The sequence below is a fragment of the Erpetoichthys calabaricus genome, chromosome 5 (assembly GCF_900747795.2).
Source record: "Erpetoichthys calabaricus chromosome 5, fErpCal1.3, whole genome shotgun sequence".
Lineage (NCBI taxonomy): Eukaryota > Metazoa > Chordata > Cladistia > Polypteriformes > Polypteridae > Erpetoichthys > Erpetoichthys calabaricus.
The window spans coordinates 87,425,527-87,569,705 of record NC_041398.2 but is presented as its reverse complement, the minus strand read 5'-3'; the positions used below and the strand labels follow the sequence as shown (position 1 = coordinate 87,569,705).

At 38.4% G+C, this 144,179-nt stretch overlaps 1 protein-coding gene across 2 annotated transcripts; it reads right to left on the bottom strand.

Annotated features, from left to right (window-relative positions):
• Nucleotides 1–65,017: 65,017 nt before the first annotated feature.
• On the bottom strand, nt 65,018–135,814 carry dhx15 (DEAH (Asp-Glu-Ala-His) box helicase 15). Of its 2 annotated transcripts, XM_028801751.2 has the most exons (14): nt 135,617–135,814; nt 119,356–119,704; nt 107,290–107,483; nt 105,017–105,176; nt 104,176–104,394; nt 92,140–92,307; nt 82,420–82,506; nt 81,930–82,079; nt 80,585–80,693; nt 80,149–80,340; nt 78,760–78,882; nt 77,866–78,056; nt 68,409–68,578; nt 65,018–65,638 (listed from the first exon to the last, which is right to left on the bottom strand). In XM_028801751.2, exons 1-14 carry the CDS (start codon nt 135,685–135,687, stop codon nt 65,521–65,523), a joined length of 2,301 nt encoding a protein of 766 aa, XP_028657584.1. In that variant the 5' UTR covers nt 135,688–135,814; the 3' UTR covers nt 65,018–65,520. The 2 variants fall into 2 exon arrangements, with proteins under 2 accessions (XP_028657584.1, XP_051784591.1); XM_051928631.1 differs by lacking the exon at nt 119,356–119,704 and having other exon boundaries at nt 135,617–135,771.
• Between the last annotated feature and the right edge of the window lie 8,365 nt (nt 135,815–144,179).

Sequence of the window (144,179 nt, the reverse complement as noted above, 5' to 3'; positions counted from 1 at the left end):
CTTTGAAAGATACACATTTCATTGCAAAAGCCCTTTTACCAGTAACATAAGGGTAACAAATACTGTAAATAATGGAAGCAGTTGTTTGTAGGTTGTATGCTTTATAATGAAGCCCATCAAAACTGTTTAGGGCATCTCCAATTTTGTAAAAGAGATCTTTTCATACCTGACGTGTGCACTTTTCTTCAGGAGTGTCCATATCTGATTACCCTTCTTAGGAGAATCTTGTTCTTTTATTGATCTTCAAATGCCAAATCTTTAGAAAATTACCTTTCTCAGGCTTCTCCCTAATGTAGCTAATCATTGTTATCCTTTAGTTTCTAGTAGCGGCACTACACTACACGACTTTGAGACAGACAGCATGTCAGATGTAAAGAATGCACTTTTTGGATTTTGTTTGCCTTGTGAATGTCAGGTTACACAACAAATGTTGCAGGGGATGACAGATCACACGATTCTCTGATGACAGTTTCAAGTTTCCAAAGAATCACAAGCTCATCACTGTTACATTAACATTTGTTATACCCATTTTTTGTGGGTTATAAGGTTTGGTTATACAATATTTCTGTTGTTCATTTTTTATTTTGATATAATGTGACAAATTTTATATTTGCACACATACTGTTTTTTATTTACATTTCACATTTTGGAGGCAGCATGTAACCAAAATCGTCCAGCTAATGATATTTATCCATATGCAGTTATTCTTATTAATCAGGTCTGAGCTTCTGCTCAGTATCTATGTATACTTCACACTAGACTGCCTGGACATTTTAATCCAACTATCTCTTTATATTTTTTTACTTCCTTGTATGCTGCATCATATTTTATCATTTTATATTTTATCTTCTTATATTTAGCTTTTGTATTCTGTGTAGTTCTTGTTTGCTGCGCCAATGCTATCAAGACAAATTCCTATTACACATTAATGTACCTGGCCAAAGATCCTGATCACATATGAGACATTATTTACACATGACCTCCACAATATGGCTGATACATGTCAAAGAATAGAACTCTCTTTAGCAGTGGTTACTTTCAAGCACGCCCTAGTGCTATGTCTGTGCTTCTTGTATCAGCTTCATTTTTGCCCCGACTTCTGATTGTTGCCTTAGTGATTATTGTTTCCACTTTTTGATCTCATCGTTTCACTCCTTCATTTATTTAGACTACATGCTGCTTTTACTATAATTCTTATAAAAATCCTTGGAAATGTCTTGTGATCCAGCAGTCACAATTTTGGCACCCAATTAACGTGCTGCCTGACAGCACTGGAAGCTGTCCAGATATTTTCCAGGTATGCCGAGTTCAGCTGCAGTCTCAGAACATCTTTTTTCTTTTTCCATTCTGTTGTGGTAAGACAAACATGATTTTGGACAGACAAACCTTATTTTCTGTTTGCGTAGACCAAAACACATATTTTCCTTCTTTTTTTTGGCCAAATTGTACTTCCAGTTCGCTCTCATACACACACTCACTCCTACAACTTATGTCATAGTGAGTCGCAGACCGGTCTGACTGAGTCACTGGTGATATCACGGTACATGGCTGGCATGGATCATTGATGCTTGAAACACGGCATGACTCTGTAAAATTATGTAAATGAAGGTTGCAACTGAAATTTCTGGAATACTTGTCTAGTGCAGGGGTTGCCAACTCTGGTCCTGGAGGACCACCATGGCTGCAGGTTTTCTTTCTAACCCTTTTCTTAATGAGTGACCTGTTCTTGCCGCTTATTTACTTTTGAACTAATTTTAATTGACTTGTTTTTTAAGACTCAGACCCCTTAATTGTTTGTTTTTTTCCTTAATTAGCAGCCAGACAATAAGGAGATACAAAATGAGCCGAAACAACTGGTGTCCATCATACAATATCTGAAAATAAAGAAAGATGAAGATCTCAGGAATGTCTATCTGCTCAGGTACCTAAAACTATTTTAACAGTGCTCTTAGAAAGAGAAAATCCACAGATTCAGAAATGTCTGCTAATGCATCACAAGAGCAGCAACACACCACGAAATTAAAGAATGGGTTTAATTAACGACAAGTATTGGCACCTCCTTAAACAGCTGGTTGGAGTGAAATTGGATGGAGTTTCAGGCCCTGACTTAGTTGGTCTTCTGTTGGCTCACTCGTTTCACATTTCATTTCTGTTTGGGTTCCATTTAAAGGAAGAAATTAAGCAATTCAGGGGAATGATGAAGAAATTCAGGGGAACAAATTTTAAATAAGCAATTCAATTAAAATTAATTAACAAAAAGTTAATTAGCAGCACAAACAGGGCACTCATTTGAAAAAAAAAGGGCTAGAATGAAATCCTGCAGCCACGGTGGTCCTCCAGGACCGGGCCTGGCGACCCCTGGTCTAGTGTGATTCAAGTTTTACCCACCTGTCCTAAACCAGACCCTAGATAGCCTTAACCGCCGTTTCTTTAGAGTGAACAGTTAACTGCTCATTCTCAGTAACCACCCGCACTATTACAAGCCTTACCTTAACTTCATGTATAATGCAAAATGATGAGATCATAATACAGCAGATCTCTGAATCTGACAACCTTAGACATAGCTGTAAATAGCCACTATAAAGCAAGGAGAGGCAAATTTACATCAAGAGTTAACTGGGTGGGAAGAAGAGCACCAAAAGGATGAGACTGAAGAGAAACAGTAACAAAATGATAGCGTATGCACTAAGAAAGCGAACTAGCTAGCCCTGACTAGTGTGGCTCACAAATTTAAACAAAGGACCTTCATCGGGTTGGTTGGTTTGATTGATTGCGTTAATCCCTATTGCCTCATTCAAACACACAGGCTTATTTTATTATATTTAGTATTTGGCTACCAATGATACTTTAAGAGAAGTTCAGAAATGGTAGCAGTTGTAGTAGCTACAAAAAACAGTATTATTAACCGATTTTATACGAACTCCCCAATATACATATGCCATCTGACCATCCAACACATCTAATCTGTAGTGTTCATTTTCAAATATTTTGGTGATGTCTTAATGTAAGCACTGGATTGCGCCATCATGACTGGTGTCAGATATTCTTTGGTAACTTTAACACATGCCAGAGTTGGCAGTGACTGAAGTCTGATCACAGGGGAAGCTTGTTTAAATTCATCACAGCAAATGCCATTTCACAAATTTAAGTGGGCAAAAAAACATTATTTTCTGGGCCTGTCTTATTAATTGAGGCAAGTAGGTTTTATCAAGGTCCTTGTAAAAATAATCTCAAGGATGAATCGTTTAACATTGAAAAAAAAGAAAGGACTACCCTAACCCTGTCATTCCATTATCTATACTAGCCAGTAATTTTACAGTAGCTCAAACATTTTTATGAATACCTTAAAGATTAAGAATTTTTTACAGATATTGTAAGAGGTGTCTAATTTCATAGGGGTGTCTTTTAATTTATAAGTCAAATCTGTATAATTTAATAACATTCGTCTTTGGGGAAAAGGCTAGAGGCTGGACCATCGTCAGTTATTAATAAATTTAATAGATACCCTGCTGAGAGGGTCAAGTGAGCCTATCAGCATAACTGCATTAAACTGCCACAAGACGAACCAGTTATCAGAAATCACTTAAAGCAAATTGAGGATCTGCCTGACCCGCTTGTATGTTTCAGTAATTGGAAAAACAAAGTGACTGTCACTCTGATTATTATTATTTAATTCTTTTGCCTGTGTCTTTAATTCCCCCAAAAGCTTTACAGAGGTTAACAGCATAAATAACAAATTACAACATTAATTGCCATTGTCAGACAAATCAGAGTTACCTAATTCCAACATGAATACAAATAAATTCAGACCTTGAAAAAAGTAAGCTTATACAGTGCAGGAAATAAACTGACAAGCGAAAAAACATAACTGCGTTAACTACTAAATATAGAGGAAAACGCTCTGGGTCAATATCGGCATTACAATCATGAGAGTACAGGATGATGTATTACGCCAATTTATTTAGATTCATTCTCAGGAAGTGTCAGAACAGCGTATGATTGGTCTTCAGTCAGACTAATGGAACATAATCAAGCCAGTGTGCTTTTCTGAATCTCCTATTAAAAGAGACAGATGCTGCCTTGTTTAGATGCTAACTCATCATGTGATTGTCACTGGCTTCATTCTTATCTGATATCAAACTAAGTGTCACATATAAAATTTAAGTGGGGTGCTTCTAATTTGAAGTTTATGTGAGCGATAAAGTCTAGTAACTGGGACGTGGCCATGGAGACCAGGCTGGTGAAGGATCCAAGGACTGCGCTCAATCCATAGCTGTTACTCCAGGATTAAAGCAAATATTTCTCCCATTTTATGTAAAAATTCTCATTTGTTAATTGCCTAATGCAATATTCTTTTACTTGGAAGAGAGTAAACAATTTAAATATTTACATTTACATATTTACATAAATACTTTACAATGTGTTGGCAATGGTCAAAAAATATCTAAGCGACCAACTTTGTGGGCAGCACAGTGGTGCAGTGTTAACGCTGCTGCCTCACAGTAAAGGAGACCAAGGGTTGTGTCTCAGGTTGTCCTTGCATGTTCTCCCTGTGTCTGCATGGGTTTCCTCCCGCAGTCCAAAAATATGCAGGTCAGGTGAATTGGTAACATTAAATTGACCCTAGTGTGTGTTTGGTGTGTGTGTGTGTGTGTGTGTTCACCCTACCATGGACTGGCATTCTGTCCAGGGTTTGTTGCACCCTATGTTAGCTGGGATAGGCTCCAGCACCACCACTACCCAGGTCTGGATTAAGTGGGTTAGAAAATGTCATGATGACCAACTTCGTAAGCTGCTCAACAGAATTTCTTTACAACAACAACAACTTTTATTTATATAGCACATTTTCATAGAAATAATGTAGCTCAAAGTGCTTTACATGATGAAGAAAGAGAAAAAAAGACAAAGTAAGAATTAAAATTAGGGAACACTAATTAACATAGAATAAAAGTAAGGTTTGATGGCCAGGGAGGAGAGAAAAAACAAAAAAAACTCCAAACGGCTGGAGAGAAAAAAATAAAATCTGCAGGGGTTCCAGGCCACGAGACCGCCCAGTGCCCTCTAGGCATTCTACCTGACATAAATGACCTCAATCAGTCCTCGTTGTATTCAAGGTTCTTATGGAAGGACTTGATGATGACAATTGTAAATATCTGAGACTGCCAGATAGCTATTGTTTATGTCTGTTTCTTGGCTTAGTAAAGTTTTCAATAGATACGCCAGACTTTTGCTCACGTAGTAGTACTCAAGCACAGAATAAGAGCTATAGGGGCAGCTGTATGTGAAACATGCTAAAACTCTATCGTACCATTACAAATTAATATCAGGCTCTGTGGATTATAATTTTCTACTGTTATTTTTGCTATAATCACAGATGAAACTGTCTATCCAAAAGAGATAAAATGAAGGCCAAAAAACCAAGAAATGAAGAGATAAATATTGGTGGGAATATACAAAGAATCATCAGTAACAGGCGTAGGTCAAAATTCAGAGAGAATAACCAATCACCAAAGTTCAAATTGTGAGATGAAAATCTTAGTAAAATAAAAATCAAGAATTTCCTAAACCTATCGAATATTGTTCTTTCCTAACTAAACCACAGTTTACATGAAACATTTTGGGGGGTAAGGATTCTAACACTTGGACTTCATAATTGCCATCGTTTTAAATAACATTTAGGTGATGCCATCCCACATAGTAATGCGTGACTGCCAACAGATGCTGTTGCTATAAACCATATGGCCTCAACCATGAAAATAAAGTGTCACCAAATCAAAGTGTCAAAAATATAACTACAAAAAACTCATTTTGAATAAGGAACAAGTGTTCAAAACTGACACTATACTTTTCAAAACCAATTATGGCATTTTTTGAAGAATGTTTTATTTGTTTGTGCTCTTGGCATATAATGTTTGTGCCTATTGCACTAGTTTTGGCACTATATTGAACTACCGTATATACTCAAATATAAGCCGAGTTTTTCAGCACCCAAAATGTGCTGAAAAACGTCACCCTCGGCTTATATTCGAGTCAGATCCCGCTGCCCCTGCCAACCCGCACGTGTTCAGTCTTTCCCTGTGCATTCCCTGTGCAGCAAGCGAGAGAGAGAGACACACACATGCGTGCACGCGAGAAACAGAGCGAGTGAGAGAGATACCATATTGTTTTTGTTGACCCTCTTCTCCACTTACAGAGCTAGTTTACTGTTTTTCTTTGAAATAAATACTCAAAAACATTTAACCTACTGATGCATAAATTAATGTATGGTAATTTTATTGGTATTTATTTTGATTATTGAAATTTACCAGTAGCTGCTGTATTTCCCACCCTAGGCTTATACTCGAGTCAATAAGTTTTTCCAATTTTTCCAGTTTTTGTAGATAAAATTAGGTACCTCGGCTTATATTTGGGTCAGCTTATACTTGAGTATATACGTTATGTTTTTTTCAGCAATTTGCTTTGGTAGTAGTAGTAATGGTACTAATAGTATCAGTTATTATGATCCTGCCACTTAAAAATGTTCGAAAAAGGTGACAGGCCCTCAAAATAAAGCCAAGGCTTCATTCACCACAATTCTGTACCAATATAGTAGGCCTCACCACTTCAAGAAGCATAGGCCTACATACAAGAGGCAGGCCTCTGGCCTGCACTGGCCCAAAGTGAGGCAAAGTCTTAAAAATACCTTTCAAAGAGAGAGATAGGAAAAACGATAAATCCTCTGACCCAAGAAGACAAAGCAACCTTCTTTAAATAACCGAAAATTTACTGTCGAATTTAAAGGTATTCCACAGAAAACAAAGGCAGACGCAAAGAACAAAGGAAATGAAGTAGGTTTGCCTTAGCAAACAAAACTAAATCCAACAGTATCCTAAAACGAGAACTCTGTCACACAGAAGTAGTACAATGCCTATTTCGCAGTTGTCTCTTTCTTGTCTTCTAAATGCTTGCCTAGCAGTTCTAAATGATGAGCCCCTGTGTGCTAAATATGGTTTTGTGTTAGCTGTACAGGTGAGAAGAAAAGAAAAACAGATTTAAAATATTTGCACAGAGCACAGTGACATATTAAACTCATATTCTGATTACATATGCTCCTGTCAATTCATTAAGCACACTAAGCAGCAGGGCACAAACCAACATACAACCATTAATATACTAAAAATGTGCTGTTTTTGTGTGGTTAAAAATTGACCTGTATATTGAGACATTTCTCAACCCTTGCATCCATGTGAACAGCTAAGCAAATGCTTGTAAGATGGAATTATTGTAATATATCTATTAATAGCATTGTGATATTTTTAAAAATGTAGAATCGCTGCACTTCACACAAATGTATTCTTTTATCATGAAATGAATGAGAGCTACAACATCTCAGGTCTGCGGCTCTGCTTATATAGTGTTTCATAGTTTTACATTTTTTCAATGATTATAATGTGTTTGCTTAATTTGGATTTAGTCACACTTAATGATGTATTAGTTGTTTACCATGGGTATTTTAATGCAACATTTATCATTTTTATACTGGCATAGAGGAAATAAATCCGTAAGCAGTGAGAATTTTATTGCCATGTATGCTTAATGAAGTCATGAAATACTGATTGACCTCTTCAGTGGGAGCAACTGAAAGTTAGTTTTTACAGTAATTATTCAGTCATACAAAATGAGCCTATAAACTATGTAGAATTTCTTCATACCTTGAACATGTAGGTTTTGCCTAATAATTTTACATGCTTGCTACTTTACTTTTTTCTTCGGAAAATGAATGCTATATTTTAAGTTTTTTTTTTATGTTAATAATATACCAGATTTTAATTTATTAAAATGCCATATTACGGTTTCTGCCAAAATGTAAAGGATATAAACAACTACAATTTGTTACCTACAGGATGACAGTGGCAAAATGGGAAGACTTGACAAGACAACAGACAATTTCAATTTCAGTGCTGTTTTCTTTAAATTAATGTTTTTCCATCTGTTTATCAGGGGTCCCTTAACCCTCCCTACCATCTGACAACTACTGGCATTTAGATGGTGAAATATTAAGATTACATGATTGATGGCACTTGGTGATAACTTTTCCCTAGGCCCACTATTTTCCCAGGGCCTCCAACTTTGCCATTATATTAAAGTCAGTACCCCAATAAGAATTAGCTGTATTCATTCTTTCTTTCAGTTTAGCCATACTCCTTCACTAGAGAGTACAGAAGAAGGGATTATCTAGGTCAGATGTTCTAGAATGAAGGTATTGTAGCTTCCAGGACATGGCAAATGCCACAGAGGACCAGCTTCCTGGTTTCTCTACACTGTGCCAGCAGCAGTCCTCTTATGCATTATTCGAGGTCAGGAATGATACCTCTTAACATGTTAAACAGTCACGGTTGGTTGGCTTTATATTCACACAGACTCACAAAAAGACACAATGAAAAAAAGTTTTCAGTTCCTCTTGATTCTCTAGAGTTTATCCAAATTGTTCAAAAAGTAACACATTCCCATACACTATCTATGTTGAGCTTTGCATTCAAATGTAATTATCCTTCCAGTTAATGAAACTATTTCTAGTCATTCACGCGCTATTGCATTTGTAAGGGTTTGTTTATTTTTCTTCCATCATTATGTCTGTTTAAAGATTTTGAGCTATAGACCTCAAAATGTCCTGCTAATTATGATCAGTGACAGGCTCTTAAAAGTGCAAAATCAATTTGATTATCAATTTAGTTCACTATAAGTGGCTATTAGTATTTGCTAGGTAATTACTTATCTTTATATGTACTGTATCTTTAGCATTTTTTAAGCTATAAATAATTTATCCATATCCTATGACAACTGGTTTATGTCAGATTTTCAGTGCATACATGCAACAAATAAACATTAGTACATGTGCAGTGATTCTGTCAGGATTGGGAGGTGCAATTCGAAAAGCTACAACTGAATTGCTGATCATTTAGCATACATATTTATTTTAGAAATTAAAAACAAAGAGTGTTATTACTATGAAAAAGGCTTAAATCACATACACTGTCAAGACAAAACAACATTTATCATGGAGTGCTTAAGGAACTTGGGGATCACATTTACAGTCATATGAGAAAGTTTGGGAACCCCTCTTAATTCTTTGGATTTTTGTTTATCATTGGCTGAGCTTTCAAAGTAGCAACTTTCTTTTAATATATGACATGTCTTATGGAAACAGTAGGATTTCAGCAGTGACATTAAGTTTATTGGATTAACAGAAAATATGCAATATGCATCATAACAAAATTAGACAGGTGCATAAATTTGGGCACCCCAACAGAGATATTACATCAATACTTAGTTGAGCCTCCTTTTGCAAATATAACAGCCACTAGACGCCTCCTATAGCCTTTGATGAGAATCTGGATTCTGGATGGAGGTATTTTTGACCGTTCTTCCATACAAAATCTCTCCAGTTCAGTTAAATGTGATGGCTGCCGAGCATGGACAGCCTGCTTCAAATCATCCTATAGATTTTCAATGGTATTCAAGTCAGGGGACTGTGACGGCCATTCCAGAACATTGTACTTCTCCCTCTGCATGAATGCCTTTGTAGATTTCGAACTGTGTTTTTGATCATTGTTTTGCTGGAATATCCAACCCCTACGTAACTTCAACTTTGTGACCGATGCTTGAACATTATCCTGAAGAATTTGTTGATATTGGGTTGAATTCATCCGACCCTCGACTTTAACAAGGGCCCCAGTCCCTGAACTAGCCACACAGCCCCACAGCATGATGGAACCTCCACCAAATTTGGCAGTAGGTAGCAGGTGTTTTTCTTGGAATGTGGTGTTCTTCTTCTGCCATGCAAAGCGCTTTTTGTTATGACCAAATAACTTAATTTTTGTCTCATCAGTCCAAAGCACTTTGTTCCAAAACGAATCTGGCTTGTCTAAATAAGCATTTGCATTCAACAAGCGACTCTGTTTGTGGTGTGAGTGCAGAAAGGGCTTCTTTCTCATCACCCTGCCATACAGATGTTCTTTCTGCATATTGCGCTGAATTGTAGAACAATGTACAGATACACCATCTGCAGCAAGATCTTCTTGCAGGTCTTTGGAGATGATCTGTGGCTTGTCTGTAACCATTCTCACAATCCTGCGCATTTGCCGCTCCTGTATTTTTCTAGGCCTGCCATACCTGGGTTTAACAGCAACTGTGCCTGTGGCCTTCCATTTCCTGATTACATTCCTTACATTTGAAACCTCTGAGATAGCTTTTTGTAGCCTTCCCCTAAACCATGATACTGATCAATCTTTGTTTTCAGATCTTTTGAGATTTGCTTTGAGGATCCCATGCTGTCACTCTTCAGAGGAGAGTCAAAGGGAAGCACAACTTGTCATTGACCACCTTAAATACAATTTCTCATAATTAGACACACCTGTCTATGAAGTTCAAAGGCTTAACGAGCTAATCCAACCAATTTGGTGTTGCAAGTAATCAGTATTGAGCAGTTACAGGCATTCAAATCAGCAAAATTACAATGTTTCTTTATTTTTTTTTTCAGAAATCTCAGCACAGTGGAGAAATTTCTAAAGACCAGAAAATGCAAACGTTGCTCATTATACAGTACAACCAAAAAAAGTTTGGACACTGTACACTGTACACTGCACAATGTAAATAAAAACAGAATGGGATGATTTGAAAATCATTTAAACCCATATTTAATTGAAAACATAACAAAGACAAGATATCAGATGTTGAAACTGAGAAATGTAATCATTTTATTAAAAATATATGCTTATTTTGAATATGATGCCAGCAACACATTTAAAAAAAAAAAAAACTTGGCAACAGGTCAGTAACACAATTGTGTATAAAAAGAGCATCCCAGAGAGACGGAATCTCTAAAAAGTGCAGATGGGGAGGTGTTCACTACTCTGTGAAAGACTGCATGGTCAAGTAGTGCACCAATTTAAAAATAACGTATCTCAAGATAAAGTTGTAAAGAATTTAGTGATTTCATTATCTGTGGTACATAATATTATTAGATGATTCCGAGAATCCAGAGAAATCTCTGTACACAATGAACAAAGCCAAAAACAAACAATGGACTGTTGTGATCTTCCAGCCCTCAGAAGGCACTGCATTTAAACCAGACGAAATCACTGCATGGGCTCAGGAACACTTCTAAAAACCGTTGTCTGTGAACATAGTTTATTGCTGCATCTACAAATGCAAGTTAAAGCTCTATCTTGCAAAGATGAAACCATATATAAACATGATCCAGAAACACTGCTGCCTTCTCTGGGACTGAACTCATTTACGATGGACTGAGGCAAAGTGGAAAACACCTATGTAGTGTGATGAATTAAAATTCTTTTTAGAAATCATGGATGCCATGTTTTCTATGCTAAAGTGTGAGGGACTACCGAGTTTGGAGCGCACATAGCATCGGTAGCTTGCACATCTTAATGCTGAATAATGTATGCAAGTTTTGCCATGGTTGGAAAATGGAAGAAATAGAACCCTTCATCTACCTAGGTAGTGTGAAAGATAAGATGGGTGGAACAGAAGTTGATATCAAGGCACACATTAATAAGGCAAGAACAATATTCACCCAACTGAGGAATATCTGGAACTAAAAAACAACTGGATGAGCCACTAGACTGCAATTGTTCAATACAAGTATCAAGTCAGTATTGTTATATGAAGCAGAGACATGGAGAACAACAAGGGCCACTCTAAAAAGAATGCAGAACTTCGTCAACATCTGCCTAAGCCACATCCTGAGAATCCACTGGCCAGAGACTGTTAACAATGAAGAGCTCTGGCAGAAAACTAGGCAGCGACCCATGGAAAAAGAATCTTCAGAAGGAGGTGGAGATGGCTGGGACACATTCTCAGGGAACCAGGTTCAAACATCAGAAAGCAGGCTCTGACTTAGGACCCTCAAGGGAAACACAAGAGAGGGAGCCCAAGAAAAGTTCAGCACAGAGACCTGGTAAGGAGAGAGTTGGGATTAGGATGGAGACAGCTGGTGGTGACAGCACAGGATAGGAATCCTTGGTGGGCAGTTGTTGGTGGCCTATGCTCCAGGAGGGGTGGAGGGGTAAGATGATATATTCGTGGCATGCTTGAAGCATAAGGGAACTTCATACAGCACTAAATGATTTGTTGGCAATCTGCGTAAAGACAGGGGCCAGTTGATCAGCACAAATTTTCAAGCAGGAGGGTGAGACTCCATCTGGACCGGCTTCTTTCTTGATGTGTTGTCTCTTGAAGAGCCAGCACACATCCAGGAAGTGCCGGTTAAATGGTAGAAGGTGTGGCGGATAAGTTTGTATTTGCTTGTATACTATATATTTTGCCCTGTGGTGGGCTGGTGCCCTGCCCGGGGTTTGTTCCTGCCTTGCTCCATGTGCTGGCTAGGATTGGCTCCAGCAGACCCCCGTGGCCCTGTATTACGATATAGCGGGTTGGAAAATGACTGACTGACTGACTGACTATATATTCCTCACCTGTTTCAATTCTTATATATTTTGATGCTTTAGTTACTATTGTCTATGTACATACTGTTATGTATTTTTATTATTTGTCTTGTTTTATATAATATATCAATATTTTATTTTGTGATTATTTAGGTTTTATGTGTGCATTTTTGTTCTGCCATGTTTCTTATATTTTGTTGGTGGATCCCCAAGAGGCACGGCCACCCCTACCACATTGTTAGCGGACTGCCTTCTGCCTTAAAATTCAGGCTGCAACAGCAAGTCCATGTGGTTCATCTGAGTGAGTTCTTTGGGGATTATTGTGAGTATTGCTTCTTTTGGATTTATTGTTATTTTCTGATTTTTTGATCTGTTTATTGGATTCTTCCCTTAGATTGTGTTTTTGGGACTTGATCGCCTTAGAATTGCCTTTCAGACAACTTTTTTTTTCTATTTTGAGCTTTTTCTTGTATTTTTTCCTTTTGTGAATAAATATGCTCTTTTGTAACAGATTCATGGAGACTTACAGTGTTCCTCTCATGAGATATATTTTGAGTAATCTGAGACTTTCTTGTGATTAATGAACTTTAATTGCATGTTGGGGCCTAGTGTGGCTTGAAGCCTCCCAGTCGCCTACAGTCAGAATTGCCAGGGTGGGGCCTTGATTGGGGCTGGCCAGTAAGGTTTCTGACGTGTGTTTTGGGTCATTTTGAAGGCCTCAATCATTTTTGCTATTTTCTGTTGACAGAATCACAACAAGATGATGTTAAAGGAGGTGTCATTCAGGAAAAGTTGCTGAGGCTGCTGCTGCTTTCAATTTATATACAAAATCTTGATGAATAATGTAACAAATGAACTGGTTCAGTTTAAACATAACAATAAATGAGGTATAATGGGAGGTACTGGAATCAGTAGAATCATTAAAGTAGAAGAATAGAACCAGATGAAATATAATGCAAAAAAATGCAGAGAGTGACACATAAGAAGTAACAATATTAGACATGATTAAACAAGCCTGGAACTTCAAAGTAAACCTTATAAAAACAGACTTAAGAGTCATAATGGACTTGTCACTGTGCACATCCAAATTTTTTACAAAAGCAATTAAAAAGGCTAATAGGATATTGGGTTACATAACATAATGTGTCGATAACAAATTTCAGAAGATGATATTCTCTAACTAACAATTAATGGAAAAGAACAGCAGCAACATCTGCTGAGTGTGAACCGTATTACTGACACTGCTCAAACAAAAAAGAAGAACACACAACAAAGACAGACAAATACCCATGCAAAGTGACCTGTGCTCCTGCCCATGTTACATACCATGATGGCCAGAAAATGAACCTTGAGCATCAAGTCAACCATAAGAGGTGCTTCAGTGACAAAGAACGGTTAAAGGTAAACCATTCTGTAGCTGACTAATAATATGGTTCATTAACATGACACACATATGCCATGATACAGAATGAAAGAACAATGGCGGCAGAAAAATACATGCCAGCAAGTGAGGGGATTGTCAAATACTCACAGCTTCCGCCTAAATGTAAACATTACTTTGACATCCTTACAGCAGTTGAGGAGCCCAACTCTCCAAAGTTAGATCGGCGATTAGGCGTACAGTTGAGTGGTATTTTTTCCTACTCAAAACAAAAGAGTAGGTGGCCAAAATGGATATTTTCAGTTTGCTCTATATGAACCACCTTTATTGGAGGACTAAAGTAACAGAAATAACAAAAAACATAAAAATAACTCAAGTTTAATGAAAACAAAAAAATAAAGCAGAGAAGAACTACAAGCCAGTGGAAACTCCCTGGCTGTAGCATAACACAGAGTCTGATGCAAGTTTACATTTTAGATGATAAATCTAGGAACTGAATAGCGTCAGCAGTGATATGGTCAAAGTCACAGTACATTGTTCTCTGGGAAAACTGTCACATTTCACATTTTTGACTATTTTTATACAGTTCACTTTTATTATGTAAAATTGTATTATGATAAATATGTATTAAAACACATTGTGTATACATATTGTACATAAAAAATGGTTTTTAGGAACTTACTGTATGTTGCTGGGGAAAACTGGTCTGGAAGGAGGACCTCAACCCCTCAGACTCCTGTGCAGCAACCCTCCATGATTTCTTATAGCAGTTGAATGCTGCAGTTGCCGTGGTTGTTTTAAGAACTACTCAAGTAAGATTTGCAGATTTTTTTAAACAAAAAGATAAATCACTATACCAGCAATATTTTTGACTATAAAGATAAAGATGCATTTAATCTCATCACTGACAATGTTTCTAATGCCTTCAAACTTACATCCATCCATCCATCCATTATCCAACCCGCTATATCCTAACTACAGGGTCACTGTAATTCTGTTTAGCAGTTGTGTAACTGTAATTTTTTCTTAAAAAGAAATATGAACTGTTAGTGGCCCTCTTCTCTTCTTGGAATCCAACGCTGTCCACAGGCAGGTCTGGGAAGAACAGCCAGGTTATCCATCTGTCTTTCCCTGGCTAAGAGGTGAGAGAAGATCTGGAGGCAATGATTTGTGGTGGGGATTTTACTGGTTTGTTACCCGTTGTAGGCCTGAAGCCCCTCTTATACTTCAAATCTCTGACCCTGCTTACAGTTTTTCTCAGTTGCTTTGGTGCATTTCTCACAACAGACTTAACATTTGCATAACAGCGAGTGCATTTCTCAAAACACTTAGTGCAAATGGCAAAACATCTTGGATGACCAGCAAAAGCAGGTAACCTCTTCAAAATCCTTAATCCATGCCTCAAAAGCAAGTATTTACATCGCTGAATATGTCAGTGCCATCAAAATGCCAAGACCATGAATCATCGTCCACGGACATGACAGCCAAAATGTAAAGTCATGTTATCAATATAAAATTGGCACAATCTAAACATTTTCTGATGCACAAAACATCTGAATGACAAGGGCAGGAAACATAAAAATACAAAACACCGACTGCGGGAGATTGATTCAAGAAGAATATTTTATTGATTGCACAGGTATATGGTGACATACCATGCACTGCACTTGGAGTCTAGCAAAAAAATGCATTTCAATACTTTATGCATAACATATGAAATGAAGAAAAAAAATTACAACATCGAAAACAATATATACATACTGAAACTCTAAATGCTCTCTACAATTGCTGCTGATCCTATATATTGGGCCACATGTTCTCATCCACATCACAACGGATATCTTCCTTTGCAATGCAGCATGGAAAGAACCTCCTAGAATGTCTTATCCAGCCTCTGCAGGTGTCTGCTGTTATATCCCCACACGCAGCTTCCATGGCAGCAAGCAGTGTCATTTGTGTATGTGGGTTACGCTCATATACCTTCCACCTCCAAGCTGAGAAGAACTCCTCAATTGGGTTGAGGAATGGTGAATATGGAGGTAGGAATTCCATCAGCATCCTGGAATGGTTGGCAAATCATTGTCTGATTAGGTTGGAGTGATGGAAACTCACATTATCACAAGTGATCACATACTGTGTTACATTTTCTTGACCAATCTCCTCTTCAGGAATGAGATCCCTGTAGAGGGTGTTCAAGAAGGTCAGCAGATGTTGGGTGTTGTATGGCCCCACAAGAGGAATATGAGTGTGGACCCTATTGTTCCCACCCCGCTGGCCTGGCACGTCAACAGTAGCTCTCTGTCCAATCAGATTACGCCCACGTCTTCTTTCTTTGGCCAAGATGAAGCCAGCCTCATCCATGTATATGAAAATATGTGGTGGTTCACTTGATTCCAGGTCCATTATACGCTGTATCAAACAAGATACTACAGTAAGTTTGATGTAAAATGCATTTTCATTTTGGAGACAATAGAGTCAAATCTAACATATTCGTGTTGCTTTCACAGCGGTAGCAAATGTGTCAAGGTGAAATCAACTGTACTGCATGTCGATATACAATGTTGGACTATTTGCTGTACAGTGGATTACAGTTACAGTATTACTGCACATGTTCAGTCTTACCTGCACATACTGGTACCGACGTTCCTTCACTTCTTCACTATTCCTTTCAAATGGTATATAGTATAATTGCTTCATCCTCATTTGGTTTCTCCTCAGCACTCTGTCAATAGTTGAGATGCTGACAGACTGGACATTCTCAAACACATTGTTGTCAGCAATAATGGCAGTTTGTATTTCCTTGAGTCTTATGGCATTATTTGCCTTCAATGAAATCCCAAGCTGACAACCCCACACCTGCACATCTGAGACCACAAAAATATCTTAATTATTAAAGTATGCGCCAAAATACAATAATAAAGATTAAATTAAAACAAGATGCAGTGTTATATATTTCTTTCATTTCTTGCATTCTTTAACTCTAAGACTCTATAACACAGTATAAGTAGTCAAGAAAAATAACAGTCTTACTGTAATTTAGTAACACTGATACCAGTTCTGCCCTTCTCCTGTATTCAGGAAGTATGCCTCATTCATCAGTCCCACTGTCCTTTATAATTCTGTTTTTGATCTGCCTTTTGTAATAACCCACCTTCTACAGCCTAAAAATGGCATTCAGTTCTATTGTAAAGTTCCCTGACAATAATGGCGTTTTTGTATAACATTGTTTTTGTAACCCAAACCTTTTTTCAACCTCTGGCAGTTTACCACTTACCTTTGTACTGTTTCATGTTATTCACTAAACTGCCTGATTTTCAGTCAAAACTGGTAAAATTGGGGTGTTCTAAAACTTTTGATTCGTGACATATTTTTATCAATCATTTATTTCAGAACAAGGTACTTGGGCGATAAAATACCTTTGTTAAAAAGTTTACTGTAACCCACAAAAGTGGAATTGATCCTTGTGGTTTTGCAGGTGAGCCTGATGTTATGAGACGCAAAGTCACTGGGAATTATTGTAAGCAAAATGAAAAGGAAACGACTAGGAAATGAAAATGTGCGGTACTGCCTGCAAGAAAACTAGGAATGAGCAACTAAAACCAGAGGGCTGAGCAAAAATCAAAAGTCAGAGGTCAAAAGAAACTTCAAAAACCTGGAGCTACGGTCTACTTGGGAAGAAACTGATCTCTAATATTGTTTCAGAATTTGCACACGTTTCCGCCGATTGTTGTGACTGCTGCCATATTTAAAGGTTTGAAATGCATAGCTTGAGGCACACTACATAAAAATAATTTGGATTACATTAAGCAGTAGGGAGTAAGTGATAAGCAGTGCCAGTAAACCTGCAAGAATATCAAATTAAAAATCTCAAAACACACAATAAGTAGCCGACATAAGTAACAACCAAATGTCATAAGTTACTATTGTAAGAAGACAAAAAAGACAAGAAAAAAGGTTTGGGGGTTTCACCCCGTATATTAAATTCTCTCGCAAGAAAGTTGGAAGGGTTGAGAGATCACTTGTGACTGTGTTCAAAATGGGACTGAGGAGTGAGGAAAAAGTGGGTGTTTTATAGCTCCTGAGGAAGAAGGCGTGTGTCCAAGGGGCCGGAAGTGATGTCACTGAGAGGGAAGGTTCTGGAATAACACAAGCTCCTGTTCGGAAGGTCTGGAGGGAAGAGAGAAAGAGGCATTAGTGCATCGTACCAACTCTTGTCTCTGCATATCACACCCAACCAAGCCCATTGAGTGCCTCTCATGCGCTCGTGTGTGACACTACAGTATATTGCATAATGGCAAGTAGCAGGAGAGTAAGTTTACTGTTTAGGGCCCTGAGTAATTTACTGTGGAGGATAAAACAAATAATAATTCTTTATACTCATAATTAATATATATTAACAGGTTCTGAGATTTTTCAAGCTAGGATGTTTTGTGTTGTATTCATTAATCTTTCCTTTTGCGCCATATTGTTTTTTCTCTTTTCATTTTTTGTGTGTGTTTTTAAATAACCCTTAGTTAAGACATTTAACCACTTTTATTCTGGATTACATTACATAATTGGGGATACGTACATGACTTTTTTTAATGAAATAAGGGGAGATAATGTATTTTTTTCACCAAAATAAAGACATCATAAACTACAGCATGGCAATGTTGACATAAACTTCACCAACCCAGGTTCTCTGTCTTATGTTATGCAAGCCATTTAAAATCACTGTAATGAAGACTAAAACTGAAAAAGCCGGCTTTTTTGTACCTACTGTGGATAATGAAACCCACCATCAGTAAGCACACCAACTCCAAATATTGCTGTCCTAATAAGAGAGTTGTATTTATTTACGTTATTCTTATTATTTTATTCATAATCACACATTAAAGACTTTCTCCTATTACACCGCTCAGCAGTAAAGTGTTTTACATACCAAGCACATCCTGGCTTGTAAATCAAACCTAGCTAAGGGTTCTGTAGGTCTGATATTGAGAAAAAAAAGGTGAAGCGTATTTCCTGTGAATCATGAAGTCTTAACAGTAATCAGCTTCAAATGAGGGGGGATTGACCCTGAACCCTAGTGCCTGAATTTTAAAGATCTATCTAATCTGTGTGGCTAAGGGGCTGATGTGAGTCTTAGAGATAAGAGACATCAGCATCAGCTAAGAGGAAGTTGCTATTACCCTTTAAAGAACATTATATCTTTTGAAGTTCTTTCAGAGTACATTTTTTGAACCTTCTTTACAATAGAGAGAAGTGAGTGTTTTCCAAATGAAATAGTAACAACCTCATTCCCAGTAACTACTTTTCTTAGAATATACATTTTGTAAACTTGTTCTAAAATGGCCTGAATTTGTTATAAGCACCCTTGTGAGCATTTTTAGAATGTCAGTAAGCCTTCATATTGCATTTTTAGAAAGAGACAAGTTATTCTGTGACAACTTCTATACCAGCAATAGATGAAAAGGCAAAAAAAAAAAAAAAATGAGAAAACGAATAATGAAAAATACAGAAGAAAAGAAGCAGATGAGGAGCACTAAAGGACAAGAGATCAAGCCAGTGCACGAGAGCACAGAGTGCACATCTTCTTTTTCATCCCAAGCACAATCAAAAAAGCAACAAATAGAAAGAAAAGCAAAGAATACACTTCCAAAAGCAGAACAAAAAGTTAATTCAACTTTCCAGGGTTAAGCAAGAATAACTTTAATAGAATGGTTTGGTATAAAGTCATCGAGGAAGAGAAAACTGGTTTGATGACCTGCTGTCAAAATACAGTATGTGTCGGGCAGTAATCATGCCTGGTGAGTGCTTTGTTTGCGCCCACCAAAAAAGACTAAAGCAGCACTTCAAGTTGAACACGGTTTTAAGGCTTTATAAAGACAGCTTTGGGAAAGTAATACCATTGACCTTCGATATTGCTGGATTTCACTCCCCTAGTTTCAGGCACTTGTGACCTTGATGATCTCTTTACAATTATAAAACTAGCAACAATACAGAAAAACTAAGGTGAATCTTGTACCAGAGGCTCACATGCAGCTCCCTCAGCAACAGCGTAGCATCAGGTTAGCAAGAGAGATGCTTCTTTCAGATGTTGGTTAGTAAGAGAGAGATACTGAGGTTAAACACATACATTTATAGATGTCCTGTCCAACCCCGAGAGCCAATAGGACATCATGGTACTTAAAGACCTCTGAGACAAGCCAATTCCAAATAGCCATACTTCAGACCAATGGGGGAATAGAACATCTTAACACCTGCCACCCCCAAACCATATGTTAAAGTACACCTTAGCCCATTTGCGGAGGTAGAAATTGACTTTAACAAAGAAACATTTGCCAAACTGGTTTAAAACACACATCCCCCAAATCCTGTCGTAAAATTCAAACAGACCCATTCCTAATTGGGGGTAAACACTAAATCACATTGCTTTGTCTAAATTACAAATAAAGATATACAGTACAAAATATTCATCAAGTTATATGTTAAATCTCACATCACAACAAAGAAGAAAGGAGAATATTGGCACAAGTGGTGAGTTTGATCATGATGATGATGCTAGTGAGACACCTGAAGGTACCAATAGCATTGGTGACAAGTGCACAGTCCAGTTAGTCAGATGTTCATCACCTCACTCGCCACCTCTTGAAATGGTCCTGGTCATTAAATCAGTAATTTTATCACCGTTCTTCATGAAATTATTTTTTTTTCTTGGATGTCACTACAAACAATACAGGGTGAGTAGAAGACGTATTGACCGACAAGGCAGACAGCCAAGAAGTAGTGAAAAAGACTCCATGTTTAGAGATAGACTAAAGAACCAGGAAGATAAAACCAAAAGAAAAGTGAAAAGCAACATGATAGAAACCATTGGCAAGTAATAAAAAGAAAACTTTCAAAACCACTTGGATGTTATGACAAATCCAGACTTTTAGACAACAGGAGATGCGTGACAATGATCTTTATACTCGGTCCTTGCAGCATTGAGGTGCAGAGCACCAAGCATGATGAGATTATTGAGGGCTTTGTCATGGGAGGTGATACAGTAATCTTGATCTGTCAGGTGGAGGGTCTGCGGGTACCAATGTACAGTAAGTGGCAGACTGGGATGGTGAGGACTTTGCAGGAGGGATTTGTCCTGGTGTCCTGGAAACAAAAGACAGTACATTGAAGGTGGGTTTTGTTTTAATTCTTTTTATTTATTGCATTCCTAGAGACATTGGTTTATGAGCACAATTTTATGGGAGATTTATTTATCTTAATGCATTGTGTAACAGTTCTTGTTTTGTTGACTTATTACACCTGAAAACCACATCTGCCTCCTCATCTGTTACTGGTCCATCTCAGTCAAGAACTACAATATGTTCTAAAAGGGTTAATTGCCCTGTCTTTGGGTATTGGGGCATTGTACAGCAGTCATCATGACCAGTAGGGCAACAGATGCAGGCAGAATGAGACACATAATGTACTTGGGGCAATTCACATGAAGATGGCTGCTCATCACTGCATTATATTACAGTAAGTCAGCCCCCTTCCCCAGAGAACAACAACTGAGCACCTCATACATTTTAGTCACTACACATATGACTTCACATACCTACAAAAAAACAAATGACACTGAGGAGAGGAGATGCAATATATTGCTGTTCTGCAGTAGTAGATGTGCAGATATAACATTTAAAGTCATAGTTTTTGCCTTGTGAGTGGTAAGCCCTAAATGTTGTCTTTAAGGTGTCAGAAAATTCGACTTCCCATCTTGGCTCCAGAAGTGGGTCCAAATATCTTTGTTCTAGGCAAGATTCTCTTTATTTGTGCTATTAGTGTTTTTACAGTTTGCGTTAGATTAAGCATCTTACCTCTAGAAATGTCAAGGGTTGACTGTATATATCAAAGCAATCAGTGACCTGAGGGTGTATCTTCAATCATTCTTACTAATAAAGTACGTCTTTCTGGTACACACACTGTCTAAATGCATTCCATGTAAAGCATAACAAAAAAGCAGAGAGGTTTAACTCTACAGAGTTATGTAGCCTTGACACTCAGACCATGAACCTGCTGCTTTAAGCTTCCAGGTTTTATCTCTAATGCTTATAAGCCACATTGTCTTACTTTAGATATGATATGACACAGGGCTTAGCATATACCTCTACACTTAGTATTTCTTTTCTTAAAACAAGCTTTTTTCTGAGAAGCTCCAAGATTTAGTGGAATTGATTTAAAGTATCATGAAAATATATATTCTGCAGTAAAACATGCACTTTCTGGTAGCAGTATGTAGCAAACATTTATTAACTGGTTTTGTGTATCTCTATAGCAGATCATGATCTGAAAAGCACACATCCCAAATATCAAAGGATGTGGAATACAAATTACAGAAAAAGGTGTTGATCAGTGTAAACACTCGTTATGGTCCGAGTAGCAAACTAGACGTTTTCTGTCATGAATGAGGGTGAAGGTGACGCTATATATGAATGTGGGGCTGAGAGCTGAGCTGAACAATAAAGCTTTTCACAGAGTGCCGGTGGCTCACCTGAAGGATTCTAATGGACTCCTTGACCTTCTCTGTCAAATTTACTCTGTGCTTGTCAGAGCACAGTAGTGATTTGCAAGGAATTGTTTTTGTTCTTCATTATGTAAAACTGCTGAAAGCCAAAATACAATTGTGACACATAAACCCCATTCTTATGTAAAGTGCTGTGTGATAGTGTCCTCCGTGGAGGGTAGTGCTTAAATAACGTTTGACTAATTGAAGTATAATTGGAATTGCTAAACAGTTCGATTTCTAACACTATGGGATCAAGCATTATATCAGGACTTTTACCTTTGACATTTTAGCAGTAGAGGCAAAATACTGAATTGAGCAAGACTGAAATAAAGCTTGCAGTGCTGATGATGCATTGCAGTTATGTGGGAGATGAGGCTGAGTTGCCGTAGAAGAGACTTCAATTCATATTTACTTCTCTGTTTGTTATTACTCACTACTGTAGGTAAGGTTTCTGCTGGATGAAGTGTAGATGAGGCCATCAGGAGGAGCTTATTCTGTAATCTGTGTGTGGATCCCAGTGACAATGTGCTGTAAAAATTGTGCTGTCCTTTACAGTAGATGATCTGTAAAACCAAGGTCCTGACTCTGTGTTTAAATGAGATCCTTGGGAATCTTTCATAAAGAGTAGGGTCTACCCCATCATGACCTTGCCCAGTCTGGCTCCAATATCTCGCTCACCCCTTCACCACCTAATAGCTAATGTGTGGTGAGTGTGCCTGCACAAAAATGTCACATCACCCTGGTGAAGACTGCATGGTGATGATGGTTGAAGTGGTTCCCCACTATCTATGTAAAGCATATTGAGTAATTTAGATAGATAGATAGATAGATAGATAGATAGATAGATAGATAGATAGATAGATAGATAGATAGATAGATAGATAGATAGATAGATAGATAGATAGATAGATAGATAGATAGATAGATAGATAGATAGATAGATACTTTATTAATTAGTAAAGCACTATAAAAACACAATTCATTCTTATTATTAAATTGCCACAAAAAGTAATGCCTGTGAGCAGGCAGAGACAAACCTTACAAAGCATGAATGGCGGTTGGACAGAGAAACCCAAGTCAGTGAATGACTACAGGAAGACTCTATGTGGGTATTAGTTATGACCAGGGCCAGATGGCATTGCCAAAACTGACAAAATATCTTGCCAAATTTAAACTTTTAACATTTAAATGAATGTATTGATTTAAATCAGTGGTCTCAAACTCCAGTCCTGGAGGGCCGCCGTGGCGGCAGGTTTTCACTCTAACCCTTTTCTTAATTGGTGACCTATTTTCGCTGCTAATTAACTTTTCTTCCTTTCATTTTAATCGACTTGTTTGTTAAGATTTGTTCCTCTAAATTGCTTCATTTATTCCTTAAATGGCACCCAAACAGAAATGAAATGTGAAGTGAGTGAGCCAGCAGAACACCAACTAAGTCAGGGCCTGAAACCCCAACCAATTTCACTCTAAGCAGTTGCTTAATTAGGCACCGAGTCTTGTCGTTAATTAAACCCGTTCTTTAATTCCATGGCTTGGTGCTGCTGTCTTTGTGCAATAACATACATTTCTGAAATTGTTGATTTTCTCTTTTTTAAGAGCACTGTTAATGTTTTGGGGACCTGAACAGATCAGCATTCCTGAGACCTTCATCTTTCATTATTTTCAGATATTGTATGATCGACACAGTTTGCTACTCATGTTTTGGCTTCTTTTTGTGTCTCATTATTGCTTGGCAGCTAATTAAGGAATAAGAAACAATTAAGGGGTCTGAGTCTTCAAGAGCAAGTCAATTCAAATGAATTCAAAAGAAGTTATAGGAATAGAAGTAACAAGCTGCTTAAGTTTACAGATGATAGCAAGATAGGTGGATTAGCAGATAATTTGGAATCTGTTATATCATTACAGATGGACTTGGACAGCATACAGGCTTGGGCAGATTTGTGGCAGATGAAATTTAATGCTAGTAAACGTAAAGTATTACACATAGGAAGTAAAAATGTTAGGTTTGAATACACAATGGGCGGTCGGAAAATCAAATACACCTTATGAGAAGGATTTAGGAGTCAGTGGACTCTAAGTTATCAACTTAGTAAGTTAAGTTATCAACAGTGTCCAGAAGCCATTAAGAAGGCTAACAGAATGTTAGGTTATATAGCACGATGTGTGGAGTACAAGTCCAAAGAGGTTATGCTCAACCTTTATAATGCACTGGTGAGGCCTCATCTGGAGTACTGTGTGCAGTTTTGGTCTCCAGGTTACAAAAAGGACATAGCAGCGCTAGAAAAGGTCCAGAGAAGAGCAGCTAGGCTGATAACAGGGCTACAGGGGTTGAATTATGAGGAAAGATTTAAAGAGCTGAGCCTTTTCAGTTTAAGCAAAAGAAGATTAAGAGCAGACATGATTAAAGTGATTAAAATTATGAAAGGAATTAGTACAGTGGATCGAGACTGTTATTTTAAAATGAGCTCATCAAGAACACGGGGACACAGTTGGAAACTTGTTAACGGTAAGTTTTGCACAAACATTAGGATGTTTTTCTTTACACAAAGAACAAAAGACACTTGGAATAAACTACCAAGTAGTGTGGTAGACAGTAAGACTTTAGAGACTTTCAAAACTCGACTTGATGTTTTTTTGGAAGAAATAAGTGGATAGGACTGGCGAGCTTTGTTGGGCTGAATGGCCTGTTTTCGTCTAGAGTGTTCTAATGTTCTAATGTTCCAAGTTCAATAACAGCAAAAACAGGTCACTAATTAAGAAAGGTGTTGGAATGAAAGCCTGCAGTCACTGCGGCCCTCTAGGACTGGAGTATGAGACCACTGATTCAAATATTATACAAGTAATATGCAAGTACACATTTTACTACATTCTCTACATGTGACAATACTGACACTATCAACCAAAAAACCTATAAATGATATTAAAATATATTAAAAAAAAATAAAACTCCAACACAGAAAAGGAAACAAAAGAACTGAAGATGTTACAAAAACCTGCAACAACATATCATCTAGGCGAAAATTCCACAATTCAAAATACAAAACTCGAAAATCGAAAACCAGAAAAATTATGAACTGTAACAAAAACAAATATTACATAAAAAGAAACAATAAAAGTGAATTGCTATTAGTGCAAGTGTCACAGCCACATTATGCCTCTGGCTGGCCCTCATGAGACCAATGCCTAATGTCTACAACCCAGCTCTTTTTTGAAGGACATTTTGTTTTATCCCGTTTTGCAGTTCTACTTCAAATGCTTTTACTTTAACGTTGTGGAATTTTAATAGCCTCAGAAATTGTCTCATCCACTTTACCTCCTTATGTCACAATGGCAACACACTTTTGATCAGTAAAGTAAGTAAACATATGGTCCTGAAGATCCAAATTTAAGGTTTATTCTGTGGTAAAAACAATGAATACAAGAGTTAAAATATTTAACATCTTATCATGATGTCTTTTTATTTTTCATGGGTGCCAACATTTTGGGCCATTTGTGTACAGGTGCTAGCTACTGTTATGAAATAGTTAGTCCTGTGTATTTCATTTTTATTTTCATTTTAGAACTATTTTTTTTTGTTTGTTATTTCTGTTAGCTTTGTTCATAATAATTTGAAAATTATGTCCTGTTACTTTAAATGTGCCTCCATTACCTGTACTTTGTGCATAGAGCAACAGGACACGGGGCCGCCATGATGATACGACTCTTGAGCTCTCCAAGAAAAGACTCAGATCAGGAGAACATTGTTTCGTCTGGAGTTCTTTGTTTTGTAATTATTTCTATTTTTCTGATCAGATTCTCTGGTTTTTGAGCATGTTCTGTTGTGTCTTTGGATTCTGCTTCTGTATTGCTTATTGGGACATGTTTGCTGTACTGTAGAATGCTCTTTTAGGCAACTCCTTTTTGCCTCTTTTGCTCTTTAGAGTATTTTGCCTGATCTTCTAATAAACCCTTTATGAACATTATTTGTTTGCCATTTTGTACACAGGCCGGGGGTTTATGGTCACCTGCCTCTCACAATCCCCCACCCCATCTCCTTCTCCCTTGCTATATTTTGGGATATTTCCAATTATTTTGCCAAATATCTTTGTTTGGGGCCTGTTAAACCAAAACCTGCCCATAGGAGCGAAGAGTAAGATGGACTGTTTGAACCTCTTCTATGCTGACTAGTGAGGATCTTGGCTTGCCTTGTGTATATTGGATGTGCCACTCTCATTTTTCTGTATTTGGGACTTTGTTTCACTACTGCCATGTTGCTAGGCAGGACTACCTGAGATTGAGACCCATGTTGTCTCTATAGTAAGGGTTTAACAGGTCAGGGTTACTAACGTCCTGGTTATCCAAAACTGTCAATATAAGCATAATAACTAATTCAAGCACTTGTGAAGATTTAAGTTTTTGTGGTTTAAGTGTTTAGTGATTTGGCTGCAGCTAAAGATAGGACTGCATCACGGTTTTGATCCTCCACCCTCTATACCAGTGGTTCCCAAACTTGGTCCTGGGGACCCACTGTGGTTGCAGGTTTTTGTTCCTTAGCCTAATTAAGTGAGTCATTATTTCCCAGTTTCTGTGTTTTGGTGTCAATGTAGAAATTACAAACTAAGTTTGGAAAAATTTATTAAAATGTGATAAGCAGTTCTATGGGGAATTTGTAGTTTGTTTAGTTGTTATCAGTATTTTCAACCTAATTTTCATTCTGCTTTTCCAGGTGTTCTGGTTTTTAAATTGATTATTTACTAATTAGAGAGTCTGACACTGAAGTCGTTGCAGCTTTCATCATCCTCGGTGTCTGCTATGCTGGTGTCACTATTGGAGTTAAATGAAGGGAGCAAACTACACAGGAAAAGGGGAAAATAATAGGAAAACAGCAAAAGAGTGTTAAGCATTTATAGCTTTAGAAAAAAATAGAAATATTACTGGGTGGCACGGTGGAGCAGTGGGTAGCACTGCTGCCTCGCAGTTAGGAGACACAGGTTCACTTCCCGGGTCCTCCCTGCGTGGAGTTTGCATGTTCTCCCTGTGTCTGCGTGGGTTTCCTCCGGGTACTCCGGTTTCCTCCCACAGTCCAAAGACAGGCAGGTTAGGTGCATTGGCGATTCTAAATTGTCCCTATTGTGTGCTGTATTTGTGTGTGTCCTGCGGTGGACTGGCGCCCTGCCCGAGGTTTGTTTCCTGCCTTGCGCCCTGTGTTGGCTGGGATTGGCTCCAGCAGACCCCCGTGACCCTGTAGTTAGGATATAACGGGTTTGATAATGGATGGCTGCGGTGGGTTGGCACCCTGCCCGGGATTGGTCCCTGCCTTGTACCCTGTGTTGGCTGGGATTGGCTCCAGCAGACCCCTGTGACCCTGTGTTCGGATTCAGCGGGTTGGGAAATGGATGGATGGATGGATAGAAATATTTCTAAATGTCTTATAAATGTAAAAACAATACTGATGTGTTTTTCTGAATGCAGAATAAGAGAAGAGTAAAAAAGACCAGCTAATTAAATGAGATCAGTTGTTATCAATTATTATCACCGACTTGTGAATCTGGTTAGAACAAAAACCTGTAGATAGATAGATAGATAGATAGATAGATAGATAGATAGATAGATAGATAGATAGATAGATAGATAGATAGATAGATAGATAGATAGATAGATAGATAGATAGATAGATAGATAGAACGAACGATATTTGTCCCCAGGGGGAAATTTTTGCTTTTAACAGAAGCTCAATAAATAAGTAAACAAACAGACTTTGTCCGAACACACACTGGAAAAAAAAATCAGAAGAAAGAAAGGTTGTGATCTGGCTGTCACAGTCACAGTGAGGCATTATGCAGACATATTGCCGTTGGTATAAAGGAGCCCCAGTAGTGTTGCTTCACACACTTCTGCTAAATAATTTCTTGGCCAAAAGTACTCAGTGTTAGTGTATCAGAGAGAGGATGTGCAGCATTGTTCATAATGACACTCAGTTTTGTTTTAATTCTCTCCTTCACTACTACCTCCAGGGGTCCAGAGTGGTCCTATAACTGAGCCTGCCCTTTTAATTAGCTTGTTGATTCTGAGGGCCTTTTTCAAAGTGATGTTACCAGCCCAGCACACGACAGCATAGAAAAATTAGCCAGCCATCTTGACTTTAAAAGTTGTCACATTATTTAAAAGAAATCTTTGTGAAATTACAAACCAGGTTTTGAGCCAGCTGCCAAAACAATGTAACAAGTAAGGCAACATTGGCGGGCAGAGCCAGACACTAAAGAAATGCCCAGGCTCATCAGCACCAGTGCAGTATATCGTTTAAGTCACAGGCAACAACAACAGGCACTGGTAACAACTGAGTGCTCAGTGTAGATTTTACCTCATCCAAACAGACGTTGCCATCAGTGCCTGGGAAGCCATCCATTCTCACCAAATTTATCGTCTCCTTTGCTCTCTTTCATAATCTCTCCCATCTGAATCAATAATGTTCAGAGGCAGGGTAGCTTAAGTGTAGGCACTGCAAGTTGAAACAAAGCACATGGAAGCTCATATTCATAAGTAAGAGCTCATAATCTTAGCCGTCACCTCAAAGAGTGCATTTTAGTCCTTGAAAACTCCACCTAACATAAAACAAAACAAAAATGAAGAACACTGTGGGCACAAAATGCAAAGCTCACTGTCAACTTAAACTGTTGCATGGAGTAAACTTCCCACGCCGGAATTATTTGAAAATGAAATGAAAAGATTCAGACAATGAAAGTAAGTGCTTACAAACAGAGAAATGCACTGATCAAAATCTTGAGGTATACATGGCAAAGCAAGTGAATTGAAAGAGTCCACGCTGACGTAGCTTTAATACGCAAAGTAGAAAATGAACAAATTTTAATAAGAAAATGACTACAGTAACTGCAGAAACTTCAAAGGAAATAACCTCAGTTAAGCCGAGCTAGTTCTGTCAGATTCCAGCTGCTAGTGGGAAAGCAGTAGGATCTCCTGTTTTATTTGTAATTAATTTAGAGGCATTTTTATTATTTAGGTTGATACTACTGAGTGTGTGTATTTAATTAACCACACACAATAATATTGCATAATATGAAAGAGCCTAAATAAATTCAGCTTTAGCTACCTGTCACCAGCAAAATGGGGAGGTTTATGAATATATTTTTTTTTCACAATCAATATGAAAATGCAAACAGAGATTTTAATATTTGCATTATGGCCATGTGGGATTATAAAGCCTTAAGCTTTATCACAGCCAACAGGCTGTGTGTAAGTAAAGGCAGCAAAAATTATTTACATGGTTTTTCATCTTAAATTTGGTAAAATTCTCACACAAAGAATGTTTACTGTATTTACTATTACCACTTCATCCCTGTCCCCACTTTCTGCTGCTAAGTGTGCTTAACATCAACAAGCCAAATCCCCCGTTAGTATGCTGTCGGAGTGCAGGGTCATTATTATCACTTGTAAACAGTACAGTGAAATTAAAGCTGCGCTAAAATGCGATTTCTCCTTTTAAAAATGTGGTGGACACTGCTTGCTTTCTCTCATTGTTCCTACTATGAAATCTAAAAGTGGCTACTAAACCAGACAGTGTTGGGTTTCCGCCAGGCTTCCCCCCAATCTGGGGTTCAGATTCATGCTTCAGGTCTCTTTATTTCATTTGTGTTCATTTCATTTATGTTAATTTGACTTTTTATTGTTTGCATTATTCTTTTGTTTTTGATTGTGCCTGTCAGTGTTGTGCATGAACTAGTTGAACAAGCTCATTTTCCTAAGAATGGTGAACTTAACGTAACGTAACGTATTTGGAAGTGAAGAACTTGAACGTCAGCTAGTTCAGTTTTATGTGACATTCTGTATCTGGTTTGGGTCCAGATTTAACATTTTGCCTTACCCTGTAATGTAGGGGTGGAGCCGAATACAATATTCGGATAAGCACAAATAGTGGATTTTTACGAATATTTATTTCAAACAAATTTTTTGCCATTTATTTCTATTCTGAAAAAATAGCGTAAAATCAAATAGGCACTGTCTGTGTCTGCCTACTTGTGCTTAAGCTGCAGCCCCACTGACACGAGCATGCGGTGAAGCTTCGCTTTCGCATTTTGGAAAACGTACTTCACGAGGCCACTTTATATTTCTCCCCGTTGGACATGCAATATGTGACGCGAATTTTGACCGGCAGCATAATAGGTTAGTTCACCTACACGCTGGTTCCGCAGTCACCGTTTGTGTTACACTGTTGGAAATAGAGCGGTAATTTATATGTACAGTATACTTGGGTCTATTTAATTTCTTTTTTGACTGGGAGGATATTAGCATATATAGTTATACGTGTTTGTTGCTGGGTATAACTCAATAAAGTGATTTTAAATAAAAAAAATCTTCATAATTATTGTATTTTATTCAAGAACAACATGCAAAATTGAAAAAAGTAAACTCATGGGTCATTTATTCTCAGTTCTTAAACATTTAAAATGAACTTAATCATGAACTAGTTCAAAACTGAAATGGTGAAATATGAACGTGAATTTATTCATTTTAATCGGTGTGAACTGAACTTTGAGCTAGTTCTTGTGAGGGGTGAACTTGCTGTCGCAGTAGAGGCTTTTGTCCACCTCTTGAACCCTAAGGTACCACTCCAAACACCAGGTAAAAGTACAATTCTTGTTTATTGTACAATCACGTGCACAAAGCACCCTCCACTCCACACTACTCATATATTCAATAATTACCAATACAAAACTCTTTCCTCCTCGCCCAGACACTTCGCCACCCTACCTCCCAGCTCAGCTCAATGTACTGGGCTTCCCAGAGTCCTTTTAAACACCCTGACCCGGAGGTGTTCCTGTCCAACAGTCCACAGTTCCTTATTCCTTCCGGGTCAGGGTAAACAGTCCTTTTCTTCAACCCGGGAGCACGTCGTATCTTCCTGTCACGTGACCATGACGTACTCCCGGGTTGTAGGGCACATAAGAGCCTCCGAGTCCTCCTACAGCGACTCCTGGTGGCCCCCAAGGTATCCAGCAGGGCTGTGTATAAAAACTACATAGTCCATGAGTCCCTGCTGGAACTCGGGGCACGTCCACGCTGTCGGGAGAGCTACTCCTGGCGGCCTGGGGGTGATGGCCGGAGTAAGAAGCCGGCAATCCACCACATTGCACAACACTGGTGCCTGTGTATGCACACTGTCTGAGTTAGCTTTTGTGGGTGGCCCCCAAGGGGTGGGGCCTCCTGCCAATCACCTCCAGCAGCTGCCCTCCACCCCATAAATCTGGAGGGTCTCCCAATGTTCCTGGTTGAATGTGTAAGTAGGTTTTGGTGATTTCTGTGTTTTTGCTGTGCCTTGTGCTTATTGTGGTGTTTTATATTTTTTGACTTTCTGCTCTGTTTTTGCTTTTGGATTCTGTTTTTCAGCTTTCTTTGCTTGGACTGCTTTGAGTTTTTAGGCAACTCCATTCTGCCATCGTGCTCTTCAGAATTTCACTGTATTACAGAGTATTTTTTGTGAAGAATGAAACCTTTTAATTCATGTTTATAATTAATGTTTTGGTGTTTGCCCATTTATCTATCCTTGGTTTGGTGGTATACCCCACTCTAGTGGGCATTATTTGAATGTGCATTTGCAATATTTTGAGATTTTTAAGCTTTAGAACTCCTAGTCATAACAGTTAGTGCACAGAGTGGTGAAATTATATAAACATTAGTCCCAATGCTGGTCCATTTTTTTATTTTGTACCTTATTTCTTATTTAAGTATAGTCTACTTGTGAATTTGACATATGGTCAGTCCCCACTAATTGTGTTTACTTTGATACGAAACTTTTAAAATGTGCATGCACCATTCTGGCAGACAAGGGAGATTGTTTCACACAACATTTGGGTTCAAATCCAGGCTGCCAAGCCTTTCCGCCTAAGCTCTTAATTCTTTACACAGTGCAAAAATAGAAACACTTAGCTACTGCAGAAGTCAATTGGCTACCAACCATATTGGATTCTGCCATTGCTATGCTTGTTTAATTCTGGACTTCTTTATACAAAAAAATATTCCTGCCTTTCTTAGTAGACATCCCAAAGTATTGAGCATGTCTAGATAATTCCTATTCAAACCAGCACCCTTGTGCAAACTTACATTAAAGGCCACATTGCCGTCCCTCATTCTGCTGCTCCTGCCCATTGCTTTAATTGGGCATTCAGCACAAGGACAGCGTGATGCTCTGAAGTAAAATATGCTCTCAAGTAGATGAAAGGGTTCACTATGGTTGCCATAAATCTTCCCCTTTTGCTTCATCACAGAATATGGAAACGACAACCGGTTGGGCGGTTTTTCATATTACCAGCTAATTTATCCAGAGCATATGAAATGCATACTTGTCACCAGTGAGAAATCACTTAAGGCCCCATCCATTTCTGTTTCCCATCATCACCTGGAAAGACTGGCTATGAACCCAGAGCCTCTGCGTCAGAAAACATGGTTTATCCAGTTGAGCTAAACGAAGCAATCCATGACCAAGTGACATCTAATAATAATAATAATAATATTAAAAATACACTCTTTTTATACAGCACCTTTCCCATGCACAGAGAGGGTGTCAGATTATGCAGTGTACTCCCTGTCTCTCTCTTTTCAGATTTGCTGCCACTCACTTCAATATTGAACATTTAATTCCATGACTAAGTTCCTTAATCAAATCTTCAACATGAATTTCTGTTCTTTCTTAATGAATTAGCTTTATTTTCCTTCTCATTTCATCTCTGCCTTTTCCTTCAAGCATGGCCTCCACTACATCACTCATTAACTCTTTGATTATTTCTGCATCACAGAATGGTTTCTTGTATTTGCTTAAGGCCACTAAGGCAAGAAGCCATTGCTGTTATTGTGCTATAGATGTGCAAAGGATTCTGCTGGAGGCTTGATAGCATAGTAGCAGTAAACTGAGATTGTCTAGCTCTTATTGTATACTGTATATATATATATATATATATATATATATATATATATATATATATATATATATATATATATATATTATAGATACCATGTATATGTATATTGAGATGGGCAGTCACAGCTATTATTCGGCCAGGATACCAGCTGGATGGGAGAACAGGGGGAGAGATTGCAGGGCATGCTGGGAGTTGGAGTTTGGTGCAGCACTTTTGGGTTCTGTATGGGGGCCACCAGGGGGAGCCACAGAGCCTTACCTTGAACCTTCCATCTCTCCTGGGAATGATTCCAGGTAACGTTAATGAGCCACCTGGAGCACTCTCAGGAGCAACATAAAAGGGGCCGCCTCACTCCATTCAGGGAGCCAGAGTCGGGAGGAGGTAGATGAAGCTTGCCAGAAGGAGGAGTTGAGGTGGAAAGAGAGAGAGAGAGATAAGAAGAAGAAGAAGAAGAAAAGGACTGTGACTTGTACTTTGGTGCGTTGTATTGTGCCGTGTGGGATAAAAAGCATCTCCCCACTGCCACAATATATATATATATATATATATATATATATATATATATATATATATATATATATATATATATATATAATTTATATATATCCATCCATCCATTATCCAACCCGCTGAATCTGAACACAGGATCACGGGGGTCTTCTGGAGCCAATCCTAGCCAACACAGGGCACAAGGCAGGAACCAATCCCTGGCAGGGTGCCAACCCACCGCAGGACTGTATATATATAAATAATGATTGTTTATTGTTATCAATTTACAAAATGCAAAGTGAGCGAACAAAAGAAAAATCTAAATCAAATAATATTTAGTGTTACTTCCTTTTGCCTTCAAACCAACATCAATTCTTATAGGTCCACTTGCACAAAGTCAGGGATTTTGTAGGATTATAGTCAGGTGTATGATCAACCAATTATACCAAACAGGTGCTAATGATCATCAATGTCACACGTAGGTTGAAACACAACCATTAACTGAAACAGAAACAGCTGTGTAGGAGGCTTAAAACTGGGTGAGGAACAGCCAAACTCTTCTACCAAGGTGAGGTTGTGGAAGACAGTTTCATGTCATGGCAAGATTGAGCACAGCAAACAAGACACAAGGTAGTTATACTGCATCAGCAAGGTCTCTCCCAGACAAAGATTTCAAAGCAGACTGGGGTTTCAAGATGTGCTGTACAAGCTCTTTTGAAGAAGCACAAACAAATGGGCAACGCTGAGGATCGTAGACGCAGTGGTCGGCCAAGGAAACTTAGTGCAGCAGATGAAAGACACATCAAGCTTATTACCCTTCGAAATCAGAAGATGTCCAGCAGTGCCATCAGCTCAGAACTGGCAGAAACCAGTGGGACCCAGGTACACCCATCTACTGTCCAGAGAAGTCTGGCCAGAAGTGGTCTTCATGGAACAGTTGCAGCCAAAAAGCCATACCTCCGACGTGGAAACAAGGCCAAGCGACTCAAGTATGCACGAAAACATAGGAACTGGGATGCGCAAAAATGGCAGCAGGTGCTCTGGACTGATGAGTCAAAATTTGAAATAGTTGGCTGTAGCAGAAGGCAGTTTGTTCGTTGAAGGGCTGGAGAGCGGTACAATAATGAGTGTCTGCAGGCAACAGTGAAGCATGGTGGAGGTTCCTTGAACATTTGGGGCTGCATTTCTGCAAATGGAGTTTTGTAGATTTGGTCAGGATTAATGGTGTTCTCAATGCTGAGAAATACAGGCAGATACTTATCCATCATGCAATACTATCAGGGAGGCGTATGATTGGACCCAAATTTATTCTGCAGCAGGACAACGACCCCAAACATACAGCCAAAGTCTATCTTCAGCGTAAAGAAGAACAAGAAGTCCTGGAAGTGATGGTATGGCTTCCACAGAGCCCTGATCTCAACATCATCGAGTGTGTCTGGGATTACATGAAGAGACAGAAGGATGTGAGGAAGCCTACATCCACAGAAGATCTGTGGTTAGTTCTCCAAGATGTTTGGAACAACCTACCAGCCGAGTTCCTTCAAAAACTGTGTGCAAGTTTACCTAGAAGAATTGATGCTGTTTTGAAGGCAAAGGTTGGTCACACCAAATATTGATTTGATTTAGATTTCTCTTTTGTTCATTCACTGTATTTTGTTGATTGATGAAAATAAATGATTAACACTTCCATTTTTGAAAGCATTCTTTGTTTACAGCATTGTTTCACACCTGCGTAAAACTTTTGCACAGTACTGTATATATATTGTAGCAGTAGGGGGCGCTAGAGTCTCCCTTGAACCCACAGATACCACTCCAAACACCTGGTAAAACTATAATTATTATTTATTTTATAACTCCACACTAAACATACAAATACACTAATCAATAACCAATAACAATCCTCCACTCCCAGACACTTTGCCACCCTACCTCCCAGCTCAGCTCAGCGTCTGGGCTTTCCCACAGTCTTTTTATATTCCCTGACCCGGAAGTGTTTCCCATCCTACAGTCCATGTGATTTCTTATCACTTCCGGGTCAGATAAAAAGTCCTTCTCTTCAACCCGGAAACACGTCATTCCTTCTGGTCATATGATCATGACGTGCTTCCGGGTTATAGGGCACGTATAAGTCTTTGAGCCTCCCTGCAGCGTCCTCTGGTGGGCCCCACGGTGTCCAGCAGGGTTGGAAATAAAAACTCCATTGTCCATAATTCCCTGCTGGTCTTCGGGACCCTTCCATACTACAGGGAGGGCTCCATCTAGCAGACTGTGGGTATTGGCCGGGATGAACAGCCGGCCATCTCCCACAATATATATATACACACACACACACACATATATATATATATATATATATATATATATATATATATATATATATATATATATATATATATATATATATATATATATATATACATACAGTCATATGAAAAAGCTTGGGAACCCCTCTCAGCCTCCATAATAATTTACTCTACTTTCAACAAAAAAGATAACAGTGGTATGTCTTTCATTTCCTAGGAACATCTGAGTACTGGGGTGTTTTCCGAACAAAGATTTTTAGTGAAGCAGTATTTAGTTGTATGAAATTAAATCAAATGTGAAAAACTGGCTGTGCAAAAATGTGGGTACCCTTGTAATTTTGCTGATTTGAATGCATGTAACTGCTCAATACTGATTACTTGCAACACCACATTGGTTGGATTAGCTCGTTAAGCCTTGAACTTCATAGACAGGTGTGCCCAATCATGAGAAAAGGTATTTAAGGTGGTCAATTGAAAGTTGTGCTTCCCTTTGACTCTCTTCTGAAGAGTGACAGCATGGGATCCTCAAAGTAACTCTCAAAAGATCTGAAAACAAAGATTGTTCAGTCTCATGGCTTAGGAGAAGGCTACAAAAATCTATCTCAGAGGTTTAAACTGTCAGTTTCAACTGTAAGAAATGTAATCAGGAAATGGAAGGCCACAGGCACAGTTGCTGTTAAGCCCAGGTTTGGCAGGCCAAGAAAAATACAGGAGCGGCATATGGGCAGGATTGTGAGAATGGTTACAGACAACCCACAGATCACCTCCAAAGACCTTCAACAACATCTTGCTGCAGATGGCCCTTTCTGCACTCACGCCACAAACAGAGTCGCTTGTTGTATGCAAATGTTCATTTAGACAAGCCAGATTCATTTTGGAACAAAATACTTTGGACTGATGAGACAAAAATTGAGTTATTTGGTCATAACAAAAAGCGATTTGCATGGCGGAAGAAGAACACTGCATTCCAAGAAAAACACCTGCTTCCTATTGCCAAATTTGGTGGAGGTTCCATCATGCTGTGGGGCGGTGTGGCTAATTCAGGGACTGGGGCCCTTGCTAAAGTCGAGGGTCAGATGAATTCAACCCAATATCAACAAATTCTTCAGGATAATGTTCAATCATCAGTCACAAAGTTGAAGTTACACAGGGGTTGGATATTCCAACAAGACAATGACCCAAAACACAGTTCGAAATCTACAAAGGCATTCATGCAGAGGGAGTACAATGTTCTGGAATGGCCATCACAGTCCCCTGACTTGAATATCATCGAAAATCTATGGGATGATTTGAAGCAGGCTGTCCATGCTCGGCAGCCATTAAATTTAACTGAACTGGAGACATTTTGCATGGAAGAATGGTCAAAAATACCTCCATCCAGAATCCAGACACTCATCAAAGGCTATAGGAGGTGTCTAGTGGCTGTTATATTTGCAAAAGGAGGCTCAACTAAGTATTGATGTAATATCTCTGTTGGGGTGCCCAAATTTATGCACCTGTCTAATTTTGTTATAATGCATATTGCATATTTTCTGTTAATCCAATAAACTTAATGTCACTGCTGAAATACTACTGTTTCCATAAGGCATGTCATATATTAAAAGGAAGTTGCTACTTTGAAAGCTCAGCCAATGATAAACAAAAATCCAAAGAATTAAGAGGGGTTCCCAAAATTTTTCATATGACTATATATATATATATATATATATATATATATATATATATATATATATATATATATATATATATATATATATATATCCATCCATCCATTTTCCAACCCGCTGAATCCAAACACAGGGTCACGGGGGTCTGCTGGAGCCAATCCCAGCCAACACTGGGCACAAGGCAGGAAACAATCCTGGGCAGGGTGCCAACCCACCGCAGATATATATATATATATATATATATATACTGTACATATTTTTATTATATTTTGGGAGTAGTTCTGTTCAAATGTGCTTTGTATCACTGAAATGTTTCATTTTTGCCATGTTGGTTTTTAGCTTATCTCAGAAAAAAATAACAGCATGTTTCTCTGTCCACTTGTCACTCCTGGTTGTGTTTTTTGGGGTATCTGAAAATTCTGGAATGCATCAATTTTTTTTAGTTTAAAATCAATACACTATCTTCATTGGGTGAGTGAGTGTTGATTAGCTAACTCAAAACGTAAACTGAAATTATGTGTGCTATGGCTAGGCAACAGAGAAACAAACACACAAAAGACATTCCAGTCAGAGAAAACAGCATTTCGGTTTTACAATATATGTGCAATCTCATTCAGATCAAAACTTGATAAAACTACTGGCTTGAAAAATAGATGTATTTAGCAAGCTTTAAGATTTTTGTTTTCTAATTTGGACTTCTGCCCTTGTCATCCAATTTCAGCGGCAACAAGGCATAGTATTTTTTTAAATGTATTGAAAAATGCTTCACTTTAGAAGAAAACTTCATGTGGCAAATTAATTTATACAGTGACTATAAACAAGTCATTTCAAATTGAAAAATACTGAACTTATTTTTGAATATTAAAACCCTATTTGACAACGTTTTCTCAGATGATGACAACAATGTCACAAAGTATGACGATGATCTGGCAAACCAGGCACCAGCCTCCTACTGTCTGATTGACTTTTTTATGATGTGGAATGAGTATGAAGGAGGAGTAGTCAACAGCAAAAGACGGAGCAAGTATTAGTTAAGTAATTTAATATTCATGTTAGGGAAATCTACAAGCGCTTCTGAAAATGATGGTATTGCACCTCTAAAATGTTCATGCCAAAAACAGCACTGGTGCATAGCGTCTAATCTTACAGATTTTGTATCATTGAATTTTGCTTTTACATCTACCAAAGCTTCCGATCACCTCTCGTACTATTAGGCTGAAACTCCGCTCTAAATTCACATGAGTATGTCTGGTGATAGACTGCCTGTTAACTGCTGAAAAACAATGAGCTTCTAGGGCCACTAAACATTAAAACACAGTTACGATTATTAAGACCTTTTGTCCTTCATTTACCATTTCCTTCTATTAACTATGCTGTGCAATCATAATTGACTTTAAAATGTTTGCTTCCAGACAGTCACATAATATGTGTATTCTTATACAATGCAATTTATTTTTGAATTGCCCAAAATCACACAAGAAGTTCCGCAATGGGCTTTAACAGGCCTTGCCTTTTGACAGCCCCCCAGCCTTGACTCTCTAAGAAGACAAGGAAAAACTCCCCAAAAAAAACCCTAGTAGGGAAAAAATGGATAAAACCTTGGGCAAGGCAGTTCAAAAAAAGAGACCCCTTTGGCATGCAGTGGGTGTCAAAAAGAAGGGGGTCAATACAATACAATACAATACACAAAACAGAACACAAGTAATCCTCAATACAATATAATTATACAATATTAATATTACATTCTTGAATTCTGGCAGTTTCACTTTCGCACTGGAAGAACGTTTCATGGCTTCTGTCATATCTGAAAGCTGCTCTCTCTGAATATCACATCTGATCCTCATCATATAATTATTTAAGTATTTCAGTAAATATTCTCCTCCATTTATCTGTTTTCTACAGTGAAATGCTAATCAACATGCGACAAGTCACCACTCTCCGGCTTCACAATTAGTTAGTAATAACACCCTTATCTCCCTCAACGGTAAAATCCATCCATCCATCCATTGTCCAACCCGCTGAATCCGAACACAGGGTCACGGGGGTCTGCTGGAGCCAATCCCAGCCAACACAGGGCACAAGGCAGGAACCAATCCTGGGCAGGGTGCCAACCCACCGCAGGACACACAGTAAAATCTCATGACATATTTGTCAAAGAATTTTGGGAGTCACAGCCCATCCAGGCTGCACTGGTCAGAAAACAGGACGCACATTTAATTAATGGGGTCCCAGAAAGCCCCATTTATCATTTCTTCGGGTCCAATTTAAAAATGACAAGTCACCTTAATGTACATGACTGTGGAATGTGGAAGAACCTCAAAGCACCCAGAGAAACCCACAGGAAAAAGTCATTTAGCACTTGTGTTACCTAAAAGAGTAAGTTTTATTTTTCCCAAGTCTATTTACTTTCCTAAAGAGTAGTAATTTTATTTAACTTACTGTATCGTTTATTTCTCATACATTCTCCAAATTACGCTTATACTGTCTAGGATATATCCAATACAAATGACAAGGATTAGCTGCTCCATTCAGCAGATTTACGCTGCTAACAAAGAATGCAGAAACAGCTATAGCTGCAGATTTTAACAATCCAAACTTTGGAATTAAGTGGAGAAAAAAAACAGAATTTATTGTTCCAATTTACCAATACCTAAGGTAGCAACACATTTATTTATTACACTTTTTACCAAATCACTTCAACTAATTAGAAGCTGTCACCCCCATCTCTTACACTGTATAAACCAAAATGCAGCAGTCACAGGGTGAGTCGAGAGGTTGGGAACCCCTGAATCACTGGGAGTCTGCCCAATCCCAATAAACTACAGCAAGTGCAATGGTGACATCTAGTGCTCTGCTAAGGCTTGGGAAAATTGCTCATGTAGATTATTCAGGCTCAAAAAAATTCCTTAAATTCCTTTATTGTACTCTTATTGTAATGAGGCCTTTCTAAGGCTTCAATAGACCACCAGCTAAAAAAAATGGCTAGGAAAGATATAAGAAATTTAAAAAGATGAAGAAAAAGCTCTATTTTATATATTCATGGGATGCATGTTTTCTAAAGTGTGCCACCAGGCATGACATTCACTGGACAATACAAACGGTCAGTTCACAGCAAAAAGAAGCAGAAAGTAACAGTTCATCTGACACCAAGAGGTACCACAAACACTCTAACAGGAATACATGTGGTCCTCTTTAAACTGGCTACCCACACACAATTCTACATGTCTGAAGTCATCCATTTTCTACACTTAAGGAGAAACTTTGCTTATCCCGGCCACTATGACTATTAAGACCTGCATCAGCAATCACAGGGCACATATCAATACCCACACCACTGCAATGTCTAGACGGTAATCAGTCTGACGATGCATCTTTGGACTGTAGGAAGAAAGCAGAATCCATCGTGGAGGAATACCTGCGAACTCAACACAGAAGTTGTCCCATCTAGCAAATAAAACACAATCTGTGATGTGGTTTTAATAAACTGGCATCCCCAGGAGAGAAGCAGTCAGCGAAGACACAATGCATTTCAATGGAGACCAAGGTAACCCAACATTTCTAACTGCATAAATTGAACAACATAAATAGTAGTAGAGTCACAGGAACAGTTTGAATACCACTCCAGATACTTCTTCCAACACAAATGCTGCACTTGAAGGAAAATCCATCACTTCACGCAGATGAGGACTTCAGATTTTATTTAAGTCAATGTTTGCAGGACTGCTTTTTACAGATGATGTTGTCCTGTTTGCTTCATCAGGCCGTGATCTTCAGCTCTCTCTGGATCGGTTCGCAGCCGAGTGTGAAGCGGCTGGGATGAGAATCAGCACCTCCAAATCCGAGACCATGGTCCTCAGCCGGAAAAGGGTGGAGTGCCCTCTCAGGGTTGGTAGCGAGATCCTGCCCCAAGTGGAGGAGTTCAAGTATCTCGGGGTCTTGTTCACGAGTGAGGGAAGAATGGAGCGTGAGATCAACAGGCGGATCGGTGCGGCATCTGCAGTAATGCGGGCGCTGCATCGGTCTGTCGTGGTGAAAAAGGAGCTGAGCCGCAAGACAAAGCTCTCAATTTACCAGTCGATCTATGTTCCTACCCTCACCTATGGTCATGAACTATGGGTAGTGACCGAAAGAACGAGATTGCGAATACAAGCGGCTGAAATGAGTTTCCTCTGCAGGGTGTCTGGGCTTTCCCTTAAAGATAGGGTGAGAAGCTCAGTCATCCGGGAGGGGCTCAGAGTAGAGCCGCTGCTCCTCCACATCGAGAGGAGTCAGATGAGGTGGCTCGGGCATCTGATCAGGTTGCCTCCTGGACGCCTCCCTGGTGAGGTGTTCCAGGCACGTCTAACCGGGAGGAGGCCCCGGGGAAGACCCAGGACACGCTGGAGGGACTATGTCTCTCGGCTGGCCTGGGAACGCCTTGGGATTCTCCCGGAAGAGCTAGAAGAAGTGGCCGGGGAAAGGGAAGTCTGGGCATCTCTGCTCAAGCTGCTGCCCCAGTGACCCGACCTCGGATAAGAGGGAGACAATGGATGGATGGATGTTTGCAGGGTGATGTTTTTGTTAGAAATCACAGAGAAAGTGGGTTTGTGTTTGAAAGGCTTAAACTCCATGGAGCAGTAGTTAGTAATGAAACCTCACATCTTCAGAGACCAACGTTTGAATGTTCTCCCATTGTTCACTCGATTTATCTTTCAGACTTGCATGTCCCATTATATGTCTCATTATGTTGCCTTTATATTGGCCAACTAAACAATACAATCCCAATACAATCCCATTTTTGCTCAATAATCTATAATTAAAACATGTTTTCACAAAGGTCCGCAAATTTATTAAAAATCAAAAAATGAAATTCTCACTTATAAAAGTATTCAGACCCCTATATCGATATGTTGTAGCAGTCCCTGTGGCAGCAATTACAGCTTCAAGTCGTCTTGGGTTAGTCTCCATCAGCTTTGTAAACCTCGAGTTAGGCAGGCTCTCATGCTCCATTAGATGGGATGGGTGGCATCTGGAATTGTAAACTGCTATCTTCAGGTCTCCACACTTGTTCTATGAGGTTTAAGTCTGTCCACTCAAGGACAGTAAGAGACTTGTCCCAAAGCACTCCAGCATTGCTATGGTTGTATGCTTCAGGTCCTTGTCGTTCTGAAAGGTGAACTGTTGCCCTAATCTGTGTTCACCTGAACACTGGAGCAGGTTTTCTTCAAGATCTTCTCTGTATTTGGCTGCATTCATCCTTCCCTCAATTCTGATCAGTTTCCCTGTCCCTGCCACCGAGAAGGACTCATATAATATGATGCTGCAACCACCATGCTTCACTGAGGGGATACTGTTAGACAGGTGAGGAGCAGTGCCTGGTCTTTACCAGACATAATGCTTAGAGTTCTGCCCAAACAGTTCCATTTTTCTCTCCTCAACTTCTTAGAGCCCTTTAAACTGTTATATTCCACTCAAGAGTGGTTTCCATCTAGCCTAGGGGTGTCCCAACTCCGGTCCTGGTGGGCTGAAATGGCTGCAGGTTTTCATTCTAACACTTTTCCTAATCCGCGAGTAGTTTTCACTGCTAATTAACTCCTTTTCCCTTCATTTTAATAGCCCTGTTTTTAAGGATTCAGTCCTCTGAATTGATTCGTTTCTTCATTAAATGGCAGGCAAACAGAAATGAGATGTGAAACGAGCCAACAGATGAGAAGCTAAATTAGAACATCAAACTCCAGCCAATGTCACTCCAACCAGTTTCTTAATGAGAAGCCACTTCTTGTTAATTAAAGCTGTTATTGAATATCATGACTTGTTGTTGCTCTCATTCTGCCACAGCAGACTGTTGATTTTCTGTTTTTTCTAAGAACAGAGTCAAGATGTTTTGGTAACCTAAGCAGACCAACATGACTGAGACCTTCATCTTTCTTTATTTTCAGGTTAGCTGGTCATTTTGTGGCTTGATTTGTGTCTCATTATTGTTTGGCTGCTCATTAAGAACAAAGAAACAACTAAAGAGCCTGAGTCACGTCAATTAAAACTAAGGCAAAACAAGTTAATCAGCAGCAAAAATGGCTCATTAATTAAGAATATGGTTAGAATGAAAACCTGCAGCCACTGCGGCCCACCAGGACTGGAGGTGGACACCCCTGGTCTAGCCACTCTACCATAAACTCCTGACTGGTGCAGTGCCTTCCAATAGGTTCTCCCATGTCAACAGATGACTTCTGAAACTCAGTAAGAGTGAACATTGAGTTCTTGGTCTCCTCCCTGACCAGTTACTTAGCTTGGCCAGGAGGTTCAAAATTTTTTACATTTCAAAATGATTCAAGCAACTGTGTCCCTGTTTCAGATGGTTTTATACCTTTGCCCTGATCTATGCCTTGCTATAGTTTTATAGAGGAGGTCTACAGAGAGTTCTTAGAACTTCATGGCTTGGTTTCTGTCCTGACATGCAGAGTGAATTGTGGGACCCCACACAGGTATGTGCCTTTCTAAACTATGTCCTATCAATTCAGTTTTCCATGAATTGACTCCAGTGAAGTTCTAAACACATCTCAAGGAGAATTAAAGCAAACAGGATGCATCTGACCACAACTTTGATTGCCGAAGCAAACAATATGAATACTTATATAAATGAGAGATTTCAGTTTTAGACTTGTTTGCAAACAGACAGCAAAATTGTTGACTTATTTGTCAAATAGTATTGTATCATTATTTGTCAAATTTGGCCAGACTACATGAGATATTAGTATACCTTACTAAACAGTATCATTTTCTTTTAGATGTTCATTTAGGTTCCTACGGGTACTCTGGTTTCCTCCCACAGTCCAAAGACATGCAGGTTAGGTGCATTGGTACGATCCTAAATTGTCCCTGGTGTGTGCTTGGTGTGTGTGTGTGCGTGTTGGTGTGTGTGTGTGTGTGTGTGCCCTGCCATGGGCTGGCGCCCTGCCCGGGGTGTGTTTCCTGCCTTGTGCCCTGTGTTGGCTAGGACTGGCTCCAGCAGACCCCCATAACCCTGTAGTTAGGATATAGCGGGTTGGTTAATGGATGGATGGATGTTCATTTAAGGCAGTATAGTTGTGTTCATTATTGTCTCACAACTACATGATTCTGAGATGGATATGTGGAAGTTCTCCCTGGGATCCTTCTCCTTCCATATCACATACACATGAAGGTTTACTTATCTGCCATGTCATATACCACTCTCAAACCTGTTTAATTCAGTTGAAGGTCCTGGAAGGACTAAACAGTGCTGGGCGCACTTGTCCAACACAAGGCCTACTCATGAACATGCAAATGGGTCAATTTGGAATTGCCAATAGACCTGCAGGGTGTTATGGATCTCAGAGAAAACCCCCCACAGACACAAGAAGAACTTGCAGACTTCACATGGACTATGTCCAGTTATAGGACTGGCTCTACAAAGCAGCAACACTAACCCTTGTGGTTTCTGTGCCACCACATAAAGTAATGGAGAATTCTCATTTGGCTGATTATGAGTAAGAGTCAACGTCCTCACACGTGTTCTGCAGTAATCCAGGGTTAACTCCTGTCTTGGATTAGATTTTGCTGGGTTGTGTTATACATTCCAATACAAGGTTATTGTAGTTAACAAAAACTAAAATCAAAACTGAAACTATTATTAAAAAAAACATTTTCTTAAACTGAAATAAAATAATTAACAAAGCCGAAATGAAAAACTAAAACTAAACAAAACTATTAAAGTAGCTGGAAAGACTAACAGAAATAAAATAATTTACCAAAAATATATTTAGTTTTCGTTTTTGAAGTAATATTCTTACTGTTAACCCTTATAACTTTTAACTCTAAAACAGAAAGTAATCGACCACGAGCCATCCGCATATATTCATCAAGTGAACAGTAGCTGGTGATGGAGAGCGGGTGTTGACACAGCATTTGCGGAGACAGAGCAAGCTGAATACGGACTTCAATCTCTCTAGGCTTCACTGTAGTCAATGTTCTATGGAACCCAGGTCACAAGTTTGGGCCAAGAACCAATACTTAACACTCAGGAGCATACTGAAGCTGAGAATAACAAGTTGCCTATAATATGCAATTCAACAGTGCAGAATGTCAGAATCCAAACAATGCTAACCTAACGGTTAATGTAAAATGTAATCTAAAATCAAAGTTAAATTGGACTTCCTGCCCGATGATGAAGGATTCACCTTACAGTGACATGTTGCTGCTAACAATATCTCTTTGCAGCAGTCTGAGGCAGTCATTAAAGATGAATTTCATATCCTTGTCTGCCAAAGGAAAACAAAGATATCAGAACCTAAATGTGTCTGTCCCCTTATAAAGATTATATAGAGGAGAAGTAGTCTATAGTATATTGCACTCCCTTCACTGTAGATTAGAGACCTGGGGTCTTTTCCAGAAAGAGAGATTAAGTAATCCTAGATCTCAAAACAAATGCTATCTTGATGTAGCTGAAGCAAAATGGTGGTTCGACAGGGAATTAATGTTTGTTTGCAACAAAATTTACAAGCCCTTATGAGTTGAGCACCAAATAGCCAATCAAGTATAGTCTACAAGAGGGCAACCACCTTCTTTCATGCCTGCTGAGCAAGAGGTGCTGGGAGCAGTGAATGAAGATTATTAGCATGTCCTCCTAAAAAGGAGCAATACACAGGGATGGACCCCAAGTTCATGGGCCCTTGGGCCTGACAAAACATTATGGTCACTTCTCCCAACCATTGCAGCCAGGCAGAACCAAACTATAGACTATACATCCAATAAAATGCTTTATTCAGCTAAACATGTTTATTTTTATTTTAAGGACATCAACCACAATCTAATATCTTCATTATAGGAGCTGAATAGACAGCATATACTACATCATTTATACAACAATAAGATTACATGAACAGTTGGTAGTTAGTCAAAACACAATATGTGCCTTGCTTTAAATAATAAAGCGGGCAGAATGGTAGCTCTGAGGCTAGGGATTTGCACTGGCAATCAGAAGGTAAATGCCAAAAGTGACTCTACTTCGTTGGGCCCTTAACCTGCAATTGCTCCGTCCTGGGTATGACGTTAATCTACATTAAGCCTTGCATGTAGGCCCTCCAACCTGCAGGAAAAAACCTGGGGGTTGGTGGCAGAATTGGCACTCCAGCAACCATAAAAAAACCTCACACTGTTCCATTCCATCTGAACTAGTGTGGTGCTGAGGTGTCACCTATTGCATGGCTGCACTCGGGTTCTAATCTGGGATCTTGAGTTGGTTTGTCATGTGGTGTGTGCGGCAATGTGCTGTATCAGCGTGTGCTTCTAACCTCTTTAAATAATAAAATAAGTACAGTAAAACTCCAAGATAGCATATCCCGCATTTACACAAAAAGGGAAATAACACGATCATCCACCCTACCAACTAATGGTCACAAAAATCAGTCACTAGTTTGTTTGTACTGAGACTGTCTTTGCTAAAGCCAAAATGCCCAATGTGGAGCTGGAATTTGTTGACGCGCAATGTACAGGACTTCCTCAAGTGGATCTGAACAATCCTGTAGAGCTGCAAACAACATCATAATCTTCAAAATGATCTCTGTTTGCTATCCTAACTCAAACAATCAAGACAGGCCCTGAATACAGTTATAAACACTGCTATAAATAATTAATAAATTAGTTGTCTTAAGACGCCAAGGTCCGTGTCTCTCACTGTTGATTCAATCAGAGCGCACCTCTCCATGTCACTTTCAGTATCTGTCCATAACATCGGGTCAATTGGGCTCTCATACCAGGAGCTGTCATCCTCCTTTCTCCCTATAAGTTTACAGCTGGTGGTGAAGATGTTTAAGGCTGACTTTGGTCCTGTTGCTCGTCATTAGCAGTTTACTAGTAAAGATTTGATGCTAACATTAGCTTGGCTGACACCTTTCTAACAAGTGAACAGACTGATGGTACATTCTGCAGGACCGCTTCATCTTGTAGAAGTTTTTTATGTTTTGCTTGCTATGGCAGCTTAGAGATGTATCTTTTTGTTACTTACACCTGCAGCCCAGCATACTACCCATGCCTTCTTCTTATTACAGATAGATAGATAGATAGATAGATAGATAGATAGATAGATAGATAGATAGATAGATAGATAGATAGATAGATAGATAGATAGATAGATAGATAGATAGATAGATAGATAGATAGATACTTTATTAATCCCAAGGGGAAATTCACATACTCCAGCAGCAGCATATTGATAAAAAACAATATTAAATTAAAGATTGATAATAATGCAGGTATAACAGACAATAACTTTGTATAATGTTAACGTTTACCCCCCCAGGTGGAATTGAAGAGTCGCATAGTTTGGGGGAGGAACGATCTTCTCAGTCTGTCAGTGGAGCAGGACAGTGACCAGCAGTCTGTCGCTGAAGCTGCTCTTCTGTCTGGAGATGACACTGTTTAGTGGATGCAGTGGATTCTCCATAATTGATAGGAGCCTGCTCAGTGCCCATCACTCTGCCACAGATATCAAGCTGTCCAGCTCCATGCCAACAATAGAGTCTGCCTTCCTCACCAGTTTGTCCAAGTGTGACGCGTCCTTCTTCTTAATGCTGCCTCCCCAGCACACCACCGCGTAGAAGAGGGTGCTCACCACAACCGTCTGATAGAACATCTGCAGCATCTTATTGCATATGTTGAAGGACGCCAGCCTTCTAAGGAAGTATAGTCGGCTCTGTCCTTTCTTACCCAGAGCATCAGTATTGGCAGTCCAGTCTAAATTATCATCCAGCTGCACTCCCAGGTATTTATAGGTCTGCACCATCTGCACACAGTCACCTCTGATGATCACGGGGTCCATGAGGGGTCTGGGCCTCCTAAAATCCACCATTTTATTACTTATTTATTTATTTTCTAGTTTGTTGTTTAGAAAGGGCTGGTGCTTGACGTTTAAGGAGCGGCTGTAGAGGAAAATCACAAATTATTTCCACTGGCCATTCCTTTGCATGTTTGCTTGTTTAGGTTTAGGGAATTTTTAACACCATATTATATGTAAAGACGGGCACCCCCTTATAATTTATGGTAGTGTCAAGGAAATCAGTTTGTAGGTGCACAGGTTTATAGGATCATCACTGCCACATATACAGAATACACTGAAATTCTTTCTGTCATGCGCTAATTAACATGTCGCTGCTCTCCATTAGTTATGGTATCTAAACTGGAAACATACTCCTATTTTACCTGAATAATCTCAGAAAATATTTGTAATAGACACGTACAAATAAATTACAGGCAAATTATGAGGAGCAGAATTGCTATAATTGGTACAGTTTTACATATTTACATGCAGCCAGATATTACATTTCTTGGGAGTTTTATCAGTAGGAGAAATTAATATCTAAGGTCATGTCTTCTGTGCTTGAAATGATGGTGGCAGCGATTGTGTCTGCTTTATAGGCTCAGCCCACCCTTTAATGGCAGTAAATATTTTTGTGGACTTTGCTTAAAAGTGTGAACTGGATTGTGATATGTGAACACAGGATATGCGTAACTTTGTCAACTTATGGTAAGTAAGTAAGGAGAAGGAAATAATAATTTAAAGTTATGTGAATGCCCATTCCAAGACACACTGAATGAGATCAGCGCTAAACATTTGGGGACCTAAATAAAATACACACTTCACACCTCAGCACAAGACGATGCTAAAAACAGACAGATTTGTGATGCTGCAGTACTACAATATTTTATAACACATGCGGACTTCTGTCATTTGTGTGCACTTCCCTGACCCACCATGACCAGGAGGTACAAACAGCAATTAGCTGCTGGAATATCCAAAAGAGAAATGGTGAATCAAAAGGCCTTGATGATGCCATTACATAGAGGGAAAAGCACGGTGGGGCTGAGGGTGCTCACATTTCAAAAGGGCCTCAAAAGAACCCTAGAAATGCAACATTAACCCAGGGGGCCCAAAATCCATACCATTGCATCTGTGTTCAGCTTCCAAGACTCCGTGGGCTTAATTTCAATGAGGATCACGTTTAGGAATCCAGACCTGGCAATAAAGCAGGAGCAGCAGCTGCCAAGGAAAGAGAGATGGTGTGGAGGAATACCCCGGAGTGAATGCGTAAAACAGTTAGTTGTATCTGTGTAGAACTTTGGGTCGTGAATTATTATATTGTGCAAAACTGACAATATTATCTGTCTTTAAATGTTATACGCCCTGAAGTAAATATTGTATTCTGTTTTTTGTGATATTAAAGATATCAAGAAAGTGTAAGACCCAAGGCATTAAGTGTTCGACATACACAGAGTAGTTCAAGTCATTACTGTGAGAGATATCACACATTACCCAGCCTGCACTGAACCATGTATTGACCTGTAATTGCAAGACAAAAGAAACCAAAGGTTAATTACTTTCATGTACAAATTTCAAAAGAAGACTTTGGACTGTATATCCACTCTTTGAATGGTAATTTACCCTATTCAGAATATTTGGCCTCAACATTTGTAATCATATGTGTGGCACCTCGTATTAGTTTAAGAATGGAAAAGAGGACACATTAACATTTATTTATACTTACTCCTGCTTCTTTCTGTAGCTGTACATTAAGGCAGGCAGTGTGGCGTAGTGGTTAAGGCTTTGGACTTCAAACCCTGATGGTGTGGGATCAAATCCTGCTGTATGATGACAAGCAAGTCACATGACTGGCCTGTGCTCCAATTGGAAAGCAAACAGAAATGTAACCAATTGTATCGCAAATGTTATAAGTCACCTTGGATAAAGGTGTCAGCCCAATAAGTAAATGTAATGCTTTTCACATTGTAATAATATTCATAATATTATTATATATTAATATATATATATAATATTATTACAGGCCTGGTAGGCCCAAACGTGTTGTGAGGGTCTGCTGGGAACGTCCGGCAGAACTTCGACTACATCCCGAGGGAGGTGGGGGACATTGAGTCCGAATAGGCCATGTTCCGTGCCTCTATTGTTGAGGCAGCTGACCGGAGCTGTGGCCGTAAGGTGATTGGTGCCTGTCGTGGCGACAATCCCCGAACCCGTTGGTGGACACCGGCGGTGAGGGATGCCGTCAAGCTGAAGAAGGAGTCCTACAGAACCCTTTTGTCCTGTGGGACTCTGGAGGCAGCTGATAGGTAACAACAACAACAACAACAACATTTATTTATATAGCACATTTTCATACAAAAAGTAGCTCAAAGTGCTTTACATAATGAAGAAAAGAAGAATACTGTAAAAGACAAATAAGAAATTAAAATAAGACAACCTTAGTTAACATAAAAAGGAGTAAGGTCCGATGGCCAGGGTGGACAGAAAAAACAAAAAAAAAACTCCAGAAGGCTGGAGAAAAAAATAAAATCTGTAGGGGTTCCAGGCCACGAGACCGCCCAGTCCCCTTTGGGCATTCTACCTAACATAAATGAAATAGTCCTCTTTGTAGTTAGGGTTCTCACGGAGTCACTTGATGCTGATGGTTATACAGACTTCTGGCTTTTAATCCATCCATCATTGTTGGAACATCATGGTGCTTTGGGTAGATGGTGGTGGCACAAGCCACCACCAATAGGACACCGGAAAAGAAAACAGAAGAGAGAGTAGGGGTTAGTACAAATTTTGAATGAATAGTTATTATAATGAATTGGATATACAGAGTGTCAGGATTAAATTACAGTGAAGTTATGAGAAGGCCATGTTAAAGTAATGTGTTTTCAGTAGTTTTTTAAAGTGCTCCACTGTATTAGCCTGGCGAATTCCTACTGGCAGGCTATTCCAGATTTTAGGTGCATAACAGCAGAAGGCCGCCTCACCACTTCTTTTAAGTTTTGCTCTTGGAATTCTAAGGAGACACTCAGTTGAGGATCTGAGGTTGCGATTTGGAATATAAGGTGTCAGACATTCCGATATATAAGACGGGGCGAGATTATTTAAAGCTTTATAAACCATAAGCAGAATTTTAAAGTCAATTCTGAATGACACAGGTAACCAGTGTAGTGACATCAAAACTGGAGAAATGTGATCGTATTTTCTTTTCCTGGTAAGGATTCTAGCAGCTGCATTCTGCACTAACTGCAAACGATTGATGTCTTTTTTGGGTAGTCCTGAGAGGAGTGCATTACAGTAATCTAGCCGACTAAAGACAAACGCATGAACTAATTTCTCTGCATCTTTCGATGATATAAGAGGTCTAACTTTTGCTATGTTCCTTAGGTGAAAAAATGCTGTCCTAGTGATTTTATTAATATGCGATTTAAAATTCAGATTACAATCAACGGTTACCCCTAAGCTTTTTACCTCCGATTTGACTTTTAATCCTAATGCATCCAGTTTATTTCTAATAGCCTCATTGTATCCATTATTGCCAATCACTAAGATTTCGGTTTTTTCTTTATTTAATTTGAGAAAGTTACTATTCATCCATTCTGAGATACAGGTTAGACATTGTGTTAGCGAATCAAGAGATTTGGGGTCATCAGGTGCTATTGATAAATACAGCTGTGTGTCATCAGCATAGCTGTGGTAGCTCACGTTATGTCCCGAGATAATCTGACCTAATGGAAGCATGTAGATTGAGAAGAGCAGCGGACCCAGGATAGAGCCTTGTGGAACACCATATAGAATATCATGTGTCTTTGAGTTATAATTACCACAACTAACAAAGAATTTTCTCCCTGCCAGGTAGGATTCAAACCAGTTTAAGACACTGCCAGAGAGGCCCACCCATTGACTAAGGCGATTCTTAAGAATATTATGATCAATAGTGTCAAATGCGGCACTCAAATCTAAGAGGATGAGAACAGATAAATGGCCTCTGTCTGCATTTACCCGCAAGTCATTTACTACTTTAACGAGTGCAGTTTCTGTGCTGTGATTTGTTCTAAAACCTGACTGAAATTTATCAAGAATAGCATGTTTATTGAGGTGCTCATTTAACTGCATAATGACTGCCTTCTCTAGAATTTTACTTAAGAAAGGCAGGTTAGAGATGGGTCTATAATTTTCAAGAGAAGAGGGGTCGAGATTATTTTTCTTAAGTAGGGGTTTAACTACCGCAGTCTTAAGACAGTCTGGGAAGACCCCCGTATCTAATGACGAATTTACTATGTCAAGAACATTATCAATAAGCACACCCGATACTTCTTTGAAAAAATTTGTTGGTATTGGGTCAAGGGCACAGGTGGATGGTTTCATTTGAGAAATTATTTTATGTAAATCAGGTAAATCTATCCTAGTGAAAGACTCTAATTTATTTATTATGGAGTACTGGGGTTTCGGGGGATCCTTAGTGTTGGGGAGATATACTATGTTATTTCTAATATCATTAATTTTTTGATTGAAAAATACAGCGATAGCCTCACAGGTTTTACTGGAAGTACTTAGGAGGCATTCCTTTGAGTTACCTGGGTTTAACAGATGATCAATTGTCGAAAATAACACTCTGGGATTACTAGCATTGTTATTTATAATCTTAGAGAAATAGCAGCGCCTCTCAAGACGGACTGTGTTATTGTATTCTGTTATTTTAACTTTTAATATCTCATAGTCAATAGTTAGTTTAGTCTTCCTCCATTTACGCTCAGCTCTACGGCATGTTCTCTTTAAATCAGACACTCTTTGGGTCTTCCAAGGTATAACAATGCTAGAAGATTTTTTAACTGTCTTTTCAGGTGCAACTATGTCAACAGCAGCCCTCACTTTAGTATTAAATCTTTCCACCTTACTATTTACATTCTCCTCGCTATTATAGTTGGCACTATAAACGGACTGATTGGTTAGAATGTTTGTAAGTTTTAAAGTTGCTGATGAGTCAAAGAAGCGTTTTTTAACAATATGCTTCTCATGAGTGTTTTCTATCATTATTTCTATATTAAAAAGTAGAAGAAAATGGTCTGAAAGACCCGTATCAATGACCTGCTTTATATCAACTTTTAGTCCTTTAGTAATTACTAAGTCTAACGTATGACCTGCTTTATGTGTAGGCTGATTAACGAGCTGTCTCAAATCAAAAGAGTCCAGGAGGTTCATAAATTCTTTTACTTTTTGGTCACATTGATTATCTACATGAAAATTAAAGTCGCCGACTATTAAGAGTGCGTCATAGTTCGTAATTAAGATTGACATCAAGTCAGAGAATTCCTCAAAGAAAGACGCGTTGAATTTAGGAGGTCTATACACGGATAATACTAGAACGTGAGAATCTCCCTGAATAACAATGGCGAGATACTCAAAAGACTTGAACTTACCAAAACTGATATTTTTACATTTTAACCTGCTAGAGTAAATGTTTGCTAGCCCTCCACCTCTCTTTCCTTGGCGATCAGCACGAGTAAAACTGTAATCCTGAGGCGCAGATTCGATTAAAACAGCTGCGCCATCTGAGCTAAGCCACGTTTCACTTAGTGCAATAAAATCTATTTTTTTTTTCACTAATAATGTCGTTGATAAAAAACGTCTTGTTAGTTAAAGCTCTAATATTTAATAGTGCCATATTCAATGTTTCGGAGGAGCAGAGATGAATACTATGTGCGTTATTGATATATGGAACAGGAATTAAGTTATTTTTATTAGCGCCGCTCTGTGTGTATTTTTTGTTTAATCTATGATCTGTTTTTACAGTTTTAATACATTGTTCATCTAAAGTAGTAACTTTAATTAAATTATTGGCGTTTATGCCGTATTGCCTAGATTTTCTATGTGCATTAAGATTGGTTATTACAGTATTTATGTTGCGCACTTTTATGGAAGATTTTTTTAAACAATTATCATGACCAAACACAGGAGTGGCATTTCGGAAGGGGTTAAAAGCAGAGATAGATAGTCAAGATAAACGAATTACCTTCGATATGTTTTCGGAGAGGACCCGGGCGCCGAAGCTGTTCGGATGCAGGCCATCTCGCTTGAAGAAACGCGGTCTTTCCCAAAAGAGGTCCCAGTTGTTAATGAACCCGATGTCTTGATTCTTGCAGAAGCCCTGCAGCCAGTTGTTTAAACCAAGCAGACGACTGTAATACTCGTTTGATCGTCTGACGAGAGGGAGTGGACCCGAGATGAATATCTTTGCCGATGGGGTCCTCTCCTTTGTGTCTTTAATTAATGCAGTGAAGTCTGCCTTGAGGATCTCCGACTGTCGGTGCCTTATGTCGTTTACGCCAGCATGTATAACAATGGCTCCAACTGCCCTGTTCTTGTAGATCGCCGGTGCACGTCTCGTCACATCTCGGACACGAGCACCGGGAAAACAAGAAACAAAAGATTTTCTATTAGGGCAAGTGATATTGAGGTTCCTAACAATAGAATCACCTACCACAATTACATCACCAGGAGCTGAAGGCGAACTGGGGACGCTTAGAGGGTCAAACCGGTTCTGGGTTACGATGCTTACCGGTACCGGCAAGCCAAGTGGAATGCGGCTTTGGTGGTTGCTGAGGCAAAAACTCAGGCATGGGAGGAGTTGGGGAGGCCATGGAGAACGACTTTCGGATGGCTTCGAGGAGATTCTGGTCCACCGTCCGGCGTCTCAGGAGGGGGAAGCAGTGCAGTGTCAACACTGTATATGGTGGTGATGGTGCACTGCTGACCTCGACTCGGGACGTTGTGGGTCGGTGGGGGGAGTACTTCAAAGACCTCCTCAATCCCACTAACATGCCTTCCAATGTGGAAGCAGAGCCTAGGGACTCAGAGGTGGGCTCCCCCATCTCTGGGACTGAGGTCACCGAGGTGGTCAAAAAACTCCTTGGTGGCTGGGCCCCGGGGGTGGATGAGATATGCCCGGAGTTCCTCAAGGCTCTGGATGTTGTAGGACTGTCTTGGTTGACACGCCTCTGCAACATCGCATGGACATCAGGGATAGTGCCTCTGGATTGGCAGACCGGGGTGGTGGTCCCCCTCATTAAGAAAGGGGACCGGAGGGTATGTTCCAACTACAGAGGGATCACACTCCTCAGCCTCCCTGGAAAAGTCTATTCGGGGGTCCTGGAGAGGAGGGTCCATCGGATAGTCGAACCTCGGATTCAGGAGGAACAGTGTGGTTTTCGTCCTGGTTGCGGAACAGTGGACCAGCTCTACACCCTTAGCAGGGTCCTAGAGGGTGCATGGGAGTTTGCCCAACCAATCTACATGTGTTTTGTGGACTTGGAAAAGGCATTCAACCGTGTCCCTCGGGGAATCCTGTGGGGGGTACTCCGAGAGTATGGGGTACCGGCCCCCCTGATAATAATAATGATAAGGGCTGTTCGGTCCCTGTACGATCGGTGCCAGAGCTTGGTCCGCATTGCTGGCAGTAAGTCGAACCCGTTTCCAGTGAGAGCTGGACTCCGCCAGGGCTGCCCTTTGTCACCGATTCTGTTCATAACTTTTATGGACAGAATTTCTAGGCGCAGCCAGGGCATTGAGGGGGTCCGGTTTGGTGGACTCAGGATTGGGTCACTGCTTTTTACAGATGATGTTGTCCTGTTTGCTTCATCAGGCCGTGATCTTCAGCTCTCTCTGGATCAGTTCGCAGCCGAGTGTGAAGCGGCTGGGATGGGAATCAGCACCTCCAAATCCGAGACCATGGTCCTCAGCCGGAAGAGGGTGGAGTGCCCTCTCAGGGTTGGGAGCGAGATCCTGCCTCAAGTGGAGGAGTTCAAGTATCTCAGGGTCTTGTTCACGAGTGAGGGAAGAATGGAGCGTGAGCTCGACAGGCGGATCGGTGCGGCATCCGCAGTAATGCGGGCTCTGCATCGGTCTGTCGTGGTGAAAAAGGAGCTGAGCCGCAAGGCGAAGCTCCCAATTTACCAGTCGATCTATGTTCCTACCCTCACCTATGGTCATGAGCTATGGGTAGTGACCGAAAGAACGAGATCATGAATACAAGCGGCTGAAATGAGTTTTCTCCGCAGGGTGTCTGGACTCTCCCTTAAAGAAAGGGTGAGAAGCTCAGTCATCCGGGAGGGGCTCAGAGTAGAGCCGCTGCTCCTCCGCATCGAGAGGAGTCAGATGAGGTGGCTCGGGCATCTGATCAGGATGCCTCCTGGACGCCTCCCTGGTGAGGTGTTCCAGGCACGTCTAACCAGGAGGAGGCCCCGGGGAAGACCCAGGACACGCTGGAGGGACTATGTCTCTCGGCTGGCCTGGAAACGCCTTGGGATTCTCCCAGAAGAGCTAGAAGAAGTGGCAGGGGAGAGGGAAGTCTGGGCATCTCTGCTCAAGCTGCTACCCCCGCGACCCGATCTCGGATAAGCGGAAGAGGATGGATGGATGGATATTGTTGTGATTGTCCAAGAAGCAAAGTGTACATCGTATCCACATTGAGAATAACCACGCTATTTAGTTAGTGTGTGTTTAGTTTATGTTGATTATGTTGATGTTGAGTTCGTAGATTACATTTGATAATACAATAAAAGAAACACAATAAATAAAGACAGTTTCATCCCGATTCTGTTGTTTGTGCTCTGTGATAAACTGAATAATGCAATTGTCACCTTAATTTACACTCGGTGTATTAATAGAAATGTGTGTTCCGTCCACACAACCAATTGCATTGGGAAATCTTGTAATGTAATCTTGTAATTTATTGATTTAGTAGAGGCTTTTATCCAAAAGCTACTTACTAGAGGTAGCCATCTTTCAGGATGTGCCACACAGCGAGCTACCTAATAAGTAAAAGCAGGAAGGATAGCAGGAACTAAGCAAGTAATTAGAAGTGCAGTGGACAACAGAAAAAGCCATCAGCCAAATGAACTACAATTCAATACAGAAGTCATAATATTTCCTTATTTCATTACAAAACTCAGAGTTGGGACTGCATTAACAAGCATATGCAGTAAGTACAGGTATTCTCAGAAAAGGGTAGTCGTCAGGGGAGTTTCTTGAAAAGGCAAGCGACTCTACAGAAGGGATGAAGATAGGAAACTTGTTCCTCCAGTGCGTCTATTATCGGCTGTTATTTTTCAGAAATACTGCATTTGTTTAAATTTGATTGCCCTACCTGCAACTCCTGTGGAATCCCTTTTTGATGGTGGATATTTAATTTCTGTCTGTGGAAGACACCCCACGTGCGTGCGCGTGTGTGGGTACAGATGATATGTAGTTATACCTTTCTGTTAGACTAAATTATGTTTCTCTGATGGTGTGTGCAGACTCCACTTCCAAGTTAGATACACTTCCAATATGTGCAGTATCTCAAATGTTTTCAAGAAAACAAGTTATATAAAATGAATATCAGCTCAGAGCTTTGATGTGTTTCACTTAAATTATCGTGTGTGTGTGTGTGTCCTGCGGTGGGCTGGAGCCCTGCCCGGGGTTTGTTTCCTACCTTGCGCCCTGTGTTGGCTGAGATTGACTCCAGCGGACCCCCATGACCCTGTGTTAGGATATAGCGGGTTGGATAATGGATGGATGGATGGATGGACAGAAGAATAGTCAGATACATTTAAGTCTTGGAAGAAAATGGCAGCAGTCATGTAGCCACATCTCTGGGCATGCCAGAATGTGTGCTCACCTTTCTCTGGGCTGTATTTACCGATGGATTTGTTCTTCTGTGTCAGTTGTTTGTTTTCAAGATTTCATCGGCTTTCTCTCCTTCTTAAATAGTGCAGCTGAGATCAGAATGTATGGTCATTTGCAGTAAAAATAGATTCTCTGCTCATGAATTATTACGGCTTCAAAGCACTAATCCTTTATGTTAAACTTGAGCTTGTTCAGGTGAGTCTCAGGGCATTGACTGCCACAGAAACTGAGCTGGATTTTGTCAGATCTTTGCTTTTGGAACAGGCAGAGCTTTAGCTTGCTTCAAAACACAGGATCAGTGAAGTATCATATCTTTGGCATCCCAGATTATGTAATTCTGTCTTAAGCTGTTCCAGAAACAAAGGTTTTACTAAGTACAGTTTTTTTCTGAAATGGCATTAGCCCAATTTCCATGAATCCTGGCTTAGTTCAACCAGATTTCTCCCTAATTTTCATTTCTGGAATAGACACCTGGGGCCTCATGTATAAACGGTGTGTACGCACAAAAATGCTGCATACACCTGTTTTCACGCTCACATTGCAATGCATAAAAACTAAACTTGGCGTAAAGCCATGCAGATTCTCACGGCTGCCTCCTCCCTTGCGTTTGCAAGGTTCTGCTTGGGTTTGCAAAATGGCACTCAACGTCAAAGCAGTGCTACTGTTTCTGTGCTCTACGGCGGGTTGTATCAAGAGCACAGAGGATTATTGGGATACAGCTTCGAGCCCTGGAGGACATTTATAGCACACACTGCCTAAGGAAAACAACCAGGATCTGCATGGAATCCACTCAGCCATGCCAGTCTATTTGAACTTCTCCCATTCGGTAAACACTTCAGAGCCTTTCTTGCATGGATCTCAAGACTCAGAAACAGCTTCATCCCAAGAGCTCTACACGCACTCAATCAGTCCATTAAGTGCTCCCGGTAGAACTGTTTGTACTTAATAAGTACAATTACCTCACAGTAAACTTGCACTATAACTTCAATATTACACAACCCGAGCCACTTTATGAACCATTTGCACTATCTGCACTGTATGTACATGTATATTGTACTTATGCTTTCCTATTGCATATTTTTCATTATTTTAATTGCATTATTACTATTGTTATTTTATCATTTTATAGGAAAATAAGTTGATGGAGGATTTGTATATTGAATCTCATTGTACCATACAATAACAATAAAGGAATTCAGTTCAATTCAATTCAATACAAGAGAGAGCCTGGTATTTACAGAAGATGACAACTGGCTTCAAAGTCGATTTAGATTTCCAAAAGCTATCTTCTTGGAGCTCTTGAAATCATTTTAAGATGAAATGCATTAAAGTATGTATATTACATTATACAGATACATTTTAAACTTCATTTAAATAATGTATACTGTATACGTGTGGCGGCACAGTGGCACAGTGGGTAGCGCTGCTGCCTCGCAGTTGGGAGACCTGGGGACCTGGGTTCACTTCCCGGGTCCTCCCTGCGTGGAGTTTGCATGTTCTCCCCGTGTCTGCGTGGGTTTCCTCCCACAGTCCAAAGACATGCAGGTTAGGTGGATTGGCGATTCTAAATTGGCCCTAGTGTGTGCTTGGTGTGTGTCCTGCGGTGGGTTGGCACCCTGCCCAGGATTGGTTCCCGCCTTGTGCCCTGTGTTGGCTGGGGATTGGCTCCAGCAGACCCCCGTGACCCTGTGTTCGGATTCAGCGGGTTGGAAAATGGATCGATGGATACTGTATACGTGTGGGCACGGTGGCGCAGTGGTAGCAATGAGCTGGCCCCCTGCCCAGGGATTCATCCTGCCTTGCGCTGTATGCTTGCTGGGACTGGATGGACGGATGGAATAATTAAACATGTACTATGAAGATATTTCAATGTTTCTTAAAAGTTGACAAGAATCGGCGTTCTAAGCTACTGGTCTGGCATATATTAAAGAGCTTATTGTGTGGCAATTGGTTATGTGGAGAAAGAGAAGGAAGGACATTAATTGGTGGTTGGTACGTTTGAAAGAGACAGTACTGCTGCAAAAAATAATTTCATCAAGAATCGCACATGTCCCAGCAAGCATCTTGCAGGAGGCAGGAACAATCTCTGAATGGGTCGTCAGCTTATCGCTACCACTGCGCCCCCATGTTTAATACATACCTTAATTCATTTCATCATGAAGATGATAATGAAGTATACGTCTTAGTATTTAAATTGTTGTTCAGAGAGCTGTAATATCATGAATGTAATGTATTCTGTGTCCTGTTGGCATAAGAGAAAGCCCATTTAAGAAGCACGTAGTGATTCACACACAAGAGCACACAAAAGAACAATATGAAGCATCAAAATTGCTACTTTAGTTGCGATGGGATATGAGAAACTCTAGCAAATTTAACATTGATTTTAAGATTAAGTTTATGATGTTCTACTTTAATGACAAAAAAAAACTACGAGATTAAAGTGGATATTTCAACCTTTTTTTTCCCCACTGTGTCCCTATTTTTTTTTCTTTTCTCTGTACCCTAATACGATTCCGTAAGACACTCAAACTGTGGGCTATGACTCGCCTTTGATATCTGACCACTTTTTTTTTTATTTCGGGCACTGTGCAACTTTCTGAGCTTGAATTTTTGAGTGTCTCCACCACTATCACTCAATCAACTTCCTTTTATTTCTATCACTGCTTAAGCCAACAAATAGTACGTTTTTCCTTGCCTCCACATTGCATTCGCTTAAATTTTTTTTTTCACATGCTTTTGACATTGTCTTGATTGACTGGGATTTAAGGAGCTGAAGGAGTAGAAGCTAGCTTACACGCGGTTTTGTGCATCTGAATTTTTTTGTCCGTACACCATGTTTTAGGCATGAGGCCCCAGGTCTTTTGGGGTGTTCCTGGTATGCAGCGGTTTGTACCTACCAAACGTGGGGCAAGGAAAGACAACTGGTGAATCAGCAAAGTTTCATGAACACCAAATGGTCATTGATGTGCGTGGGGAGAGAAGGCAAGTCCATCTGGGCCGATTCCACAGAAAAGCTACTGTGGCACAAGCTGCTGAAAAACCAAATGCTGGCCATGCGTGAAAGATGTCAGAACACACAGTGCATAGTTGCTTGCTGTGTAACCGCAGACTGCTCAGCGTGCCCATGCTGACCCAGTCTAATGTCTAAAGCCTGGGTACATGAAAATCACAGCTGGACCATGGAGCAATGGAAGGAGATGGCCTAGTCTGATGAATCACGTTTTCTTTGAGATCACGTGGATTGCGGATTGCACGTGCCCTCTTTACCTGTGGAAGAAATGGCACTTGATACAGTATGAGAAGAGAAGCTTGGGGAGGCAATGTAATGCTCTGAGCAATGTTATACTGTGAAACCTTGGACCCTGGCATTCACAAAGATGTTATTTGGACACATACCACCTACCTAAAGACTGTTGCAGACCATGTACACCCCTTCATGGTAAAGGTATTCCCCAATGGCAGGGGCATCTCTCAGCATAATAATGTGTCCTAGCACACTGCAAAAACTGTGGCTTGAAGAACATAACCAAGAGTTCAAGGTATCGACTTGGCCTCCAAATCCCACAAACCTCATTTCAGCATCTGTAACTGGTATGTAGCAATGTACTGGAAAACTAATCCATGGAGGTAACTTACAGGACTGAAAGAACCTGCTGCTAAAATCTTGGTACTAGATACCACAGGACACATTTGGAGGTCTTGTGGAGTCCAGGCCATGGTAAGTCACAGCTCTTGTTGCAACACAATATTAGGAAAGTGGCTTTAATTTGGTGGCTGATCAGAGCATAAAATGTTACTAACTTTCCTGTATTCCGTTTCTCTTCTCTGTGAGTGCCACAACTGTACTTCCAAGCTGTTGTGCAGGCCACAGAAAGACTTTGAAAATACCTGGTGCCTTTAAATCAATGAATGGAAAGAATTTCTCATTAAATTGTACAGTCCAGTTGAGATTCTACCATACAGTGCCCAAGAAGGTGTGGGCAGTTAGTTGGCCTTGGTCTCTAGGGGCCTAATATATGATAAAACCTTGCTTACATGCCATACGAAGTATTGGCAAAACACAAAAAATAAATCACATCTATAAAACAACATGCATGCCAGAATCCATGCCAAGTTCCTTTATAAATCTCAAATAAGTTCTGCACTAGTGCACAAATTTTCAGCCACGCAGCCCACCTCCTTCAAGTATCTATGTATGATGGCTTAAAAATAGCCTTTTTTCAAATTATTCATGATCTAACCACCATATAAATTTGGCCATGTTCCCGAGTGTTGTCTTTAGAAGAGAGAAAATAAAACTTCAGTGAACCTGAAAGAAAGGCATTACTGACTTTAATGCAGATCAGGAATCACAAGCAAAAGAAAAAAACAAATGGAAGCAACTGAGGAAAGAGAGCAAAATAATATATTTTTTTAACTAAGAAAAATCTCAATATTACATCACATACAAGTCTCTTTAGATTGGACAAACTGTACAACTTCCAAGTGTCTTTAAATTGCCACTGCATTGGTGACCTAAAGGACAGGGCCTACAACATCCACGAGCTCATCTTGGTGTACCTCAGGTGGCACAGAAAGGCCAGGTCCCTGTGTTATGTTGTGCGATACTACACAAGAATTCACATTCGGGTATACCACTGGGGTGCTGTATAGCAGATGGTGGGCTACACAAGGAGCGAATTTTTGTTGCAATGTCTATTTATGGTTGAGCTTGTGTCTTGTGACAGATGATCTCAGAATATCCTCAAGCACACACTGGGACACTGAAGAGTTTGTAGTGGATTCAGTGATGGGCAGCAGTCCTTGTTTGCTTCAGCACAGCAATGCTTTATTAGATGGACAGCCTGTTAAAACAAGGATATTTTGATACTCTTCAGCCCGAAATCAAAACTGTCACCAGTACAACTGGTTCCACTAATAAACACAGACAGTGAAACAGTAAATAATTATAAACTGCAGCCACTGGTGTAGTTCTAATTTGAAAATGCAGTGCTGCAAAGACTTTATAAAACAGAAACAAGTTACTGATATGGAGGTTTCTGAGCACACCTCACTGGACTTGGGAGATAGAATTGCAGCCACAGGTGCCCTCAAGCTGCTAGTAATAGCAAGCAACTTATTAGCCATACACATGGCTTGCTGGTGTATCATTAACTTGTACGGGGGATCTGTTTCCCATAAGTAGCAGCTATAAGTGGTGAAAAAGAGGAAAATATACAAGTTGGTGTAACTGCTGTCAAGGTAAAATTGAAACCGCAAACTAATAGTATTTGACTTGAATAGAAGGTTTCTTTGTTTCAAGATGCAAGAGTTCCAAATTTGCCAATGCTGTTCTATGGGAGATCTTGCAATTTTGAAACTGTGCACAGCACAATCTGTTCCAGATATCTCAATGAAAACTGAACCATCTTAAATTTTCTGGTAGAATGAGTGGCTAGATTTAAACAAAATTTGCCCACGTGAGCAGCCAGTGACTGTTGTCTCTTTTCCAGGCAAAGAAGGAGAAGAAAAAAAAAAAAAAAAACTATAAAAGGTCTACACCCATTTGTAGAATAAAAACAAAAACCAGCACACATACACTAATAGAGTGAGGAACATAAGTATTTGAACACCCTGCGATTTTGCAAGCTCTCCCACTTAGAAATCATGGAGGGGTCTGAAATTCACATTGTAGGTGCATTCCCACTGTGAGAGACAGAATGTAAAAAAAAAATTCAGGAAATCACATTGTATGATTTGTACAGAATTTATTTGTATTGCACTGCTGCACATAAGTATTTGAACACCTGAGAAAATCAGTGTTAATATTTGGTACAGATGCCTTTGTTTGCAATTAGAGGTCAAACATTTCCCGTAGTTCTTGACCAGGTTTGCACACACTGCAATAGGGATTTTGGCCCACTCCTCCACACAGATCTCCTCTAGATCTGTCAGGTTCCAGGGCTGGCGCTGAGCAACATGGAGTTTCAGCTCCCTCCAAAGATTTTTCGATTGGATTTAGGTCTGGAGACTGGCCAGGCCACTCCAGAAGCCAACAAAGGCTTCTGTACCAAATATTAACACTGATTTTCTCAGGTGTTCAAATACTTATGTGCAGCAGCACAATACAAATAAATTCTGTACAAATCATACAATGTGATTTCCTGAATTTTTTTTTTTTTTTTTTTACATTCTGTCTCACAGTGGGAATGCATCCACAATGTGATTTTCAGACCCCTCCATGATTTCTAAGTGGGAGAACTTGCAAAATTGCAGGGTGTTCAAATACTTATGTTCCTCACTGTATGTCAAATCTAACCCAGAGAGAAGGGTCATTATCGTTAAGAGCAGTACAAGACTAGTCAGCTATGACAATTAAACACCGGGAGTGAATCTCTATGCACGTGGTTCATGGTTTTAGCTGTGACAAAGTCACCAACACAGCCTCAGAACACCCTGAAATGTTAAACAAAGTCTCCAGATTTTACAGCATGTAGAAATAAAAAAAAAGACTTGAATCTGCAGTACAGTGCTATATTTCTTTACAGATTTTTTAAAAATGCATAAAACATTGTGCTGGAAGATCAGAAAAGTATCGGAAGATCAGAAAAGTATCAAAACTATTTTACAAACAAATTGATTTGACATGGAGATGTATGAATTTATGTACAGCACTTAGATCAAAGTAAGAGGATAATGTTTGCAAAACATTAAACAAGCATTCTGAAAAAAGATCTAATATACAGTTAGACAAAACTGTTCCCTTTCCTTTACAGTAATAATTTTAATACATACTTTTTACTCCAAAAACTCCCACTTCCGGTAGTATACAAAACAAGACACTTCCAACCAGGACTGTAAGACTTTATTCAAGTCAAAGGTTTTTGTGGAAATGACTTTTTACATAAGCACATTTGAAAGTGAGAAAGAGTTCACAAGTTCTAGAAGGAATGTCAACATCAACATGAAAGATCATGCATAACATGGACTGGGGAAGCGGATGTTGATTGGGAAGCTGCACAGAAAGTGTTGTACATATGTAGAGAGAAAAATAAAAAATGAATTAAATATATATATATAATCAATATACAAACAAAAACAGTATTAGATGAGAAATTTTGAAGTTTCCAATTTTAATGTACAATTGCTTTGAAGTACGCTAATATTACAGATTTCATATTCTACTGGGTAAAGAGGGGAGAAAAGTCAAGTTACAAAAATAATCAAATTTGAACTTAAACATTAAAAGTATTTCAAACAAAAGGTTAAAGAACAGCTTTATTATTGTACATCTTAAAAAGGTGAAATCACTGTCTCGATGCAGAGAACAGTTTGGGTTCTATCTTCCATTTCAATATTGTGAATATTCCTTTGTCTGAAGTTTGGCAACAATGCGTTCTAACTGTCTTTTCGCTTCACACTGTGGGAAGTTGCTCATTTCATAGTATTGTGGGGCTATTTTCACCAACCTTAAATAGAGAAGAACAACGGTTATAAAATATATACACATAATAATAGTAAAGGGTTAAAATACTGCTAGATATGTCCTAAATCAAAAGTATAGAATTACACCATTTTTATTTGCAACATCACAACTTAATGATAAAGTGCATCCAAGTATTCACAGCACATCACTTTTTCCACATTTTGTTATGTTACAGCCTTATTCCAAAATGGATTAAATTCATTTTTTTCCTCAGAATTCTACATACAACATCCAATAATGACAACGTGTAAAAAGTTTACTTGAGGTTTTTGCAAATTTATTAAAAATAAAAAAACTGAGAAAGCACATGTACATAAGTATTCACAGCCTTTGCCATGAAGCTCAAAATTGAGCTCAGGTGCATCCTGTTTCCCCTGATCATCCTTGAGATGTTTCTGCAGCTTAACTGGAGTCCACCTGTGGTAAATTCAGTTGATTGGACATGATTTGGAAAGGCACACACTTGTCTATATAAGGTCCCACAGTTGACAGTTCATGTCAGAGCACAAACCAAGCATGAAGTCAAAGGAATTGTCTGTAGACCTCCGAGACAGGATTGTCTCGTGGCACAAATCTGGGGAATGTTACAGAAAAACTTCTGCTGCTTTGAAGGTCCCAATGAGCACAGTGGCCTTCATCATCCGTAAGTGAAAGTAGTTCGAAACCACCAGGACTCTTCCTAGAGCTGGCCGGCCATCTAAACTGAGCAATTGGGGGAGAAGGGCCTTAGTCAGGGAGGTGACCAAGAACCCGATGGTCATTCTGTCAGAGCTCCAGAGGTCCTCTGTGGAGAGAGGCAACCATCTCTGCAGCAATCCACCAATCAGGCCTGTATGGTAGAGTGGCCAGACAGAAGCCACTCCTTAGTAAAAGGCACATGGAAGCCCGCCTGGAGTTTGCCAAAAGGCACCTGAAGGACTCTCAGACCATGAGAAAGAAAATTCTCTGGTCTGATGAGACAAAGATTGAACTCTTTGGTGTGAATGCCAGGCGTCACGTTTGGAGGAAACCAGGCACAGCTAATCACCAGGCAAATACCATCCCTACAGTGAAGCATGGTGGTGGCAGCATCATGCTGTGGGGATGTTTTTCAGCAGCAGGGACTGGGAGACTAGTCAGGATAAAGGGAAAGATGACCGCAGCAATGTACAGAGACATCCTGGATGAAAACCTGCTCCAGAGCGCTCTTGATCTCAGACTGGGACGACGGTTCATCTTTCAGCAGGACAACGACCGTAAGCACACAGCCAAGATATCAAAGGAGTGGCTTCAGGACAACTCTGTGAATGTCCTTGAGTGGCCCAGCCAGAGCCCCAGACTTGAATCCGATTGAACATCTCTGGAGAGATATTAAAATGGCTGTGCACCGACGCTTCCCATCCAACCTGATGGAGCTTGAGAGGTGCTGCAAAGAGGAATGGGCGAAACTGGCCAAGGATAGGTGTGCCAAGCTTGTGGCATCATATTCAAAAAGGCTTGAGGCTGTAATTGCTGTGAAAGGTGCATCGACAAAGTATTGAGCAAAGGCTGTGAATACTTATGTACATGTGATTTCTCAGTTTTTTTGTTTTTAATAAATTTGCAAAAACGTCAAGTAAACTTTTTTCATGTTGTCATTATGGGGTGTTGTCTGTAGAATTCCGAGGAAAAAAATGAATTTAATCCATTTTGAAATAAGGCTGTAACATAACAAAATGTGGAAAAAGTGATGCACTGTGAATACTTTCCGGATGCACTGTACATGGATGTGGCATACTGTTAACATTCAGCAAAAACAAACCAGAATCTTAAGTGGATATTTAGAAAGAAAAAAAATTCACTGTGTTCAAGCTTTTTGTATACTCAATAAACAGTCTTATTTAATATCCAACCTTTGGTGTAGGTAGCACCATCCCACACACATTTGCTTGAACACATGAAACACAACCAACTGAAGTTAAAATGAATAATTAACTATCATCTATACCCTATAATATTTGAGAATAAACAAACAAAAACCTTTACATATTTTTATATCACCGATTCAATATTCACTGAAGGTTAATACATGCTGTACAACTAGTTATGAGTCTATCGGTTATAAAATCTGCTAATATTCAAATTTTATAATGCACATTTCTGGAGTGAACAACATTTCACGACTCTTGGAATATTATATATTTATTTTCACTGTTCCTGGTCGCTCATTAAGAGGCAAGGACTGAATCAACTCCCTTATACGTTGATACAAAAGCGTTCAGTGATTTCTGTTCTTCCATCGTGGGCACTATATTACTACTCTTCAAAACCAACACACTTTCATTATACATTCACGTTGAAACATGTAATTTCTGACTCTAGATAATATCAGCAGATACTACTGTGTTTAGACTGGGGTAGAGAAACTGCTAATACTTTTAAATTTTTCTTGAGTCACTCAATTTTTACTTTAAAAGGTCTTGTTACAAATTACAAACGCCAGGGACTCAAAAACTTGTAAGCATGCCTTTGGCAATGACAGGAAATCTATCAAAACTGTTTAATGAATGTTGCTCCAGGCTGAACCACATTTGTTACCTTAATAATTGTGAAAAGGGAGAATTCACAAAAATAGAAACAAAGGATCTATAACTTGACCAATTTGTATGAATGTAGGTCACTTAACAGGAATGAACTATATTTCAAAACACCATGGCAGTGTGACTGCTCTTGTTTAATACCTTTCACAATAAAAAAAAAAAATGATGAGGCTGAAGAGAAATTCAATATCTTACCATTCTGGTTTTATATCTGTGCAAGTTCGAATGTAGTTTTTGGTTGTGAGGACAAATTCGTTGTATAGCACCCACTCAGGCTTGTGATCAAGAACAGTAGACGGATGCAACTGTACTACTTGGTTATCTTTCACCGTCAGATAATGCCCTGTTCTTTCCAAATGAGCAACCTGGAAAAAAAGTTAATAGTTAAAAATAAAACTGCTTAGTTTTCAAAAATTGGTGCGAGAATGAAACTAGAATCTTTAACTTTGAAAAGGGATCACGCAGCTTGATAAAATAACTGTTACAGTGCCATCCAGTGTAGAGCCGAACGGGGAAAAAAGGACATGGTGAAGACTATTTCCACAAGGTTGAAGTCCTGGTTCAGGAAAAATGTGCTCAACGTTCATGCTCAATATCCGTTAAACTGAAATGTTATAACCACCTCCTTGAGTGTAATTAAATACAGCAAATACAGCGACAGTTCTGGCACATACACATTTGATGTGGCATTATAGCATTAACAAAAAAAAAATCCAGTTACAGTTAGGTCCATAAATATTTGGACAGAGACAACTTTTTTTCTAATTTTGGTTCTGTACATTACCACAATGAATGTTAAATGAAACAACTCAGATGCAGTTGAAGTGCAGACTTTCAGCTTTAATTCAGTGGGGTGAATAAAACGATTGCATAAAAATGTGAGGCAACTAAAGCATTTTTTTAACACAATCCCTTCATTTCAGGGGCTCAAAAGTAATTGGACAATTAACTCAAAGGCTATTTCATGGGCAGGTGTGGGCAAGTCCGTCGTTAGGTCATTATCAATTAAGCAGATAAAAGGCCTGGAGTTGATTTGAGGTGTGACCCAATCCCTTCATGCTGAAAATACATGTTTGTTCTTTTTTGCAATGTATGAAATTGTAAATATATCTGGTCAGGAGTAGAGATATTACTATCATTAGACGCAGAAAAAGCATTTGATATGATTGAATGGAACAACCTTTTCACTGCATTGGAGAAATTTGGGTTTGGCCCGAATATTTGTGCATGGATCAAACTACTGTATACCAATCCAGAAGCTTCAGTTTGTATTAACAACATTTGCTCAGACTACTTTAAGCTAGAACATGGTACCAGACAAGGATGTCACTTGTCACCACTGTTGTTTGCAATCGCCATTGAACCACTGGTGGTTCACTGTCAAAATTCTTATCAGATAAAGGGGATTATCAGAGAAGGACTGGAACAGAAAAATTCTCTATATGCAGATGATATGGTTTTATATATATCAGACCCAGAAAACACTGTGCCTGCAGTTTTAACAGCACTAACAGAATTTCAAAAGATATCCCGTCTCAGAATTAATCTGAATAAAAGTATACTCTTTCCAGTGAATTCACAACCATATAATATTAGATTGGACACCCTACCTTTTACCATAGTAGATCAGTTTAAATACCTAGGGGTAAATATCACAACATAAGGCTCTTTATCAACAAAATTTTACCGTCTGTATGGTAAAATTAAGCAAGACTTGCAGGCAGAAGGTGGCATGGCTTTACCTAATTTTCAGTTTTATTACTGGGCAGCAAACATACAAGCCATAAAAACCTGGACACAAAAAAAATGAACATACACAGGCTTGGCTTGCAATAGAAGTAAAATCCTGTACTACTTCTTTATACTCCCTGTTCTGCCTCCAATAAATGCAAGTTATCGCAAATATACCAATAACCCAATTGTGCTTTACTCACTCAGAATATGGAACCAACTTAGAAAGCATTTTAAGATGGAAAATCTTTTATCCGCGGCACCTCTGCAAGAGAATCACCTCTTTCAACCCTCGCAAACATATCCAGTTTTTAATACCTGGAAAAGTTTTGGGATTAAAATGCTCAGAGATCTTTATATAGACAACATATTTGCATCTTTTGAACAATTATGTTCCAAATTCAACCTCCCAGCTACACATTTCTTTCACTATCTTCAAATTAGAAATTATGTTAAACAGAAACTGCCCAATTTTCCTTACCTCGTACCATCCACAATGCTGGAAAAAATACTGCTCAATTTCGAGGAATTAAACACCATTTCCGCATTATATAAAATCTTATTACAGTCCCTACCTTTCAAAGACCCAAGAGGACATTGGGAAGAAGATCTCAATCAATATATCAGAAAAGGAATGGAAGGTAGCAAAGCAGAGAATTCACTTGAGCTCTATATGCGCATAGAATTATTCAACTAAAAATTATATATCGAGCTCATCTGTCTCACTTAAAACTGTCCAAAATGTTTCCAGGGCAAGATCCAACCTGTGAACACTGCAACCAAGCTCCTGCCTCACTGGGTCACATGTTTTCGGCCTGCACCAAACTAACATCATTTTGGACCAAAATTTTTAAGTGCCTTTCAGACAGCCTTGGGGTCACAATCCCTCCTAACCCATTAACAGCTGTGTTCGGTGTTCTTCCAGACGGACTTGAAGTGGAGAAGGACAAGCAAACGGTGATGCATTCACTACACTTTTGGCACGCAGACTTATTTTGTTAAATTGGAAGAATCCTAACTCTCCTCTGATAATATAAAACATTGGTTTCCCACTGACTTATTTGAAATTGGAAAAAATCAAATTCTCAGTTAGAGGATCTCTACAGAACTTTTTTAAAACCTGGCAGGATCTAATCAATATTATTTTAGAATAAGAGAAATAACTATTACCGCATTTATTTTCCTTCTCCATTTTTTATATACCTAGATATATTTCTACCTTCTTTTTGTTTATTGTTGCCTTATTAAAAAGCCCTAAGCAATTCTCCTTTGGCTAAGCTCTCCTTCTCAGGGGTGGGGTTTGATTTGTTTTCAATTTTTCTTTTTGTTATAAATTGATCTATTTGTATGGAATGATTACAATAAAATTAATAAAAATTAAAAAAGGTTGGCTTCTTTCACCTGCATGGAGAGCTCCTTTGACCGCATGCTGTCTGTTCACAGCAAAATCTTCCACATGCAAGCACCACACCTCTAATCAACTCCAGGCCTTTTATCTGCTTAATTGATAATGACATAACGACGGACTTGCCCACACCTGCCCATGAAATAGCCTTTGAGTCAATTGTCCAATTACTTTTGAGCCCCTGAAATGAAGGGATTGCGTTAAAAAAATGCTTTAGTTGCCTCACATTTTTATGCAATTGTTTTGTTCACCCCTACTGAATTAAAGCTGAAAGTCTGCACTTCAACTGCATCGGAGTTGTTTCATTTAAAATTCATTGTGGTAATGTACAGAACCAAAATTAGAAAAAAGTTGTCTCTGTCCAAATATTTATGGACCTAACTGTATATCAAATACTGAAGTAATAAAATTTTCAGAATAACACACTTTTTTTTGGCCAAGAAAAACATTCATACAAAATCGTTTAACAGATTTTGTTTTAAGGAAATGTACATTTCAGTATAACAAGCTTTATTTGACCAAAACGGCCACCGAAGAGAATATTGCAGTGCAAAAAATACTTAATGCTGTGCCTACGGTACACTTTCACAGAGTTTCGGGAACCCTGCCACAGGATATCTCCTTCTTTGCTACACCAAAATAAAGTGACAGTATGTTGCAGTCTTGCGCAATCTCAGTGAGAGTGTAGGAGTAACATCATACACATAGCCAAATTCAGAGTGAGTGTTCCACAGTGTCCGCATAGGCAATTGTGTTGTCAGCGGATACTGTACAGTTTCACTTTCTTTGCAATGAACAAAATAGAGAAATGGCATCAGTTTATGCTGAAAGAAAAAAGTTACATATTAGAGTGCGAGGAAGAGCAGGTGAAAGCCTGGTGTTAAATATTCTAAAATTCATGTGGCAAGCACTTTATGTGGTAATACCGATCCTTCACAGGACAGCCAATTGATTTGCTCTTGGATTTACGGTTTACCAGATGCAACACAGCAGTTACAGAGCTGTTCTTGCGCAGCTGCCGTTAGAGATGGCGAATTGCCGGTGACCCTGGTAACAGTAGAATACGTATTTTCCCCATATATGTTATAACAAAATTTCTGTTATAACGGAAGTCTTATGGTCCCATGTATATTGTTACAGTGGGATTCCAGCTGTGTATGGCTAATTTTTTTTTCTTTTTTAATTTAACAGAAAAAATCTAATGCATGTTGATGAATTGTTTTTGAAGCATTTTAATTTGTGAGTCCAGAAGCAGGCAGGACATGTCAATCAGTAGCTATTAATTTAATAACTTGCACTCCAGAAATGAGACATCAATGAAGCAAAAGTTTCACAAGGACAAAATCAAACACACATGCAAAGGTTCTTAAATACAAGTATGCTACATTACATTTTAATGAAAATACCTGACATCACCTTTGATTTCAGTCAGATTTGAGTCAGAAAACTCGCACACAGTGACTGAGAATACATGTTTGTTCTTATTTGCAATGTATGAAATTGTAAATATATCTGGTCAGGAGCATGTATGAACCATTTAATGATGCCAAGTACAGTGTGACCAACTCTTTGTAGAACACTACTAATTTACCAAAGATGAACATTCTGCACATACAGGAAAAAAAAAAAAAAAGAAAAAAGTCATGTAATTGAGACACCTGCTTCTTGGTTTGACCACTATTTGTTAAACAGTCACTCAAGACTGTATGCTCTTCTCCCTTAAATACAGCAGATCTTTGCATTGTCAAAAGGGCTACATGGGACTGAGAGGTCAGTTACCGGCAATGTCAGTTTACTACCTGTCTCAACGTTTTTCATTTTGTTTCTTAATTTATTTATTTTTTAGTTTTCTTCTTTGTTCCTTACTTTATAATAGCTTTTGTAAAAAGAAAAAATCCCTCTGGGCGAAAAAGTTTAACAGGTATATAGTTGTAAGCAATCAGAACAGCCACATTTCCCTATATGTTCAAATTGTTCATCTTATCAGTACTGAAAACACTCTCAAATATCCTGACCTTCAGTCAGGTGAACACTCAAGAATATGAACATAATTTCTGACAGAGACGAGAGTATCCTTCTAGATACTCCATCTTCCAACCACATCCCAAATTTCAACATTACTATAAGTTTAACAGCCTGATTTTTAAAAATGGAAGGTAATCAAAAATGCATTTGTCACCAAAACCACAAGCAATGAATCTGTTTTATATTTACAAATCTGTAAGTCATTTGACTGTACACCTCTGACCATATAATAGTTTGTCTCGTGAGCGAAGTTGTCAATTAAAAGCACCATTACTGAAAATTAAGTAATTTCATAAGTTGAAAAAATCAAGCAGTGATTTAAAATGATATAAATATAAACATAAATGTAACAGTATTTTCTTCTTTAATTACTCTTAAAACAAACAAAAGTTAACTGGAACCAGTAAGGGTATATGTAAAATACAGTTTTAGGCTGTCATCTAACTTAGGCAACTTTTGTTGCGTTTTTTAGATAAACTGCAATAATGATTTTACATTGCTGTCAATTTAAAAGATGAGACAATAAATATTGATGTAGGAAAAGACTGCTGAAGAATGCACAGTATGGCTTTAAAGAAATTTTGCCAATTCAGTAACTATAAGGCCTTCACTCAAAAAAGCAATCTAAACCAAGAAAGATATTTCTAAATATTGAAAGCCCTGAAAGACATGCAATTTACTGGGAACATGAACCTTGCAATTGAGAACACTGCAAAAAAATGTTCTACTAATGTAAATGTATTTCTGGAGGCAGAAGTACACTTCACTCCAAATGATTAGGGATAGCCACACAGAGTTAGGTTTTCACAATACTTTTATAACAATGTGGCAAGTTCTCTAAGAACAAGAGAGCATGGAATAAAGTCTATTACAGTGCCATCAGGATTTTGCAAAAGTACACATTCTAATTTATTCACATTACAGATTATATAATTCAGCACTCTTTCACTGTGAACTTTTGAAGGAGCAGCAAAAATTCCTTTGACATGACCTTTGACTAGCAAAAGGCTAAAAGAGGACCAGCTGATACCTGACCACTGCAGAAATTAGACATTTGTGTCAACTTTGTTGCTGTTATTTGTAATGTTGACTCAAAGGGGTGTGATTTTCATCCACTTGTCTGAAAATAGTATAGTTTTGAGTCTTTGTTGTGTTAATTAAATATATACAACCATTTTCAGACCCTCCTAATCTAATTCAGAATTACAGAGGGCAGGTGCCTACCCTGGCATTACTGTATAAGGCACTAGTTCACTGCATTCATGTAGCCACATAATCAATGATGGACAGATCATTTGAAACTGCCAGTCAATTCCTCCACTACTGGGAGGAAAACCAGAGCATCTGAGGGCAAACACACACCAGGAGAACCTGCAAACACACCACAGCAAAAGAGGCTGAATATTTATCCACCCAATGTAAGTATTAAAATATTCCAAGTGAAAATGTCTCTGTTTAGCTTTTTTAAATGCAAATGCTGCTACATGACAAGGGCTGTGTGCTGAGGGAGCATAATCCCACTCCACCCTTCCCAAAACTTCTGACCATAATTCATATGGAGATATCAAATATTCAGTTTGCATTTTGTTACTTGGAGTAACATGAGTGAACACTACAATGATGTTTTCATCCACAAAATACTTATTAAAACATAATGACATAAGCTTACTCTGTGAAATAAATGTAAAGATTGACAGAATTCAGTGAAAAGATCAAGATATGTAACTGGATTCCACAAAAATGTCTTAGCAGTTCTGTGTAACATTACCGGTCAGTCATGGAGTCTCACCAATTATTTGAAAAATTGTCAGAGAAAGAGCTCAAGCAGCAAATCTGAATATTGTAAAAAATATCTCTTTTACTCTTCTTTCTTGACTGACATGTAAATAATGAAAAGATACACACAACATAGCTCTGTGACTTAAAGTTTACAAAGATATTAAAAGCTGGTTGCTTGATTATGTTAAACCTTTCTGCAAATACATTTAATGCAACCCCCAAATGTATTAATTTAATCCAGTAAATCTGACCATGTTTCACATGTTAAAGGAAAATGTGTTTTCCTTACCATGACCAACATCATACTGGACAGTTGTGACCAATGGCAGATAACAGCAAACAATACCAAAGTGTCCATTAAAACAACTATGGCTCCAACAAGCCTTTAAGGTCTGCGGGATGCTATTCGTGTCACCAGAGGAAAACAGTCATAAAAAAAAATCAAACATTTTGTTCGAGAGAGAGAGATCAGTCAACTTTTGGCAGGAGTTCAATTTGCTGCCATAACATGCAATTACTTGTTCTCTGTGGCTAATGGCAGAAACTCGGCTGCAAAAAGTTTGTGATCGCTGTCACTATGTTACAGAATTACTGGATGGACAGCAAAGTTTCCTGCTTAATGATTCTTCAAATCCTCTGCCACCATAAAGTCATAATGGGAGTATCTGATGATCCTACCAGTATCACATGTATCCAAGATGGAATTTTTGATCAACCTTGAATGACGCAAAGTGAATCTCACCCTTCAATGGCTGTGAATTGTAACTGTGCTGGACCTACATTTCAGATATCCTGGATGCTTGAACAAAAGAAACTAGTTTTAACAGGAGCTGAAACTTCTTGAGGCAAATTCTGGCCAACCTGATAGCGATCAACACACAACTGAACCACCAAATGCCAGAACTGTCACCAGTCTCTTAAGATGAGCCACCGAAGTCTTATTCCTCCTCCACAAAAACAATCTGCATCGTTCAGCAACAATTTGACTTTGACCCATTACAGCTGGCTAAGTTAGAAAATATTTCTACTGATCCTGAAAAATGTTGTCTGTTCCTGGATTTTTTGTTAATAAAAAGAGCATTCCATGAAGCAATCACTGTAAATAATCTGGTCTCCTTAAGCAATTAGCTGAATAAATAACAGAAAATCAATGTCTTATTTAAATTTTCCACATTCATAACATTTTAAAGACAGCATTATTAACAGAACCAGACTGCTAGACTAATGTGATTAGTGTTTCATTGATTTATCAATTGTTTGTTAGACAAAACTGTTCAATAAACAAACCGGGACAATTTATTATGCTTAGGTAAGAATTTAAAATTGTTTTGTATTAGAAAGTAATCAGTTTATTAGTTATTTCTACTTTTTGAAATATGCTTGAAGGAAATCCATAAAATTTTGATATGTAATTTAATATGCAATTATTTTCACTTAGAAATTGTAACTGTGCAATTAATAGCAATTTTATTTTTTTCAACAAAATAAATAGATGAATGGGTGAATGCAGACATTAAAATGTACATTACATTTCTATGATGGATCTACAGTCAAAGAAGGAAAAAGACAGGCTTTTCTCTCTCTACTCGCAGCTACAGTATATTCCCCGGTTTTAACTTACAGCCTACGCATAAACAGGATAAGCTTTCAGGTTAAATAAGGATGCGAATTATTTAAGTATTTGTAAACATAATCCTTCTTCTCTTTGCAATAAAATATTACCAGAAAATGTAAGATGATGTACTGTATAAAAGACTAATTTTTTTGAGTTCCACAATCTTGCATTTGTAATTCAGATTCAGAAAAGCAAGCAATATTTTTAACAGTGGAGAAACATGCAGTGGAGGAATGCTGGGATAAATGCATCGGACCTGGAAGCACAACACCCAAAAAGTAGGCACTATTTCAGCATGTTGATGAGGTGGGTAATTAGTAATCTGAAGTTTACCCTTTTCACGACTTGTTCACATTGAACATGGCAGAACAAAATTCATCAGCAGTGACAAATACCAATGAGATGGACAATATTGTTTATTTTAGTACAAAATGTCATTTGCAGGAGGTAGTGTTGCTGTTTGGTAATGAACAACTTTTTGCTGCGCAACACAACAGTTAAAAGTGTTGTAAATTCACATATGCAGGCTATTGTTAGTTGACCGTTAACTTGAGCAGGTTGTTATGTACCTTTTTAATTGTTTTTAAAATTTTTTAAACAAAAAAAAAATATACAGGTTATGTGATTTTTCTAAACTTAATGAGATTGACATGTAGGTTATACAGGGTTGTGGGCTATATTCGAGAAAATATGGTAATCTATAATGTTGACAAAATCGTCTGATTGAAATGTCACAATGGTTCAAAAATAATTTAGATGTAAGTTTTTAGAACGTCTACAATAGACACACATTAAAGATTCTCAGGTCATAAGAATGATTCAAAGAAAGTGATCAGGTTTAAAGACACTTCATTATATGTGTCAGTGGCAACTCAGACTGGCAAAGATTTGAACAGCAAAAAAAAGCTTAGTTTCCAAACACTATACATTCAGGAACAGAATATACATAATAATGACCTAACAATTTCAGAAAGTGTTTCTGACACCTTACCAGTGTTCTGAAAACTGATGCACATTTAACATACACTATAGCAAACATGCTAAACAGGAGACATTTAAACTTATAAAAAAATTTACATCAGTATTTAAAAACTTACCTGCATGAAGAAGCCAGTAACTAGTGCTCTTCTGATGTTAATATAATAATCTCGACTAGTGAATTCAGTGCTTCTACGAGGTAAATTGAATCTGTCCATTATTCTGGAGAGTTGCTGGCGTACATTGTCAGCAGACATAAGTGATCTGTAGTTAATGAAGTTGTCATAACACCACTGAACCGACTCATGGTCTATAAAAGGTGCCACAAAAAAGGGAAAACAAGTTAACATGGCAACTATACAAAAATACATCATTCGATACTAATGAATACAAACAGAATGCATTAAGAGATCTGCAATACTTTGCTGCTGCCTCATTTAGGGGCTTCTCTGCTTTTATAAAGCTTGGATTATGGTACATAGTATTGCACAACACATAAAATACAATTTGTTAGTAAAGGGCAACAGATCTAAAGGATACTTTATTAGCCTAGGAAGCACTTAAAGAGCCACCCTTTTTAATCTACTTCTGTTATAAAACTGTGTATTGTTCCCTTAATTAAGGCTACCAATTTTTATGTTACAATTAAGAAAAAGTGTTTCTACCTTCTTCTTGGTCTGTAGTATTAACAGTGGCATGAAAAACCTTGAGGTTAAAATGTCTGTGTGATGTTTTGCATGCCACTGTATTTTTGCAGCTGTTATTTGAAAAGCTTTTCCAATTACTTTTACATTTTTATAAAATATTAGATTGAGCAAGGAAAACATCTCCAAAATAAGTGAAGAGGTAGGGAATGAAACAGCTTACCAATTAATACCTTCAAAATTCTACCTTGTATATATAACCAAATCAGTAGCAAAGTTGCACTTAACACAAAGTTCTCAGGAACAAAAATATGAGATACAATGTGTGTATATATGTGTGTGAGAAAAGAAAAAAGTTTTAAAACTTACTTTGTTTGAATGCATGGTAGACATTAAGTAGAGTCAAGTGATCTCCGTCTATGTGCGCAAACCTCATCTTCGCCTCATCAGCAGCTTTCTTAGCCTCCGTTGGACGAACAAAACACTGTGGGACTAAACAAGGTTGGTATGGGCCCAACACAAACGCCCATATCGATGAGTCACGCATTCACAGACAGAAGAACTAGGCCTAGCTAGATCAGTTCACAGAGCATAGGGCAGGGCAGGATGGGCTCTCCTATGGTCTTCAACTGCATGTTGAACTGTACTACCTTGGTTTTCAACACCTAACCACATCTGTAAGACAAGAGTGTTTACAAAACTACACAATACCTATTTATATTCACTAAAGCTAACCTATCCAAAAGGGGAAATATCTAATGATTCATTTAATCATACAAGTAATACAATTTTACTGATGATATATTCATTCAAGCACACATGCACACAGTATCCAAAATGAAAGCCGTCAAAACACAAACATATACAAATAATACATTAAAACTACTAGCTATATTGTCATTCTATAAACTTTCAACACTTGCTTAACTTTGACACACTACCTTAAGACAAAAGAGTATAAAAATATGCTGCAGCATAGTATAAATCTATGAATATTGAAAAAGTGTTCAGATAAAATTACAAACCATGTTGATCTTGGTTTATAAATTACTGAAATGCTGTACATATAATAATGAAATAGTTATGCACTAATATCCACCACTACTAGCCTCCAAAACTGAATATTTATGAATGAATGTTTATTTCAAAAGGTCTAAGAAAGTGACAAATATTACTGCATGAAGTTGACTGAAATTTTCATTAATTAAATGGAGTCTGCCCTGCCCAGCTGCTCTGAGTCTGAAATACTTAAAAAAAAAAAAAAAAAAAAGTTATCTGAAACGTAATATTTCTTCTGTAATTTGTAGCTGGACTGTACCAACTCCCATTTAAGTATTTATCACTAGAACTGTAAGTCAGTATGCTAAAGATGGAAATAAGCTGCATTTATACAAGTTATTTTAAACTACCTTGTCACATATAGTAAATGTATTGTTTATACGGGAAAATCAAATAACCTAATCTAAAAATAACAAACAGCTAATAAACTCCTATTATTCTGTTTTAAACCATGAAGGGATTTCTGTTTAGCGGCTGTTTCTAGCAAAAACTGATCACACTATCAATGGCTTTCTAAAATGAATGATTATTAAATTTTCTACAAATTACTGAAAACTATGTGTTGGGGAGCGGAAAAACTAAACAATCCAGCAAAATGACTGGGAGAAAAAGCAAACAAAAAAGTAAAAAAATACCACACCCACAGAATTTTACTGAGAACCTCTTGGTGTGTCGATTTAGTTCTTTCCCTATCATTACCTGACAGCATTGCAGTGATAGACAGGATCTCATTGGAACAATTAAATTCACAGCTAGCAATGACCATTTTAGCAAGCTGTGGATCCAATGGAAACTCTGCCATCATAGAGCCCAGCTCCGTCAAATCTCCATCGTCATTAAGAGCAGCAAGGTAATTTAGTAGTTCTAAAGCTCTCATCAGTGTTTCAGGAGCTGTAAACAGAAAACAGCACAGCAGCTATTAAACCTAAAAAAAATTAAATTTGAAACACATTATAAAAATGTGCTGTGCAGGTCTGTAGAATTTTCCATAACTAATTTAAATACTAAACATAAACCTAAAAGCAAATTGTTTGTTAAATGTGAGGACTGAAATAATTTAAGTGTGATGTAAGACTCAAAACAATTGTGCAAGAAACATTAATTTATTCTAATGGTAAAAAAAAAATATTTTTACCTGGTGGGTCCATAAAATCAAAATGCACCAAGTCATCAATACCAAGCTTCTTCAACTGTAGTACAACTGATCCCAAATTAGATCTCAAAATTTCAGGATAGGTGTTGTCCTGACAAAGCACAAATAACAGGAACGTTAAACAAAAAGTACAGAAAATAATGCAATTTAATGGTGGGATTCCTACAAACCCAATAGAAAAATCAAATACAGTCACTGTTTAATAGATATCTGGCAGTTTTGAATTTATAATACATGTATTCACAATAATAGCACATTGTAATTATTCACAGATGTGAACCTATATTTAGTAAATTCACTTTAAAAAATGCATATTGTGGCTTACATTGATAGCACAATACACCAAATTAAAAACAAAATCTGTAAACCTTACTAAATACATTTAAATTTCCTTGCTCACATATCAAGTGGTAATTCAAAGTATAAGCACAAAGGAATGTTTCATTTATGCGAGACTGCTACTTTGGGAAAAGGGTGGATATTCTCATTACTATATTGTGCAATTCCCTTTCACTCTTAAGTACAAAATTAGTAGCATGCAGCTTGCTGAAAGCTGAAGATACAAAGCACTATATTACACACAAATAAGCTTATTATGTAATGCAAAACTGAAACAAAGGAAATATGTTTAATAAAGGTGGGGGCTCTGCCACTTGGAAGAGGACATATACAATAACCGCAGTTTTTTGTTTCATAATTGGACTAGTGTCCTTTGTCTACAAATGTATGCCAGTAAAAATCATTAAACCTGACATCAGTTAAAACAAGTATCTGAAACAAATGATTATAAAATACCAAATGTATTACTGTTGATATTCACTTAACCACAGAGCAAAAATAAATGTATTCTTTGTTCAGCTTAAAATTTTCTTTTGCTTCTTCAAGCACAAACAGTAACACTGTGTGTATTGTACTTGAAAAGGTGGGAAAACAGACAACAAAATCCTTAGAAAAAAGCTTTGTTTTATGAATTATCAAACACATTATCTAATCTACAGAACACAATATCTACGACTGACAGAAGAATGAGCTAACAAGTACACTTTGCAAACATGGCAGAACAAGCTAACATCCTGATGCTGTGAATTAGCGTAAGATGGCAACAGTTCTGTATCATAAGCAGCTTTTTTTCCAGTTCTCCTGGGGAAAGTCGCTGTTGCTTAAGATAGGGAAATTTTGTCTAATGAACTCAGTCTGTTGGCCACACAGCCTTCATACTGGAAAAAGTTTGAAAACGAGAAGGAAATACTGAACATGTGTGTTTGTGTAAATCTGTAAATAAATTGTTCTAGTTGATTTTATAATAGCATGAAAAACACGAGAATACCTGCATTTCTGTTTTATAGGCCTTTTCCGTATACAGACGGAAACACTTTCCTGGTCGGGTTCTTCCAGCACGTCCTGCTCTCTGCTGAGCTGAAGCTTTGCTGATGGCAGTGACCAGCAAAGACTCAACCCTGATTCGTGGATTATATACCTGTTTAAAAGCACAACAGATAACCAATGTATCATCTCCTAATAGCAAATCGTTACTTCAAGTTACATGTTATTTTCATTAAAAATGCACATGGACTGCATGATACAGTGAAAATGGAAAATTTGGAAACCCCAGAAGTAATTATCTGAAAGCTGTCATTATGAAACCTTTGTCTAATTTAATGTTATTTTTCCTAAAAGACAGACAAAATCAATATACTGTTTAACTGACCTGATAAATGCAACACTGTAAATTAACATTTTACTCAAAATTTAATATTTTTGAATACTAAAACAATACTGATAACATATAGAAAATTCCTTTGACAGCAGACACTTGCCTTTTGTTTGGCAAAGCCAGGATCAATAACAAAGACGACACCATCAATTGTTAGAGATGTCTCTGCAATATTAGTAGAAACAACAACCTGTAAGATAAAAATTAAACTGTTATGATTTGTTTCTGGACAGTATTATCAACTTTAAAATGCTACTGCGTTAACTAATTAAAATGGCAAATACAAAAAAAGGAAACTACTCTACTTTCTACATAAAGTGTACTGAATATTTAATATACTGCGAGTAGTAAAGACATGTGAAAAGGTGCATCTGTATTTCGGGATCTCATCTAGGACAATGTGTAAAGAAGAAGCAGTGCTGCAACAGGCAGACACCCAGACAATTGCAAAAGCACTCTCTTAATATTTTCACAGGTATTGGTATCCCTCGTGAGATTCTCACTGATCAGGTTACACCCTTTATGTCTCACATCATGTTCGCAAGTTTCCGAATTAAGCAGTTACACTCCATGGTTTATTATGTGCAGAGGAATGCCCTGACTGAATCATTTAATAAAATCCTAAAGCAGATGATTCGGCTTCAAAGTCTGACGATTCGGTTCTGTATTGTTTTTAGGCATTTGAATAAGATTTCCAAGTGTGATGCATACCTGATGCCACGTGTGGACGAGCTGTGAGAAAAGCTTGGGCAGGCTTCATATTTCTCCACTCCTGATCTCACAAAGGATTATTTGCAGGTCCCCTTGGAAGTAGTCTAGATGTGAGAAAACTGCATTCACTACCACAGGTTGTTTGAATTTACGGCACTCCCTTCTGGTCTCCATGGCACACCGTTGACCTTTTAGAGAATGATGGACCAGATCCTGCATCCCCATTCCGCGTACACGGGTGCCTATCTTGACAATGTGGTCATTTTTAGTAATAACTGGGAATCTCTCGTCTGACAGTTTGCAGCTGGCGGGGTTGAGGCCAACCCTAAGAAGTGCAAACTGGGTATGTTAGAAACCCACTATCTGGGATATTACATGGAGAACAGTTTGCTCAGGCCTCAAATGGACAAGGTACTTATCTATTCCAGTCCCGCAACACAGAGGCAGGTTCATGCCTTTCTTCAGCTGGTGGGGTATTACAGGCGGCTCATTCCAAATTTTGTGCATCGGGCTGTGACCCACTTATGGACTTCACAAAGGGCAGAAAGAATCATAGTGTTGTATGGACCGATGCATGTGAGAGAGCTTGAGGACCTGAAGACCTTGTGTTTTCGGGTGCAAGACAGGGACTCGCATATACTGTAAATATTGAATCGTGATTAATCGCAGACAATTACATTGTTATGTGCAAAATTCAATAATGAACTCAAAAGTAGTGTATTGCGTGCATTTGGTTTGCAAACACTTTAAACAAAAAAGTTTTCAAAATAATAGCAAAACTGCGTTAACGCGTGACAGCGTTAATTAACGAGTTAACGAATTAAATTGCCCAGCCCTAATAAATATACTTAATACAAGCCTGAAAGCGTTAGTCCCATGTGTGGCAATTAAACACTGCTTAAATGTATATACCTGCACTTGTAGGTTTTAATCATTTTTAATATTTAATTGCACTACATTTTTTTCACTGTCGAAGTATACATTTACTGAATTTATACATGTTTTTTTCTTCAGTGTATCAGCTAGACATTCATAATTATTGAGGTGTAATTATAAATATGGATTTCCTTTTTGCAACAAATACAGTAGAAATCTAAAAAAAAAATGTCACAAATGTATCAAATGCTCATAAGTAGGTTCATCAAGACGAGACAAGACTAACATGCTTAACAGGTTATAAGTAAAAGACATTTTTCTGTTAAGCTAATAAGACTTGTTAACTAAGCAGCAATTTTAAATTCATCTTTATCTTTTCTTTTTCCAATTGAAAATTTAAGCTGCTGCACTAAAAACAAACTCACTATTTGAATTCAAATGGTGACTGTTTTAAAGGAAAAAACACAAAGGTCTCAATTTATTAAAGTAGATTTGTTGTTTGTCTAATTGCACAGGGCAACGTCTGATTCCTTTTTCTCAGTTTATTACTGTACTTTAACATAAAGGTAATATCCCTATAGTCTTGCTTTGTTTACACTACAGGAAGTTTGGAGAGAGGAGACCCCCAGAAAACTCACTTACCGTAAAATACCTCATGTAAAGAAGCACACCAACTAAATTAATGTAGATCCTGAAAAGCAGGAGCTGAAAAGAATGTTTTTTGTGATTGGTCAATTTATTGATCAAGTCCTTATTAGTGAACATTGGTCGATTTAGACTGGCAGCAGATTGATCCCTGAATCTCTTTTGTGGAGAAAACAAAGGTTTGGAGCATGCGCTGAAAACTACTGCACATGACCTGTTTTTCTTTGTAAATGTAACATTTAACAAAAGTTGGTGTGTGCAGCAACGCGCCATCAGAACATGCTCCCAGCCTATGACAAATACCAAATTCTACAAAATCTGTCAACCACAAAGTAATTTTTATATTGGAATTAATTCATTTTAGACGCTTAAAAAAAGATGCCTTGACAACATGCTGTTGCTCATTTCAGCTCTAGCAGAGTGGTAGTGCGAAATGACTAAAGGCGTTTTCAGACTGGCAACTCATTCAGTGCTTGAGCACGTTTGTCCATATGTAACCCCGCAAAGTGTAGTTTGTTTCACTAGTGTGATCGTTCTGTACCGCGCTAATTGTACCATGCCCTGGCCCGCTTGGAAGAGGTGGGCATGAGCATGGTTCAGTAGCATTCAGGAACAGTGTGATCGCTAAAACGTGCCCGAGCATGGAAAACAGACATGATGTCAATGATGCAACATATTAATATCTTTTGAGCTAAAAACAGGTTTTTATTTCTACCTTACATGAATGTGAATAGTAGTTGGCAAGAAAAGCTGCAAATTCCCCCCTTAACATCATTTGTCACTGTAAAAATCTTCTCGTATGTGTAGCATGATTAACAGCACAATGCTGTGCTGGACACTCAATAAATCTGTAAGAGGGTAAAGAGTTTTCCTGCCCTACATGACTCCAAACTAACCACAAAATAAGTCAAATCATTTTGACATGGTTGCTGTCACTATGTGTTCAGATCCTGTTTTGGCTTTACGTGAAGCTGCATGGCGCAGTGTGAATGCAGGCTGGTGGGGGAGTAGGGAGGGGGGACAATCACACTTGGGCATAGTATGGAACATCCAAAGTTACATTACTGAAGTTTATATGTACATTCTAATGGCCATATATATTTTAGTATATATATATATATATATATTTGCAGTTGGAGATCCACAAAGGGAGAAAAAACGAATCACGTATCATAAAATAGTTTTTATTCCTGAGCTTTCACCCCTGTCAGGGGTCTTCATCAGAGGATAATGCTTAGACTTACAAGAATCAAAGGCAATATATAGCAACACATTCAGTGGGGGGTGGGTGGAGGTGACTAAGTCCGTATGATCAAAGGGGGGGGGGGGGGGGGGGGGGTGTATCATTAAATTAAAGTGCATATGTCCTTCTTAAGTTGGCATATGCTGGGTTTATGTCCAAGTGTCTGTTGATGGCATTTTCATCTGATAGCCAAGACTCGGCCAACTCTCTGGCGCTTTTTGTACTGGCCTTAAATTTTACTTTCACGTTGTCCCAGTTGAATGTGTGTCCTGTCGATTTAGTATGTGCATATATCAAAGATAGTGCGTCCTTTCTTCTGTGTTGCTATATATTGCCTTTGATTCTTGTAAGTCTAAGCATTATCCTCTGATGAAGACCCCTGACAGGGGTTGAAAGCTCAGGAATAAAAACTATTTTATGATACGTGATTCGTTTTTTCTCCCTTTGTGGATCTCCAACTGCAAATATGCAAACCGTATCACAGACCTTCTCTTCCATATATATATATATATATATATATATATATATATTTTTTTTTTTTCAATCTTGTGGTAGAAGGAAGGAAAAAAAAACTACTATAGTGATAATTGAATAAAAAAGCTTTGGCTGTAAAAGAAGTGCTAAAAGTCACTCAGGCAACGGTATAGACATGTGAGGATTAGTTGGGCTGTAAAAGTCCCAACAGCATTTGTGCCGAACGTTATGTGGGCATGAGTGTTACCCAGGCAATGATGTAGACATATCTTCTCCTAGCGTCATAATGGCATCTAAGAAACACCTCTCATCAGTAGAAGTAACGAGATTAATCAGTCTTCAGGCAGTAAAACTGAAACAGTGAAACCGAAAGTGATTCTGGTGAATCAGAAAGTGACACTAGCAGCACTTGTACATGTGCAGTGTGCTGTTCAGATTATTAATCATTATTATTTGTATCATTATACTTTCTACACTTGTACTTAGTGTTTTGCACATTTTACAGTAGAAAGATAAGATGTAATAAAACAAATTCATTTCTCAAGCCAAAAAATGCAACACTTTTTACATGTTTTGACAAAAAAATGTAACACTAAGGAGGTTAAATAGGTACCACATACTCCTCAAAGAATTTAAACACAAAGTCATAAAAGAAGCACAAGCAGCCAATATGAAAATGTACTTGTAAACAATGCAGTCATTTCACTGCTTATAATGTAAACACTATTTGGGGGAAAAAAAATAAATAAAAAACGCGCATGTCTATGCAGTCCATCTTCATCTCAAAATGATCGAATATACAAGTATTTTAATATTCCTCCTTCAGGTTTTGACTATTACATAAAAAAACAAGGAAACCTTAATGATAATTTCCTTTATATGTGCTAATATCTCTAAAATGGGGACATTTAACTTTCAAAATGAATTCATTTCACAACCCCATTTTTGCTAGAAATTAGCTTGCTTTAAAATATAAAGTGATAAATGAAAGGAAAATAAAAATTCTTAAATAAACAAGAGACAAAACAATTGTTTTTTAAATTTTGGACCTCCTATTACACTAAGCCTGTAGCCAACTGTTGAGAAATAACAGTTGAGTCTGTTCACCAAAATCAAACAAGTCTCAATATACTATGGGTTACTTTGTCAACATCTAGAACAAATGAAAAAATGAAAACATTCATTGCTGCATTCAAGTCAAGCACAAGAGCAAACTATTTTCAAAATACCTCGCATGATGATCTAAAAATCTTAGAACTTTAAGTTATCATGTACAGTATATTAAGTAAAAATGTATATTATTAAAAAGAATGAACATTTAACTGTATAAATTGATTCCATACCAAGGGGCATATGAATGTTATATATTAGAGCAGATTGTTTTTTGTAACAAAAAATAACTATTAAAACAATATAATTAAGCATTATGCAAACATAGAACTAAAATCTCCAAACAACTGATTTACATTAGTAACACTGATTAAATAAACAAATACTGTGGGTTAAACACAAACATTAAATTTCAAATGCCTGCTAATTAGGTTATGGATGCTGTAAATTGATTTGACCTTTTCACAGTCTGGATAAGGTTAAAGAATAATTAATTTCTACTTGGTACACCTGACACACATTTCTTTTATTGTATATTCATAAACACCATGTAAGCATTTAAAAATGAAACATATACTAGGTTCTGTCCAAAGCATTAAAACTCAATCTTTTATTCTGACCTTCAGAATCCGATCTTGGTTTGCCCCATAAATCTCTAATTTTCTGGTAGAAGTTCATAAAAGTCAGTAGTTTTATCATCTAACATGAACAATTTGATTTACTACCTTCAACAGATAAGAGTTCAGCATATGCGAGTGTTTAACATATGGTTTGTTGGTCACCAGAGCCACCTTTGGCAGCATCTGACACAATGCAGGAAAACGTACAATTCATCTGTTAAATTAAATTGGGGCCAGATGCATTATTTAATTTAGGTTCACTTTATTACACAAAGTCAATAATTCATTATTTCAACCAGCTGTATCCAGAACTAGGCTAAAATGTGCTTTTCCTGAATTTGCCTCAAGTCCCATTTTTGAAGAACTGGGTTAAGACATGAATAGCACACTGACACTTTCAAACCCAGGAACCATTCTTCTTTGTTTGCTTTGTTTCCTTAGTAAGCTACAATAAAAGGTGAAGGGCAAATAAAATTAAACAAGAACACACCAGATCATTAATGTACTACTAGATGCTTTACAGTCCATCCATATGTGTTCTGTCACTACAAAAGATCAAATAATCATTTTAATACTAGTTATTCAAATAAACCCAAAATAAAAACAATGAAAAAAACTTCTGTATTTTTTTTCCCTGATGAGCAGTGCTTTTCTGAATGGGGGTCAAAATGAAAACACACACATAATCAGCTTGCCACAAGCTGTTTCATTGTCCCTCCACATCTGTGTTTATCTCGCTTCCAGAACAGGAAGATGTTGGGGTGAAGGGTTGCAGTTAGAAGTGAGTAGTAAAGAGAACCCATCAAATACAAATCTATACATCAATTCATTCTAAAATAGCTAAGGTACCATGTCAAATGTTAACCAACTACACATATAGTGCGAAAGTTATATATATAAAAAAAAAACACATTCAGCCACCAGCCAAATGTATTACTATGATCCAGAGAGCAGGGAATATAATGCTTTCACTTTTTAATAAAATGACGTAGTACATATATGGTGCATAACATGTATTACTGACAAAAATGCATCTGTTCCTACCTTCTGAAATTCATCACTTAAATTAGACCTAATAAAGACTCAAGTCATATTATAGTGTACATTGACTGACCATGTGCCTCTCTCTCACCATTAATCATCAATTTAAAAATTTAGTATATTAATTAAAAAAAGATCACAGCACCACAACAAGTCTTTAAAATGGTCTGGATATTCAGGTCTTTGAGGCTGACATAAGGTTGGTAAGCTAGAAAGCATGCATTTCCTGTGACTTTGATGATAAAGTTCAAACAAATTATAAATTTAAAAAATACGAGCTTTAATTAATCAATTATCAATCAATCAAGTCCTGCATAAACTACTCGGAGCACCATATAAATAATCTTCTACACTAAAACTCCTTGGCAAACATATTCAGTCAGCTCCATAAACACTTCCAAGTTATTAAAATGCATAGATGTAACGCCACTCAGAAAAAGAAATGTGTCTCTGGTAAAAAAAAATCATCCCTTCTCACATTGCTATTCCCAAATTGTGAATGCTCAAAATGCGAGAATTATTGGTTTTGTGTAAGATTAGGGAGCCATTGACCACTTATAAGCTAACTTGCCTATCATAACTAAAAAGCAATGACATAAAGACCATCTCAAATCCCTGGCCAATGAATTGGTGCATTATTATTATTACAATCAATTTCTAATAGAAAGATTGGGAGCATGCACGGATTACAGCGTGTTGCTGCACCCACCAAATTACTAACCAACCGGATAGAGACCTAAGTGTAGCCGTGGAACAGGTGATACCTCAGCACCACACTGGAACCATGTTTTTTTTTTTTTTTTTTTTTTTTGAAGGACCTGCTTGCAGGGCTGGATGCATATTAACGGCATGCCTAGAATGAAGCAATTGTAGGTTAAGGGCCTTGGTCTAGGTCCCAACAGAGTAGAGTCACGTCTGGTGTTTACGAGATTTGAACTGGCAACCTTCCTATTGCCAGCACAGTTCCCTAGCCTTAGAGCCACCACTCTGCCCCAATATCTATAAGGCCATTTAAACTTCCTATTTCTGCAATATTTACCTTGCATTTATAAATAGAAACTATTAGCTTCAGCTAGAAGTATTACAACTGTTAAAAGGATAAAGTAACTGGGACCTTAAGTCACCTGGACATAATTTGGAGGTTTTCCTAAAATTAAACCTTAAAAGTCACAATAATTGAGCTTCAGCCATTACAGAAAAATTGCTATCTTCTGTCAAAGATTTTGAGGTGTGAGCAAAGTAGGCAACTGGCCAAAGTTGCAAGTTACTAGAACATAGCTTCTGAAGTTTTCCACTCATTGCAAATTACTTTATTTAAAATGTGTGGAACTTTAGTAATTAAAAGCAGATGGTGCAAGTTACAATCTAACAAGTCAAGGGTGCGAATTTTCCATCAGTGGGATAAGAATAAACACCACAAAGTTAAAATCTCCTCTACTTATTAAACAGCATGCATGTAATAGTCACTAGACAATTATAAAGGTTTGTCTATTTTATCTTAAATGTATTTGCCTTAACAATCATATTCCAGAAATTAAATGCATAAGTGACATTGACTTCATTTATAGATAGACAAGGGGGCTCCGACCCCTGCTCGCTTCGCTCGCCTACCCCCGGCGTTGGGTATCCTGAAATACATTAGTCGAGCTCGTTCATTTTGGAGCCGTGCCCGCTTTGCCCGCGGCATTTCAGACGCGCGTTGTAGGCGCCTGCGTTCATTGATTGTATCCATGCGGGTGCGTGTTTGTATATCCGTCAGTCGAGCTCGTTCGTTTTGAACCCGTGCCTGCTTTGCTTCCGCAGTTTTAGACGCGCGTTGTAGGCGATTGCGTTCATTGATCTTATCCAGGTGGGCTGGTGTTTGTATCGTTGAGCTGTATTGTGTTTGAATTTGGTGCAACGTGTTCAGCGGTTTGTACAATCCCAAGCAGCACATTATTCCTAACTTCACTCCGCAGTAGTGCCACTCACAATATGGCGGTGTCGCCTGCACCTTCACTCTGCAGTAGCGCCACTCACAATATGGCGGTGTGTGGACCTGTGGGGCCTCCGTAGCCTCTTCCAATTGAATCTGGGCTGCAGCGCAGAATCCTCTTTTTTGTGTGGCTGTGTCGTTAGTCGTTAGCTACGGGCGCGTTGTTGCTTCATTTCTCATTCACGTCAGTTGAGCGGTTTCGTTTTTGGGCCGTGACTCCTTCGTGCGTGGTGGATACGAGTTCGCTTGCGGTTTATGAGACTTGCGCTGTATGCGCAGAACGTCGCATGGTCCTATCGCTGTGTACCTGCGTCCATGCCATCCGCTTTACCATTCATAGATAGAGATAGATAGAGAGAGAGAGAGATAGACAGATAGAGAGATAGATAAACTTCATTAATCCCAAGGGGAAATTCACATACTCCAGCAGCACCTTACTGATACAAAAAACAATATTAAAGATTGATAATAATGCAGGTAAAAACAGACAATAACTCTGTATAATGTTAATGTTTACACCCCCGGGTGGAATTGAAGTGTTGCATAGTTTGGGGGAGGAACAATCTTCTCAGTCTGTCAGTGCAGCAGGACAGTGACAGCAGTCTGTCGCTGAAGCTGCTCCTCTGTCTGGAGATGATCCTGTTTAGTGGATGCAGAGGATTTTTCCATAATTGATAGGAGCCTGCTGAGCGCCCATCGCTCTGCCACAGAGGTCAAACTGTCCAGCTCCATGCCAACAATAGAGCCTGCCTTCCTCACCAGGAATGTCCATTTATGTGGACTCAAACAAACTAGAGTCATGTAATTGAAGCAGAAACATTGTAAACCTTTAAGAAATATATAGACAAGATATTGGGACATCTATTAAATTCATGAATGTCTCAGCTTAAACATTAACTACGAGGGGGGACCCAAAAATAACCTAACAACAACAAAATTCCGGTTATTTATTTATTTCCGGTTATTTTTGGGTCCCCCCTCGTATGTGGGGGGAAAAAAAACAGCCTTGCATGCAACTGTACTGACACAGACTTTCTTTATGAAATAAAAAATTAAAAATTTATGCAAAGACACTACAGATAAGCTACATTAATAATAATAAAAATATTCCAAGACTACTGATCATACCTTTCGACCTATTGCTCCACTGTGCTTTTTGGGTGGAGGTGGCTCAAAAATCCTTTGCTGCTGCTGTGGTGGTAATGTGGAATAAAGAGGAATAATCTTGATGTCTCCAACTTCAGGTCCCAAGTCATCAATTTCACGTTTTATTCGCTTACAGGCCTCATCAATTTCCTGAAAGTTGACCAGTATAGTTAACGTTAGAGGTAAACACATAAAAAGAGAACAAAAGAGACCAACAAAGTTGTTACAGAAAAATCCACTTTAACACAGGATATGCACGCCAGTCTTTGACTAAAGGGAGAAAAAAAAAAAAAAACACTTAAAAATGAATGCAGACAGATTTTTGGATTGCCGCAGTCTCAATTTACGTCACTGTAAATTCCACAATTTACAATTTGCTCATCCACAGTGCATTAGAATCCATTTTTAACTTGCAATTTCCTTTTTCTTATGAACAACTAAAATTAGTTTTGACACCAAGGAATATGTAGCAACTATTAGCAATGAAGCATAGTATAAATATGTACAGACACCATTTTCAATCATTTTGAGCTTTTGTTTGCATGCGTCTTAAATTCGATAGCTTTTCTATAGTATCTGCACCAGAACAAATTTAGCAAGGGGGCATTTGGTTTTCATGGGAAAGTTTGGGGTCCAATGCTCGGTTATTATATAAATTCACCTTGCAGCTTTATTCAATTTACATCAAATTATAGTTACAACAAACTAGAGCAAATAGAACTTCTTCCCACACATGCCAGGTAGCAGGTTTGCAGTATTGCTCAAAATTCTCAACGCTACAAGGCGGCTCCCATAACCACAAAGACAGACAGACAGACAGACACACTCCAAAACAGCACTGAATTTACTAATAGGTGCAATTAAATATCAATTTAAAATAAAAATAACTACATGCAAAACCAAGCAAATGTAGCTTAGCCTATCAATGCAATTAGCTAACAGTGCTACTCAAACAATACTGGCAATGCACTGTCAGTTTAATATTTACTTATCATTACAGATAAAGTAGCGCTGCATCAAGGCTGGTGTGTGATATTACTAGGTTAACAACACACATGCACAAAGGTACATGTTACGCTCCTGAACCCACCATTAGGAGTTGAATTAGACGTGTGGGGCTACTAAATCTACAGCATCCATGTGATTAAACTTACAGTGTAATGTTGCCCAGGAAAAGTGCTACTTTCCAAGGAAGTGTGAAGTGTGGCAATTTTTATTAATTTAATTTTGATAAAGAGGCAATGTGCTAAACTTTTCCTCACATGTTTAAAGTTGTATACAGGAACACTATAGCCTGCTTTTTTCGTTACATGATTAATTAGATACATAAAATAATAAAATATACCTCAGTATAACAAATTTCACACCCAGCGAAAACTACAACTGTATTTTTTTTTAAACAAAAAGTTGATAATATCCGTTTACACCTCTCTACCAAGGATATCTTGCCCTTCCCAACTGTTGACTCATTGTCTGAGACCGTCCATCCTCTTTGCTCTTTCTCTGTTGCCACACGGGAAGAGGTGGAGGATGTCATCAGGAAAATGAAACCGTCTACTAGTTCCCTGGACCCTTTCCCCTCACCCTTGCTGAGGGCCAATATTTCTGCCATCTCTCCACTTATCACCAGGATAATAAATCAGTCCCTCCTGGCTGGCCATATTCCTTCTGCACTAAAAACTGCTGTCATCAGACCTCTACTGAAAAAATCCACCTTGGATCCTGAAGTTCTCTCCAATTATAGGCCCATCTCCAATCTTCCATTTCTCTCCAAAGTTCTGGAAAAAATAGTTGCAGCACAACTTCACGATCATCTCAAACTGAACAATCTGTTTGAAAAGTTTCAGTCTGGTTTTCGCCCTGGCCATAGCACCGAAACAGCCCTGGTCAGGGTCACCAATGATCTTCTGATGACGGCAGATACTGGTTCACCTTCACTACTTATCCTCCTTGACCTGACAGCTGCTTTTGACACAATAGACCATAACATCCTTCTTCACCGCCTGCAATACACTATTGGACTCTCAGGAATTGTTCTAAATTGGTTTACATCATACCTGACTGGCAGAACTGAGCATGTCGCCCTTGGCAGCGCAAAGTCCCACACCCACAACGTCGCCTGTGGTGTTCCACAGGGCTCTGTGCTGGGCCCTATCCTTTTTACTATCTACATGCTCCCCCTTGGAACTGTCATTGGCAGACATGGTTTATCGTTCCATTGCTATGCCGATGACACTCAGCTTTACCTCAGGACTACTCCCACCTCCTCTACTGCTCCTCTGCCAACATCTACATTGTCTACCTGCCTGGAGGAGATAGAGGCATGGATGAGGCTCAATTTTCTTCAGTTGAACAGATCCAAAACAGAAGCCATCTTAGTTGGTACATCACATCATCTTCGCTCTTCTACCATCACCTGTATTACTTTCTCTGGCCAAAATATTCCTCTTTCCACATCTGTTACTAATTTGGGTGTTAGAATGGACTCCCAACTTACTTTTGACACCCACATCAAATATCTCTGTAAGTCATCTTTTTACCATCTCAAGAACATCGCCAAACTCCGCCCATTACTCACCCTGGCAGATGCAGAGAAGCTCGTCCGTGCCTTTGTCTCTTCCAGGCTGGATTACTGTAATGCACTCCTCATTGGGATTCCTGGCAAGAGTATCCAGAGACTCCAGTATATTCAGAACAGCGCTGCCAGGATCCTGATGAGGGTGCGAAAGTATGATCACATCACCCCAATCCTGAAAACCCTTCACTGGCTCCCTGTTTCATTCAGAATAGAGTACAAGGTCTCCCTTCTTACCCATCAGTGCATTTATGGACATGCCCCTCTTTATCTACAGAAACTCCTTACCCCCCATAACTCCTTACGTTCCCTCCGCTCTGTACTCACTAACACTCTTCAAGTCCCCAGAACTAAGCTCAGCAGCATGGGTGACAGGGCGTTTTCATCGGTGGCGCCGAGGCTGTGGAATGCCCTCCCTGATTACCTGAGAGCCCCACAGTCGACTGAGGCCTTTAAGCGAAACCTAAAAACTCATCTTTTTAGAAAGTCATTATGTTAAAGTATTTTATAGACTCTTCTGTTCTTTTTTATTTTATTATTCTATTTTTACTCTGTAGCACTTTGGGATTGCTAAAATATAAACTGCAATATAAATAAAATTTATTATTATTATTATTATTATTTAAGTTCATTCTAAACTATCTAGAGACTATTCCTTGTTTCTTATATCAGAGTGATGAATTTTCCATGAACATGAACTTTCCTTTTCTTGTGTTCTTTAAATTATCTTGTAATTATATGGACAATTATTACATAACAGTAAAATCATAAAATGTTTATGCAGAATCTGATAATGCCAAACTTAAGAGGTCTCTAATTTATGCTAATTTGCACTGAATTTCACAGTCTGAGCAATTGTCAGTGGTAGTTAAGGTTCAGGGTAGTTTGTATGGCGATCATCTCTCTAGGCTAACCTGTTTAGTTAGGTTTTTTGATTGAAAAAAATGTTACTAAGCTGACAACATAAAACTAGTCCAGTAGGTGGGCTAGTTTCACAAGTGTGTTTTTTCAATTTTTAAATTCCATAACAATCCAGAAGTCATTTGAATGTCAAATAGGAGAGATTTTTTGCACCAAGTACTCATGTGCACAGGTGCATTTATATGATCCATTTAGAAAACACATGAATGCTGCAGTTGGCTCAGTGTTTAAGTTTCAGAAGCATTAAACAAACTCCATCACATTTCTTCATCACACAGTATGCTGTCAATTTTCTTACATTCCTTTCCCTGCTCATTCAGCAATGTTTTCCAAGTACAAGTCACAATGCAACAGTCAGAAATTTAAATTTACGTTTCAACGTGTTTGCCAAGTGATCATATCAATCGCTCCTTTGTTCTTCGCACTGCACAAAAAGAAAAATTCAGCTTGTTCAGCAAGGTAGTCCATGCTGAACCAGCTTAATTTCAAGGTTAACTTTCCAAAAGCTAAATAACAGAGTGACTGTTTACCCTCAAGATGCCTTTGTTCAGCTTGTTTGGAAACAAAGTAATTTATCTATACCTGTAAAGTTTCCTAAACCTCGGGAAAATGCAAACCTGCTTCACCATCTGACATCCATGTAAAAAAATCTTTACCTCTGGAAATAATCAAAAGGAGTATATCTATAATGAACATGACTGCATTAAACAATTTTTGATGTGAAAGCTTCAATTTTTTCCTACAGCACATATTGGTGAATTATATGGTGGTTAATAAAGAAAAAAGTTTGGTTCTCTTTACAACTTATTTTAAAATGGTTTTAGCCATTGTTTCTTTGCTGAAACATCTGATGCATTTCAAATCCTGTTGCAGTGAAAACCGAAGCAACAAAACTTTCAGAATAACGAATTCTTTCTGATGGCCCAGACAAACGTTTAAACCACATCATGTTTAACAAAGTACATTTTTAGGAAAAGTACATTTCAGTATAACCAATGTTTTTTTGACCAAAAGTGGCCACAAACATAATAATGCGATGCAAAAAATTACTTAATGCTATGCCTACACTTTTGTTGAGTCTCATTCAAAATAGGACCTGTTACTTCAGCACTTAAGCACACAGGATAGGACCTGTGACACGGACAATCATCCTGCTTTTGCTCCAATCTTCAGATTAGAACACCAGCGGCTTGGAATTACAGTACTGCTGTGGCAGACCAGAAGAAGGTGAGGAAGAATAGGTCAAAACCCGGTGTTAAATGTTCTGAACATCGTGCAACAGGCATGTTACACAGTAAGCCTGCTCCTACAGAGGACAACCAATTACTTTCCCCTTGGTTTACTGTTTACCAGATGCAGCAGAGCAGCTACGGCAATATCCTTGCACTGCTGGAATTTAGAGATAAGGAAATCACTGGCAAACCCAGTCACAACAGTATATGCATTTTCCCCATATTCTTTTTAACAAAATTCCAGTTACAACAATATTTTTATAGTCTCATTAATTTCGTCACAACATGATTCCACCTGTACATAGAGTTATTACTAATTGACTTACCTTAACTAAAGCAATAAAAAAGTGAAATGTCCTTTAATTTACTCTTGTAAACAGACTCCCATCATTTTACAACACTATGAAGAGTTGAACCGTTTTAATCACAGCCACTTTCACATTTGTTTTTCAGAAGACCTCAGCAAATTAGCTGCTTAGTTTCAGTAACTGCCTCTTTTATTACCTGACCCAATTTTGCTTCTAGAACAACTTGGGACAAAGTTACTAAGGTTTCCTTTGCTTTTGATGTGGCCCTGGAATTACTGGATAATCAGTTGAGATTTGTTTTTTCACACTTTCCTTTTGATATTCACTTTTAGTAGGCGGAGTAGAAAACCACTGTGGTAAGTTTCATTAACACTACAGAAATGACTGTTCATTTCCTTTTTTGGAATGATGACCACTGCCAACACACAGACTTATTAAAAAATTAAAACAACCACACCTTCAGTCCAAAATTGGAGTCTTTTTATTTGTTTTGTAGGTTAACAGAGTCCTCATCTTTCTTTCCTCTTAGACTTTCCTGTAAATTATGCTATCAAAACAGCAGGTCAAATGGCATGCTGGCTAATTAAGATAAAGAATATATCTTGATCTGATTATATAATCAGCTGTTATGATTTTGGAATTTTTTTCTGTTCAAAAACAGGTTATGTTTGGTTTGCAAAAACTTGAGAAATAACTCAAGCTTTTAACAGAAGAATATCCTCTGCAACCATGCACAGAAAAAGCCTTTAAGCTGCTGCTTTAAGCAGTGTGCTTCCTGGCGATGTCAACAGAGCTCTCAGTTAGGCCCCGCAATGTTTACAAGCACCATAAGATAACTACACTTAACCTACCCAATGTGAATATTGCTTGACATGCAATTTTTTACATCTTCTCCAGAAGCAGCTTCTTAAAAGATATGATCAAGACAATCTCTGCTGCTATCAGGTAAGAACTGTACTTCCTGGTAACATCAGCTGAGCTCTCAGTGAGATCCTACGCTGTGTGGTGTTTAGTGGCAAGATATTGCATATTGATTTGCACATGCAAGTAATAATTTCACTGTACTCTGTACCTCTGGCAATAAAACTATAAACCTATTTGGTATTTAAAAGAACTCAAATGTTAACTATTTCTGGCGTCAGCTAAAACCTTCACTACAAAGACGACAAATTTATTGCCAAGTCACTAATACCTAAGCATTTGTATTTTTTACAATTAACAATATGGCCTTACTACCACATCAAGATTAGACTGCGTAGTATGGTGCTAGCAGGGGATTTTTCAAGTACTGTTGCAGTGAACAATAAAAGACAATCAAAGGGCGAGCTTAACTAATCCAAATCTAGTCCTGATGTGGTCCAGTGTTTATCATCTGTGTGGTCTACTAAGATTCTTAATTGTTCGTAAACAACAAGGTATTGGATATTAGACATGCCACTAGAGGTGGGCGGTATGACCAAAATTCTATATCACAGTATTTTTCTAAATTCTGCCGGTTTCACAGTATTAGACGGTATTTTTTTCCCCATGCATGAGTGGATGTTAACCACATTTTCCACTGCAATTATTGCAGTAGACTGGCTAAGAATAACCTATTCGACTGTTATAAGAATTGTACATCGTACAAAAAGACATTTTAATGTGCATACAAGTATTAATCCAGGTTTGCATGGCCCCATAAAGTGATAGTTTTCAAGGGGGTGGCACTAAAGAGAAGGAATCACATTGCATGACAGATGCAGTCAAAATAAAGAACCTTTTAATTGAACAAATTTTGCAAAAGCTTAAACTATGATTTTGACAACATATTTTCAACCATCCAAAGAGGCATTTAGACGTAGTAAAATATCCAGTTTTGTTTGTCAAAAGTTGGATTGCACTGAACACATCTTAGAAAAGGAATAAATAGTAAATATTTTTTGTAAACCAACTACACTTTCTGTTAATGTTAACAATCTCTGTCCACTGACACTTTAAAGTGACTTTTTAAACAATTTTACCATCATTATACTGCATAATATTTAAACTAATAAATAATAACAATAAAATACATAATAGTATTACTGATAGTTGCACCATTACTTCAAGGCTTCAAGCCCAGGTGTATTACACAGTATTCACCAAATTAAAATAAAACAAGTGCAACTTGGTGATGACATCTTACCAACTGTACCATCATTTAGGCAAACTGCATTAATATGGACCTTGCTTCAAGCTAAGCTATATACATAAATAATAAAACTGCAACTTGCATTTATAATGCTGTTTGTGGTATAGCCCTATGGAAGCGCATTAGGGACACTGTGAAGAAAAAAAAATATGGACACGGAAGAAAAAAACAAACTGTGCTGAGAATAAATTTCGACATGTTGACTTTATTCTTGACATTTCCACTTTAATGTTGACGCTTATGTCAAGATTAAAGTCGACATTTCCACTTTATTCTCATAGTTTATTTTATAATTAAAGTAGAATGTTGTAAACTAAACTTCATCCTAAAATCAATGTTTAAATTTACTATATTTTCTCAAGCCCCATCATAAGTTAATGCAGCACATCAAATACTTTGTGTTAAGTGTTCCCTGACCCAGTCGTTAATCACTACGCTTCTTAAACTGACTTCCTCCGCACTGAGCAGGCGCCTGCAGCAATCACCGCACAGAATCCATTCACTTCATGATATTCCTGCTCTCTACCAAAACCCCAGTTCCTATCTTTCCTTTTTCTTTCTCCACATTACCAATCACCACATGATAAACGTCTTTGTGAAATTAAAACTAGTTATTAACTTAGCCGACGGAGTGTTCAGAACTTTAAAAATATCTTCGTTATACATGTTTAATTATGCCATCCATTCAGAGTTGCGCCCATCTCTGAACGAGTCGCCAGCACATTGCAGGATGAATTCAAGCAAAACATACACTAGCAAGTACAAAAACAAGTACAACTTGGCTTGCAGTATTATCCAGTAGTATGGAAACAGTATTTACACATCTGACCTTTTAAAACTAAAGTATCTCCAGGTGACGGACGCGACTCCTTTTTTTAGGCAAAAGTTCTTCTGTTGTTCATGTTCAAGTTTATCGTCGGCTTCAGTTTCGGAATGCTCTGTTCATTTTTCACATTTCACAGAACTTTAATTTATTTGCACATTTATTTATTTATTTAATTTTGTCCAAAATAGTCCTCCATATACTTATGCTACCGCCCACTATTTGGTGGTGTAGCAGTGAAAAAGAGCCCTAGTGCAACAAATCTGTGTTTAGCGGTGTAGCAGTGAAAAAGGTCCCCACTTGAACAGTTTCCCGCTGCGCCACGTTCCGAACATCATTCAGGCAATTTAAACCGGTGTTGCGGTATAAGAAAAATCCATATCATAAAAAAAAATTTTAAACGGTTTTCGGTATGAACCGGTGTACCGCCCAGCACTACATGCCACTATGCACTGCCCTCAATTTTATAAGAACTAAGTTTTTATGAAATGCATGTGAAAATGCTGCGTAAGTTTTCCATCCGCAAAAACGCATTCTTGGAAATGCTAAAATCATACCAAATTGATCATTGTCATGAGGCACACTGAAGGATCATTGAAAACTCATTTCTGGGCTTAAATTCTCATAAAATTCCACATTAAAAATAAACAAAAAGACAGCTACAGTTACAATTCATTTAGTGAACTGGAAAATAAACCATAAATGTGGCATTTGCAAAAGCTTGGGCATCCTTACATTTAATTATGATTTGAGGTCATGTGGAAGCTAGTGGAACAAGCTAAGATTCTGTGCATTCAAGGAATGGATTCCAATAAACATCAATAAATCTTTGAGGAGAATGTCAATAATCAGGAAACAGAAACTAGAATGGCTGGCACAACAAGCAAACAATCCAAAACACACTTCAAAATTCTGAAATGGACCATACAGTGCCCAAACTTGATAGTCATTGAAAATTCATGAGAAGACTTTAAAAGTGTGGTGTACCTAAGATAGCCCTAGATTACCTCACAGCTGGAAGCAATTCACAAGGAAGATAATAAAAAAAAATAATGTAAAAAAAAAAAAACAAAAAAAAAAATTATATATACATCTCAATCAAACAATTCAAAGACTCAACTGCCTACAAAAATGTTTGCAGGCTGCGATTTTTGCCAAAGGTGTGGTTAATAAAAAGTACCAACTCAGTAAGATGCCCATACTTCTGCAAATGCAACTTTAGGTCTTTATAACGTTATACTCATTTTCATAACACTGTAATTGTTTTAGTATGGTTCCAGTCAGAGATGCATTTTTTTTTTACTTCAAATACCAATAAAATATGTAATTTTTAATGGAACTGCAAGTGTGGGGTACTTAAAGTGTTTCATATCAACAATAAATTTGCTGAAGATGAAGATAAAGCGGACCACTTACAGCTAACATTAGTTAGTGGAATTCCATGTTACAATACAACTAAAATTCTAATGAAATATTACTGGATTTAGATTTCAAATACCTCAATTTCATCCAAGCACCTATAATAATCCCTCAGCCACGAAGGTAGTAGAAAAGCAGGGTAGAGTGATATCACTAATATCAGAAGTGGTACATGTCTAAATTAAAGGATTGTAATCGCCAAAGTGGGCTTTCCAGTCTGACATCAAGGTGAATTTAAGAGAGACCTGGGTAGTTACTAAAAAAGGTTGGACTGGAGAGGAACAGAGTGTGAAGAAGTGTCAAATGTGGGAAATACAATTGGAAATCAGAAAAAGCAAACAGTAATACAATCAAAAGGAACAGCACTGATGTTTGTTATTAAATTGTATCATACAAACACAGTACCAGTATCATAGTAGTGCACTGTTTACTAAAAGAAATACAGAATCCGGAAACAAACGTGCCAGTGTGTAATTTGCTGCAAAGGAGACTGTGAATCATAGCCACCTGCACACATATTGCAAAGATAACACAACACTACACTTAACATCATCAATGAAGGTGCAGTGTGATTCATGGGGTAGTTATGGACCTGTTTTCATCCACTTAAGTTCATTTAGTGGTGTAGATCTTGGGCGGCAGCCTGACTTTTACAAATAAATACTCAAGTATGTATAACTGAGTGACGCATCCTTAAAACTTGTTTGGCCTGATAGGATGACAGTCATCTTGGAGTTCACTTGACTAACAAATGAGGACCACAGGTGGTCAGTGGAAAGTTTCTGGTTTGGTTTGCTAATGCAATGTATTATAGCTAACTAACAGCCATCAGCCTGATACCTAAATTAACTCATTCATAAACTATCTTCAGGGGAATAACTATCACTCATCTTATGCAGACATGTGATGCTCTCAGTCAATTGCCGGAATGTGTGTGTGGTTTTTTTTTTTTTAAATGTTTTCCATGCCTGTCACAAAATCACCACCAGCACCAGTGGCACAAAAACTACATTCAAGGAATTTAATAAGCACATAATTCAATTCAATTCAGATCTAAACTAACTTGTTTTTGACAAATCAGAGCTATCGTCCCAACACAAGCATTTTTAACAGCATTCAAATGCAATCTAGTTTGTAGGAACTCAAAAACAGTTCCTTAATGAAATTTTAATTTTTAAATTCAAACATTTTTTCTGCAAAGTCCTTTAAAAGAGACTGAACACAATCAGCAAGTTGAGACATTCAAAATCAACTTCTGCTAAGACTAGCCAGTGCTGAAAAAGAAATTTCTGGAACTTTACAGAAACCCAACACTGAAGCCGGTCTAACAATTGGATAATTTTCTGTCTGAAGTTGTAAAAAGAGAAACATTAGTCTTTACTATAAACCACAAGATACTGTGAGTATGTAATTCAGCAATTTAGAAATCTTCACAGTTAATAGAAAGGCAGCACACACAAAAAATGAGTAGTATGATGAGCCACAGAAACCTTTTCTTTGAAATAACTATGAAAAGCATTTGCAAAGGAAATGGTCTTACACTTTAAAACAGGGTGGGGATTAGCATTTAAGTTTAATTACTTAAGCAAGGTCACCTAAGTTAATCTTGACTTGTATATACAAAGTAGTTGCAAAAAAACAGGATTATAAAGAGTACTGAAATTACACCTCGAATACATAGTTTAAACATATGCTCAAATAACTGAATTCTGTTTTCTAATAAACAGACTTGATTATTTTCATACAAGATTGACAATTACAATATCAATATAACTGTCCTGAAGTAGAAAACTACATTTAATATACCATTGAGTTTAAAAATGAAAAGCCTGTGCCATAGCACCACCAAATGTTCAGTTCAGCAAATGCATATCCTTAATATTGTATCATGTGGATAGGCAGATAAATTACTTGGCATTGACTTTAGAAGGGAATGTTCTAGGGAAGTCAAGCGCAAGGTACAATCTAAAATTGCCAGGACAATTTTAATACATTGTATTCTATTATCATATCAAGGCCACAAAAGTGACTTTGAAAGTACAAGTCCAAGCCTAAATTAAAGAATTTTCATAACACACACACCCCAAAGCACACTGAAGCTTATAATTAAAAATATAGTTCTCAAGTGATTAAGAACATATTGCATCATTCAACACTAAAAGAACTCTTAAAGAAAACCTTTAACTTTACGCATTACAATTACCACATATTGAGGGGCTCATTAATTAATGTGAACTGTTCACTGAATGATTATTTGTATATATTTGATAAAATAAACACTGCACTAAATGGCAGAAATCAAATGCAATAATATTTTATTTTAACACCAACTAATCTAGCTCATTCACAAAAGCCACAGATATACTTATTGTTGAATTCTGCCAAGAAGTTAAAATAGTAATTTAAACAGTTGGTGAAAAATCAACATATCATTTGTAAGACTGAGAACCCTAAAAAAAAGGTATGTGTAGCCAGCTCTCAAAAAACTAATAACTCGGCAACACCTGAACAAGTAATAAAAACCATATAGCAATTAAATAAGCTAAAAGAACCTGGAAAAAAGTTATTACCTCTTGTCCAGTAAGAAACAGAAGAACATCACCTTCCTCCTCCTCACACATATGGATCTGTATTACTGTTCGGATAGCTGCTTCCAGGTAATCTCTCTCTGGTTCAGGAGTATAGAAAATTTCTACTGGATGTGTGCGACCAGGAATTGTTAATAGTGGACAGTTATCAAAGTAAACCTGGAATTTCCCAGCATCTAAAGTAGCACTCATAACAATGACCTACAAAAAAAAAAAAAAAAAAAAAAAAAAAACTTTCATTGGTTGCCAGCTCTCAAGCACACAGAGGCTGCCCCTACAACTAAAGACAAAATTTAACCCGTTTGATTTTATCAGAGCAAGTCACAGACTAGTCAAATTGAGTAGATGGGTAGGTCACAATAGGTGATCAGGTTCAAAGGAGTGTGCCATTGACTCACTAAGATTACGTATGTAAAATAAGGTAACTCTTCAAATTTTGCTATTTTCAGTGCAACGCAAATACACATTTTAATGAGGGCAATACACCAGAAGGGAAATGTAAAATAGGTGTTACTAAATATCGTCAGTTAGATTTTGTCTAGATTTTTTTTGCTCAAAAAAAAATTTAGCCAGGTTAACTAATTTAATGTTGGCAAATAATGGAAATTTTCTGTTAGCAAGACAAAAATAACCAACCAAAGAAATCAAACAAATATCAATTTCATGCCAAGAACAAAAGTACCCAGATCAAATCTAAGCATTTGTCTACGATTTATAATCATTATTTTCATGTGTGCAGAATATGGATAAATTCCTATTTGCACAGCTTAAATCAAGACAAAAGGCAACAAGACAGAAACTGCACAACACTTAATAAAATTACCTTGAGATCTGCCCTTTGACGAACAACTTCTTTTAAAACTCCCATTAAAATATCCGTGGCTAGTGTGCGCTCATGGGCTTCATCAAGAATAATGACACCATAACGCTCCAGGAGAGGATCATTCATTGCTTCTCGAAGTAACATTCCATCAGTCATATACCTGTTTTAAGGGAAGAGGGTTAAGACGACAAAAAGTGAAGAGAATTCTTTGGTTACAACAGACATGAACTGAAATTAAATAGCATCTTTTTATATTAGAATTGTTCATTCAGCAGTCCGTCCATTATTGGTGTTTTAAAGTTTTCATTAGCAATAAATATACATATACTGTATGTATAATAAGGTTAGGCAGAAAATGTGCACAATATTTTAACACTTATGCATCAGCGATTTAAACACTTGCATTGCTAATTTAAAAAAAAAAAAAACTTCCTTAAAAGATAAAACCATAGATGGAGGTTTAATGGTGTGTCAATATAGATTTATAAAAGCGAACTCCAAATGAATATTGCTTACACATGTTCAAATACACAGAATTTATGCACAACAATCAAGTCTCCCATTTTTTTTTTCTTCGTCTCCTGCATGCATTTAACATTCTGCCATGGTTGTTACTGTTGAATGCTGGAACTATCCAAGGATGCAAACACATGAATGAAACCAAGAAAGAATATATTTTTAGTATTGCTTTTAGGGAGCATTTTATAAATTGCCGTATTTGTGAATATGTTCATTTTATCTTAAATTTTTAACTTGTGGGAATTAACTTACCCTAAGTTCTTGTCTATAAGCCGGACTCATGTATTAGCCGGAGACCAAAAATCATACGAATTTTTAAAATAAAATCGTATCATAGATAAGCCGGACTCATGGATAAGCCGAACGTACTATAACCTATAACTAATAGAAGGGAGGGAGGTCAGTGGTCTCACTCGCGCCCATTTAATTTCTTTAAGGGGGGAGAGAGTGTGAGATATTGCCGTCTCTCTCACTCCCCGCATGGCGCGGTTGGAGCGGCCGGAGCGCGTTCTTTCTGCTCTGGGCGTCGCCGAGTCAACACGAGCGCGTAGCGGTCATTTAAATTGTGATTTTATATGTAAGCATATTTAAATATATATCGCGGATTTCTGCGGAGAATGGGTGTTTTAATTTGTGGTACATGCTTCCTCAGTTGGTTTGCCCAGTTGATTTCATACAAGGGACGCTATTGGCAGATGGCTGAGAAGCTATCCAGCTCTCTCTCTCTCTCTCTCTCTCTCTCTTGTCATGAAGCACAGTTTAAACTTTTGAAAAAGAGACAAATGTTTGTTTGCAGTGTTTGAATAACGTTCCTGTCTCTCTACAACCTCCTGTGTTTCTGCGCAAATCTGTGACCCAAGCATGACAATATAAAAATAACCATATAAACATATGGTTTCTACTTCGCGGATATTCTTATTTCGCGGGTGGCTCTGGAACGCAACCCCCGCGATGGATGTATAAGCCGGACTTATGTATAAGCCGATATTCTATTTTTTCATTTTCACAACTTTTTTCCTTAGATAAGCCGCGGCTTATTGACAAGAACTTAGGGTACTTATGAAAAACCATGTAAGTGTGTAGGCACTAGATATAGGGTTACTTTATCTTATATATAAACATCTAAGTGTGGAAGTATGTGAGTCTGTCTGTCCAGCCCAGAAATGCGGGGCTAAAGTACGAAGCGCAAAGAAAACGACTGTCGCCAAAGTGAAACTGCCGCCACTGATACACAAGTGAGGCGAGCACATTGGCAAAACGAAACCTCAGAGGAGAGAAAAACTCACTTAGTCGCTGATAGAGAATGGAGGCAAGCACATCGGCAAAACGAAACTGACGAGGAGCCGCGAATACACAACCGATGCAATTAATTGATTGATTGATTGAAGTGCCAGAATCCATGGTTTCTAGGAGCCTGGGCTTTTTACAGCACAGGCTTATACAGCTAGTATACAATAAATTTTTCCTTTTTAAATTTGACCTGTACCAAATACGTGGATTTAAATGCAAATTAATTTCATTGAAAGAAGCAAGACATTTGGCAACTTAAGGCCTGAAAACAAAGGTGTACAAAAAAGTGTGGCTTTTTCCGAAGATATGTTTTTAGTCACTCAGGCAACCAATAATGTATATTGACTCACCATTCTTTAGTTTTTTTTTTTCCTTTAAAAGGTTTCCAACTATTTTAGTCAGCCCTAAACAAAAAAGGACAGAAGCCATCAAATGTAAAAACTGAGTAATCCGACAATACTTACTTGAGAATAGTCTTTGAACTGCTGCAATCTTCAAACCTAATTGAATATCCAACTTCTTGACCAAGCATGACATCCATTTCATCTGCAACTCTCTGAGCTACACTCATGGCTGCCACTCTTCTTGGCTGGGTGCAAGCCACACCACGTTTGGGGCCAGGTAGGGCTCGCACCATATCCACACACCACTGGGGAATCTATTAAAAACACCACTGTAAATTATTAAAGTTTAACTACAAATTGCCACTTTCAAATTAATGGATAACATTTGTAATTATGCTAATTTTACTGGTTGTAATAAGTTTTATACAACTAACTGCCAGGGGTCACCATCCTGGACATAATGCCGGCAACCAAATTGTTCTAGCTGTCCTTTTGACTCCCTAATAATTAATAACCAAGAATGGGAAAAGTGGCAAGTACGAAAAGCAACAAGGTAGGTCTTGCTCAGATTGGTATCCACAGAGCAGAATCGGTTCTGTTATCTCATCTGCCTCCACGATCTTATCACAGTTATGACGCTTCATCACACCAAAACAAACGTTCTATCATATCTGGAACTGTGCTCACTGTAGACATGGCAAACACTAATCTTCAAATCCAACTTCTCTCTTTTCATACCCCCACTTTATAAATTAACTCCTGGCACAAATAATGAGTGGCTACACTGATCTATCAATTGCAATTACAAGCCTACTCCCCCATTAGCTGCAGCCCATATTTGCAGCACCGTCTCTATTCACAGGTTAGCAGTTTTTGAAATATGCACGTCATTTTTCAAAACAACCTGTTTCGTGGAGTGTGACACTAATGTTTATTTTAAGAGATGTGCATGCACGGATTTAGAAATGATCAAAATCACTGCTGGTTGGACAGTTTAATTTAAACATGGTTACACTGCACCCTTATATCCCTCCCAACCCCTAGAAGCCACCACAATGTGCTGTTAAGTCAGACTTAATTAGCCAAGAAAACAAGGTGCAGTATTTCATTAGTACGATCAAGGAATCAAGCAAAGGTACTATAGAGAATGAAATATGGTTAAAGATCAATTCAAAGTAAAACTGGCATCAGATAACTACTGGACACATTGTACACTTGTATATGTTTTGAAATCTCATAGTAGTTCCAATGTACAAAGGAGATTATGGGAAATCATTTTCTAAAATACTTTTGTACCATTAACCATATTAGTGCAATATTTTGTTCATGTGAAGCTTATGGGTCTTCAATCAGTTTCATAAGAATGACTTTCCCAAAGCTGGACTCAAGCATGAGGGAGGTTGGAGAAGGAAAGGATGGGAACTGGGTATTAGATACCTGTCAAATCAGACAGTATACTCTTGCATGGTGAAGTTGGATCACTTTTGGAAGAAATGCCAGCAACAAGAGAATGAACTCTTCAAGAGGCCAACGGTATCTACAAGGATATTAAATTCTTCTGTCAGGGATTATAACCTGCCTAGGAGAAAAACATAACCCCAAAAAACAACTGAGATATTGTGCTTGCGAGATGTTTGAAAAATTAGTCCCAATAAAATGCCTAGTCCTTGTTTAAGATAATGCTAGGGTGTCCCCTCCAAGTGACATGAATCCTAAAACCCTGACAGGTGTGAAAAGGATTCCACCGACACTGGAAAACACAAATGCAGATAAAGAAAAAAGCTGAAACTAAGAATGCAAAAATAAGAGTGTGGAATGTTGACAGTCCAACAGGAGGAAGTCAAACATAGTGGATGTTATAAAGCATCATTGAGAAATTTTACGTGTCAAGAAGCTAAATGAAAGAATGTGTGAGACAAACAACAGGTTAGATTGCCAAATATGCAGAGTATACAACACAGAAAAATAGTTTTAAGGTTAAAAAGATATAGAAATAAGCTTGTATTAAATAAACGGTTCTGGACGCTCTTCATATTCTCTTTTAAATCACAGTAGACAGGTTAATCACTGTCCAGCTGCCCTCATGCTGCAGCAACGTAGCACAATGTAAGAGCAACATGCAATTTATCCTGAAAGTCAACTGTGCAGTGTTCGGCAATGTAAATGCTTTCTCTCACTTTTTCACTTTGTCTCCTATTTCTGAAACTGAGAATTATTGTTTAGGAGAAAAAACATTCCAAGTGAATTCATTTGTTCCTTTCACAGAATCCTTTGTACAAGATTTCTTAACGGATTATTAATGCACACATACAGTATGTGGTAATCAACTAATTAAGACATTTAGTAGGCTGCTTTAAAAAAAATGTAAAATACACACATACATTAGTTTATTGTCAGCCCTGCTAAACACCATTTTTCTAAAACTAAATAACGGCTATAGCCAACTGGAATTAAAAAAAAAAAAAAATACCATAGCCATCAGTGAAAAAATTAACTTCGAGAAGTTTAACTTATAATCATTTAATGCTCCGCAACAGCAAAAGTATAGGATATTGGTGTTAGCTCAGTCTTCTCTTTAACACTAGAATTACCAGAGCCTACGAAAAAACTCGTAAATCCGTCCCACCTTAAATCGCGTCTTAAATCCGTTTGCACCTCTCCGCCAGAGTCCTTTGTCATCTAAATGTGCTGATAAACAAAAACTACTAGCAGCCAGCTATTCCATCCCCCCACCGACTTAGAATGAACTTCTCTCCTAGCTCAAGCCTTGCCTTGATTTGATTACCTGGGATTGAAGTGGAGTTTTACAGTGGAAATTATTCTAGCGTTATTTGGAATACACGCATTTCATGTGTGTTCCATTTCTATAGTAGGCTGTGCAAAGACATTTTTAAAACAGAAACGTTTTTCATATTCTAATAGTAAATGACAAAATGTAGGCATAAACTATATAACGTATGAAGCCTGAAGTCCATATATCAAAGAAACACTTTCACAAAAGGTACAAATAAGAGAACACGTGTGCTTTTCTTCAAAAAAAATATAACTGCACAAAAAAAAAGCCGCGTTAGCATGCCACATTGACACTCTTACTACAACCGCCGCGGTGGCGTAATGGTATCAGCTCCTGACTGGGGATCAGAGGGTGGCGAGTTCGATCCCGCACGGCTCCACTTCGAGAAATGAACTGCTCTCATTCATACAATTTTAGAATAACAACATAAATTTGATTTCAGTCTGTAACAGCCGGTGTAACTTATGATACTGGTAAAGGTTAGCTTTTTTTTTTTTTTTTTTAATTCACTTTTCATTCTCGCGCTATAGGTCTGCAGTGTATCACGATGCATACTACCCCCCCCCCACCCCAAAAGGGTTCTGACACACAAACGCTGGCGAAGCTGCCTTCTTCGTATCTCACCGTCACTTGAAATCAGCAGTTCTTAGCTGCTTATCAATCCATACAACCCCATCTGACACAGCTGTTTTCACATAAATAAAAGTGTACTTTTATTCAAGACTATAACCGAAGAATAAAGAAAGCAAGTTACAGTTGGTGGTTGATACGACAGCGTGCGTGGTGCAATGCTAAGAACTGCTGATTTCTGATCCGTGCTATATAAAATCATCACATTCAAATATTAACAATATTATTTGAAAACGAACAGCGTCAGATCAGGTGTGAATTTATGCTGGAAGTGGAAATTCTCTGATGTGGAATGTGGGCGTGGGTGCGAGTGGTGGACATAACTGGGAATTACTGTGAATGTGTGTGGTGTTTTGAGATACTGAATAGAGCTGCAAATTACAGGGAACTCTCAGATGTGGCGGGATAAACAGCTGACACATAAACTTGAATGAATCACCTCTGTATGGTTATGGGCGTGGGTGTGAGTGGTGGACATAACTGGGAATTACTTTGATGTTGCGTGGTGTTTTGAGATAATGAATGGAGCTGCAAATTGCAAGGAATTCTCAGATGTGGAATTCTCTGATGTGGCGAGATAAAACCTGACACACAAACATAGGTGAATCAGTTGTACTTGATTATTATTTTGAGCAAACAGACACCGCAATGGCCACAGCTCCGTCACTAAAGAGGAGGTTGTCCCCTTCGGAGGCTTTGGCTCTGCTGCAAGAAATGGACGATTGCGACTCAGACGGTGGCGAGGAACTTATTTTCGATATCGAGGAAGACGATGAGACAGACAGAGGAGAGCCCAGATGAGGATTCTATATCAGACAAAGAGAACAGAAGCCCTCCCCGCAAGAAACGTCCAGTCCAACATAAGAACAGCACAGCTGCACCAGGCATAAAGGCAAAAGATGGCACCATTTGGATACAGCAAGAAGTTGGGCGTCGTCCTGCCAGTCGATCTGTCACACACATGTCCTTCAGCGAAGCAGCCGGACCTACGGAGCTCGCCAAGGTAAGTCCTGCTTTCAATAATGTTTTTTGATGGTCTGTATATGAAAAACATTTTTATGTTACTTATATAAAAGATGCATCGAATGTTGTTTACGTATTTACCTTTATTTATTTACTTATCTTCCTACAGCGTAAAGTAACCAGTCGACTGCAGAGCTTCTTGTGTTTGATCGACATAGGTATGTTGTGGACAATCAGAGATTGCACAGTCCACGAAGGTCACAGAGCAGACCCCAGCTGGAGCCTCTCCCTCTCTGAACTGATGGCATTTATCTCCATTCTTTTGACAAGAGCAGCGATGACTACAGTTGGTGCTGTGGCTGATGCCTGGTCAGAACTATTTGTTGTACCGGCAATCAAAGATACGATGCCCCGGCACCGATATCAGACTATCATGCGGCATTTGCGCTTTGACAACAAAGACACCCGTGCAGAACGTGTGAAAAACAACAGATTTGCTGCGATTTCGGACATCTGGCAACGTTTTGTTGAGAACTGTGTTCTGAGTTACAACCCAGGGCAGCATATTACGGTTGATGAGCAACTGTTTCCAACCAAGGTCCGTTGTCCTTTCTTACAGTACATTGCGAGCAAGCCTGACAAATTTGGCATCAAGTTTTGGATTGCGGCAGATTTGGAGACAAAGTACATGTGCAATGCCACTCCTTATTTAGGAAAAGATGCCAGTCGTCCCACGGGAGAAAGACTTTCCGAGTCTGTGGTCATAAAGCTTATGGAGCCATTTCTGGACAAAGGCAGAACCGTAACAGACAACTTCTTCACGTCACTTTCGCTGGCTAATAGACTGCTGCACCGCAACACAACTCTGCTTGGCACCATGAATAAAGTGCGACGTGAACTTCCACCTGCAGCTAAAGGCAGTTCAGTACACGAACAATTCTCCACGCTGGTGTTTAGATCTCCCAGTGCCATGCTGACAGTGTATGTGCCCAAAAAAAAGAAGAAGTCTGTCTGCATTCTCAGCACAATGCACCATGATGTGGAGATTGGGCAAGATAAAAAAAAAAAAAAACCAAACACGGTCACAGACTACAACCACATGAAGGTATGCTAATGAAAAAAATATTAGTGTGACGAAGTATTCTGGTGATAAAATGATTTCTTCAAAATGTCACATATATTTGTCTTTCTTTTTTCCCCAGTGTGGCGTTGACATTATGGACCAGAAGGCGCGTGCTTGTTCAGTGCGAACAGGAACACGCAGGTGGCCGGTTGCTGTGTTCTACAACATCCTTGACCTAGCAGCGATGAACGCACACGTACTGTATAAGGCATGCACGGGGTCCACTGAGAAAAGAAGAGTGTTCATGGCTCACCTTGCAGAGGAACTTCGTCGTCGCTTCTTACAGGAAAAGGCGATGGAAAAAGAAAAGAAGATACAGCGTCAACAATCTTCCGTTCTAAGACCTCAGCTTCCCCCAGGGAAGAAAGTACAGTGTCAGGTGCTCATTCACTGTAATAGGAACCATAGCACAGAGAGGTGTGTACACTGCAACAAGTACACATGTCGTAAATGTAGGAATGGCGGACCTTGGGTGTGTGGGAACTGTTAATATTTGAATGTGATGATTTTATATAGCACGGATTGGAAATCAGCAGTTCTTAGCATTGCACCACGCACGCTGTCGTATCAACCACCAACTGTAACTTGCTTTCTTTATTCTTCGGTTATAGTCTTGAATAAAAGTACACTTTTATTTATGTGAAAACAGCTGTGTCAGATGGGGTTGTATGGATTGATAAGCAGCTAAGAACTGCTGATTTCAAGTGACGGTGAGATACGAAGAAGGCAACTTCGCCAGCGTTTGTGTGTCAGAACCCTTTTGGGGAGGGAGGGGGGGGGGGGCGGTAGTATGCAGCGTGATACACTGCAGACCTATAGCGCGAGAATGAAAAGTGAATTAAAAAAAAAAAAAAAAAGCTAACCTTTACCAGTATCATAAGTTACACCGGCTGTTACAGACTGAAATCAAATTTATGTTGTTATTCTAAAATTGTAAGAATGAGAGCAGTTTATTTCTCGAAGTGGAGCCGTGCGGGATCGAACTCGCCACCCTCTGATCCCCAGTCAGGAGCTGATACCATTACGCCACCGTGGCAGTTGTAGTAAGAGTGTCAATGTGGCATGCTAACGTGGCTTTTTTTTTTGTGCAGTTATATTTTTTTTGAAGAAAAGCGCACGTGTTCTCTTATTTGTACCTTTTGTGAAAGTGTTTCTTTGATATATGGACTTCAGGCTTCATACGTTATATAGTTTATGCCTACATTTTGTCATTTACTATTAGAATATGAAAAACGTTTCTGTTTTAAAAATGTCTTTGCACAGCCTACTATAGAAATGGAACACACATGAAATGCGTGTATTCCAAATAACGCTAGAATTATTTCCACTGTAAAACTCCACTTCAATCCCAGGTAATCAAATCAAGGCAAGGCTTGAGCTAGGAGAGAAGTTCATTCTAAGTCGGTGGGGGGATGGAATAGCTGGCTGCTAGTAGTTTTTGTTTATCAGCACATTTAGATGACAAAGGACTCTGGCGGAGAGGTGCAAACGGATTTAAGACGCGATTTAAGGTGGGACGGATTTACGAGTTTTTTCGTAGGCTCTGGTAATTCTAGTGTTAAAAGATACAAGTGGTCCTTCTCCTAAAATTATTTATACTTTAAAAACATTAAGCCAGTTTATGCCAAATATGCTTAGCAGCTATACTCATGATGTCCATTTAAAAACAACTCAAATTCTGATTTTAATAATCATTTAAGTAATTTTTAAGAGTGGATCCACTGCAACACTGAGGTATAAAAGAGCACAAAAATTATTTGGTCTTGTTTAAAGTTGGACAGCTAACATCAAGTTATGTCCATAAGTTCATTATTATTATTTAAAAGAGTGTTCTCTTTTAGGTCTTTTTCATTTAAATGTGTCATCTTGCTGGCCTTCTTGTTGGACTTAATTTAGTCATTTTTTTATATCCTAATGTCTTCATATTCTATATATAGTTGTGCTTGAAAGTTTGTGAACCCTTTAGAATTTTCTATATTTCTGCATAAATATGACCTAAAACATCATCAGATTTTCACTCAAGTCCTAAAAGTAGATAAAGAGAAACCAGTTAAACAAATGAGATAAAAATATTATACTTGGTCATTTATTTATTGAGGAAAATGATCGAATATTACATATTTGTGAGTGGAAAAGTATGTGAACCTCTAGGATTGGCAGTTAGTTTGAAGGTGAAATTATAGTCAGGTGTTTTCAATCAATGGGATGACAATCAGGTGTGAGTGGGCACCCAGTGTTATTTAAAGAGCAGGGATCTATCAAAGTCTGCTCTTCACAACACGTTTGTGGAAGTGTATCATGGCACGAACAAAGAAGATTTCTGAGGACCTCAGAAAAAGAGTTGTTGAAGCTCATCAGGCAGGAAAAGGTTACAAAACCATCTGTAAAGAGTTTGGACTCCACCAATCCACAGTCAGACAGATTGTGTACAAATGGAGGAAATTCAAGACCATTGTTACCCACCCAAGGAGTGGTCGACCAACAAATATCACTCCAAAAGCAATGCGTGTAATAGTCGGCGAGGTCACAAAGGACCCCAGGGTAACTTCTAAGCAACTGAAGGCCTCTCTCACATTGGCCAATGTTCATGAGTCCACCATCAGGAGAACACTGAACAACAATGATGTGCATGGCAGGGTTGCAAGGAGAAAGCCACTGCTCTCCAAATGAAACACTGCTGCTCGTCTGCAGTTTGCTAAAGATCATGTGGACAAACCAGAAGGCTATTGGAAGAATGTTTTGTGGATGAACGAGACCAAAATAGAACTTTTTGGTTTAAATGAAAAGCGTTATGTTTGGAGAAAGGAAAAACACTGCATTCCAGCATAAGAACCTTATAACCATCTGTGAAACATGGTGGTGGTAGTATCATGGTTTGGGCCTGTTTTGCTGCATCTGGGCTAGGACGGCTTGCCTTCATTGATGGAACAATGAATTCTGAATTATATCAGAGAGTTCTAAAGGAAAATGTCAGGACATCTGTCCATGAACTGAATCTCAAGAGAAGGCGGGTCATGTAGCAAGACAGCAACCCTAAGCACACAAGTCGTTCTACCAAAGAATGGTTAAAGAAAAAGAAAGTTAATGTTTTGGAATGGCCAAGTCAAAGTCCTGACCTTAATCCAATCGAAATGTTGTGGAAGGACCTGAGCAGTTAATGTGAGGAAACCCACCAACATCCCAGAGTTGAAGCTGTTCTGTATGGAGGAATGGGCTAAAATTCCTCCAACCCAGTGTGCAGGACTGATCAACAGTTACAGAAACATTTAGTTGCAGTCATTGCTGCAAAGGGGGGTCACACCAGATATTGAAAGCAAAGGTTCACATACTTTTGCCACTCACAAATATGTAATATTCGATCATTTTTCTTAATAAATAAATGACCAAGTATAATATTTTTGTCTCATTTGTTTAACCGGTTTCTCTTTATCTACTTTTAGGACTTGAGTGAAAATCTGATGATGTTTTAGGTCATATTTATGCAGAAATATAGAAAATTCTAAAGGGTTCACAAACTTTCAAACACAACTGTATAAAGTTACACCATAAATACAGCACACATTCATATTACTCCATTTAGTACAAAAGTAGTTACTAGATGAACAGATGAATCAATAAAATACTTAACAAATTGGCCATTTACAAAATAATGGCTTGTGGCATCCCTAAACTGAAAGGAATCCACCTAGAATTCACAACCACATCCCACCAACACGAACTGTGTGAGTACACAATCTATTTCTCCTCTACATCAGCTCCTTAAAGTTCATGTCATATTAGGCAACTTATAGTCAAGGTGTATGTCAGATTTGGCAAACACAGTTGCTGATCTCTTTGTCGAACCATGTCAGCTTACACAACTGAAAATTATAGCCTATGTCACTTTTACTGACTAAGTGCCAACATTCGTGCTTGCCCCTTTTTCTGATAGCAAACTGCCTGCTGCTTAACAGAGCCGGTGTTTTACGAAAAGCTAACTGCAATGTGGAGTTCCACTACTATCCCAAGCGCAGAAAAGTTTCTGTTCTGACTGTGAGGTCCAAAACATTAGTTATTCCTCATTATTAAATTAAATGCATTGTACTTCTGGATGAGCATTCATTGGTTATTTGCTCTCAGGCACAGAAAGCCCATCCCTATGACTAAAGACAGATCAATCATTTTTGATTTTATCAGAGCAAACTGCAGACTAACTGGAGTGGTTGTTGGGTATGTTACATTAGGTTTCACAGCAGCATTCCTTCAACTGCCTCTGATTCAGTAAGATTGTGTAAACAATGGCTACGCCTGAAAATTGCTGGAAAAGTCGCATAATGTGACATGGCCTTAATACATTCCAACAGCATATATACAGTGCATCCGGAAAGTATTCACAGCGCATCACTTTTTCCACATTTTGTTATGTTACAGCCTTATTCCAAAATTGATTAAATTCATTTTTTCCTCCGAATTCTACACACAACACCCCATAATGACAGAGAAAAGAGAAGTGTGACATTTTTACTTGCATTTGCTAATCAACATGCAACAATTTGCCACTTTCAGGCACTATATTTAAAATTACACATATCCACCAAAAAAGGAAAGGCGGTGAATAAAATGTACAAGTATGTTCTATACTACATTGTCAATTTATTATATAAAAAATTGACATGTTTTGTTAGGGGACGACAAATTCACACTGTGCTCCCAATTTGTTTTAATTATTTTGCATTCAGAGATAGTGGCATTGAAGCAGCAAGCCAAATGTACAGTTTAATTCCCTTTTTGCAAGGTGGAACACTTCTGTAAATTTCAATGGCTCCAAAGGTAAAATTGCCCTGCCTTGCAAATTCAGGGTAAACTTTATAAGCATGATACATCACAGATTCTCAAAACTTAATATTTAAATACTGGAGGGAAAAAAAACTAAATATTTGTTGATCAAATTAAATGTTTGAAGATTATTTTTTATCTTGTGTAAAAATCTGATAAGCAATTTAAAAAAAACTGTGCTTCACTATTCTTATCTCAACTGGATTGCACAATTAGCATGAAACAACTCTGGGTTAATTATCTGATTTAATTTGCTGCTGTTACTGAATGTCAACTCATTTAGCTATGGTTATTTGAGATATACATTGTCAAGTTTATTATATCTATGGTGTAGCAGACAATGGGAGTTTGAATTTATAATGTACCCTCCATGGTGTTTTCAAACAAGTTAGGTACAATTATCTTCATTAACCTGAGAGCTAGAACATTTTTACAGAGTATAAAAAGCAATAAACAGTCTTATCAGCTTACAGTAAAGTCAGCTTAAATGAAAACCTGCAATACACCTGCAAATTCACTGCCTTATTTAATAAAAGCCTGAACCCCATGTAATAACAATTACGGCTGAATGCAATATCTAGCTTTTGTGACAACAGTTGAAGTGTAGAGCTCAATTATAAAATACTCTAGACCACACAGAATGGTTCTTCTGCAACAGTGATTCTCAAATGCATGGTTCAAATTAGATGGTGAGACCGTAAACTATGGGAAGCATTATATTTAATACTTGACAAGTGTTCTCACAGAGTAAGGGAGTAGACAGCTGAATAAGGCAAGAATGGCACTATGATACACAAGAAACCAATGTGGAGATGGAGAAACAGCTGCACCATTAAATCTGTACCTTAATAAGAGCACTGTATGTGAGGGGTAAAAAACCAGAGCTAGCAGCTGCTTTCTGATAACTTGTGAAGAAGGCTGAAGTGACTCAATTAGTCTGGTCTCATGAATTTCTTGTGTGTGTTCAAGTATTATCTAACTGTGATGAGGGCCCCAAAAATCCATGTTAGTAGCACAAACAGGGCTGAAGATTAGTGTAACTCAAGACACTGCTAGTTGTAGAAATGCACAAACAGAGAAAGCGAAGGAGAAAAAACTCAGTTGTTTTTTACATTTTTAATGCTTACTTCCATACTCTAATTAAAACCAAATTGTTAAACATTAGTGCACTGTGCTACAACAGAACCCCAGCTTCCAAAGTATAAGCCACCTCATCCCCCACCATTATATCAGTTTGTCTGTATGCCTTAATCTGAAGAAGTAACCAGACAAATCCATGCAATTGTGAACAAAGGTCATAGATTATAGATATATAAAACTGCTTCAAGTAGTGTTGTATAAAGAAATCATTTAGATATGATAGTTTAGATCATTACAGTTATCATTTAGATCATTATAGTTATGAGATTATCAATTCTTTGATACATTTCCAACTGAGCAGTTTCTAAAAATGATGCTTTTTATTGTAATAAGCACACATTCAGAGAAAATTATGAATATTATGTTTTTATAAAGTATGTTTGTATATAAACTTAAAATAATCAGAATGGGAATATGAAAAATTCTCCAAAATAATTACACTAAGTGACCAAGTAGTTGTAAAGGTCTGTATTAAGCAGATTTAAACTTTCACAGTAATGAGATATTACATGAAGCAATCTCAATAAAGGCTGATGCATCATAAGCATCATCTTTCATTCATTTTCGCTATTCAAGCATGTAAACGACTAACATAAGAAATAATGTAGTATAAGGGATTGCTCTGCATTTTGTATGGCTACATTTGTATATGAGAAACACTGAAATTCAAATCCAGTAGGGTAGAAGCAATATAAATAGACAAGATCCCACTTGCACCCACCTGTGTTGTTTTGCCAGAGCCAGTTTCACCAACCAGAACAAAGCTCTGATGTTTTGTAAGAATTTCATTAAACCTTTCTTTGTACTCCCATACGGGTAACTGAAGCCGCTTTTTGAGGATCTCGTAGTACCTGGGAGTATGAGGCAAATTAGTAAATGGATTGATTTGTTGATTAACTGCCGCTTGTCTTAAGGGTTGTATTCCAGGTCCTGCCATGACAGGATTCAATGAAATACCAGACGGTTTTAAGTCCTTTTCTCTGTCTCGATCACGATCTCTGTCACGATCTCTGTCTCTTTCTCTGTCCTTTGGACGATCATCTCTTTCTCTGTCACGATCTCTATCTTTTCTGCAAAATAAATAAAATTTAATTATAAACCAATCCCCTACAAAACGGATAAAAATAACTAGTAACTTTCATTTCTGCTGGGGGGTGGAGAACGAATGAATACAAGTCCTTCCATTGCAGGTATGAACAAGAATTTCGATTGGCAATGTCACTGGTACATTAAAGTGAAAAAGTATGAATATTAAAACACCCATTGACTGAATAAAAAGAAAGTCAATGCCTATTTTTCCAGTTTCATTATGACCACACAACCTTTCTGTGAATGTTTTTTTTCCTATAAAGAATACAGTTTCAGTCAGAATTAACAGACCTCTCTTTAGCCACAATATCAAGGTAACATAAAACTGCTCCCAACTAAACCAACTGAATAGTATAAAATATCCATAACAATATTATCAAGTCAAGCTCAACACTTTCCTTTTAAATTAACAAGAGCAAACCCATGGTTAATATCCTGTTTATTCCTGTGTAGTTATATCAACTAAAAGTCTTGTTCAACAGCAAGACACTATTCATAAGACATATTTAAAATAAAAATACACAAAAGCTGAAATAGGCACAAATACTGTAATAAAATAGTTTAAATATCACATTTAAAAAAAAAACAAAAAACCACACACACACACAATGGTGTTCTGCCCAGAGCTGTTGCAGCCTTCCATTTAACTTATAAGTCACAGCTAGTAATGACCTCACACCAGAGTTGACCTCATTCCAGTGAAACATTTGAAAAACCAATACAGATGCCTCCAAAAAAAACCTGTGTTTCACATTTAGAATAAAGAGAACTGTGAACAACACATTACTTTGTACATCCATACACTAAAGCAAGTATGCCCACAGACAGAAGTGGGAGAGTACTGTGCATGACCGATTTAATGAGACAAAAATAGACATAAGAGCAAAAAAAATAAAAAAACTATTAATATTACTGCTTTCACTTTTGTTGATGCATGGTGAAGCCATCCTGAATTTTGAGGTAGGGGATGGTGTGGCACTACTGACTTTCAGAGTAGGAAAAGTGACTTGTGCAGGGCATTCTGAGTAGAAACTTCCTGCTAAGAACTCGGAAATTCTGACTTTCCAGTTCAATGGCATGCAGTGTGACTACTGCCTTAAACTTTGAAGCTAAAGGTAGATGAAAAAAGAAAAGAAAAAAAACACTGCATTAAGCAGTTATAATAAAAGAAGGAATTAATGATGGGCTTAAAAAAATAGAAAGGGTATAACTAATCCTTATGGAGAAAGAAAAAAAAGCTAACAAGAATGATGCGCTTAGTGATAATTGAAATGTTTGTGTTGAACATGTCAATGCATTTTATTCAATCTAAGCACCAAAAAACAAATACAGTAATCCCATCTCGATCACGGGGGTTGCGTTCCAGAACCCCCCGCAAAAGGTGAAAATCAGAAGTAAAAACCATATGTTCATATGGTTATTTTTATATATTTTAAGCCCTTATAAACTCTCCCACACTATTATAAACATTTCCCGGAAAATTATACAGCATAAACTCTTTGTATTCTCTTAGATATTAGGTAAGATTCGTTGAAATTATGCATGTAAACACACTGTTTATATACAGTAAAACCTAAATATTATATTAAAGATATCGAGCGTCTCCGATATCACATATGTTACAGCCATTACGACAGACAGGTCACCAGCAATAAATATGTACAATGCAAGAAAAATTGTATACAGTAAAATGTGTGTACAGTGACACTAAACTATGTACATGTAATAAGTACTGTACGTAGAAAATTAATTATGGTTACTCACCAACAATGACACAACGACTTGTCCGATAACGATGAGTTTAATTTTACTTCACAACAAAGTGTGAAGTAAGCTCTTCTAAAGGAGCCTCTTCAGGCGATTGTGTAGCACTGCCGACGTTCTTCTTCCGGCAGTCTTCAATCCAAATCCCTAAAGCAGATTCCATCCGGACTACCACCTTATTACATCCACTTACAACTCGTTTCACGCCCTGGTTAAAGGACACTGCAGCCGTAGATCTTATATTCTTTTCCTACTTTTGAAATTTAAAGAATCGTGGACTCATTGATGCCGTAATGGCGTCCTGCAGCGGTGTAGCTGTTCCCTTCCTTCAACATATCCAAAACATTTACCTTTTCGGTAATTGTTAGTATCTTCCGTTGGCGCTTGGGCACGGCCCCTGAAGCAGTAGCAGGTGCACATTGATGCTGAATGAGCGAGACGAGACTTCCTGGTTAACACAGCGGAATCAAATTTGGCGTCCGTCGCTGAGCCAATCAGCACACAGGAATTTAACTGTGTGCTCTGATTGGGTAGCTTCTCAGCCATCCGCCAATAGCGTCCCTTGTATGAAATCAACTGGGCAAACCAACTAAGGAAGCATGTACCAGAAGTAAACAGACCCATTGTCCGCAGAAACCCGTGAAGCAGTGAAAAATCCGCGTTATATATTTAGATATGCTTACATATAAAATCCGCGATAGAGTGAAGCCACGAAAGTCGAAGCGCAATATTGCGAGGGATTACTGTACTCCACTTACCAGTCTGGTCTGCAGCAATCTACATCATCAATAGCAACAAAAAGAAAAGCAGTCCTGACCAGTGGTTTATGGATACCACGCAGAGGGTGTGCATAATGACAACACTCAAAAGAGGGCAAAGCCATTCATTAGTTAATTCCACATTCCATCATATCACTACCTCCAGAAAATTTTGAACAGGTAGGCACAATCAAGCTTACATTGACAAATGACTTTCTGGCTGCACTTTAATAGAGTCATGTTAAAACAAAGTGCCACTAGACAGATCAACGTAGATACAGTGGGGCAAAAAAGTATTTAGTCAGCCACCAATTGTGCAAGTTCTCCCACTTAAAAAGATGAGAGAGGCCTGTAATTTTCATCATAGGTATACTTCAACTATGAGAGACAAAATGAGAAAAAAAATCCAGAAAATCACATTGTATGATTTTTAAAGAATTTATTTGCAAATTATGGTGGGAAATAAGTATTTGGTCACCTACAAACAAGCAAGATTTCTGGCTCTCACAGACCTGTAACTTCTTCTGTGAGAGGCTCCTCTGTCCTCCACTTGTTACCTGTATTAATGGCACCTGTTTGAACTCGTTATCAATATAAAAGACACCTGTCCACAACCTCAAACAGTCACACTCCAAACTGCACTATGGCCAAGACCAAACAGCTGTCAAAGGACACCAGAAACAAAATTGTAGACCTGCACCAAGCTGGGAAGGCTGAATCTGCAATAGGTAAGCAGCTTGGTGTGAGAGCAATTATTAGAAAATGGAAGACATACAAGACCACTGATAATCTCCCTCGATCTGGGGCTCCACGCAAGATCTCACCCCGTGGGGTCAAAATGATCACAAGAACGGTGAGCAAAAATCCCAGAACCACACGGGGGAACCTAGTGAATGACCTGCAGAGAGCTGGGACCAAAGTAACAAAGGCTACCATCAGTAACACACTACGCTGCCAGGGACTCAAATCCTGCAGTGCCAGACGTGTCCCCTGCTTAACACTAGAATTACCAGAGCCTACGAAAAAACTCGTAGATCTGTCCCACCTTAAAACGCTTCGTACTTCTCCGTCAGCATCTTTTGTCCTTTAAATGTGTTGATAAGCAGCAAACAGCCTGCTATCACATCCCCCCACTGGCACACAGTTTTCTCAGCTCAAGTCTGCTTACCTACTTGTCAGCTGCTTAGAGCTGTATAGAGTGAGAAGTCATGCAAAATGACACCTTTTATAAATACTATATCGTTATTTGGAACACTTGCATTTCAAGAGCTTCTGGGTTCGATGCTAGCAGCTTCTCAAGTTTACTGTTGAGTAGAGAGCTGCTGTTATTGTTAATATTATACGTACAATAAAAACATACATTTGATTTATGTCTGTAACAACCGCTGTAAATTTATAGTGCTTGTCAAAGTTAGCGTTCACGCTCGCCCCGATCTGACACTGCTGTTTTCAAATAAAGACGCGCTATAACAGAGGTGAACTCAGATCGGAGAAAACAGAAGCCCTCCCCGCAAGAAATGTCGACTCACATAAAAGAACAACACAGCTGCACCAGGCGTAAAGGCAAAAGTACGGCGTCATTCTGCCAATCACCTGTCCTTCAAAGAAACAGCACGGCTTACAGAGCTCGCCAACGCTACACCGTCCCGATTTAAACACTACACCAAAAAAGTCTAACTGCATTCTCGTACCATTGCTCACATACTAAAGTGTCAGCAGGTATTTTTCGTGGCATTACACATGTAATTTGTGAGCATGCCCTTGACAATCAAACAGAGGAAGCGCAACAGTTCACTTGTGACTTTATGCTGTAGGAAGATAAGTAAATAAATCAGCTCGCATGTTATTTATTTGGATCAAATAAAGACGTGCTATAGCTATTTATCTATCTCCTTAGCTGTTTTTATATATATTATATAATAACAGTTATAAAGACACTTGTTCATGTTAATTGCAGTCTCAATTGTTAAAAATAATATTTTAAAAGGAGCATCCCGCATGAAAATACAACAATCCGACTGACTGACAATGCATACCACTTTATATGGTTAAAAAGAAAAAAAAAATAACACTTTCTTTCCAGCGGGGAATCGAACGGGTCTCTAAGGCGCAACAGGCCTGCTGCACACTGATTGGCTGAGCAGTCTGTGTCAACTATCCGCGACTTAGTATGTATCGTGATTTAGAGAGAATAAAAGTGAAAAAAAAAAAACTTTTACAAGTCCTACAAATGTACACCGTGTGTTACAGACGCAAACCCAAGTGTATGTGTGTACTGTATAATATTAACAATAAGAGCAGCTCATTACTGAAAACAGCAAATATAGGAGGAAGTCAGGATCGAACCGAGGACTCTTGATTACAAGTCAGCAAATCTTACTACTACTCTACGGAAACTGTTGTTTTTTCTTTAACCTTTTGTGAAAGTGTTTACTTGATCTTTAGACTTCAGGCTTCATATATTATATAGTTTATGCCTACATTTTGTCATTTACTACTAAAATATGAAAAATGTTTCTGTTTTAAAAATGCGTTTACACAGATTACTGTGTGTGTTCCAAATAACGATCTATTATTTCCACTCTAAAACTCTAGCAGTTCAGTCACTCCCAGATAATCAAACAAGGCATGAGCTGGGAAAACTTAGTGAACGTTCTGCGACGGTGGGGGATGGAATAGCCGGCTACTTGCTGGCTCGTCTTAATCGGCACATTTAGAAGACAAAAGAGAGGTGAGAACGGTTTTAAGGTGGGCCAGATCTACAAGTTTTTTCGTAGACTCTGGTAATTCTAGTGTTAAGCCAGTACATGTGCAGGCCCATCTGAAGTTTGCTACAGAGCATTTGGATGATCCAGAAGAGGATTGGGAGAATGTCATATGGTCAGATGAAAAAAAACTCTACTCGTCGTGTTTGGAGGAGAAAGAATGCTGAGTTGCATCCAAAGAACATCATATCTACTGTAAAGCATGGATGTGGAAACATCATGCTTTGGGGCGGTTTTTCTGCAAAAGGACAAGGACGACTGATCCGTGTAAAGGAAAGAATGAATAGGGCCATGTATTGTCAGATTTTGAGTGAAAACCTCCTTCCATCAGCAAGGGCATTAAAGAGGAAACGTGGCTGGGTCTTTCAGCATGACAATGATCCCAAACACACCGCCCGGGTAACGAAGGAGTGGCTTCGTAAGAAGCATTTCAAGGTCCTGGATCTCAACCCCATAGAAAATCTTTGGAGGGAGTTGAAAGTCCATGTTGCCCAGCGACAGCCCCAAAACATCACTGCTCTAGAGGAGATCTGCATGGAGGAATGGGCCAAAATACCAGCAACAGTGTGTGAAAACCTTGTGAAGACTTACAGAAAACATTTGACCTCTGTCATTGACAACAAAGGGTATATAACAAAGTATTGAGATGAACTTTTGTTATTGACCAAATACTTTTTTTCCACCATAATTTGCAAATAAATTCTTTAACATCAGACAATGTGGTTTTCTGGATTTTTTTTCTCATTTTGTCTCTCATAGTTGAGGTATACCTATGATGAAAATTACAAGCCTCTCTCATCTTTTTAAGTGGGAGAACTTGCACAATTGGTGGCTGATTAAATACTTTTTTGCCCCACTGTATGCATTTTTACTTTATATTTTGTATTAATCATTTTTATATGAATAGTTTTGGGTTGTGGAACAAATCATCGGAGTTTCCATTATTTCTTATGGGGAAATTCACTTTGATATACGAGTGCTTTGGACTACGAGCACGTTTCCGGAACGAATTATGCTCGCAAACCGAGGTTCCACCGTACTCTGATGTTTTACTATTCCTAAAACTCCTTTCATTAATGTGAACAGACAGTTTGCAACATACTATATTCTAAGTGAAGATATATTCTTAGTTGGAAATTGCATAAATAAAATTATGATGGGAATTCTATTGTAATATTTTCTGTGTTATTAGCCAAGGCATGGATAACAATTACAAACGAGAAACAATTCACATCACAAAGCTACAGAACTACAGTACCTTGCAAAAATGTGGGATGTGCTTTACACATATATAAATTAATAATAGTTCAAATAATCCTATTTCTTTTTAATAAATAAAAGTACACATGGTCTCCACAGGCTGGGAATTGGAAAACTGAACATTCCTTCTAACTGTTAAATGACAAATTTTAGGTTGGGTTGGATTCCAGAAATTACTTTTCATTAAAAAGTGGCAAACAGAGCAGGACCAACTGTTAAAACAGAGAACTGGGTAGACTATTACAGAGTTCCAAACCAGGATGCTGTCTTTGGTTTGCAACTGGATCAAAGTGGGTCATCAAACCAAACAGCAAGATATCTTTCTTCATTTCTAAGTGAGCTTGTTTCACCAAAATGGCCCATCAATCACACTCACTTCACAAACAGGGTGGTTTGCTAGAGCTGCTTGTGGGTCAACAATTAATTTAAAAAGGTGGTGTGCATTGAATTCGTAAGTATTAGACAAGATAATAATAACATTAATAGTTTCATTACTGCAGCTGGCTTTGACAACTTCTACAACATTAACCTATTGTGTTCCGATGGCACTCACCCATAACTAGAATTCAGTAGAATTTAAGGCTGTAATGGCACAGAGAAACAGGGCTAACACTTTATGCAAATGAAGGCGGTTACTAAAAGGTAAGTGGCGGGACAAATTTGGCAAAGCTCAAAGAAGATGTGCTTAGAAACTTTGCTACATGGTATACTCAATCTGTCAGCTTCTTTTTACTTATTGTAATGCAGTATAAGACATATTTGAAGAAGGTAGGGTGGAGTTGTTACGCTTAAATATATTTCGAAGAATGGGGTGGAGGATAGACAGCCCTCAGCGGTGAAATACATGCAATATTGTGGAGAAATGGGGTTGCCCTTGAAGGTCACGTGCTGCTACACTCTGGTTCGCAAACCAGAAACTGAGAAGTGCCAGTACATTATACTGACCCCACTTCAAACTCTGGGTACAACACAAATCAGGCGTGGCATTAAGTGTAAATCCTTATGGAGTTCTGTAAAAGTGTCCCCCATGGACAGAACAAAGAGGTTGTGAACACTGTACATAGATATTTACATAACTTCTTTTCACTTGTTCCTTTCTGCACCATGCACAAAATATTCAGTTTATTACATTCACCACTCTACATACAATGTCCGGCTTGTAAACATCAATGCTGTATGCAATAATAAGTCAAAATAAACCATGATTCAGTGCATTTTGCATTTGATCTAAACACTCTAAAACTCTGCAGTGGTAAAAGATAATAGATCAAACATTACATTCAAATCTGACTGAAATGATCATTTTTACAGGATGTGCTACCGAATGAAACTATATTTATACCAAAAATTCCCAGTATTCCTACTAATTACCCATTTGAAATTAAAGAATACGGTTAGTGTAAAATTGCATTTCCGTTCATTTGCGTAAATGTGTTTCACTATTTAGTCAATTTTACAAATGTTTTTACAAGATGTGCTCAGCTTATAATCAATCTCACAGAAGAACATAATGGCCACATTGGCAACAATCTTACAGTAGGCATGCATGAAAGTCTGCACATGGCTACTTTAGCCCCGTGACGTTACATTGGTATCGCAAAGAACTATGGGGGGAACTGGGGAAGAATGTTTGCCTAAGCTGGCCTCATGGTAAGCTTTCAGGAAAATAATCAGAAACAAGTTTACAGGCAAACAAAGCATAACTGCCAAGAAAAAATGTTTGCTGAATTAACACTAATATAAAACTGACCAATTTGATTTCACAGAGGAAGTCTTAAAGTTTGGACCAAATGTTAAAAAAGAGGTAGAGATTTGCAAAATTAAAGCACCACTTGAAATTTAAATCAATTTGACTCATCTGTTAAATATTACTATTCAGAATATACATCTAATATTACCAAATGTTACAAACCAGATTGTAAACATTGTTACATAAAAACAGCTACAAATTTCCTCAATTATGTTGGAATTTACTAATTCAACAGTACAGATGCAATCTGTATGAATTTTTACTTTTACCATTGATTTTGAGTAGTATTTTTCAGATACTGGACAGAAATTTTTAAAATAAATTTAGTAAGCGCACATGGTAAGAAAAGTCATGTAATCCATGAAATCACTCTTTTATAAACCTTATGCTGATGCCCCTCATTTGTTTTTACACTAGTGGATTCCCCACATCGATCACAAGTTAAACTGAAATGCTGTATTGTATTTTAGTATTTATAATTTCCAATACTAATTCACTTAAATGGTGCATCTATAACTAATTGATGGATATACCAGTATTTTAAAGCTGCAATTTTTATATTTTATCACAGAAAAAGCACAGTATTGTTGAGTTGTGACAATGATATACATGGATTGTCTGTCTCCCTGTTGCTGCACACTTTTAAATAAGCACTTCAAAAGGTATTTACGTATTGTTTTCTCTCTCTACTACATCACTCTCTACTGGCAGTGGCCATGAAACAACTACAAGAGGTTATAAATATGCTATCTTTATGGGATTTTCAAATGTTAAGGAAGTATAAAACAGGCTTAAAATGTGCACCCTAATAAAACTTACTAGCAAAGCCATGATTATTATCCTGAATTTTAGACCACAGCAGATTTCCATGGATTTATACAGCAATCATGTAACTGCTCATAGAATCATGAAATAAATACCTCAACAACCACACTTGTTCATCATACATTAAGCCTGTTATAAAGCATGCAGCAAGTATGTGACTGAAAAATACATGTGATCTGGCTGTTGATTGTTGTCCAGTTTTAATCAAACACCAAAAGAAACAAATAGGATTTGCTCCAAAAAGTCACAATGTTTTATATAGCTCTCTCTTTATTGCAGCAACAGACTGTCCACCCCATTTTAATTACTCCATCCACAAACTCACCTGCAAATGTATTTCTGCTGCACAGCTAACACCAGACTATATACAGCCTATGATGGAATGGCAGAGGTGGTTGGAGGTGTAATGAAACAATCCGCTTATAAATCAACCTCTCTAGTGCTGATGCTGAACGTGCACATTCCCCTTTTTCACTCTTAATGAGCTTTAATTCATAACTCTGTCAAAAAATATACTTATTAGAATAAAATGCTTTTCAAATGTGTAAAGTACTCTTTAATATATTCTATTTTCCTTGGTTCACAACAAAGCAAACTTCCCTTCATTACAAAACATGTTGGGCAACACAATGGGCTATAGGGCACCTCAAGAGATTTCTTGAAATACACATATCAGAACTACAATAGCTGCATAATCCCCTTTTTAAATACTTCAACTTTACACTATTTAGATATTTGCTAGCTCTACACTAGAGTTGCACTGTTTACTAGTACTGAAAAAGAACAGAAAAACAAATTTTAAAACGGTACGATACCAGCATTTCAATACTTTCATTAAAAGTACTTTTGAGAGACTATATGCTTAGCTCTTCATTTTTCCACTCTGACATGCTGTATTGGCTCTGTGAACTACAGGTCTGGAGTGTGTGCAGGACCAGACATTTTTTTTGATGAGCAAGACTAAAATTTAAATAGTCATGACCAGACACAAGTGAGTCAATTTATTCCCACTGTGCTAAGCAGGCAGTCACAGTGTTGATGAACGTCTGAGAAAATTCTTTAAAAAAGTTATAAAGCTCTTTTAATACAATTTATCAACAATCGGGGGGGAAAAATACAGCTTCACTATAAAATCACATTAAATCAAAAAAAGAAGAAAAGGAAGCGCAAGTGAGTCTTTTATTCCATGTTTTGTTTTTGTAGTTTTCTAATGAATCATTGTAGACATTGTTTTTAAAAGTGGTAGAGGTATAACTAAAACTTGACACAAATTCATATATAATGGATATACAGTAATCCCTCGCTATATCACGCTTCGCCTTTCGCGGCTTCACTCCATCGCAGATTTTATATGTAAGCATATTTAAATATATATCGCGGATTTTTTGCTGGTTCGCGGATTTCTGCGGACAATGGGTCTTTTAATTTCTGGTACATGCTTCCTCAGTTGGTTTGCCCAGTTGATTTCATACAAGGGACGCTATTGGCAGATGGCTGAGAAGCTACCCAACTTACTTTTCTCTCTCTTGCGCTGCCTTTCTCTGATCCTGACGTAGGGGGATTGAGCAGAGGGGCTGTTCGCACACCTAGACGATACGGACGCTCGTCTAAAAATGCTGAAAGATTATCTTCACGTTGCTACCTTCTGTACAGCTGCTTCCTGAAGCGACATGCTGCACGGTGCTTCGCATACTTAAAAGCTCGAAGGGCACGTATTGATTTTTGATTGAAAAACAAACTCTGTCTCTCTCTCTCTCTCTCTTTGTCTGCTCCTGACGGAGGGGGTGTGAGCTGCCACCTTCAACAGCTTTGTGCCGCGGTGCTTCGCATACTTAAATGCCAAACAGCCCTATTGATTTGTTTGCTTTTCTCTCTATCTCTGTGACAGTCACTGCTCCTGACACGCACTCCTTTGAAGAGGAAGATATGTTTGCATTCTTTTAATTGTGAGACGGAACTGTCATCTCTGTCTTGTCATGGAGCAGTTTTAAACTTTTGAAAAAGAGACAAATGTTTGTTTGCAGTGTTTGAATAACGTTCCTGTCTCTCTACAACCTCCTGTGTTTCTGCGCAAATCTGTGACCCAAGCATGACAATATAAAAATAACCATATAAACATATGGTTTCTACTTCGCGGATTTTCTTATTTCGCGGGTGGCTCTGGAACGCAACCCCTGCGATGGAGGAGGGATTACTGTACATTTTTCTAATCAAACAATTGTATAATTTAAATATCTTGGTTTACTTAGTAAACAGTGTAAGGACTTGTGGGTTTCTTTAAAGGTTAAACAATTTTTTTTAGCATACTGACAACATCTAAAGCAGAAATGAAGACCGCTCTATGTATTCTAACCTAAAAGTCCTCGTTAATCTTATAATTGATTTGTTTTTTGGATCTTTTACAAATATAGCAAGTCAGTGCTGGCCGGTATGACAAATTCTATATCACGGTATTTTTCAAAATTACCGTTTTCACTCGTGTACCACGCGCCCTTGTGTAAGACGCGCACCCTAATTTTTACAAAGAAAATCATGAAAACCGTTTTGCCCTGTGTACAATGCGCGTTGTGATTGTATAGAAAGCGTTCAGGGCACGTTTTCCGCGAAAAGCCCTTCTGTTTTTGTTGCATGACGAAAGTTTCTTTCTTCCATCGCGCGAGTGAGTGAGTGAGAGCCCACGCAGAAGAAGTAAACATTACAGGAAAAAATTTCCTTGTGTATGATGTGCATCTGATTTTCTAATGCTAATTTTCGGGGGAAAATGTGCACGTGGTACATGCGTAAATACGGTATACTGGTTTCACGGTATTCAACTATTTTTTCCCCATGCATGAGTGGATGTTAACCACATTTTCCACTGCAATTACTGCAGTAGACTGGCTAAGAATAACCTATTCCACTGTCATGAGAATTGTACATTGTACAAAAAAACATTTTAACGTGCACACAAGTATTAATACAGGTTTGCATGGCCCCATAAAGTGATAGTTTTCAAGGGGGTGGCACTAATGAAGAGAAGGAATCACACTGCATGACAGCTGCAGTCAAAATATAGACCCTTTTTATTGAACAAATTTTGCAAACAACTTAAACTAAAAATTTTGACAACATATTTTCAACCATCCAAAGAGGCATTTAGGCTTAGTAAAATATCCAGAGGTGCTTGTCAAATGTTGTATTGCACTGAACATGGTTTACAAAAAATATTTACTATTCCTTTTCTAAGACAAGTACACTTTGTTAATGTTAACAATCTCTGTCCATTGACACGTTAACCAACGCCATTACAATCTATATAGTTATCTCGATCCACCGCTTGCTTTTCTTGTCACAGGCAGTACCTCCAGCAAACATGTCTACAAGTGACATCTGACTCGAGTGTCCTCTAGCTTTTTCAGTTTTACCTGAGGACGTGGAGGGTGCCAATCTTAGTTCCATACATTCATGGTACTCCAAAGCATGTTTGCGGCTAAGGTGGTACAGCAAATTGCTCGTGTTGCCACCTCCGGCGACAACTTTAGCTCAACAGCATTTGCAGTAAATAGTTATTTGGTCCACATCCGACCTTTTAAAACCAAATCATCACCAGACAACAGACACGGCTCGTTTTTTCAGGAAAAGTTCTTCTATGTCATCATGTTCAACTTTATCGTCTGCTACAGCTTCAGTTTCTGAATGTTCTCTGTCCATTTTCACCACTCAATACCTCCACTAATGCATGTACTCCGTCGCATGCGTGTTTAGCTGTGTAGCAGTGAAAAAGGTCCCTCTTGAACAGTTTCCTGCTGTGCCACGTTCCAAACGTTGCTTAGGCTATTTAAATCGGTGTTGCGGTATAAGAAAAATCCATATCATAACAAAAATAAACGGTTTTTGGTATGAACCGGTATACCTCCCAGCACTATAGCAAGTGTCACCAAGAAGTCTGTCACTTCTGCTAATGATCTTTCTTAATGCAGTTTTGTGCTCTTCAGAGCAAATGTGAAGTTTAAGTCACACAGCCTGCTCACTTGATCACACATTTGGTTGCTCACTATTCACCTCCTATCGAAAACACAGGTATTTATTTTACTTACTTGGAAATGCGTACTAGTGTTTTGTGCACCTTCTGTACTTTTACTGTGGTGTTGAATAGGTACATGGCTCTGCCATGTCAACCAAGCTGTCACTTAAGTCAGTCTGCTATGTGTGCTTGCTTTTTTTTTTTTTTAAAGCAAACCTTGTCCTGCATGCAAGCAACAGTGGCCACAAAACATGATCATGTCGCATGGATCTGACAAAATCTGAAGGTCTGATGCTTGTTTACACAAAGTAATAACAAAAACAAAATCCAAGATGGTTTTGGGATTTTATAAACATCAGCCAGACTGCAGTTTCAAGTCTCAAAAAGGCAACATTGTTGTAGAAAAAGAACATGTCTATAGTCATCCTTTATCTATTCGTCTATTAATTATTTTTTGAAAACTACATCAATAGATGTGAAAAAAAATCAAAACAGACTTACTCACATCTGTGTGATTTCCCCCTTAATCCAACCACACTATGTGCCGGATTTAGGTATCTTTTAAAGGGGAATGTGGGAGAGCACAATGGAACCAGAGGTGAATGTGAGAGAAAGCATGTGGGAGTGGATGGACATGGGATGGAATTTTATTAGGAACAGCTGTGAGCAAGGAAGACAGTCAGGCTAGACTTGGTGTGGGACAATCCTCCTAAACCACCTCCTCTCCTTCAACAGGTTTTAGACTCTGCACTGAATAATGCATGTTTCACCTTACTGCCTTAAGGCAAGCGGTTGTGGGCAATAGGGGCATCAGCCATTTGCTTAAATAACGGTAGCAAGATCCAAAAGCTGGTATTGAATTTTAGTTCTGATCCAATTATTCTGTACATTTACATTTTGTTTTATAAACCAGAAAAGTTATACTGTTTTAATATTTAGTAGTTCATAGCTCAATAATAAGTTTTGTTTATTGCTTCTGTACTACACTGTTTTAGAACAATTCTAATCAAAGAATGCATACAATGAAGATCATCGCTTCCTTTCACTGGGTGGGAGAAAAAAAAAAAAAAAAGATGGGGATTGCATAGTACCTTATTTGTTTCTGATTTGATACACAGCACTTTGACAGTTTAGTTAAAATATTTGCTTTTACTTTTTTTGGATTGAAATGTTTACGTATGGCTGGATAACATTTGTGATTAGCAAGAAATATACCACAGGTCCATGTGCAGTATGAAAAACTATCTTTATACACCACTACAAAACTGGGAATGTTTATTTGAAGGGCAGTACAAATTTTATATATAGTTTTGTTTTTTTTGGTATTTGGAACACTGTATTAATTAGTCAAGCATTTAATTGTTTGCTGACCTGTACAATTACAATCTAGGTAATGACAGTGAATTGCTTCTTATAAAACTGTTTGCTGAAAGACAAGAGTTCTGTCCCAAAAAGTAGTTTATGAGGTAAAAGCACAAGTGTGGGTGCAGTTATTTATTAATACTACTGTTCCTCAAAGTCCTTTATTTCCACACTCTAAATTATAACCCTTCTCCAAGCAATTCGATTATTGCAAAGACACATTACACTAATATTTAATTTTGAAAAAAAAAATCCTTACTTTTGCAGTGGGGAATTGGAAAAAACACTACATGATTTGCCTTTCCTTAATTACTGCAGTACAGTATCAAATATGACAAACGCACAGTTCAATAACACGAGCACAACCCTACATCAAACACGTGCATTCTTTTAACTTGGGTGTATTCTGTGATCAATTTCCCGGGTTACTGAATCTAAACAGATGCAGCACAAAATTATAAATCTCTCTCTCGCTCTCCTGGACAGTTTCCGTCATCTTTCTTGTACAGTCCGTTCACATGACATTAGCATACCGGTAGTGATTTTCGGTTCCTAGCTGAAGTCAGCGGTCTCCGATGATAGTAAAGCAGATTTTACTAAAGTACAAAAGCAATAATTGAAAATATGTCCGTTTCGGACAGTAGGTTGTACAACTAACCAATTAAAAAAATCACTAACAGAATGTTCTAATACAGGTAATCAAAAGAACAAGAAAATAAAAACCAGCATTTTTAACAGTGACTACATTTCTCCTGGCTTTATTAAAAACTTTCATGTCCCAATAACAAAGAAAAATCAACGATTATTTAAAATCATATTAAAATAAGGACAAGTAGGTGTCATACATAATTGAAAAATGTATCATCTAGATTACGAATATATAATTTAGTTTTTTGTATTTTTATGGAAATCACTAGAATCTGCACATTTAAGACGCCGACTCTTGCATAACTGTTCACCAGGTGCATTTAGCCTTCCTTGAACAAGCCCGCTAATATGCGAAAAGCGCGACATTCAAACAACTCAAACAGCCAAGAAACTACGATTTGTACACACTTATTCGAATCTGGAAGGCGCCGCTGCGAAATAACATAATCCATCCCATTTAACTGGAAAGTAGGCCGCGACATATCCCCACGTGCGACAAACACTGTCCTCTGCAGCTACGCCACTGACAAAAATAACATGTTTTATGAGACCATTTCGAAAGTATGCTCCCGGAGCCAGGGATACGCGGCTTGAAATAGTGAGATATTAAAACACCTCTATGAGTACCAGTGTTAGTTCCTATGACCGCTCATGTGCCACACTATGGTGGAGCTCCCCACCACCAATTGCGCCTTTCCACCGGCTTCTCTGGTCCAAAGAAGACAAAAAAAAATTCGAAAAAAATGTATAAAGCTTACCCTTCAGATGAAATCCTCTTTTTGCTTGACGAATAATCATCTCCCAAATCCAATCGGTGTCTCTTGGACATGATAGCAAATTTACTTTAATCTGAATAAAATTACAAAATAAAAATAGAGATACTAATAATAATAAACAGCGAGGAGAGACTGCCTTAGTGATTGCTCCTCCGATGGCTTGGGCGGACAACAAGATGGCGACCGGAAATACGTCCCTTAGCCTCCGTTTAATTTTTATTTAATCATTCAATTCACTTTTATTCTTTTCAAACCATTTCGGTTTTTCCTTATAAAATATTCGACTGATAATAAAAAAAAATAAAAATCTATTCGCGTAGTGTTGCTACACCTCTCCTTTAGCGTCCTCGCGGCGGAAATGACGTATTTGTTCTCGCGGTTTTTTTTTCTCAAGTGGGTAGACATGCGGAACAAGTACAATAGAAGGAAGATGCTATTTAGCGCCTGTTCTGAAATTTGATGTTGTTACTGAGATTTGTTAGTTGATGCATAGTTTGTTACCTACTTATGGGTGACAAAATATTGGTTATAAAGTCTAGTAATACGTTGTTGAAAGTCAGACATTTTCTGACTCGCTAATCAGTGCATGCTGCCAGTCTAAGTTCTGAACAGAGTCGCGCGAGCTATCCCAGCTACCAAGGCAGGAACAAACTCTGGATAGGACGCCGGCAGAGCTGTTTTAACAGTATTAGAGGCCCACGGGAAAAGCAGTGCACTGGGGCCGCTACCTACACAACCACTCACAGGAATAAAAATATAAATGCTTGATAAAATTAAACATGTTTATTATATTAGTATTTCCAACAAAATAGGTGTTTAAACATTAAAAAACATGCTGTACACCAAAGATTAATCAACACAAACGTTTGAACAGTATAACATGATTCTTGAAAAACTCATAAATATTCATATAAATGATACTCAATTGGTAAAACAAACTGACGGAGATGAAACAGTATGAAATTACGATGAATTGTTTATTATTAAGTGTTTAGCAGAAAATTTGCAAAAAATTTTTTGCAGAGAATTGAGTTCAAGTGATATTAACATATATGCTTTTATGTTATGTATTGCATGAGATCCGTACACATACGTACATGTGAGGTTGCAGAGGTGACGGTGATACTAAATCAGAGGCGAATGCCAATGTCCACTTGTAACACAATAACAAATATTTATAGTTTAGTATAGTATTTATTTATTGACAGCAAGTCACAACATACATAGATTACTGTATGCCCATGCATTAAGATGGCCCTGGGCGCCAGACTATCACACACACACACCAGGGCCAGTTTGATATTTCCAGTCCACCTAACCTGCATGTCTTTGAACTCTGGGAGGAATGCCACACAAACACAGGGAGAACATGCAAACACGTTACTTAGGTTCTTATTTAAAATGTGTAATATTAGGTTGCATTTCTGACACCATGTAAATATTTTTTTTTTTAAAACGTGCTAAATGCCATTAGCAGTTAGATAAGGAAACACCTACAGTTTGTATACTGATCTTTCCGTACATTCATTAATCTTGTAGTCCCGTTTATGGTTGTTGGGGTTCATAATTTTTTATCTGCAGCATCAGGCCCTAAGCATAAGAACCGCATTCCTTCCAAGTCAACATAGAGTCACCAACCAATGTAATAGGTGTGTTGTATTGAATGGTCTTTAATTACACGATATTTAAGTTATTCGGTGTAAAAAGAAACTGCCATTTTTACTTTCTTGAAGTCGGTTCCTGTCTGTTCCAGAAGGGCGATTTTCTTCATGGACCTGAGGCATCATAGAAACAATGTTTGTAGGATTTTGCGATTTTTCAGTAAAATCATTGCAGGAGGGATGTGGACTGTGGAGCAGCATACAGTTGGCCAGTATAACCAAATTTTCATCTTACTGGAAAAATCCTAATTATGTCCATTAATCAATATTCAACACTATCCAACACTATCCATCCATTTTCCAACCCGCTGAATCCGAACACAGGGTCACGGGGGTCTGCTGGAGCCAATCCCAGCCAACACAGGAACCAATCCTGGGCAGGGTGCCAACCCACTGCAGGACACACACAAACACACCCACACACCAAGCACACACTAGGGCCAATTTAGAATCGCCAATCCACCTAACCTGCATGTCTTTGGACTGTGGGAGGAAATCGGAGCGCCCGGAGGAAACCCACGCAGACACGGGAGAACATGCAAACTCCACACAGGGAGGACCCGGAAAGCAAACCCAGATCTCCCAACTGCGAGGCAGCAGCGCTACCCACTGCGCCACCGTGCCGCCCTATCCAACACTATATTAGCATAAAAATATTTTGCATTCTTTTAACCAGGATGAATCCCTTTTAATGTTTCCTGTGGTCATTTCCTTATGTAACTCAATCTTAACAGTCAGTCATTATCCAACCCACTATATCTTAACAAAGGGTCACGGGGGTCTGCCAGAGCCAATCCCAGCCAACACAGGGCGCAAGGCAGGAACAAACCATGGGCAGGGTGCCAGCCCACCGCAGGGCACACACACCAAGCACACACTAGGGACAATTTTGGATCACCAATGCACCTAACCTGCATGTCTTTGGACTGTGGGAGGAAACTGGAGCACCCGGAGGAAACCCACACAGACACGGGGAGAACATGTCAACCTTAACAGGTGCAGCACAAAATGAAAACTTTCCATCTCTCCTGGACATTTTCTGTCACCTTTCTTGCAGTCTATCCACGACCTTAGTAAAATGATTTTCAGTTCTAAACCAGAGTTAGGTGTCTCGGATGGCCGTACAGCAAACATTAGTTTTAAGCATGCTAAATGCCATTAGCAGTTAAATAAGGAAACACCACTGTTTGTATACTGAGTGTTCAGTAGATTAGTCAATTTTCTGAATCTATCTAATCCTATTTATGCTTATTGGGATTCATAGGCTGTACCTGCAGCATCTGTCACAATGCAGTAAGCAACCACGTTCATACCAGTTCAATTTGGAGTCACCAAGCAATATAATATGTGTGTCGTATTGGCAGCTCTTTTATTACAAGGTGTTTGAGTTACTCAGTGTCAAGGACAACTGACATATATGATTTCTGGAAGTTGGGTCCTGTCTGTTCCAGAATGGCGATTTTCTTCATGGACCAGAGGCATCACAGAAATGGTGTCCATAGGCTTTTGAGTTTCTCAGTAAAATCACTGCAGGAGGGAAGTGGATTCTGGAGCAATATACAGCTGTCCAGAATACCCACATTTTTCTTCTTTATGTGTCAGAGGCTTGCAGCTTTGAACGGTAAATGATGCTGACTGATTACTAAAGTAATACTAAGTGCCCTTCCAAGACCATTTCAGTACGTTACTACATGATGTGCACAACAAAAATGTCTCATGTTCTTACCACCTGCACTGTATATAATCATATATTTCAATGTTTTCTTTACCAATTTAAGTTTTCATCTGTGGAAATGACTGGGCATCCAGTCCATTAGAGATCTTTACATAGATCATTGTGCTTCTTTTGGACTTCTCTCATAAATATAATACCTAGCAACAAATTGTTGAATCTATATAAGTTAGCTATAAAAAACATTTTTTTTAAAAATGCTACAAATTTTCTCTACCGTCCCTCAGTCTCTATTCCCAAAAGAATACTTGCTAGTTTTGATGAAAATACTTGGAGCATTTCTAAGTTTTATTAACATATTTTAAGGAATTCAACCCCAGATGATCTTGAGGGTTGATGGGGAAAAAAGATCTTTCAATTATAACTCAGGTATTCAGAAAATATATTCTTTACTTTGTTCAAAGCATACTAAAATACAGCTATAAACTGTACATTGGACACCCTATCTTGTTTAAAACTTTATAAAACTGTATCTGGGAAAAGATCCAAATTGAGGAAGCTGTCAACATGTGCCCACCCCCCTAGGTCATATTCTTTGGGTGTTCTCTATATTCTGATAATTGGGAATTTATTTTTTGCATACTGTATCTTTCAGACTATCTTGAGTCTTGTGGCAGACGTCCAGCTGCTCAACCCGGCCGGGGCGCCCTAAGAAGAGAAGTATGGGAGAAGGCAGTCACTGTGGGACACTGCCTCCCCCAAGATGCCAAATGGCAAGTTCCCTGCAGCATAGTGGTGCCCCAGATTCCCGGAGGGCACCATGGAATTTGGATTTCGGCTTCTCAGCTGTGCTGGATACCGTGGGTGTCGCCAGGAAGTACTATCGAGTCATGGGGACAGAAGCCCTGAAGTACTTCCAGGCTGAAGAATAAAGCAAGTTCTCCATCTGACCTGGAAGTGCTGGCAAGTCACGTGAACAAAAGAGGAGAGGCACTTCCGGGTCAAGCACTATATAAAGGACTGCTGAAGACCCAGCAAGCGAGCCAGAGTTGGGAGGTAGTAGGACAAAGCTTGCTGGGAGGAGTGAAGGAGAAATTATTGTGATTATTATTAGTATTATTGTTACTGAATTGCCTGTGTATGGTGGCAGAGGTGCTTGGAGGCACAGCAAACAAGAAAATAATTAATTGTTTTGGCTACAATTTTCATCTTATGATTTGCCTCTGGTTACATGAACTTCTGGTTACTGACCCTCTCACTTTCTTTCTTTACTATATTCTCCATTTCACTTTGGTTATTTCTTCCTTTGTCTTTCAGTTATGGGCAGAGTGGTGGCTCTGAGGCTAGGGATCTGCACTGGCAATCGGAAGGATGCTGGTTCGAATCCCGTAAATGCCAAAAGGGACACTGCTCTGTTGGGCCCTTGAGCAAGGCCCTTAACCTGAAATTGCTCCTTCTTGGGTATGTTAATCTGCATCCAGCCCAGCATGTAGGCTGCAGGGAAAAACTTGAGGGTTGGTGGCAGAATTGGCACACTAGTCACCATAAAAAAAGATCACACTGTTCCACTCCATCTGAACTAGTGTGGTGCTGAAGTGTCACCTGTTCCATGGCTGCACTCAGGTCCTAATCTCGGATCCTGAGTTAGTGTGTTGGGTGCGGCAATGTGCTGTATCAGCGTGTGCTCCTAACCTCTCCTCCCTATCTCTTTCAGTTGATAACCTTGACTGGTTATCCCTGGCCATTATTTGTCTCCAGATTTAATTTATTAAGTGCTTCCATCCCATGCAGTGCAGTACACTAATAATTCTTAGACATCACTGCAGTTTTTATTTGCTTTGGTTTACATATTCACCTCTTCCACTGTAGATTTTGCCCCACAGTCCAGGGTCATGCTGTTAAGTAAACTGAAAATTATAAATTGGTGCAGTGTGTATGTGTGTATGATGTACCCTGTAATGGATGGATATCTCACCACCTGCCTTTGGTTTTGAGATATGCTATGGGTTCATGTGAGTCTGTACTGAGCAGTGATACATGTTTTGCTCTTTAATTATTATGTCTTCTGCATACACTTCCCAAATATCTGCTACATATGCTCACTTAAAAGAATTGTACTGCATACCACTCAAGACATATGAGAAATGCTGGTTGCTAGATTACATTGAACAGCTCTCCAAAGTATATACTACAGCTTTCCATTAGCTTCTTTTGGATAGCATTTTACCTGCTTATCTTTTGCCCGTAATTAAATTCTCTCTCATGCAGGTACACTCTTTCTGTTACATGCAAAAAAGGGATGAGAATTGTGACACTTGACACTTCGGCACTCACCCAAGTCTGAGCAATGACAAGGTAAGCTATTCTGTTCATCACTCTCATGCACTCCCTCGAGCAACATTTGTTATTGTGCCTCAAATTGTCAATCAGTTAAGATAAACAATTCACTTTCTCAGTTATTGATTATTAGAATGGATTTTCACATGTGGTACGTGCAGTCAAAGCAAAAAGTTGCAAAAAATAAAATTGCTATATTATTATGAGTTTTACTGATGCCTAAGTTTTTTTGTCTGTCACACAAAAACTCGTAAAAACACTGCACCTTGAAATTTGCTCTTGCTCTTAATATTGAGAGCTTATGCCGTGATACGCATAACACGACCCATGAATTGGATGGCCACCTCAGCCACGTGCGGGCATGTAGCATTGCTGACAGGTAAACAACCGCAGTGACATCTGCTCACAGTGATACTACATATAGAAGCTGCTTATGTGATAGGAAGAGGTGTGGAATTTTGCATATAAGTTGATAAATATTTTGTATGCCTTTATTTGTAACTTATAACACTAATGTATCATTGATAAGAACAGCAATTATTTGATGGTTAAGAACCCCCCCCCCCTGTTTTTAGGACTGAGTCTGTAATTTTATGGCAGGGCTGGGGGAAGTGCCTAAAACCAGTCTGGCAAGTGATTCTCTGCAGGACTCTCTCAATCAACCCCCCACATGGAGGTCAGCTACCTAGCTGGCAAGCTTCACCTTAATAAATGGTATTACAGGCAGATGTGAAACCATTGTGTTGCACCAGAATTCTATTGGTCTAAAGTTACCTGAAGCCATTAAGTACCATGACGCCCTATTGGCTATAGGGTTTGGACAGAGAATCTATAAATTTGCTTGCTTTACCCCTCCCATTCTCGTATACAATCTGATGAAGGAGCATCTCTCACACATCATGAACTGAAAAGGACAACACAATGAAGAGTACAGCTCGGCAGCCATATTGAGACAGGCATGCGGCCTGTTCTGAAGAAAGCTGACCACAAAATGATGCCTTAAGTTTGTGTACCACCTGAAACTACACATTAGCATTTATCAGTTTGTATGGTTGCCAATATTCACTTGTACTTTGCTTATTGTTATTATTTATGAATATTATCAATAATTCATTATTTAAATTTGTAATTTAACTCCTGCTTGTCTTTTACTACACCTAATTGCCTGAGATTATCTATATTACTAAACGACAGTTTAATTTATGCACAGCGGACGCACCGAAGCGCATGCGCACTGCGCCGTGGAGCCCCAGAGTCAAATGCAGCGGCTTCCCAGAGTCAGTAGGTGGCACCCAAACAACACAACCTGTAAACTAAACTTGCTCTAATCCACTGCGCCAGCGGTCTGTGTCAGCAGAGGCAAAGGAGTCACGGCTCCCAATGGAAAGAGCTCAACGATTTGTAATACAAAACCGAGCCCGTAGTTCCATGAGTCAGTGCGTGGCGCCCAAACACCACAACCTGTAAACTACACCTGCTCTAATCCACTGTGCCAGCAGTCAGTGTGTGTAAGTTGGAGTATGCTTCCTAACAGTAAACGACTTCTACCTAACGACACAGCCACAGAACAACAAAGTCGAGATCGCATGGATAAAAACAATACACGGAGGCTCCTACAACGCGCTTCAGACACACCAGAAGCAAAGACATCACAGCTCCACAATGAAAGAGCTAAACTAACGGGAATACATAACGAGCCCGTATGGATAAACACAATGAACAAATGCGCCCACAATGCGCTTCTGACACAGCAGAGGCAAAGGAGTCACGGCTCCAAATGGAAGGAGCTCAACGATTAGTAATATAAACACGAGCCCGTATGGCTATGACCTGTAAACGAGCCCGTATGGATAAAAACAATGAACGAAGGCACCCACACAAAGAAACCGCTTTAGTACAAATATGTTTATTTAATTAAATGAAAACTTTACCATGGCTACGACCTGTGAACTAAACCTGAGGTAAAGCGTGCACGCCAGGTTGTACAGCCGCCCGAACGCGACCGCCCACACCATTGCATATACCACGTTCGTTTAGTGATCTAGCCCTCCATGCCCAGATCCGCCGCCATGGTCACTTCAGCACGCGAATCTGCCCCCGTCAGCAAACGACTTCTCGCTAACGACACAGCCATAGAAAAACAAAAAAGAGACTGCATGGATAAAAACAATAAACGAAGGCGCCTACAACGCGCTTCTGAAACACCAGAACCAGATGAGTCACAGCTCCAAAAAGAAACCGCTTCAGTACAAATATGTTTATTTAATTAAATGAACTTTCCCAGGACGCACCCACCCTCCATGATATTTCATCCCTCCAAGTATCAGAGGGAACAGAAAGTGATTGGCATTCTTGGATTTGCGATTCTTTTGAGAATCGCGGGCTTGCTAGTAGATGTAGAAGGGAAAGTGGGGAAAAGTTACTGTATGTACTACAGATAGATAGATAGATAGATAGATAGATAGATAGATAGATAGATAGATAGATAGATAGATAGATAGATAGATAGATAGATAGATAGATAGATAGATAGATAGATAGATAGATAGATAGATAGATACTTTATTAATCCCAAGGGGAAATTCACATACTCCAGCAGCAGCATACTGATACAAAAAACAATATTAAATTAAAGATTGATAATAATGCAGGTAAAAACAGACAATAATTTTGTATGATGTTAACGTTTACCCCCCGGGTGGAATTGAAGAGTCGCATAGTTTGGGGGAGGAACGATCTCCTCAGTCTCTCAGTGGAGCAGGACATTGACAGCAGTCTGTCGCTGAAGCTGCTCTTCTGTCTGGAGATGACACTGTTTAGTGGATGCAGTGGATTCTCCATAATTGATAGAAGCCTGTTCAGCGCCCTTCGCTCT

What these genes read in the sequence shown, in the direction of transcription:
- dhx15 (XM_028801751.2), bottom strand. Translation starts at nt 135,687, where the DNA reads ATGTCCAAGAGACACCGATTGGATTTGGGAGATGATTATTCGTCAAGC. An exon ending in AGTTCAAAGACTATTCTCAA is followed by an intron (nt 105,177 to 107,289) that starts GTAAGTATTGTC and finishes CCCTTAAAACAG; the next exon opens with GTATATGACTGATGGAATGT. An exon ending in TTACTGGCTTCTTCATGCAG is followed by an intron (nt 68,579 to 77,865) that starts GTAAGTTTTTAA and finishes CTTTTTTTCCAG; the next exon opens with GTTGCTCATTTGGAAAGAAC.